This window comes from Bufo gargarizans, chromosome 7 (genome assembly GCF_014858855.1).
Source record: "Bufo gargarizans isolate SCDJY-AF-19 chromosome 7, ASM1485885v1, whole genome shotgun sequence".
Classification (NCBI taxonomy): domain Eukaryota; kingdom Metazoa; phylum Chordata; class Amphibia; order Anura; family Bufonidae; genus Bufo; species Bufo gargarizans.
Window position 1 is genome coordinate 23,114,201 of NC_058086.1, and position 144,179 is coordinate 23,258,379.

General features: G+C 45.4%; 3 protein-coding genes and 1 long non-coding RNA gene across 9 annotated transcripts; 2 read left to right on the plus strand and 2 right to left on the minus strand.

The window, feature by feature from the left end:
* Positions 1-11,096: 11,096 nt before the first annotated feature.
* On the minus strand, positions 11,097-35,495 carry MKRN2 (makorin ring finger protein 2). The gene is made up of 8 exons (XM_044301882.1): positions 35,353-35,495; positions 32,768-32,896; positions 30,887-31,056; positions 29,872-30,179; positions 23,261-23,475; positions 22,896-23,006; positions 21,645-21,789; positions 11,097-11,680 (listed from the first exon to the last, which is right to left on the minus strand). The coding sequence occupies exons 1-8, from the start codon at positions 35,376-35,378 to the stop codon at positions 11,534-11,536; spliced, it is 1,251 nt and encodes a 416-aa protein (XP_044157817.1). The 5' UTR covers positions 35,379-35,495; the 3' UTR covers positions 11,097-11,533.
* A 9,496-nt stretch (positions 35,496-44,991) lies between these two features.
* MKRN2OS (MKRN2 opposite strand) lies at positions 44,992-49,855 on the plus strand. The gene is made up of 4 exons (XM_044302225.1): positions 44,992-45,415; positions 47,542-47,591; positions 49,335-49,497; positions 49,579-49,855. The coding sequence occupies exons 1-4, from the start codon at positions 45,165-45,167 to the stop codon at positions 49,784-49,786; spliced, it is 672 nt and encodes a 223-aa protein (XP_044158160.1). The 5' UTR covers positions 44,992-45,164; the 3' UTR covers positions 49,787-49,855.
* A 1,811-nt stretch (positions 49,856-51,666) lies between these two features.
* Positions 51,667-101,223, minus strand: TSEN2 (tRNA splicing endonuclease subunit 2). 6 transcript variants are annotated; one of them, XM_044300654.1, is made up of 12 exons: positions 101,129-101,223; positions 87,615-87,813; positions 85,810-85,891; positions 79,720-79,756; positions 68,303-68,777; positions 67,136-67,213; positions 66,476-66,526; positions 65,221-65,359; positions 64,982-65,018; positions 62,902-63,013; positions 52,561-52,650; positions 51,667-51,756 (listed from the first exon to the last, which is right to left on the minus strand). In XM_044300654.1, exons 2-12 carry the CDS (start codon positions 87,798-87,800, stop codon positions 51,697-51,699), a joined length of 1,347 nt encoding a protein of 448 aa, XP_044156589.1. In that variant the 5' UTR covers positions 87,801-87,813; positions 101,129-101,223; the 3' UTR covers positions 51,667-51,696. The 6 variants fall into 6 exon arrangements, with proteins under 6 accessions (XP_044156589.1, XP_044156585.1, XP_044156590.1 ...); XM_044300650.1 differs by lacking the exon at positions 101,129-101,223 and adding an exon at positions 95,714-95,789; XM_044300655.1 differs by lacking the exon at positions 101,129-101,223 and adding an exon at positions 91,716-91,775 and having other exon boundaries at positions 87,615-87,810.
* Positions 95,841-100,183, plus strand: LOC122943149. Its single transcript, XR_006390833.1, has 2 exons — positions 95,841-95,922; positions 99,606-100,183. It is a non-coding gene; the product is annotated as an uncharacterized LOC122943149 (long non-coding RNA).
* Positions 101,224-144,179: the final 42,956 nt, after the last annotated feature.

Here is a 144,179-nt window from a genome sequence, read left to right on the forward strand (position 1 = left end):
CAACAATACCCCCAGGGTGTGTGCGGAGAGCCGTACCCATGCAAAACAGACTGAAGAGGCTGGCAGAAGAGTCCCACTAAGGAAGATGGATTTGGGCCTAAGAAGAAAAGCAGCCATTTACAACCTGCCTGAGGCCCAGTCAGGACCCTTCAAAAAAAAAAAGTGGGGTAAATGGTAATAAGCGGAAATAGGCAAGCCTTAACCCGAGGGAACCCCTGTGGGTAGGGCAGGGAAATGGGTGGGCACCCTATATATATGTACCTGTCAAGCTGTAATACTTAAATTTCAGCTCACCCTTGCCTTTCAGAGGTAGGGAACAAGCAGCAGGCTTGGTGACCTACTGGTCCCTCTCATCATGTGATGTGTCGGATAACAGATGGTTGCAATCACCTCTAGTCTCCCAGCGTACCAGGAGAACACACACACAAAAAAAAACATTTTTGACAGACCTACCAAACAGTTATTTCTGCATCCTACACACTAAGCTTAAACTGTCTTAGCTTAGTCCCTGTAGGAAGGGTATAGCTGGTGGCTGCAGTTGACTTTTTCTTACTGTCCATCTTCTTGTGGCAGCAGCTGCCCATGGTCTTGCCTGTGTCCCCCCCCAATGACACAAATGGGAATTCTCTTTCTGTAGCTGCCAGATAAAATGGGGATAATAGGACAAGGCTGTGGCTGTTTTCAGTGAGTTTGGCAGGGGGGAAAAAGGGAGAAGAAAGAAAAAAAGCCAATGACATTCATCTGTGTTTTTAACAGCTGTTAAAAACAGGTGGAGAATAGATGATCTACAGCTGTTAAAATGGTTAAATAGATAAATGCATAAAAATTTGACATGCAAAGGGTGAGGGAAGAGGCTGCTGCCAGATCCAGGACAGCAAGGTGGGAAATAGCAGGGACCACACAAGCACCTGCAGATTATTCAGGTAAGACCTCTTTCACACGGGCGCGGGTGCAATGCCCGAGGTGAACGCATTGCACCCGCACTGAATCCAGACCCATTCATTTCTATGGGGCTGTGCACATGAGCGGTGATTTTCACGCATCACTTGGGCGTTGCATGAAAATCGCAGCAAGCTCTATATTGTGCGTTTTTCATGCAACGCAGGCCCCATAGAAGTGAATGTGGCTGCATGAAAATCGCAAGCAAGTGCAGATGCGGTGCGATTTTCACGCATGGTTGCTAGATGATCGGGATGGGGACCCGATCTTTATTATTTTCCCTTATCACATGGTTATAAAGGGAAAATAATAGCATTCTTAATATAGAATGATAAAGTAAATTAGGGATAGAGGGGTTAAAAATTAAACTCACCTTATCCACTTGTTCACGCTGTCCAGCTCGTCTTCTTTCTTCTTCTTTGATGACCTGGGAGGAAAAGGATCTTTGGTAACGTCACATGGTCCATCACCAAAGGTCCTTTTCCTCCCAGGTCATCAAAGAAGAAAGACGATAAGGCGGGCTGCGCGAACAAGTGTATGAGGCGAGTTTAATTTTTAACCCCTCCATCCCTACTTTACTTATCATTCTGTATTAAGAATGCTATTATTTTCACTTTTAACCATGTTATAAGGGAAAATAATAAAATTTACACAACACCGATCCCGAACTTCTGTGAAGAAGCCCGGGTACCAAACTTGCCGATTTTTCTCACGTGTGTGCAAAACGCATTAAAACGTTTTGCACTCAGGGAAAAATTTTGCATTTTCTCGCAACGCACCCACATCTTTCCCCGCACGTCACCCGCAACGCCCGTGTGAAAGACGCCTAAGACTACTTTTACACTAGCGTTTTTGCTGGATCCGGCAGGGTCCAGCAAAAATGCTTCCGTTACTGATAATACAACCATCTGCATCCATTATGAACAGATCGAGTTGTATTATATCTTTAATATGGCAAAGACGGATCAGTCATGAACTCCATCGAAAGTCAATGGAGGATGTATCTGTTTTCTATTGTGGCAGATTGTGTTAGAGAAAACGGATCTGTCCCCATTGACTTGCATTGGGGGGTCATGCCATGTCTTGCTCCGCATCCCAGGACGGAAAGCAAACTACAACATGTTGCGGTTTGCTCTCCAGTATGGGAACGCAACTAAACAAAAAGGAATGCATTTTGGAGCATTCCATTCTGTTCAGTTGGGGACAAAACTGAAGCGTTTTTTTTTTTTTCCCAGTACTGAGACCCTATGACTGATCTCAATACCAGAAAACTAAAACGCTAGTGCGAAAGTAGCCTAAGAGCTGTTTTATTTTGGTATATTCTCTGCTTGCAACTAGGGATGAACAAATAGTCTTCGGATGAAACATCCAAAGTCGTTTTGCATAAAACGTTGTTCCAATACTGTATGGAGCAGGAGTATTAGAATGTATTGGCTCCAATGAGCGAAGTTATTGTTTCGCTAGACTTCAGATAACTTCATAAATTAATTTGTACTGTAAAAAAACATTTCCCGAACTCTGCTTCGGTTCCAAGGTACCACTTGGAACCAAACCTGAGTTCGGGAAATGTATTTTTTTTTTTTACAGTACAAATTAACTTATAAAGTTATTAACTTCGCTCAGAGTAAATACGTTCTAATACTGTACAGGGCTCCTGCGCCGTACAATATTGGAACGAAGTTTTATGCAAAAATCGATTTCTGATGTTTGATCCGTAGTCGATTCACTCATCCCTACTTGCAACGTGAACTTGAAATATCACAACCACTTTTAGAGTACAGCCACATGGGGCAGAAATTCTACCACAGATTTGTTGCGGATATCACACTATACATTGCAAAGTGTAAAACTCACAAGGTCAATTTACACAGATTTTTTACACAGCATGTGGATAAGAATTGCAAAAATCTGCAACACTTATGCCACGTTGTCTTGGAAGTGTAATGACAAGAACTTGGTCCATTCACTTGAATGGAGCATGTACTTTGAATTAGTCAGGTCCATAAATATTGGGACACCGACACAAATGTAACATTTTTGGCTCTATACACAATCACAATGGATTTGAAATGAAACGAACAACATGTGCTTTAACTGCAGACTGTCAGCTTTAATTTGAGGGAATTTACATCCAAATCAGGTGAACGGTGCAGGAATTACAACAGTTTGCATATGTGCCTCCCACTTGTTAAGGGACCAAAAGTAATGGGACAATTGGCTTCTCAGCTGTTCCATGGCCAGGTGTGTGTTATTTCCTCATTATCCCAATTACAATAAGCAAATAAAAAGGTCCAGAGTTAATTTCAAGTGTGCTATTTGCATTTGGAATCTGTTGCTGTCAATTCTCAAGATAAGATCCAAAGAGCTGTCACTATCAGTGAAGCAAGCCATCATTAGGCTGAAAAAACACAACAAACCCATCAGAGAGATAGCAAAAACATTAGGCGTGGCCAAAACAACTGTTTGGAACCTTCTTAAAAAGAAGGAACGCACCGGTGAGCTTAGGAACACCAAAAGAGCCGGAAGACCACAGAGAACAACTGTGGTAGATGACCGAAGAATTCTTTCCCTGGTGAAGAAAACAGCCTTCACAACAGTTGGCCAGATCAAGAACACTCTCCAGGAGGTAGGTGTATGTGTGTCAAAGTCAACAATCAAGAGAAGACTTCACCAGAGTGAATACAGAGGGTTCACCACAAGATGTAAACCATTGGTGAGACTCAAAAACAGGAAGGCCAGGGGGCGTGGCCTGACCGAGCTAGATGGCGGCTGCTTGTTAGCAGAGCTCTCGCCACCAGCACCCGTCTAAGCCTCATTCTTAGCGCTATTCTGACCTTGGTATGAAGATTCAATCGAAGGAGTGCATGCAGTCTGCACCGGGACGCAGAGAGGACCCGAATTCCAGCCTAGAGATGGATAAATTCCTGAGTAAATCGGCAGCACAGCCGCCGGCGCGGGCCTCCAAGATGGCGCCGAAACCTCCCGGCTCAGCTACAGGAGATCATGCTCCCACCCAGATTCAAGGAGATGGCGAGTCATCGCACAGCGACGAAAGGTCAGGTCTCACCAGGGAGATTCTTGAGGAGGCTCTACAGCGAGCCCTAGCTCCTTTAGCTGCGGACCTAGTGGCGATCAAAGCGGATGTACACCACATAGGTGACCGCGTTGAGGCGCTTGAGCAGTCGCAGGATGCCATACTCACCTTTAATGCGTCTGTAAAGGATTCCTTGCTCTCGCATGCCAGGGCGATGAACACGCTCCTGCTTCAAATGGAAGACCAAGAGAACAGGAATAGAAGAAGGAACATCAGGCTCAGGGGGCTTCCAGAGGCGGAGGATAAGGAAGACCTTTTTCAAGTCATGGACTCCCTCTTCAGTACGCTACTAGGCCCAGATCAAGTGTCACACATTACTGTGGAGAGAGTGCACAGAGCATTGAAACCGAAGCCAGCGTCCCGAGATAACCCAAGAGATATAATCTGCGGTATTTTAAGTTTCAGAGACACCGAATTAATACTCCAAGCGGCTAGGAAGCAAGGAGAAGTGAAGCTTCAAGGAGTCCAGGTTCAAGTCTACCAAGATTTAGCCGCATCCACGCTGCAAAAACGGCGCTTACTGAAGCCCCTCACGGATCTCCTGCGGTCGTCCAAGGTCCCATACAGATGGCTCTTTCCATTTGGGATCTCAATTGCGGTAGGGAACCGCCGTTACACCGTTCGATCGCCTGAGGACTTACCACCTGTGTGGGAAGCACTCCAACAGCCTCCGGTCGAGATTCCCTCCTGGTTACCCGTCTTGCCCGCGGAAGACCTACCACCGCTCCCCCAGGCGTCTGGATGGATGAAGCCAAAGCCCCAGAGATCCGGGAAGAATAAAAGAGCGTGGCCGCAGGGAGTCCCGGACTAAGGGTTCACTGTTAACGCACCTTTTTTTCTCCCTTAGCAGTGTAGCATTATTGGCACAGCCGTACTGTGTCCCTGTTAGCTGTTAACTACCCTTCCTGGGTTTATTATGCTTTTCAAATTATTCATGATAGCCAGTATCTCTGGCATTCTTTAGTTTTACTGGCATCTTGTTTTAGGCGAGGGCACATGCCCAGCTGAGTAGCTATGGTGCCTATTGCTACGCTCTGCCAATCTGCTGAGTATTGTGCCTTTCCTTCTTCAACAAAATGTTGGTCAGGATAGCTTTATTATAGCATTATTATAGCTTTATTATAGCATTATTATAGCTTTATAGCTTTATCATAGCTGTATTATATATACTACTGCACATGAGGTTTAGATGTGGGTTCTGGGCTGGTTGGGATACACATGGTTCTTACATGTGTAATTTTTTACCTCCCCCCCGGTCCAATAGACCGTACTTCTTTGCTATTACCTTTAAGTTATAGTTATTGTTTGAATTGGTTTTTTAACCTGTTTAGTACATCCAGGTGGTCTAGTAAGACAAGTGACCTAAATATGCAAAATGTTACTTTTATGAGATGGCTCCGTTAACTCTATGTTTTACCACCTTCAACGTACATGGTTGTAATGGCCCTAAAAAACGTAGTAGAGTGTTTCAGGTTCTCAGGAGAATTGGTGCGGATATAATACTCCTCCAGGAGACCCATTTCTCTCATTTGCATGTTCCTAACCTAGAGAATAGCCCCTTTAATGTGTGGTACCACGCTACTTCCAGTAGTTCTGCGGCCAGAGGAGTCAGTATCGGCTTTAGGAGAGGCACCCCTTTTGTTTTCCAGTCCGCAGTGAAGGACCCGGAGGGGAGATACTTATTATTGAAGGGAGAGTTGGGACAAGTCACTGTCACAATATGTAATCTCTATGCACCAAATGTGAAGACGGTTGGATGGATGGCAGAAGTGCTGGACAAAATTGGTCCATTTGCTGCGGGTCTATTGATAATTGGAGGCGATCTTAATCTAACCCTGAACCCTTTACTTGACTCCTCTGCCCAGAAATCTGCCGTTTCATTCCGGGCTCTCAAAACAGTTCAGTCACGTCTTAGATCTTTGCACCTTAGTGATGTCTGGAGATCGGCGCATGGTGACAGGCGTGATTACACGTTCTATTCTAACCCTCACAACTCATACCAGAGGTTGGATTACCTATTTGTGCAGGATAAATACTTACCAGCTATTAAGTCCTCCACTCTCCACAACATCACGGTCTCTGACCATGCGCTGGTCTCCCTTGTCATCAGTTTTCCAGAATTGTGCAGTAGGGAGTGGACCTGGAGGCTGAATCACACCCTTTTGGATTTGCAATCTAGGGTCGATTCCATATCACAGAAGATACTGTCATACTTTGCTACCAACACAACACCCAATATGTCCCAGGCAATAATATGGGAGGCACATAAGGCGGTGATTAGGGGTGAATTTATTGCATTAGGGTCCCACATTAGCAAACTAAGAACGCGTAAAATGACTGACCTATTATCTCGCATTGCTAGCCTAGAATCATCCCACAAACGGTCTGGTGCGCTTAGGGATCTGGAGGAGTTAAAGAACGTGAGACGAGAATTGCAGGAGCTGTTAAACATTAAAGCGTCTAAAGCCTATCTAAAAGTGAAACACAAGCATTACGTCCACGGAAATAGGGGTGGGAAAATTATGACCGCGCTTATTAAAAAACGAGAGGATCAGGTTTTCATTAAGCGCATGAAATCGCAAGCAGGATCGGTTAAGACTGACTCAAAGGACATATCAAAGATCTTTAGAGATTACTATCATAATCTATACAACCTCAGAGGGGAGGAACAAGAGGAGGTACGGATAGAGCGCAAAAGGGAGATTGAGAAATTCCTGCAGGCATTAAACCTTCCCACCCTGGATGATTCCTCCAAATCATCACTGTTAGCCCCCATTACACTAGCCGAGGTAAAAAGAGTCCTGAACTCAACTCCATCAGGTAAGAGCCCAGGCCCCGATGGGTTCACAGTGGCCTATTATAAGAAGTTTTTCTCGGAATTAGGTCCGCAACTTGTGGGTTTTTTCAACGCCCTTTTAAGTGGTTCCCATATAGCCAATCAGGCCCTAGAGGCACATATAATTTGCCTAAGCCGGGTAAAGATGTTGAGGTCCCCTCTAGCTACAGACCAATCTCTCTGCTAAACGCAGATGTCAAGTTATGGGCCAAAGTATTGGCCAATAGGCTATCCCCCCTACTCCCAGGGATCATATCCCCTGAACAATCAGGCTTTGTGGGGGGCAGGGAATGCAGAGACAGCACCTTCAGAGTTCTTCAAGCTCAACAATTTGCTTTAAAACAAGGGAAGAAGCTTGTGTTCCTTAGCACCGATGCCGAAAAGGCATTTGATAGAGTGGACTGGGACTTTATGGAAGCTACACTGCATAAATTCGGCCTCCCCCCCCCAATTTGTGGGGGCGGTGCTGTCTCTGTATTCTAACCCCTCCGCAAAGGTGCAGGTGAACGGTATTTTGTCACCCCCATTTAAGATCTTAAACGGGACACGCCAGGGATGCCCGCTTTCGCCCACTTTATTCATCCTGTGCTTAGAGACTTTTATACAGTCTTTGAGGCAAGACCCTGGGATACGGGGGCTCACAATAGGCAAGGACTTACATACAATCGCTGCATTCGCAGACGATATGCTTATATTACTGACCAATCCTGAAAAGGCATTCCCATCTCTCTTACGACAATTGGAAGTGTATGGAGCCCTTTCAAATTTTAAGATCAATCTCTCTAAGTGTACGGCAATGGGTATTAACACCTCTCATTCATCTATCATGAAAATGGAGAGGGACTTCCCGTTTGAGTGGAATAACTCCCATATAAAGTACCTAGGTATTGACATAACTAAAGACCCCAGCTTATTATTCCACCGCAACTACACGTCATTATTCGACAGTATCAAACAACAACTAGTTGATATAAAGATTCCTTTCTTATCCTGGCTGGGGAGGAAGAATTTACTGAAGACCTATGTACTTCCTAGAATACTATACACACTCCAGACCTTGCCCATACCCCTTCCTCAATCTTTCCTAGCAAAAATCCGACGTCTTTTCTCCACTTTTGTGTGGGGGGGCGGTAGGCCCAGGCTAGCATATAGGATCCTCACCAAACCCATTTTTAAGGGAGGATTCGGTCTTCCTGATGTTGCAGCATATTATAGGGCTGTACAGCTTAGACTGCATTCTGAAATTTGCAACCCTCTGAATACAAAACTCGGTTGTAGGATAGCTAGGAATATACTAGGACCTAGAGGAATGGCAGCATTATGGGACCCAAAACTAGTGACGACACATGCCATAAGTAAAAGGGGACTAAATCCTCTGCAAGGGGTAATGGTCACTTGGTCAAAGATATCACCGCTCTTGCGTAGCTCCCCATGCATGTCTCCATACACTCCTATTTGCTACGTCCCGTATTTGGTTACTCAAGGATTTCAGGATGATTTAGGTTTATGGAAGGCATTGGGGAGTGTGGCAATTGGAGACATCCTGAAGAACAGGTTAATCCCCTCTGCTCAAAGTTTGCCAACGAGCTTTCCTCATATTCCTTGGTCGCCCACTCAATATTCCCAGTTCCATAAGATATGCACTCAATATTTGGCATGTACCCCTAGTAAACTAGACCCTACTTGGTATGATACGTGTCTAATTAGCCAGGGGATTGGGAAGGGAGTTATATCTAAGGTATACAATAAGTTACTGGAGGAAGAAAGCCATGTTAAACCTTGGTTTATTTCCCAATGGGAAAAAGACCTTAATACCACATTTGATGAGGGTATGGTGGATAAGATTCTTTGCCATTCACATGGATATTCTCGGTGCATTAGGATCCAAGAAAATGCATTTAAATTGGTAACTAGGTGGTATAATACGCCAGCAAAGTTGCATGCCATGGACCCCTCGCATACGGAACAATGCTGGAGATGTAAAGGTTCCAGTGGCACTTTGCTGCACATATGGTGGACCTGCCCCTCGATAAAGCTATACTGGGAGATGATTTCTAGGAACATATTGGAAATTATCCCTTCCTCTTCCTCACTGACCCCCTTAGTGGTCCTATTAAATCTCCCTAATGAGAAATTCATTCTTACCAAACACTCTCTATTATCTTCCCTTGTAGCTGCAGCTAAACTTTTGGTTCCAGTTCATTGGCTTACCAATAGAATTCCAACAATTATGGACTGGGTCAACAAAGTCCAGGAAATCCGCTTGTTAGAGGAGTTATCCAGTTGGGAATCTCTATCGCACGAAAAACACCTGCAGATATGGGCTCCATGGCTGCAATGGCAGGCAAGAAATCAAAATGCTTTGGTACTGGGAGAGACATCTGGTCCTACTAACAGTGATTAGTGTTTATTGTATTTATGTGCATTATGCATCTTACCACGAGAAGGTTTGTGATCAAGCTTCCGTGATAAGGGGCAGGAGGGGGATTTGCCCCTGACCGCCACTCCTATATACAGCATGTGATTTTGTTCACAAGAGGCTTTAATATTAGAAATGATAATAATAGCTTTTTGTTACCATAACCATACGACCACCAGTATTACAACCTATGTACTGTACTATTATGATAACATTATGTATGCTATAAACTTGTATTCCATCTTGTGCGCTATCCCGCGGGTCGCATTGTCTTACCCCTCTGAATGACTCTTATGGTATATACTGGACACTGGATGTAAGGTTCATGTTTTGTTAATGTTTTTCAAATATGTCATGCACCTTATCTTCGCTCTGTAAAGTGAGGAAAATCTTTAAATAAAGATTTGTTAAAAAAAAAAACCAGGAAGGCCAGATTAGAGTTTGCAAACGACATCTAAAAAAGCCTTCACGGTTCTGGAACAACAGCCTATGGCCAGATGAGACCAAGATCAACTTGTACCAGAGTGATGGGAAGAGAAGAGTATGGAGAAGGAAAGGAACTGCTCATGATCCTAAGCATACCACCTCATTGTGAAGCATGGCAGTGGTAGTGTCCTGGCATTAGCATGTATGGCTGCCAATGTAACTGGTTCTTGTATTTATTGATGGTGTGACTGCTGACAAAAGCAGCAGGATGAATTCTGAAGTGTTTCGGGCAATATTATCTGCTCATATTCAGCCAAATGCTTCAGAACTCATTGGACGGCGCTTCACAGTGCAGATGGACAATGACCCAAAGCATACTGCAAAAGCAACCAAAGAGTTTAAGGGAAAGAAGTGGAATGTTATGCAATGGCCAAGTCAATCACCTGACCTGAACCCGAATGAGCGTGCATTTCACTTGGTTAAGACAAAACTGAAGGGAAAATGCCCCAAGAACAAGCAGGAACTGAAGACAGTTGTAGTAGAGGCCTGACAGAGCATCACCAGGGATGAAACCCAGCGTCTGGTGATCTCTATGCGTTCCAGACTTCAGGCTGTAAAGGATTTGCAACCAAGTATTAAAAAGTGAACGTTTGATTTATGATTATTATTCTGTCCCATTACTTTTGGTCCCTTAACAAGTGGGAGGCACATATGCAAACTGTTGTAATTCCTGCACCGTTCACCTGATTTGGATGTAAATACCCTCAAATTAAAGCTGACAGTCTGCAGTTAAAGCACATCTTGTTCGTTTCATTTCAAATCCATTGTGGTGGTGCATAGCGCCAAAAGTGTTAGAACTGTGTTAATGTCCCAATATTTATGGAACAGACTGTATACCACGCCACCACTAACAGGAGAGACAACGCGCAGTGTAATGAACAGGAAACGTTGCTTGCATTGGGCGTCGCCTCCTCTTCAAACAGCTGATCGGCGGGGAAGCCAGGTCATCAATATATATGGCTTGAACAACACACCTATCCTATATATTTCAGGCTAACGAGAAGTCAATGCTGGGGTTCCCAATAATCCGTACCACTTACACAGCTCCTAACAGGATACATATAATTATTGTCCATTACGTTCAATGATGCTGGTGATCACTCAGAGCACAGTTCCTGGTCTATTGCTCTAATATAGTTATATTTATACTATACTTTGAAGGCAGGGGGAGTTTTGTGAATAAGATATCGCTGTGGTGTGGCTTTCAGTAGTAGTGGTTTCACAGTAGATCAGAAGATAAAACATCTCAAGATTTTAGCCCAGACACATGAAGGGCTTTGAACTAAAAGCTTATGAACCAAATAAAAGAATGCAAAAAAGGAAAAGCATTAAGAAATTTCATCTAGAAAATTTAAATATGATCTGGTACATAAGAAACAAGTAACATTACTGGACAGTCTGACATGCAATAATTGTTAGATGAAAGATCTCTTAGCATGTTCACTTCATCCAAACATGATGACACAAGTGGCTGCCAGATACTTCCCACTACTGCCACCATCCCGTTCCAGTAAGCATCTGGCATGCCCCAGACACTAATGATGTCCTCAGGGCAGCTTTCTTTTTACATTATCATATGTACTAAATACAAAATATTGACCGGCTATGTAAGAACCTGACAGGGCGAGACTCCCAGACTTGGGACAAGATCACAGAGCGGCTCGGTTTTATTTTCTTGGAGGAAAGGACACTTGGTTCAGCCATCATCATCACACTAATCCCATACAGCCTCTATTCTATACTCTCTAATAAATACATTTCAGTTAGAAGAGGAGGCGTCTTGCTGGTCGGCTCCTGACAGCTGCATGAACAGGTCTCCAAGCTCAGCCACTTCATCATCGGTGGTGGGGGCACTGCGAGTTTCTCGATCTTGGATAAAGTCCCATAGCCTGACTGCATTGAAGAACTGCAATAAAATACAAACATTATATGAGCAAGAACAAGAGATAAAGATGTACTACAGCACTAACATCCCATATTAGCTGCCACCAGGCAGCAGACATCTATAATCTGCTGGTTTTAAAATTCAGGCTATATCAATATAAAGACGTATTCCCTATCCACACAATAAATGGTATGTCTCTGGTGGGGGCTCCAACTGCTGGGACCCCAAAGTTCATGAAAATGAGGGGGTCCCAAATGAACAAAACAGTGGCATTTCTATAGAAAATGGATTGTATGAACACCAGTTCCTGATAATTGGCCCGTGTAAATGTGCCAGCTGATCTGACCGTCACTGTCCCGCACCTCATTGCCTGTCAGCAGCAGGGCTGTGGAGTCGATAGATAAATGCTCCGACTCCTCAGTTTTTTGTACTTCCGACTCCGACTCCTCTGTATTTAATATGCGAATGTATTTTATACATTCCTTGAAGGAAAGAAAGAAGTTCTTCTAAGCTCTTCTAGCACAGAGAGGTAGTTGGGCAGAAGCTGCTGCCTTCTCCTTTGTGTGCTGATCTTCTGCTGAAGACAGGGCAGTGGGAGGATCCAGGAAAAGGACATTTATTTTAAAACATGGATTTCCCTAGAAGAATCCCATAGTCATGTTTAAAGTTTAAGATAACATTCTGAGTTTACACGTTTTATAGCCTTAGCTGAATGACAGCAGTTTTTCCAATGGTTTACAGCAGGGATGTCAAACTCGTGGCCCTCCAGCTGTTGCAAAACTACAACTCCCATCATGCCTGGGCTATGAGCTGTGCGCTGCGATTGGCCAGCAGTGCAGCAAGGGACACGCCTCCTACAAGAAATCAGTCAGAGGGAGCGCAGACACCGGAGGCTATACCGGGCGAACGGAGCGGCGCCCAGACTTAGTAGTAAGTGCAGGGGGACCCCTGCTCTGCCCACAGGTATAGTTAGTTTTTCGTTTGTAGAGTAGTGAAAGGTCCTCTTTAACCATGGGTATAGCTGTTGCCACTAGGAGGCGACACTAAGCACAAAAGGTATGAGCTTCTCCCTTCATCTATACCCTTCCTACAGGGACTAAGCTAAGTCAGTAGGAGAAGAAAACAAAACAAACCAAAAAAAAGGAAAACCAAAACTATGTACAAACACAGAACCACATAGGCCATAAGAGGCCTGTAAAAGAGAGAACAGGTCGGAGCGGTGTCCCCCAATGAACAGAATAAAAACGGATTTTACAGTAAGTACAAAAATCTAGTTCTCATCTGTATCATTGAGGACACAGGCTTGAGCATGGGACATTACAGAGCAGTCCCAAGGGTAGGCATAAACAAGAACCCTTCGGCCAATCAAAGAACCGCCGTCTGCAAAACTCTATGCCCTAGAAAAGCATCAGAAGACGCAAAAGGTGTGTACTCTGTAAAATTTTGAAAAGGTGTGCAAAGACGACCAGGTAGCTGTCTTGCATACCTGAAGGGCGAAGCCCCATGATGCACTGCCCAAGAGGCCCCCACTGCCCGAGCAGAATGAGCAGTAACCCCAAATAAATCCATGGGGAATTTATTTTACGCAGTCAGCCCTCTGGAATGACGAACAGGGAATCCATCCGCTGGAAAGATGACGTCTGGGACAGATAGATGTGAACGGCTCGTACTAAAATCCAGAGAGTGTGGAGCGACTGCTCACAAGGATGAGATGGGGCAGGAGAAAAGGAAGGTGGAATGATCTTTTTATTGAGATGGAATGCTGACAACCTTCTGAAGGAAGGACTGAACAGGGCAAAGGACTACTTTGTCCTGATGGAGGATGCGCAACCCCCTGCAGAAAGGTCCGAACCGCAGAAAGCAAAGCCAATTTCCGCTGAAAAAGAATGGAAAAAGAGCCGAAACTTGCCCTTTGAGGGATCAATCCCCTTGATTGGGAGGGAGCGCTCCTCGCATGACCACACGCCTTGACCAGATAGCTTTCTCAACACTTTTCCCCCAACCCCGGAGGCTTGCGTCCGTTGTCGGCACCGTCCAACGGAGAGGAAGGAAAGAGCGGCCCAACATCAGGGAAACCAACCACCACCTGAGGGTCCAGCGGCAGGGAGACGTATGAGTCGATCCAGGGAGGCTGGAGAACAATCCCAATTGGTTAGAATGGCTCGCTGAAGAGTCCTGGTATGGAACTGAGCATAGGGAACTGCTTCAAAAGGCAGAGACCATGTGACCCAGAGCTCGCATACAGCGACGAATGGGAAGAGGACAGGGCCGCAACAAGGGGAGAATCTGAAGATGGACAGTTGGCCTCAAAGGTGTCAAGTAACATGCCTAGAAAGGTTAGCCGCTGAGATAAAGACATGACTTTTGCCGATTCAGGATCTATCCGAAGCGTTCCAGGGTGTCCAGGACTATGCGTAGGCTGTCTGCCGTTGCCAATGACGAAACCTTTATCAGGATATCATCTGTGTAATGTCACTATACCCATGGAATGGAGCAGGGCCATGACTCTCGGTTTGGGAACAGGCCATCTTCTTGGAGCCTGTGTCAGCACATCAAGAGACCATCTTGACCAGCGATTTTGCGCCTGAGCAGAATCTACTTCACTACAAACATCCTTCGTGAGGACTGGACATCCTATCCGAAAAACTTCCTTTGCAGCTGCAATCCTGGTGAATAGGTCAAAATGCACATAAGTCTTCAATAGGGTTGTGCCTATCACTAGCACAACCGTATAATGTGAGCCTCCTGATTTTTTATTATCTTATATCTTGATCGAACCTACTACCCTATTCTGCGCCCCCCCCTTCTCTCTTCGCTCTATTCCCCTCGATACGAGCTGAATTTATATACGTCCAACACTGAGCACCTTCAAAAAGACTCTGGGAGCTGTGGCCAGGCCGAACAGGAGGGCCACAAACTGGTAGTGAAAGGAACCCACTACGAACCGAAGAAATTTTTGGTGACTGACGCAGATGGGAACATGAAGATAAGCGTCCTTGATGTCTATTAAGGACGGGTACTCCCCCGGTTCCATGGACGCAATGACCATTTCAGGGACTCAATCCGGAAGCGGCGGAGCCGAAGGAAGCGGTTGAGTGCCTTGAGGTCCAGAATGGGACGGAATGTTTCCTCCTTTTTGGGGACCACAAAGATTAGCGTAGAACCCACGAAAATGGTCTTGCGCAGGAACCAGGATGATCACTCCCTGCAGCAAAAGTGTGTGAATAGCCTGAAAAGATTTCAATTACTTACCAGTAATTGGTTTTTCCTCTAGCCCCCACAGCGGCACGACAGGAGGATACCCCGCCTCCCCAGGGACAGGAAACAACGTGGAGATCTTTAAATACTCCCCTCCCCTTACCTGCTCCAGTAAATAACCGAGAAAACTCTGGAATGGATGCAACAAAATTAATCTTTATGTATTATTGAGAATTAGACAAGGATACTCTCCAAGAAAGACAAAACAACTTTTTCCTTCTTTCATCCTTTTTCTTTTTTTTGTTAAATAAAAGTTAGAATAATCATTGGGAGGGAAATTCCCCGTGCCGCTGTGGGGGCTAGAGGAAAAACCAATTACCGGTAAGTAATTGAAATCTTTCCAAACACCCCCACAGCGGCACGACAGGAGGAATAACATAGGAATCCCATATCAGGGGGGGACAACAGCAGATAACACTCTGCGAGCAAATGATAATTCCCTGTTCTTCAACACATCTAACTGATAATGTCTAAAGAAAGTAGAAGGTGACGACCAGGTGGCTGCCTGGCAAATTTGTTCTAACAGAACCTCCGCTGATTCAGCCCAAGAGGCTGCTACAGATCGGGTTGAATGGGCTTTTAAGCCTGCTGGGGGAGGAACCTCCCTTAAGTCATAACAAGTCAAGATTGTCGATCTAATCCATCGACTAACGGATGCTTTGCTTGCCGTGTTTCCCTTATTTGGGCCTGCAAACTGAACAAATAGTCTGTCCGTCTTCCTGAGATCTTCTGTAGCATTTAGGTAGGCAAGAACGGCTCTTCTTACATCCAGGTTATGGAAGCGTCTTTGTTCCTGACTGCCTGATGGGGATCCAAAGGAAGGGAGGGACACTTCCTGGAGACAGTGGAACTTAGAGACCACCTTGGGTAAAAAAGAGGGAGAATGTCTCAGTACTATCCTATCATCCTTGATGGACAGGTACGGGGGCCTGTACGAGAAAGCCTGTATCTCCCCCACCCTCCTAGCCGAGGTGATGGCTATTAAGAAAACTGTTTTAAAGGTAAGCATCTTTAGAGATATTTCAGATAAGGGCTCAAAAGGGTTGTCTGATAAGGCTGCTAGGACTAGATTGAAGTCCCAAGGAGGGACAGTGGACCTCACTATTGGCTGTTTTCTCCGAGCTCCTTTCACAAATCTCTTAACAAGGTCTATGTCTGCTAATTTTATATCAAGTAAGGCACTCAAGGCTGATATATGGACCTTTATAGTGCTTACTCTTAGCCCCTTCTGAAGACCTGACTGGAGGAATTCTAGGACCTTAGTGACTATAAGGGGACCTCTGGAATCCCCCCTTGTAAATCTTCTGAAAGACTGCCAGATCCTGTCATAGATCCTCGAAGTCACCTTTTTGCGACTAAAAAGAATTGTGGAAATTACCGCGTCCGAGAGGCCCTTTCCTTTTAATATTTCCCGCTCAGTCTCCATGCTGTCAACTGAAGTTGTGTTGTCTTGGGATGCCATACTGGGCCCTGGTGAAGGAGATCCGGGATGTTTGGTAGATGCCACACGTCTCCTGCTGACATCCTCACTAGGAGAGGGAACCATGACCTCTTGGGCCAGTAAGGAGCAATCAGGATCAGATTGTGGTTCTCCTGAAGTACCTTTTGCAGCACCTTGGGGATTAACGCAAAGGGAGGGAAGGCATACAGGTTTACTCTTGGCCATGGGTGGGAGAGAGAGTCCACTATAAGAGGGTGATCTGAATAAGCCAGAGAGCCGAACTTCTCTACTTGTCTGTTTTGACGCGTGGCAAACAGATCCATTTCTGGAAGGAACCATGTTCGTGCTATCCGATGGAATATCCTTGGGTTTAAGGACCATTCCCCTTCTTTCAAGACATCTCTGCTGAGAAAATCCGCCACTGTATTGTCTTCTCCCCTTATGTGAACTGCCGATATTGATAGTATGTTTCTTTCCGCCCACTGGAAAATCTCTCTTGAGACCCTCGCCAAGGATGGGCTTCTTGTGCCCCCTTGTCTGTTCAGATAGGCCACCGCTGTGGTGTTGTCTGAGAGTATTCTCACTTCTTTCCCGTGGACTTCTGAGTGAAGGGCCTTCAAGGCCTCCCAGACTGCCCTTAACTCCTTCAGGTTGGAAGAGGCTAGGATCTGATTTTCTTGCCAGCCCCCTTGTATTACGGACCTGTCTGAAAAGGCCCCCCAACCGTTCTTGCTGGCGTCTGTAGTGATAGTGACTACATCTGTTTGCTGCCACGGGACGCCTGTGTTTAGGTTTTGGTTGATCAACCACCAATTTACGGAGTCTCTTACATATTGAGGGACTCTTACTCTCCGTTCTAGAGAAGCTTTGCTCTTGTCCCATTCCCTGAGCATGAAAGCCTGGAGGGTTCTTGAGTGAGCCTGAGCCCACTTTACTGCTGGGATAGCTGAGGACATTAGACCCAAGATTTTCATTATTGACCTGATTGTCACTCCTGATCTGCTGCGGAACAGCGTAAATTCCTGCTTGATAGTCTGGACTTTTTTCTGTGGGAGGAAGGTCCTCATGAGGCCTGAATCCAGCAGCATTCCTAAAAAGATCTTCCTTTTTTCGGGCTGGAGGTCTCACTTTTCTATGTTTATTAGCCACCCCAGGTCTGTTAGGCTCTGCTTCACTATTTCTATCTGTTCTAATAGGAGACTTTTTGATGCAGCGGCTATAAGGAAGTCGTCTAAGTACGGCACAACTAATATGCCCCTTAGATGAAGATCTGCTATCACCTCTGCCATCACTTTGGAGAAGACTCTTGGTGCTGACGTAATGCCGAAGGGGAGGACCTGGAATTAATAATGGAGTACCACCGAACCCCGCTGTACTGAAAATCTTAGGAATTTCTGATGCTCTCTGCAGATTGGAATGTGGTAGTACGCGTCGGTAAGGTCTAGGGTTGCCATAAAGGTGTTTCTCTGTAACAGATTTATAGTGGATTTTATGCTCTCCATCTTGAACCGTTTGTAGAGTAGATGTTGGTTCAGTCCCTTTAGGTTTATAATGACTCTGTATAAGCCGTTCGGTTTTTTGACTAAAAATAAGGGGGAATAATAACCTGTTCCCTGTTCTGCTAGGGGAACTGACGCTATGGCTTCTTTTTGTAAAAGGATTTTTACCTGATCTAGTATTAGAGCTTGGACTGGACCGGCTTTTTTGGTGATGTAGAACACCTCCTGGGGAAGAGTGGAAAACTCCAACTTTAGGCCTGATGAGACTACGTCCAAAACCCATGGGGAATTGGAGATATTCTCCCAGGCTGGAAGGAAGTACTTCAGCCTTCCTCCTACCCTGCATCTGGCGTCATTGCTTTGATGACCTTTGGCAGGAGTCAGAGGGGTTGAATAAAAACCCTCGACCTCTTCCCGAACGCCACCGGGGGGAAAAATCTCTTCTCTTTTGGTCCCGTCTGCCCCTAGATGTGGGAAAAAAACGTCTCTGACGAAAATTCTTTTGTTCCGAAGGAAACCCCTTCTTTCTGTCTGTGGCTTTATCAAGGATGTCGTCCAGTACTGATCCGAACACCCTATCACCTTCGCAGGGGATGCCGCAGAGTTTGTTTTTGGATGCCGCATCACCTGACCAGGACCTAAGCCATACTGCCCTTCTGGTAGAGTTTGAGAGGGCCGCTGACCTGGCTGCTAACTTAATAGAGTCGACCGAAGCATCGGCCAAAAATTTTGCCGCCTGTTTAAGAACTGGAAGAGAAGCTAAAATATCCTCTCTAGGGGTTCCTGATACTAGGTGCTCCTCCAGCTGGTTTAACCAGATAGACATGGACCTGGCTGTATATGTTGCGGCTACGCTAGGTCTAAGGATGGACATGGAAGCCTCCCAAGATTTTTTTAGTAGGGCCTCGCTTCTCTTATCCATTGGGTCTTTTAAGAGACCTAAATCCTAAAAGGGTAAGGCTGACTTTTTTGTAATCTTTGCTACGGGGGCATCCACCTTAGGACATTTGTCCCAAGAGGACGTATCTTCCTCAGCAAAGGGATATTTTCTTTTTAGGACCCTAGATACGCTTGGTCTCTTTTCCACATCGGTCCACTCTTTATTAATTAACTTTGTAATATTAGAGTGGAGGGGGAACACCCTCTTCCTTTTTTCTCCTAAGCCTTTAAACATTAAATCTTGTATAGTTTTGGACTGTTTAGACTCCTCTAGGTTTAGAGTTGCCCTAATGGTCTTTAATAATACTTCGGTCTCCTCAATGGAACAAAGAGGCTTCCCGGACTCATCTTCAGAGGAAAGAGGTTCAGACTCTGAGAGTTCCCCTTCATCAAGATCCACTTCCTGATATTCCGCCTCTAAAGTCGCAGGCATCTCAGCCATAGAAGTAGAAGGCTTCTGGGACGTAGCAGCTAGTCTTTGATCCACAGCGCTGCTTACTTCATCCTTAATAATATTTCTAATATTATCCAATAAGGAAGGAGACTCTTCTGCCACAATCTTTTCCAAACACTTGGTACAAAGGGCTTTTTTATACCCTGACAGTAGGGCCTTTTTGCAAATGGAACACTTTTTGACACGCTGGGCCTCAGATTTCTGAATTTCCCTGACCTATATTAGATATAAGTCAGAAAATTTGTTTAATAAAAAAAGGGGGGCTGCCTAGTCTGTAGAAAGGGAGAGGTACAGTCCCTTATCCAGTGCAGAAGGTCAGAAAACCTAAACCCCACAGTGAATCACAGGCAATATACATTCATTATTTCCCTCCAGAGGAGGGTAGCTTACCGGGCTGCCGGTCTGGGAAGGATTCGAGGGTCTGCGCATTGCGTCCTCTCCTGATGCCGACATGCTGCAGGCTGTTCTTAGGACACCGCCGATTCCCGCCGTTTTTTTAAAATCTGTGCAGGGAAGTGACGTCTAACTCCCGCGCTTGTGAGCTCACGCTTACGTGACCCGCGATCCTGTGGCTTCCTTCTCGCGATATCAGCGAGGAAGCGCTGCTCGGGGCTGCCTCCACCGGAGGATTTGTGCCTGGGAGACAGGGAGAACTGCACCGCAGTCCCAGATCCTGCTCCCCTAACGACCTGCCGGCGATCCTGCTGATGGGCGAAAGAAATCCCACCAGCGAAAAGAACTCCACGTCTTGCTCCCAGAGGGACAGGAAACAACTGGAGCAGGTAAGGGGAGGGGAGTATTTAAAGATCTCCACGTTGTTTCCTGTCCCTGGGGAGGCGGGGTATCCTCCTGTCGTGCCGCTGTGGGGGTGTTTGGAAAAAGGAATTTGCGGCAGAGGAAGAGGTCGGAGGAGACGAGAAATAAAAAATAAAATCGGGACAGGGGAACTAAATTCCAGCTTGTAACCCTCTGAGATGACCTCTCTCTCACCCAGGCATCCGAGATGTGAGCTGGCCAAACAGATGAAACAGATGAAGCCGGCCACCCACCCGATTGGAGGGCGCTCGAAGCTGCACGTCATGCAGAGGAGGTCTTGGGGTCATAGGACTTAGAGTCCTGTTGACGGGGACGCCAGGAAGGGTGAGGTTTGAAGGAAGGCTTGCGCTTCTGATCCGAGGCAGACTTGTCAGTTTGTCGCTTGGGGCTGGAAAAACTCTGAAAGGGGCGAAAAAGAGGTTTACGCTATTTTGACTTGTTGAAACAAACCCTGTTCTGTGGTAAATGAGTACTCTTACCACGTGTAGCGTCAGAAATGATGTTGTGCGGCATTTGCCAAAAAGTCTGCTGCCGGTAAAGGGGAGGGCCATCAGGGTCCGCTTTGAAGCATTATCTGCCGCCCGGCAGAAGAGCCATAGAGTAGGGCGAATAGCCCCCAAAAGGGCTGACGAGCAGGCCATTAGCCTGGCCATGTCCAGAGAGGCTTTACAAATATACGCACTGGCATGGGAGAGCTGCAGGGCAATATCGCAAGTTCCTCTAAGGGGTCCCCCGAGGAGGGACCGTGACGTAGATTGTTTGCCCACTCACCCATAGCTTTGCTCACCCATGTAGAGGCAAAACCCAGTTGCAGTGCTGTGCCCACTGCGTCAAAGGATGATTTTGTGAAAGATTGCAATTTTTTATCCCTGATATCAGAGAAAGAAGCCCCATCTGACATCAGGAGAAAGACGCATGGAAGGGACAAGGCTTCTATGGGGCTAATCACTCAAGGTAACCTGAGAAGGGGAGGGAGGAGGAAGGAGGGGAGCACTTTGGGGACCATAAATACTCACGCGTCTGGTGTCTTCTGCCCCCCTGGCTCCAGCCAGATCACAACCTTCGGTGTGCAGCCCTTTGGGGAGGGCCACTACACCGGAAACAGAGGGGACTTGTAGTGGGTGGCCGTGGTGATCCGAAGACTGGCGAGTCGCAGAGGCTTTACGAACCTCTGGTCCTCCTTGACTTCTGGAGACTGGGAAGACTCAGCGGGCGGGAGTGCAGGCAGCTAGGACTGCCTGAAATCCCGCTAGAAGAAAAGAAATCAAAAAAGGAAAAAATTTGCAGACTTGCAAAGCTTAGTCCCTGTAGGAAGGGTATAGCTGAAGGAAGGAGCTCACACCTTTGTGCTTAGTGTCCGACTCCTAGTGGCAACAGCTATACCCATGGTCAAGCCTGTATCCCCAATAAACGCAAGAGAAATATGTGCACTTTTTGTATCATAGAGGAAGTATTGTAAAACCGAAGCAACAGTGAGTAGTGCATTTTTGCTCACCACCGGATGGTGATTTACTGCCTGTGTAAATGGCACTTAGTGAAAGCAGGAAAAAATGATAAACGAATGGCTATAGCTCTTACCCTCACTGTGCCTTCGGATCCAAGCTGTTTTCGTGGTTTCTCTGGATCTGCTTTAGTACCATCAGGGTATGCATGCAAGTACATGCACTTACCCCCAAATGGGCAGGTGCCACGTCCCTGATCAAAATACTTGCATGCTTTCTTACTAAAATAGAAAAATACATATTTTCGTTAAACTAAATAGATATAAAAGATTCATAAGTTTCTCACATACTCTAACAAGCGATGCCTGGCAACGGTGGTATACACCACAGGATGTATGCAGTGCTGGGGATGAAAAGCAGCCAGCCATACTGTAGCATACATAAAGGTGGCCCCAGATGTAAAGATACACTTTAGTTAGTGAGTGCTCCATAACAGGACATCAAAGCAAACTATAGGATTTTAAGTTGCTATACAGATCGCTGTGGTCTAATGTTTTGTACAGTACTGCAGAATATGCACATATTGTACAGATATTTACCACGTTTACATTTTGTACATTACCCAACATTCTCAGTTGATGACAGTGCAACAAATTATTATTTGCTAGGAATCATTTTACGAAGGCCCATTTTTTTTTCAATTTACCCTCAACTGACAATATATTTCCATCAGATTGTCCCCAGACTACTCCACTCATTCTTAGATGGGAAAATTATCTACATGTCTATGGCCACCTTAGATCATGTTTTTGTCTCCTATTTCATTGACTCTTGTGGTTTCTATGTTTAGTATTGCGCTGAGGCTATTGTAGCATATTTCAAGTTAGATTTCTTGCACGTGGTTGCATGTATTTGTCATCTGTATCAGAATAATTCAGTATGTTAACTCGGGATAGGTCATTAATATCTGATCAGTGGGGTGGACTGCCAGGACCCCCATGGACCAGCTGTTTAGGAGGGGCAGCAGAGCATAGACGAGCACTGATGCCTCTTTACAGTATACCAAGCATAACAGTGTATATTGTATAAAGGCTGTTCTTGGGTTAAATCTGACATGTATATTACAAGAGGATCCACAGCAGAAAACCAGACTCCGATTTCGGCCACTAGTGTGCCGTAAACCCGTGTAAGCATTGCCCACATTAACAATCCATGGGGCTAATGTGCAGTTTTTCATTGTGGAGTGTGCTGCGGATCCCATGCAGATTTTTCCCCTGCATGTGAATGGGATTGGATATAATTCTCTCTTGCACTAGATGCAAAAGGGTAGAAATCCTCATCAAATCCTGATCTTGTGAAAAGAGCCTTACCCAATTATCACACTCACCCCATTCCTTGCTTAAAAGCCTCAATAAGTTCATCCTTCTTGCACTGATCTTCTACCCAGTATATGCTGGGGATCACAAACTCCGATATGACACGGCATTCTGGACATGACCTGATGAGGAAACAAGATCGTTATATAGCTAGACCTGACTCGGATTGGTTTGCTATCCCTAGTGAACAAGTGACCCCTCTTGATGCTGCTACCTTCCACAGAACATCTGGATTTGGGGAATGATCACTGCAGTACATTGTGTAACAAGAGAGGGGCAGCACTGAGCACGATGTCTCTAATTCCTTATAAGAATATTGAAGGGTCACTACCATACCGCACTCCTATGTTTGTTAAAGTCTCAGGGTGACACTCACTTTATAACCGGGTTCTCAAACTGTTTGGCACATCGCCACTGTCTGATGCAGGAGAGGCAATACGTATGACAGCAGTTCGACAGGATCCCAAACCTTCGCTCAGAGGGGGAAGCTTTTTCATACACAATCTCCATGCAGATACTGCACACTTTATCCTGACTGGCCTGGAAAGCAAAAGCCTTTTCCATCTCGTGTTCAAAGTTCGCCATGCACAACTGGAGGAGAAAGCAAATATATAAGTGATAAAGCATGGTCCTACGAAGTGTAAAAAAATAAAAATACAGTAAAGGGTCTCTCTGGAAAGAGGGTAACATTTTAATAACTGCACCCCCTGGAGCCAGAATGCTGGAGAGCAGCACTTTGGCTTGAAGGGGTTATCTCACTTCAACAAATGGCATTCATCATGTAGACTAATGTATTGTGATTGTCCATATTGCCTCCTTTCCTGACTAGATTCATTTTTCCATCACATTATCACTGCTCATATCCAGGGATTACAGCCACTGCTGCAGCGCAGATACAAGGTTGCCAGGACCGGGACTGCTGTGCACGCATGCCTATGTGCACTCCCATGGTCCCATCCACCAGAGAGGCCAGCGCTTTTTCCTACAGTATGCAAGCATGGCCACTGCCACTGGGTTGTAGGGTAGTCGTAACTAGATGTTACAGCCAAAGTCGCTTCATTCAAAACTTCGGAATAATACTGTACGGAGATTCATCTCCCTACAGTATTGTAATGTATGGGCTCCGATGAGCCAAAGCCACTTATTCGCGGAGTCGCACGAGACTTCGTTGAATAACTTCAGTAGTTGATTTTCAAACCACTTTAAAACTTGGAAACTAGCTCGGCTTTGGTTCCGACTGGTACCTCGGAACCGATGCAGAGTTTGTTTCCCCAGTTTTAAAGTAGTTTTCCACTTTACATTATATGAAATTCTCTTTCTCATCTGTTGGGCGAATTCCCGATACACATTAGATTGTCAGCCGGTCCTGTCAAAACATATAGGGGCCTTTAATTTACATATATGTTTTACTAGATGCTGGTGTTTCAGAGATAAAAAGGTTCAAAAACAAGTTGGGAATGAGGAGTAGGGTCACTGGGGTGGCTTCTTCCTCCATGGCTTAGCTAGACTGACTCCTTGTTTGTTTATGGACAGAGAACGGTCAGTCAAGCCTAGCAGGCCAGGGGAAACCAGTAGAGGGCTGCCCCCAAAACAACCTCTCCGCGTTTCTGACTCATTTTGAAACTATGCTGCAGCATTTCAGAGTACAGGGTGGGCCATTTATATGGATACACCTTAATAAAATGGGAATGGTTGGTGATATTAACTTCCTGTTTGCGGCACATTAGTATACAGGTCCTTCTAAAAAAATTAGCATATTGTAATAAAGTTCATTATTTTCTGTAATGTACTGATAAACATTAGACTTTCATATATTTTAGATTCATTACACACCAACTGAAGTAGTTCAAGCCATTTTTAATATTGATGATTTTGGCATACAGCTCATAAAAACTCAAAATTCCTATCTCGAAAAATTAGCATATTTCATCCGACCAATAAAAGAAAAGTGTTTTTAATACAAAAAAAAGTCAACCTTCAAATAATTATGTTCAGTTATGCACTCAATACTTGGTCGGGAATCCTTTTGCAGAAATGACTGCTTCAATGCGGCGTGGCATGGAGGCAATCAGCCTGTGGCACTGCTGAGGTGTTATGGAGGCCCAGGATGCTTCGATAGCGGCCTTAGGCCTCATGCAAATGACAGTTTTTTTTTTTAAGGTCCGCAAAAACGGGGTCCGTAGGTCCGTGATCCGTGACCGTTTTTTCGTCCGTGGGTCTTCCTTGATTTTTGGAGGATCCACGGACATGAAAAATGAAAAAAAAAATCGAAGTCAAGTTTGCCATTGAAACGATAGGAAAAAACGGACACGGATGACAATCTTGTGTGCATCCGTGTTTTTTCACGGACTCATTGACTTGAATGGGTCCGTGAACCGTTGGCCGTGAAAAAAATAGGACAGGTCATATTTTTTTCACGGCCAGGAAAAACGGATCACGGATGCGGCTGCCAAACGGTGCATTTGCCGATTTTTCCACGGACCCATTGAAAGTCAATGGGTCCGCGAAAAAAAAAAAAAAACTGAAAACGGCACAACGGCCACGGATGCACACAACAGTCGTGTGCATGAGGCCTTAAGCTCATCCACAGTGTTGGGTCTTGTGTCTCTCAACTTTCTCTTCCCAATATCCCACAGATTCTCTATGGCAGTGATGGTGAACCTTTTAGAGACCAAGTGCCCAAACTGCAACCAAATACCCACTTATTTATCGCAAAGTGCCAACACGGCAATTTAACCTGAACACCAATATAGTATATCTTTTATGTACTTTATCATATAGCTATAATAGCTTAATAGCCTACATTCAGTGTGCTGCCTGTGCTGTTCATAGTGCGTCCTGTGCTGATAAATGGCAGGAAAAGTCAAAAGCATATTGGTACGCCATAGTTTTTCCTGGGTGCGGGTGCCCACAGAGAGGGCTCTGAGTGCCGCCTCTGGCACCCGTGCCATAGGTTCGCCATCACTGCTCTATGGGGTTCAGGTCAGGAGAGTTGGCAGGCCAATTGAGCACAGTAATACCATGGTCCATAAACCATTTACCAGTGGTTTTGGCACTGTGAGGAGGTGCCAGGTCGTGCTGAAAAATGAAATCTTCATCTCCATAAAGCTTTTCAGCAGATGGAAGCATGAAGTGCTCCAAAATCTCCTGATAACTAGCTGCATTGACCCTGCCCTTGATAAAATACAGTGGACCAACACCAGCAGCTGACATGGCACCCCAGACCATCACTGACTGTGGGTACTTGACACTGGACTTCAGGCATTTTGGCATTTCCCTCTCCCCAGTCTTCCTCCAGACTCTGGCACCTTGATTTCCGAATGACATGCAACAGTCCAGTGCTGCTTCTCTGTAGCCCAGGTCAGGCGCTTCTGCCACTGTTTCTGGTTCAAAAGTGGCTTGACCTGGGGAATGCGGCACCTGTAGCCATTTCCTGCACACGCCTGTACACGGTGGCTCTGGATGTTTCTACTCCAGACTCAGTCCACTGCTTCCGCAGGTCCCCCAAGGTCTGGAATCAGTCCTTCTCCACAATCTTCCTCAGGGTCCGGTCACCTCTTCTCGTTGTGCAGCGTTTTCTGCCACACTTTTTCCTTCCCACAGACTTCCCACTGAGGTGCCTTGATACAGCACTCTGGGAACAGCCTATTCGTTCAGAAATTTCTTTCTGTGTCTTACCCTCTTGCTTGAGGGTGTCAATGATGGCCTTCTGGACAGCAGTCAGGTCGGCAGTCTTACCCATGATTGCGGTTTTGAGTAATGAACCAGGCTGGGAGTTTGTAAAAGCCTCAGGAATCTTTTGCAGGTGTTAATTAGTTGATTCAGATGATTAGGTTAATAGCTCGTTTAGAGAACCTTTTCATGATATGCTATTTTTTTTAGATAGGAATTTTGGGTTTTCATGAGCTGATGCCAAAATCATCAATATTAAAACAATAAAAGGCTTGAACTACTTCAGTTGTGTGTAATGAATCTAAAATATATGAAAGTCTAATGTTTATCAGTACATTACAGAAAATAATGAACTTTATCGCAGTATGCTAAATTTTTTTAGAAGGACCTGTATGTGAGGGGGGAAACTTTTCAAGGTGGGTGGTGACCATTGCGGGCATTTTGAAGTCGGCCATTTTGAATCCAACTTTTGTTTTTTCAATAGGAAGAGGGTCATGTGACACATCAAACTTATTGGGAATTTCACAAGAAAAACAATAGTGTGCTTGGTTTTAACGTTACTTTATTCTTTCATGAGTTATTTACAAGTTTCTGACCACTTATAAAATGTGTTCAATGTGCTGCCCATTGTGTTGGATTGTCAATGCAACCCTCTTCTCCCACTCTTCACACACTGATAGCAACACCGCAGGAGAAATGCTAGCACAGGCTTCCAGTATCTGTCGTTTCAGTTGCTGCACATCTCATATCTTCACAGCATATGCTGCACCTTAAACGACGGATACTGGAAGCCTGTGCTAGCATTTCTCCTGCGGTGTTGCTATCAGTGTGTGAAGAGTGGGAGAAGAGGGTTGCATTGACAATCCAACACAATGGGCAGCACATTGAACACATTTTATAAGTGGTCAGAAACTTGTAAATAACTCATGAAAGAATAAAGTTACGTTAACACCAAGCACACTATTGTTTTTCTTGTGAAATTCCCAATAAGTTTGATGTGTCACATGACCCTCTTCCCATTGAAAAAACAAAAGTTGGATTCAAAATGGCCACCATTGTCACCACCCATCTTGAAAAGTTTCCCCCCTCACATATACTAATGTGCCACAAACAGGAAGTTAATATCACCAACCATTCCCATTTTATTAAGGTGTATCCATATAAATGGCCCAGCCTGTAGAACACAATTGTTTGTAATGAGGGGGTCTGTTGGGATTTCATGCAGCCAGTGGTTGAAGTACCATTATTGTCCTAACAGGTTCCCTTCACCACATACCTCCATAGTAATTCATTCCCAAGAAATCATTGATATTGATAGGTTTTTGGTGTGAAAAGGTCATCGTCAAAGGGTTCACTCATTAGGCCCCTTTCACACAAGCGAGTTTTCCGCACGGGTGCAATGTGTGACGTTAACGCATCGCAGCCGCACTGAATCCTGACCCATTCATTTCAATGGGTCTGTGTACATGAGCTTTTTTTTTACGGATCAGTTCTGCGTTGCGTAAAAAATGCAACATGTTCTACATTCTGCGCTTTTCACGCAGCCCTGGCCCCATAGAAGTAAATGGGGCTTCAGTGAAGAAAGTGCGGATGCAATGCGGTTTTCACTGATGGTTGCTAGGAGATGTTGTTTCTAAACCTTCCGTTTTTTTATCACGCACGTGAAAAAAAGCATCAAAACGCATTGAACTCGCGTGGAAAAAACTGAACACAATTACAGACAAAACTGACTGAACTTGCTTGCAAAATGGTGCGAGTTTCACTGAATGCACCCAGACCTAATCCGTCACGCTCGTGTGAAAGGGGCCTTATTGCGTCCAGCCCAGCCTCCCCAGCTTCAGTGACAGGACCAGGCAGGGGAGATTTAGGCCCCTTTCAGACGAGTGAGTGTCACGCTGCGGACACACAGCGCAGCACCCATCCTGAACGCCCAGCACTGCCAGGGTTGCATAGCATTAGATTGATTTATGATGCTATGTAACCCTTAGAGGTCTAGAATGTATTGGATAACACTGACAGCATTATGTCAGGGTTATCCAATACATTCCAGAACTGTAAGGGTTACATAGAATGATAAATCAATTTAATGATATGTGACCCCGTAATAAGTGCTGGGAGTTCAGGACGGTGCTGCGCTGCGAGTACAGTGCGTGACACTCGCTCGTATGAAAGGGGCCTTAAAGGGAACCTGTCATCAACTTTATGCTGCCCATACTAACAGCAGTATAAAGTAGAGACAGGTGAGTTGATTTCAGCGGTCTGTCAGTTAAAAGTTAAAGGGAACCGGGATTTTGTGTATAGAGCTGAGGACATGGGTTGCTAGATGGCCCATCCGCAATACCCAGTCCCCATAGCTCTGTGTGCTTTTATTGTGAAAAAAACAAAAAGATTTGATACATATGCAAATTAACCTGAGAAGAGTCCTGTCCCTGAATCATCTCAGGTACAGGACTCCTCTCAGATTAATTTGCATATGTATCAAATCGGTTTTTTGACACAATAAAAGCACACAGAACTATGGAGACTGGATATTGCGGATGTGCTAGCGGCCATCTAGGAACCCATGTCCTCAGCTCTATACACAAAATCCCGGTGACAGGTTCCCTTTAAAAGAAGTAAGTGATTGCAATCATTGCAGACTGGGCCTGGAAAAGACTGAGAAGAGTCCTGGTTATTCCTAATCTCCTCACCCACCTGCTGATGACTGACCGTCTTCTACCTAGTTTTCACACTTTCTCTCTAGGAGAGAACTGCCAATCATCAGCAGATGGGTGAGAGTGCAGGAGATTAGGAATAACCAGGACTCTTCTCAGGTAGATTTGACTCTTCTCAAGGCCTGGGCTGCAGCGATTATGGATCTGGTTCTCAGCAACCACTTACTTTTAGCTCATGAGTGACACACCGCTGACATCAGCATTTCTGTCACTATTTTATGCTGCCCTCAGTGACATCAGCATAAAGTTGATGACAGGTTCCCTTTAATCTCACTCGGTCCTGTGTTCTTACATGTGCGGCGGAGCTTTGGGGATCAACACGCTTGCTAGTGCTGCGTAGTAAGGAGCAGAGCTTTTGGTGCAATGAAATGCAATGGTGATGTCTTCGTTGCACCAAACCGCTCAATTGCATATAAAAGAAAAATCACTGATTTCTCAGGAATGCAGGCATGGATTGGAAGGAAAAGCAGTGGTATCAGGAGACAAAAGCACGCCTGGCACTTGATTTGTCTTACTATGGAGGCATGTCATGACGGAACCCTTTAACCTTGAGGTGTTAATGAACCTTTAACTGAAATAAAGACTATGACCTCCCACGCACCTTTTCGTGGGATTTTCTCTGTTCCTGGTCATAAGGATGAAGTACTTGCAGACTGCAGATTTCACACACATCTCCATGGATATAGACACAGCTTTCCCCATAGTGACATGTCCCAGCAGCTGCATAGGGACAAAGCTGGTATGGGTCTTCATAAGGGGCAGCTGTTTCCACGTCTTCTAATCCAGTACGGATGGCTTCCAGGTAAGAATGTGGCTTTGCTAACTCATCACCGCCTTCTGCATCGCTGCAAGATTGTGGGTTGTGAACTGGATTGACTTGGTTCTTGTCGTCTGACGGTCCACATAGATCTAGTGTGAAAAAAAAACAAGATACAGCAAATATCAGACCATGATCTTCCCATCAACTGGAAAAAAAATGTTGGGCTTTAGGAAAAAAGGCTCAGAATCCGGCGGTGCAGAGATCTCTTCATAGACTGAGGGTTTCGCTATTGCCCAATGTAAGGGCTTATGAATACGAATGTGTGCGGCCTGTGCCCGTATTGCGGTCTGCAATATATATCGGCAACGGACGTGTGCGTTCCATATCACGGATGAAGACCCATTCAAGTGAATCCACAAAATAAGGAGTGGAGCAGAAGCCCACAGAAGTACTACGGAGCGCTTTTGTGGGATTTCAGTCCGTACTTCCGCACCGCGAAAGAAATAGGACATGTTCTATTTTTTTGCGGTGTGGACTGATTCTTGTGGATTGCGGACCCATTCAAGTGAACGGATCCACATCCACAAACTAGTACGCAGCTAATGCCCCTGCATTGCGCACCGCAATTTGTGCTTGTGTGCTTGAACCATAAGCCAGATCTGTTCCTGGCCTTACACAATCCGGTGTCGGGAAAGTGTATGAACAATTGCAACTTTCCTCAGCAACATCGCTGCTCACTGGAGGTTCCAGAACACGGATCGGAGATGGCAGGACTGGTTCCATTTCAAAAAGGGACTTATCCGGATGAGACTACCCCTTTAATGAGATGCTGCTTACTATAAACTACTGTACGTACCACGATCTCTCAAAACAAGGGACTTCTTCTCACGCTTGTGTGGGGTGCTCTGGGTGACAACTGGAGGAGTTTCCACCGCAGATGCTGACATGGGAGGAGCTTCCGCCATGGCTGCTGGGACATCTTGAGTATAAGTAACTAAAGGGCTTGAAGGCTTGACGTGATCATATCTGTAAAAGACAATTATATATACGTAGCGTCCACGCAGAAGACAGATTTCACCATGGCCACTGGAAATTTTTAATAAATACCTTGCTCTTTTAACCCCTTAGTGACCAGCCTCTTTTGGGCCTTACTGACCAAGCATTTTTTTTTCCTTTTTCATCGTCGCGTTCCAAGAGCTATAACTTTTTTATTTTTCAGTCTATATAGCTTATAGCTTTGGGAGGACTTGTTATTTGCGGGACAAGTTGAAGTTTTTAATGGCGCCATTTTGGGGTACACATAACCTTCTGATTAACTTTTATTAACTCTTTCTGGGAGGGAGATGGGAAAAAAAGCAATACTGTGACTGCGTTTTTACATTATACATTTTACGGCGTTAATTTTTCGGTATAAATAACATAATATCTTTATTCTCTCGGTCAGTACGATTACAGTGATACCAAATACATATAGTATTTTTTTTTTTTACATTTTACTACTTTTTTTGCAATAAACCCCCCCTTTTTTTTTTTTTAAGAAAAAAAAGTTTTTGCATTGCCGCTTCCCAAGACCCATAACTTTTTTTTACTTTTCTTTCTATGGGAGTTGTGTGAGGACTTGATTTTTGTGGGACGACTTGCATTTTATATTGGTATCATTTTAGAGTAAATGGCACTTTTGGATCGCTTGTTATTACATTTTTTCGGTGGCAACTAAGAATAAATTAGCAATTCTGTCTTTTTTTACGGCGTTCACTGTAGGGGATAATTTACATGATATTTATGTAGTCTGGGTCGTTATGGACGCGGCAATACCAAACATATTGGGAAGATTTTTTTATTTTTTTGCACTTTTTTTCATTGAAAAGCGTATTTTCAATGGAAAAAAAAATGCATAATTTTTTTTAAGGGGATTTTTTTTTATTCAACAAATGAGTTTTTTCCCCCTTTTTTTTTTTAAACACTTAACAGTCCCACAAGGGGACTATAACAGACAACTTTTTGATTGCTTTGCAAATGCAATGCACTATCCCTATATGCTATTCTAACATTGACCAGCAGGCTGTGCCAGAGAGGCGAAATTCCTCAAGGCTGGTCTGGGGCCTACATCAGACCCCAGGCAGCTTTCACACACATCGGCACCCTGCGATCGCATTTGCGGAGTGCCGATGGGAGACAGAGGGAGTCTGCTCCCTCTGTCAGCACTTTACATGCGCCATTGCCCACGGCATGTAAAGTGTTAAACAGCCCTGATCAGCACTCCTGCCGGTCCAGGCTTCGACAGCCGGGTCCCCGCTCTCGAAGCAGCAAAAAAATCAGCAGCCCAGCCTAAGGTCCCTTAGTGGCCGCAGTAAAAACACGTATGGGTGGTCACTAAGGTTACACCAAGTTTAGAAGTTATCCCCACCAATCCGGAGAATGGGGATCTCATTCACCCGATCTAATAGAGAAGCAAGTCAAGCATACGTCCTGCCGCTACATTCACTCTATGGGACCGCAGAGTGCTGTACTGCAGTATCTCTGGCATTTCCCTAGAGAATGAATAGGGTGGCAGGAAGCCACCTTCTGCTTAACTTGCCATCAGATCAGGGAAACAGAACCCCCGTTTTTGGGATCTGTGGGGGTCCCAACGATCAGACCCCATTTGAATATTTGCTCAACTGCGGCCCCAAAGTTAGTGCTTTACTTTTACTTCAACTTACCACAAAAAAAAAAAAAGGTATAACAAGCTCCATACCTACAGCGGGATCCGTAGGCGCACGTTCCTTTTTGGTAGAACCGGCAGATTGAAGACGGTTTACTGTTTGCTATGTCATGTGAGAACAGACAGCGGTTTCCCTCCCGACACACGCCATGTATGAAATACCTGAAAAAACAGAGGAGCAAAAATGAAATGGAGTGTGACGTGCACCAAGAGAAAATGCTAAAAATGGAGCTGGCCTTTGTGATCATCATACATTATGGTCTGACACACTGCTTTAAAGGGGTTTTCCCATCTGATACAATGGGGTCACATCGCTAGGATACGCCCCCACTAGATCAAGAACGGAGTGGGCCAATGTGTTGGCTGGAGGACTCCCGTCCGGCCACCACCAAGCGCTTCCCCCATAGAAGTGAAAGGGAGCGCACCGCGCATGACCGCCCACTGATTCCATTCCCTTCTATGGCACAGACGGAAATAGCAGAGCCGGCGCTTGGTTATTTTCGGTGGCCCCATAGAAATGGCTGGAGGGCAGCTGCCCATGCGCAGTGCGCCCTCCACTACTTTCAGAGCTCCGTTTAGGAGATAGGCCCCTAACGATATGCCCCCATTGTCTGAGATGAGAAAACCCCCTTTAAGGGGGTTGAACCCCCAGAATATTAAAAGAAGCCGTACCCTCCAGAATCCCCTTCCAATGATCATCAGGTCTCATCTGGATACACAGGTGACTGCTGTGGCCAGTGATTGGTAGAGTGCTCCCAGAGTCTAAACAGAGCAGCGGTCACACACGAAGGGCACATTCTGCAGCAAAGTCTGTGCCCTATAAACACTAAGCAGCACCAGACGTGGTCTACCACCGCTCCATTCAGACTGAGGAGGAACCAGGGCACTGTGGAACAAGGTTTAGAGACCATAGCCGCATAGTGATCAGACCTTTATCACCCAGCAACTTCATTAGAACATTTATTATAAAATATCCTCTCGATAGGTCATCAATATCCGAGCCCTAGCACCCCCGCCGACCAACTGTTTCAGGGAGTCTCTGCGGTCACCAGGGCTCTCGGCATCCCACCACGCACAGCGCCGCACATTGTATAGTGGCAGTGTTCTGACCTGCAACTAGGCCCCGGGACATCACCGGACATCGGGCACATGGCCTAGCTGCAGCTCAGCCCCATTCACGGAGATCGACAGGGGGCCCAGGGTGTTGGACAGCTCATCAGTAATAATTCCAGGATAAGGGCTCTTTCACACCTGCGTTATGGTCTTCCGGCATAGAGTTCCGTCGTCGGGGCTCTATGCCGGAAGAATCCTGATCAGTTTTATCCTAATGCATTCTGAATGGAGAGAAATCCGTTCAGGATGTCTTCAGTTCCGGAACGGAACGTTTTTTGGCCAGAGAAAATACCGCAGCATGCTGCGCTTTTTGCTCCGGCCAAAAATCCTGAAGACTTGCCGCAAGGCCGGATCCGGAATGAATGCCCATTGAAAGGCATTGATCCGGATCCGGCCTTAAGCTAAACGTTGTTTTGGCGCATTACCGGATCCGACGTTTAGCTTTTTCTGAATGGTTACCATGGCTGCCGGGACGCTAAAGTCCTGGCAGCCATGGTAAAGTGTAGCGGGGAGCGGGGGAGCAGTATACTTACCGTCCGTGCGGCTCCCGGGGCGCTTCAGGGTGACGTCAGGGCGCCCCACGCGCCATAGATAACGTGATCGCATGGCACGTCATCCATGCGCATGGGGCGCTCTGACGTCACTCTGGAGCGCCCCGGGAGCCGCACGGACTGTAAGTATACCGCTCCCTGCTCCCCACTACTACTATTGCAACCAGGACTTTAATAGTGTCCTGGCTGCTATAGTAACACTGAACGCATTTTGAAGACGGATCCGTCTTCAAATGCTTTCAGTACACTTGCGTTTTTCCGGATCCGGCGTGTAATTCCGGCAAGTGGAGTACACGACGGATCCGGACAACGCAAGTGTGAAAGAGGCCTTACCCGTTTACTACAAGTCAATTACTAATGTATTGTGATTGTCCATATTGTCTCCTTTGCTGTCTGGATTCATTTTTCCATCTCATCATACACTGCTCGTTTCCATGGTTATGACCACTCTGTAATCCAGCAGTGGTGGTCGTGCTTGTACACTATGGGGAAAAAGTGCTGGTCTACTCCACTAGAGAGGGCGGCTCCTATTCCTATAGTGTACACGCAGGACCACCACTGCTGGATTGCAGGGTGGGCATATGAGCAGTGTATAATGTCCCCCGGGGGTCTAATGACCCAAACTCCCATACGATCCATGCAGTGGAGCCGCTTCTGGACAAGGATTTGCGTTTCTCGTGGTCATCTGAACGAGACCTTATGTGTCCTGACGGCTCTGAGGTGAGGGTATGAGCTGGGAACACATGAGTGGTCAGTAGAGGGGCACATAGGACAGGTATGAGCTACACCCTGACCGTCTCCAGTGCAGGGTCCCTCCGCCAGTCTAGAGCCCTGTACACACATGTCCTCCACACACCCACACAGCGCAGAGTCCCGCCCACCAACACAACAGCACCCGGCTCCTCCAGTCAGTGCACGGCGCCCCCCTGCCCCCGGGACCGTCTCCTCACTCACCGGCACGTCACGTGTTTGGTGCTCATGTCTCCGACCGGACACCGGCTGCAGGCCTTCTATTGTCAAACTGCGCTCTTCAGAAGACTCCTCCCCTTTCTTCCACCTGTCCCCGCCCTACAGCTGCGGTCGCGCAATGACGTGAATAGCGGTGCAGCACAAGGGTTCTTCCGGCGAGAAACAGAGACAGCCGTGCCTTAGTTCCGGCCCACATTACTAACGCAAAACATGACAAACATTAACCCTTTCGGGACACGGCCTAGTTTTCTTCTCGTTTTTCCTTACTTGCCTTCCAAGAACTTGGAGGTTTTTTTTTTTTCGTTTTCACACAGTTGTATAAGGCTTTTTATATTTTTTTGGCAGGACAAGTATTTTTTGTTTAGTTTCCCATAGCTTGTATTGGAAAACGGGGAAAAATACTTTGTGCAGTAAAAGTAAATAAAAAGAAAAAAGGCAATTCCACTCTTTCACACCTGCGTTCTTTTCTTCCGGCATAGAGTTCCGTCGTCGGGGCTCTATGCCGGAAGAATCCTGATCAGGATTATCCTAATGCATTCTGAATGGAGTGAAATCCGTTCAGGATGCATCAGGATGTCTTCAGTTACGGAACGGAACGTTTTTTGGCCGGAGAAAATACAGCAGCATGCTGCGCTTTTTGCTCCGGCCAAAAATCCTGAAGACTTGCCGCAAGGCCGGATCCGGAATTAATGCCCATTGAAAGGCATTGATCCGGATCCGGCCTTAAGCTAAACGTCGTTTCGGCGCATTGCCGGATCCGACGTTTAGCTTTTTCTGAATGGTTACCATGGCTGCCGGGACGCTAAAGTCCTGGCAGCCATGGTAAAGTGTAGCGGGGGGAGCAGTATACTTACCGTCCGTGTGGCTCCCGGGCGCTTCAGAGTGATGTCAGGGCGCCCCATGCGCATGGATCACGTGATCGCATGGACACGTCATCCATGCGCATGGGGCGCTCTGACGTCATTCTGGAGCCGCACGGACTGTAAGTATACCGCTCCCCCGCTCCCCACTACTACTATGGCAACCAGGACTTTAATAGCATCCTGGGTGCCATAGTAACACTGAACGTATTTTGAAGACGGATCAGTCTTCAAATGTTTTCAGTTCACTTGCGTTTTTCCGGATCCGGCGTGTAATTCCGGCAAGTGGAGTACACGCCGGATCCGGACAACGCAAGTGTGAAAGAGGCTATGGGTTTTGTTTTAACGCCATTCACTATGCGCTAAAAATGATTCTGGGGGTCGGTATGATTACAGCAATATCACATTTATATAGTATTTATTATGTTTTACTACTTAAAAAAAATACAAAAACCCCTCCATATTTTGACAGCCCTACCTTTTTGTATTTCCGTCTGCAGAGCTGTGCCAGAGCTTGTTTTTTGCTAGTTGAACTGTAGTTTTTAATGGCACCATTTTGGTGAACATATACATTTTTGATAACTTTTTATTCCATTTTTTTTGGGGGGGGGGGGGGGCAAGGTGACTAAAAAATGGCAAATCACACATTAGAATTTTTTTCTCGTACGGTGTACACCACAGAGGAAACGTATTTTTATTAGTTTAGACATTTTTGGAGGCAGCAATGCCTGTTATGTTTATTTTTATATGGGGTGATTAGAATTTTTATTATTTTTGTTCTTTTCACATTGTTTTGAACTTGAAGATGTGATCTATGGGAATCTATTTAGCATTGTGTTGCAGTCTATGGGATTTTCACTGCCTGTATGAGAAGCGTTCTTCAGCTTTTCAGGCATTCAGCTATGACAGACCTGGGAACTTTCTCATGACAACCAATTGGAGCCCTTCAATTTTGCCGTGGGGGCTCCAAATGTAAGCCAGATGCTGCGATCACTATTGACTGTGGCATCTGAGGGGCTAAAGAGGCCCTTTCATGGAGCTTAGCCGTGCCCAGGCCAGTTAATACAAGTCGTGACGTCACCTGGCCTGCGGTAAACAGTGAGAAGGCCGCGGCGCTACTATAGCGCCGCTGCCTTCTCAAACACCTGATCGGCGGGGGTCCCGGGTGTCGGACCCCCGCCGATCAGATGCTGATGATCTATCTAGAGGATAGATCATCAGTTTAAACAAAGTGCAGAACCCCTTTAAGTGAATGAGGCTGAGCTGAGATACCAAGCACAGCCTCTATACAATGTACGGCACTGTGCTTGGAAAGCTGAGAGAAGGCCGCAGCGCTTCTGTGAATGCCGCTGCCTTCTCAAACAGCTGATCAGAGGGGGTCCCGGATATCAAACCCCCACCTATCAGATACTGATTACGTATATATATTATAAGTAAAAAAAAAAACTCTCGGAAATCCCCTTTAAGGCCTCTTTCACACTACCGTATGCCTAAGGCCCCATGCACACGGCCGTTGTTCACAGCCGTGTGCGGGCCGTGGAACCGCGGCCTGGATCCCTCCTGAGAGCAGGAGCGCACGGCGTCACTGGTTGCTATGACGCCGTGCGCCCCCTGCTGCCGGCACAGTACAGTAATACACTGGTACGATCTATACCAGTGTATTACTGTACTGTGCCGGCAGCAGGGGGCGCACGGCGTCATAGCAACCAGTGACGCCGTGCGCTCCTGCTCTCAGGAGGGATCCAGGCCGCGGTTCCACGGCCCGCACACGGCTGTGAACAACGGCCGTGTGCATGGGGCCTAATTCAGTGTTTTGCGGTCCGTTTTTCACGGATCCGCTGTTCCGTTTTTTTTGTTTCCGTTCCGTTTTTCTGTATGGCATATACAGTATACAGTAATTACATAGAAAAAATTTGGCTGGGCATAACATTTTCAATAGATGGTTCCGCAAAAACGGAACGGATACGGAAGACATACGGATGCATTTATGTATGTGCTCCATTTTTTTGGTGGACCCATTGACTTGAATGGAGCTACGGAACGTGATTTGCGGGCAATAATAGGACATGTTCTATCTTTCAATGGAACGGAAATACGGAAACGGAATGCATACGGAGTACATTCCGTTTTTTTTGCGGAACCATTGAAATGAAAGGTTCTGTATACGGACCGCAAAAAACGGCCCGCAAAACAAAAATAAAAACGGTAGTGTGAAAGAGGTCTAAATGACTGGGATGGGCATCACTGCAGCCGAGTGCCTGCTGGAATACACAGCCGACATCTGCCACATATGGAGAGGGCTCAAAGTGCGAGTCCGCTCCACCCTCTTTATAGTCGTTGTGCGTGTAGGGGTCAAAGGGAACCTGTCACCGGGATTCTGTGTATAGCGCTGAGGACATGGGTTGCTAGATGGCCGCTAGCACATCCGCAATACCCAGTCCCCATAGCTCTGTGTCAGGCTCGGACTGGCCCACAGGGGTACAGGGGAATCCCCCGGTGGGCCCCTGAGCAAGGTGGGCCCCTAGTCTCCCACCCCCTGCACAAGTGGCACATAACACAGTAGACTTACTGCACTACATACATATATTCAATGTACAGCATCTCAACCAGCCTATGTTCATATAAAAAAAAAACTTGTTAAATTATTAATTATATTCGAATGTATCCGTACGGTGGGCCCTAGGTACCCCAGTCCCCATACCTCTGTGTGCTTTTATTGTGTAAAAAAAACGATTTGATACATATGCAAATTAACCTGAGATGAGTCAGAGCTTGAAAATATGACTCCTCTCTGGTCACACAAATAAGATATGACTGTATTATGTTAATTTGCATATGTATCAAATCGGGTTTTTTACACAATAAAAGCACACAGAGCTATGGGGAGTGGATATTGCGGATGTACTAGCAGCCCATGTCCTCAGCTCTATACACAAAATCCTGGTGACAGGTTCCCTTTAAAGAGCAAGTTTGTCTACATATGAATAATTCATAGTAAAAATTGTTAATAGTATAATATGATGTTTGTCATCCTTAATGGCTGTATATGGAGTAAGGCCTCCCGCACACGACCGTATCCGTTTTGCAGATACATATGCTGTCCGTGTGTATTCTGCAATTCTTACGGGACCCACTGTAAAAAAAAAAAGCCTATTCTTGTTCTCAAAACAGACAGGAAAAAAACAGGTTCTATAATTTGCAGCCATGCCAGATGGCACATGGATGAATCCTTTTTTTTTTGTTTGTTTTTTGCGGACCCATAGAAATGAATGGGTCCTCGTGAGGGCTGCAAAAAATGCTGATTACGCATGGACCAAAAATACGGTTGTCTGCATGAGGCCTAAGGCCTCTTTCACACGAGCGTGACGGATTAGGCTGAGTTCACACGATCGTGACAGATTAGGTCCGGATGCGTTCAGGGTGCGTTCAGTTAAACTCGCACCATTTTGCAAGCAAGTTCAGTCAGTTTTGGCTGCAATTGCGTTTAGTTGTTCAGTTTTTTCCGCGCGGGTGCAATGCGTTTTGATGCGTTTTTCACGCGTGTGATAAAAAACTGAAGGTTTACAAACAACATCTCCTAGCAACCATCAGTGAAAAACGCATTGCATCCGCACTTGCTTGCAGATGCAATGCGTTATTAACGCAGCCCCATTCACTTCTATGGAGCCAGGGCTGCGTGAAAAACGCAGAATATAGAACATGCTGCGATTTTAAAGCATTGCAGAAGTGATGCATGAAAAACAACGCTCATGTACACAGACCCATTGAAATGAATGGGTCAGGATTCAGTGCAGGTGCAATGCGTTCACCTACTGCATTGCACCCGCGCGGAAATCTCGCCCGTGTGAACGCAGCCTTAGTTTGATGCGTTCAGTGAAATTCACACCATTTTGCAAGCAAGTTCAGTCCGTTTTGTCTGCGATTGCGTTCAGTTGTTTAGTTTTTTCCTCGTGAGTGCACTGCGGTTTGATGCGTTTTTCACGCGCGTGATAAAAAACTGAAGGTTTACAAACTAGCAACTATCAGTGAAAAACTCATTGCAACCGCAATGCAGAATATAGAACATGCTGCGATTTTCACGCAACGCAGAACTGATGCGTGAAAAAAAACACTCATGTACACAGACCCATTGAAATGAATGGGTCAGGATTCAGTGCGGGTTCTATGCGTTCACATCACGCATTGCACCCGCGTGGAAAACTCGCTCGTGTGAAAGGGGCCTTAGGCCCCTTTCACACGGGCGAGTTTTCCGTGCGGGTGCGATGCGTGCGGTGTACGCATTGCACCCGCACTGAATCCTGACCCATTCATTTCTATGGGGCTGTGCACACGAGCGGTGATTTTCACGCATCACTTGTGCGTTGCGTGAAAATCGCAGCATGCTCCTCTTTGTGCGTTTTTCACGTAACGCAGGCCCTATAGAAATGAATGGGGTTGCGTGAAAATCGCATGCATCCGCAAGCAAGTGCGGATGCGGTGCGATTTTCACGCATGGGTTCTAGGTGACAGTCTATTCACTGTATTATTTTCCCTTATAACATGGTTATAAGGGAAAATAATAGCATTCTGACTACAGAATGCATAGTATAATAGTGCTGGAAGGGTTAAAAATAATAAAAAAGTTAACTCACCTTCTCCTCTTGTTCGCGTAGATCCCGGTCTGTTCTTTAGCTGTGGCTGAAGGACCTTTGATGACGTCAGATCACATGCTCCATCACCATGGTGATGGACCATGTGATTGGAGCATGTGATCTGACATCACCTCAGGTCATTCAGTCCACAGCTAAAGAACAGACCGGGATCTACGCGAACAAGAGGAGAAGGTGAGTTAACTTTTTTATTATTTTTAACCCCTCCAGCACTATTATACTAAGCATTCTGTAGTCAGAATGCTATTATTTTCCCTTATAACCATGTTATAAGGGAAAATAATACAATCTTCAGAACATCAATCCCAAGCCCGAACTTCTGTGAAGAAGTTCGGGTTTGGGTACCAAACATGCGTGATTTTTCTCACGCGAGTGCAAAACGCATGACAATGTTTTGCACTCGCGCGGAAAAATCGCGCATTTTCCCGCAACGCACCCGCCTCTTATCCGGGCAAAAAACATGACGCCCGTGTGAAAGAGGCCTAAGGCGTCGCGGGTGAGGGTCAGATGCGTTCAGGGTGCATTGCGGCAAACCCGCGCGGGTAGGCACACAAATTCAGTCAGTTTTGTCTGCGATTGCTTTCCGTTCAGTTTTTTCCGCGCGGGTGCAATGCGTTTTGCACGCGCGTGATAAAAAACTGAATGTGGTACCCAGACCCGAACCCGGACTTCTTCACTGAAGTTTGGGTTTGGGTTCAGCGTTCTGTTGATTTTATTATTTTCCCTTCTAACATGGTTAGAAGGGAAAATAATAGCATTCTTTAATACGGAATGCTAAGTAAAATGTCCCTTGAGGGTTAAAAAATTATAAAAAAAACTACTCACCTCATACACTTGATCGCGCAGCCGGTATCGTCTTTTTTTTTCTTCATGCAGGACCTGCAAAAGGACCTTCGATGACGTCATCGCGCTCACCACGTGGTGGCCGTCTGCTTCTTATAGCCGACACCCGCAGCTAATGTCCGCAAACGGCATCTGAGCTCGCTGAAAACCCATAGCTTTTGCTTTCAGTTGTGCTCCGGCTCCCCCGTGTGGCGATCATTCATAATGACAGAAGGCTGCTGCATAGTATTTCCTATGGAAAGTGCATTGGAGTCTATGATAATAGCAATCAGATGATTGATTGTTATCGTTTCCTATGGGAACTATAAAAAAGTGTAAAATAAAAAAAAGGTAAATAATAAATAAATAAAAAAACATAAAAATTCAAAATCACCCCCTTTTCCCAAAAAAAATAAAAATAAATCATGGGTGTAGCAATGTGCGAAAAAGCCCATAGTATAAAAATATATTCCCCATACGGCAAACAGCAAAACGGAAAAAAGCGTCCAAATGGCCAATTCGCCGTTTATGGTCGCTTCATTTTCTACAAAAAATTTAATAAAAAGTCATCAAAAAGTCATACACACCCCAGAATGGTATCAATGAAAAGTTCAGATCGCCCCGCAAAAAACAAGCCCTCATATGGCTATGTGAACAGACAAATAAAAAAGTTATGGCTCTGGGAAGGCAGGGAGTGCAAACAAAAATTATACATTGCCATTATGTGTGTGAACAGGTGTAATTGAATGACCTCTAGGGGGACATGCACACGTTCAGGATTCATGTGCGGAGAATCCGCACTGAAATCCGCAGGTGTTCGCAGTCAAATCTGTGCGGCCAATCCGCATCAATTGGTGCGGATTTTCAGCATGTGGATTTTACTAAGTGAATGAAGAAAATCGGGTCAGGAAAAATAAAATAAATCGACATGCTGCGGATTGCAGGAGCCCAGTTTGCCCTGATTTGTCGTACTGGTTTGTTTTGTAAAACTAATTGAAAATGATTTTTTCTGTCGACCGTCAGAGAGAGAAAGTGTATTTTCTGACTGTCAGAAATCTTTTCCATCTGTCAGAAATATATGAGATGTTCCTCTGTAGTGATAATTGCTATTACTGTAGCTTGTAACAGGTATCTCTAGAGAAGCGGTCGGCATCATTTACGCTAAAGATCCAGAATGGACAGGATGAGCACAGCATAAGGCCTCATGCACACGACCGTTGTGTGCACCCGTGGCCGTTGTGCCGTTCTCCGTTCTTTTTCGCGGACCCATTGACTTTCAATGGGTCCGTGGAAAAATCGGAAAATGCACCGTTTGGCAGCCGCATCCGTGATCCGTGTATCCTGGCCGTGAAAAAAATACGACCTGTCCTATTTTTTTCACGGCCAACGGTTCACGGACCCATTCAAGTCAATGGGTCCGTGAAAAATCACGGATGCACACAAGATTGTCATCCGTGATCCGTGTCCGTTTTTTCCTATCATTTCAATGGCAAACTTGACTTAGATTTTTTTTTCATTTTTCATGTCCGTGGATCCTCCAAAAAACAAGGAAGACCCACGGAAGAAAAAACTGTCACGGATCACGGACCTACGGACCCCGTTTTTGCGGACCTTAAAAAAAAACGGTCGTGTGCATGAGGCCTAAAATGTAAGCTTTACTGATGTTTGTCTGCATCTGGGTTTGATGCGACTTATTTGATGCCATGATCCAGAACCTGGTAGATTTCTGGGTTGTGGCATCAATGAATGGCCTAGTTAAGTGCAGAGGTGTTCTAGATCGCCCATTTTCTTGCTCCTTTTCTAGAAAAAAGACTTCCCATATTTGATAATCAGAGAGAAAACATGCTGTCTGATTGATGGTGACGTATGGGTCACTTAACCCTGTAGATGCTGTGGTTGCTATTGGCCGTGGCTGCTCTACGCTTCATGGGACACTCATGCAGTGCTTAGACCAAGGCTACCTTCACACTTGCGTCAGAGTGATCCGGCAATCAGTTCCGTTGTCAGATCCGTCAATCTGCATGCAAACGGACAGCATTTGTAGACGGATCCGTCTCTCCGCATGTCATCCATTTCACATTTTTACCGGTCTGCGCCGGAAGGACGGATCCGGCATTCCGGTATTTTTAATGACGGATCCGGCACTAATACATTTCGGCAACTGATCCCAAATTTTGGATGGAGATAATACCGCAGCATGCTGCTGTATTTCCTCTGTCCAAAACGCCGTTCAGTGACAGAACTGAAGACATCCTGATGCGTCCTGAACGGATTTCTCTCCATTCAGAATGCATGGGGATAAAACTGATCAGTTATTTTCCGGTATTAAGCCCCTAGGACGGAACTCAGCGCCGGAAAAGAAAAACGCAAGTGTAAAAGTACCCTAACCTGCCATAAAAACAGCTGTAAAAAGGCATAGTGGCGGTCACTAAGGGGTTAAAGGGCCCCTCCTGCACACTAGCAGCCAGGAAATGTTTTCCGATAGCCAGTGACGTCTCCGACTCGCTAAACATTAGCACAAAAGGGGCAAGATACCACAAAAATGGGCAACACAACTGAGTACCAAAATGACGGCACATCAATGGGGCAAAAATAAACAGGATGATGGAGAACAAAAATACCCCCTTAGGGCTCATGCCTACAAACACGTGTGCCCCGTGTTTTGGACAGGTCCGTAAATTATGGGACCGTTCGTATGCACGCCGTTTGTGGACCCATTCATTTAAATGGGACTGTGATCCACAAGAGACGGTCCGCACCGCCAAAAAATAGGACTTTTTTTTTTTCGCAGTGCGGAGTCACGTTAGTGCTTAGTAGTGTTTCCATGGGCATCCGATCCATGCCTCCACACCGCTCCGTATCATGCGGATTGCGGACCCATTCAAGTCAATGGCTGTATGTAGGACGCACTACGGGGACGGGGCACACACATGGGCATGAGCCCTTACAAAGGCCATGGCTGCAATGGTTTAAGTGCACAAACCCACCAACAGCATTTGTTCAGTGGGCTGACACATTATACATTCTAATGTGGATATCTGCAAGTGGTATACAAGTAGGATGGGATTGCAGAGGTTACAGTCACACACGGCTGCGCGTGCCTATTGTGAAACATGAAACTGGGGGGCAGTGCAGGGGTGCATATACTGGACGCCATTTTCATCAGAATCGTCATCTGGGGCAGTTGCTGCCGCGTACACTGAACCAAACAATGCACCTGATTCCGTGGACCTGAAATGTGTCAGCTGGCAAAAGTTACAATCTTTGTTTTACATGATACCTTGAATTAAAAAAAAAGTTGCAAGTCTTGAATTGTAAAGAGGTTGGAATCTGCAAACGGGAGGGGGATTTTGTCTGGTACAGCACTGTTGTCAGGGCCACGTGTCTCCTCCAGGTGACACCGAGCAGCTGCTGAGGTCAGCTCAGGTGTTGCGCCTCTTCCTGTTTCAGGTGACAGACATCTGCTATGGCGATGTTGAGGGAGCAGGAAGGAGCCGAGCTGCCGCCGCCTCTGGCCCCCTGCCTGGTTAAATTCACTCACTGCGATCGAGATATCTACAGCAGCGCTGTCCCCCAGCAGTGCCCGATCTGTGGGCAAAATGCGGTGAGCTCCTGGCAGCTGGAGCAGGCTCCTGTCAGCATCCCCTGCCCTTTTATTAATGCACACAGGGAAAAATGCTCTTTTGTACTGAGACCAACAAAAGGCGGCTTTTTAGGGTAAGTTAATCATTACTAAGCCATGATCTACAGCTCCGCTCATTAACCCACTAGACTCACTGACCGTTGGGAGGAGTTGCTATGAAAATCCCCTTTTCAGCCTTGCAGGGCACGGAAAGCATAGACACACGGAGGGGATAGACACACGGACGCATAACAGACCCTTCACTGATATCTTCACGGCTGAAACGCCGACCGTCTTGTCACAGACGTCATCACGGACACGTGCCAGAGGCCTAGCATTGCACTTTCTACATTATAAAGTAATGCAGAAGGATTCTTTGAAGGGAACCTGTTAGGCTACTTTCACACTAGCGTTCGGGTGTCCGCTTGTGAGCTCCGTTTGAAGGGGCTCACAAGCGGCCCCGAACGCATCCGTCCAGCACTAATGCATTCTGAGTGGATGCGGATCCGCTCAGAATGCATCAGTCTGGCAGCGTTCAGCCTCCGCTCCGCTCAGCAGGCGGACACCTGAACCCTGCTTGCAGCGTTCGGGTGTCCGTCTGGCCGTGCGGATCCGTCCAGACTTACAATGTAAGTCAATGGGAACGGATCCGCTTGAAGATGTCACCATATGGCTCAATCTTCAAACGGATCCATCCCCCAGTGACTTTACATTGAAAGTCTGGACGGATCCGTCTGAGGCTACTTTCACACTTAGAATTTTTTTTAACATTATAATGCAGACGGATCCGTACTGAACGCAAGTGTGAAAGTAGCCTTATTAGTGTTGAGCGAACTTGTGTTTTAAGTTCAGCTTCGGGTTATCGAAGAATCGTGTTATGGATTCTAAATTCCGTTATGATCCATGGTAGCGGAATCCATAACGGGATTCTTCGTTAAAACCCGAACTTTAGATGCCGAACTTAAAACACAAGTTCGCTGAACACTAGCTGTTGCCTCGACCGATTTCAGCGGGCTAAGATTTAGTACCTTATCGGTATTGGCGGTGCAAAGCTCTCAGCGCACGGCCACGTTGCGAGGGGAGATGAGTCCACTGTGACTTGTGGTCCTGAACTCCCTCCACTTGTGGTCCCACTCTCCCCATGACTGGCAAGTTGTTGTCATGTCAAAGAGTCACTATTCTTTCACACTATTCTTTTATTTAAAGAGGACCTTTCATGGGTTTGTGTGTTGGAAACTGGTATGCTTACCAGATAGGGCAGCCCCTACAGATGCAAGGACTTTTTTTTCTAAAATACCCCTCCGTTCCAGCGCTGTGTCCCCCACTTCTTAATTCAGACCAGGCATGCTCAACCTACGGTCCTCCAGCTGTTGCAAAACTAAAACTCCCAGCATGCCCAAACAGCCTACAGCAGGGCATTGTGGGAGTTGCAGTTTTACAACACCTGGAGGGCCGCAGGTTGAGCATGCCTGCTTTAGACCATCAGGTACAGTGAGGAGGAGATGGACGGGTTTCTCAATGGGCATCACCTACTCCCTGGCTGTGGTGCGGTCCAATCACAGCAGGGAGCGTCACAGCCAGGGAGAAAAAAAACAGCTCCCCTTCTCCCTGGCTGGGACGCTCTCTGCTGTGATTGGACCGCGCTACAGCAAATTTGTACCTATGAAACTGGCTGACCTGTGGCACTTATATGTGCCCACATTGCTGAGAAAAATGATGTTTTAATATATGTAAATGAGCCTCCAAGAGCAACGGGGGTGTTGCCATTACACCTAGAGGCTCTGCTCTCTGCAACTGCCACGTTCAATGCAATTTGATAGGACCAGGCAGATATGATCACGTTTACACTGCCACGGCCCTGTCAATCCAAGTGAAGAGGGCGCAGCAATTTTTCTCAGTAATGCAGGTACATATGAACATGGGACCAACACAGATGCCTTCAGCTGCCAAGTTCACATGTAACAGGTTAGCCAGTGTCATAGGGACAAATCTGCTGACAGATGCCCTTTAACACCATCCTATCGTTCTGATGCTGAAGTCACTGACCACTTACCTTTCTTTGTAGTCTTGCTATATGACATCTCCTGTACTATTATTTAAGTTTAAAAGGGGTTGTCCAGGCTTTTTACCACTGATGATCATACACGGTCATTAATATTAAAAAGCCCGGACAACCCCTTTAACGATACAAATGATTAGCACATCTTATTGTTTCCTCCAGGGAGTACGATGGCTGCTCAGATCTTCACGTTGGCATCACCAGTTCTAAAGGTGAAGAAGGTTATATGTAACAATTAACAAACTTTGATTATCACTCGAACTCTTCATTGCAATACAATGTTGTAAATGCACAAAGGAAAGTTGACAATGGGTAACATAATGGCTGCAACAAATATATAGGATCCTCACTGCAAAAAATGAGTACCGTGCTGCTGACTTATATTTACTGTATCTGTTTTCATAGGAAAGCTCAGCAGACTGCAAATTAACAAAGAAATAAAACATTATGGCTGTGCATACCAGCCTGGCATATGCCAGGTGCATGGGGCACTATGGATGTGTCCGGCTTATATGCCGAACACGCTCACATCATGACGCATGAGCAGAGCCTAATGGTGCAAATCTGAACCATGTTTAATTTTCTAATTATCTTAAGATGTAAAAGCTCTTAGTTAGACAAACCTATAAGGCAGGCATCTCAAACTGCGGCCCTCCAGCTGTTGCAAAACTACAACTCCCAGCATGCCCGGACAGCCTACAGGTATCAGCCTACAGCAGGGCATTGTGGGAGTTGTAGTTTTACAACAGCTGGAGGGCCGCGAGTTTGAGACCCCTGCTATAAGGCCAGATCTATGCGTGTGTCAGTGCGAGTTCCCGTTCAGATCTCCACTCTTCTGACAGGAGCGCACAGCATGGTGTCAATTCAGTAGACTCCATGTCTCGCAGGGACACGCAGCCTTATAAATCATTATAATGCTGTGCGATCCTGGCAGAAGAGCGGAGGTCAGAACAGGAGCTCACACTGATACTCGCATTGAATGTGCTAGTGTTCGTCTGGCCTAATACACACCATAGTCTCATTTCCTGCTCTCCCAACCAGTGTGACCTTTGGGATCCTTTCACTGGAATATCTTTTTATCCAAAATGCGAAATGAATGAGGAAACACTCCATCTAATGGGCTTACAGGGAGTCTGTCACCAGGAAATTCACCGATAAACCAGGCACAATGCCTTGTAGGGCTAGCTCAGCTGAACGTAATTATATATTTCATAAAGAGATCTGTGGCTTCAGTCTGCAGAAAAAGTACTTTTAATCCATATGCAAATGAGCAGTTAAGTGCACTAAGGATGGGCCCAAGCCCCTCTGTGCACCCTTGCTCCTCCTGCTTGCCCTTACAGCCCCTCCCTCTCCTTCTCGATTGTCTGTGCAGGAGCCTGACCCTGTCATCTTGTCTGGCTCTGGCAGAGGAAGGTGGAAGATCAAGGGTGCACAGAGTGGCTTGGGTCTGCCCTCAGTGGACTTAAAGGGAACCTGTCACCGGGATTTTGTGTATAGAGCTGAGGACATGGGTTGCTAGATGGCCGCTAGCACATCTGCAATATCCAGTCCCCATAGCTCTGTGTGCTTTTATTGTGTAAAAAAAAAAAATCAAATTTGATACATATGCAAATTAACCTGAGAGGAGTCAGAGCTTGAAAATATGACTCTTCTCTGGTCACACAAGATATGATTCTCTTATGTTAATTTGCATATGTATCAAATTGTTTTTTTTTTTTACACAATAAAAGCACAGAGAGCTATGGGGGCTGGGTATTGCAGATGTACTAGCAGCCCATGTCCTCAGCTCTATACACAAAATCCCGGTGACAGGTTCCATTTAACTGCTTATTTGCATGTGGATTAAAAGTGCTTTTTCTCCAGAATGAGTAAACACATCGCTAAGTGAAGCCCAACAAGGCATTGTGCATGGTTTCCAGCTGACAGACTCCAATGAAATGTGTTTATTTCCCCAGGAATTATCCATCATTACAATGAAAGCGGCTCCCACAAAGACGCTACTGGCTGGGAACAGTGTGTGAGCATACCATTAGTGCCGCCAGACCAATATGCCCTCATCCACCAGTGGGATTCATATCTAGAAGTGTTCTCCTGCAATGAGGAATGGCTTCCTCACAGGTATATCTACAAGCTTCCTCTATAGACCTCTAGACCTTCCTCCAGGCTTCACATTTTAAATATCACAAACATCTTTTACAGATATGATGAAAAAGACCACAACTGCTACACGTATGCCTTAATGTTCATCAACAGTCTCCTACATCTACAAGAGAAGAGAACATTTACCAAGGAGGAATTTACTGCAAAATTTGTATTACCAAGAACCCGCCGAGCATCTAAGTACATCACTCTGTGTCATGAGGTCACCAAAAATTATTACTATATAGTAGATCACTCTACACTCTAGTTGGGTGGGCCAGAAGTAAAAAGTCTAGGGGAGAATTTATCAACTGCAAAGAAAAAAAAAGGGTGATCAGTCAGCACATCCCAAAGCGCAGCGGCACGTTGCCGTGGCTGAAAACACTAAGTAAAAAATACAAACTCTGCAAACCAAATAAAGTACAAAAAAGTATTCTAATGCTACGCTTATTTTGTAAACTTGAGATTCTTGGCAAATAAATTTTGTACAAACTTATTTGGGCCCGTCTGCCACACGTCAAGGCGATCTCTGTAAGACGGGAACCTAAAACTAAATTCTACCTGTTATGTGCCATGACGGCCACCATACAATTCAGGGAGCTTAGCCTGCTCTCCCTCACTCACTGAAAGCCATTTGGCACCAGGAGTGGTGTGGAGTGGGCTCGGCATGCATGTTGGTACCTGCATTCCCTGGATTTAATGGAGGCCATTTTGGCACCAAAGATGACAAAAATTAAGATGGGCCCAGCATGCATGTGGAACCTACACTCCCTGAATTGTATGGTAGCCGTCATGGCACATAAGAGGTAGAATTTAGTGTTAGGTTCCCGTCTTACAGAGATCGTCTGGATGTGTGGCAGACGGGCTCAAATAATTTTGTACAAAATGTATTTGCCAAGAATCTCTAATTTACACAAGTGTAGCATTAGCCTTAGAATACTTTTTTGTACTTTATTTGGTTTTGCAGAGTGCTGTTGAATTGTATTTTTTACTTAGAACTTATCAAGCCTTGCAGTCTAGAATTCTGGCTTCAAAAATTAGCAAAAAATGGGCTTTGCAAATTTGACTTTTTACACAAAGATTTTGCAACATGTTTTCATTTTTACACCACACAGTGGGTGGCAAAGTAGATGTAGTTAGACCATTGAGCTGATTTAAGCCTGATTTATCAACTAAGACTCTTCAAAAAGTATCAAAATTTGTTGCTATCTTATTCTAGTAAAGGATCGGTGTAGAAAGTGGAGTATCGTCTCAAGACATGAGGTTTCTACTTAAAGATGCACCAAATTTAGCAAATATCATGTGACAGTTGATCAATTGGGTGCAAATTACAGCAACAAAACTGACTTTACGAATTCCCCTCATGACAAAACTCCTTCTTGGTACCTTCCCTTTTGTCTACAAATTTTGGATCAAACTGGCACTCATTCATAATGCCTTCACTCCGGAATTCGAGCTTCAGTTGCAAACTGGGGCTTTTGTGACTTTTTGGGCTCACTTGCGCAAAAACCTTTACCGTATTTTTGCATTTTTATACCCCTCACTCCAGTTTTGAAATATGGGTGGGAAAAATGGCATGGTTGTCTATGTTAATGAGTTTCACTCCAGATTTATCATTGAGACTTTTTTTTAATAGTTATAAAAAAAATGTTGCAATCTCACTCCAGTAGGAAGGTGGAATAGGAAAACTGGAGTGGCTTTACTGGGCATAAGGTTTAGGGATGATACAAATTTATCAAACATGTGACATCCCACTCCTTCCCATTCACTTCAATGGGCCAGCTCCCTCTTATACACTTGAATGGGAACCAGCCAACCCATAGAAGTGAATAGGACGGCTGCTTGCAATTACACCTGCTCCCAATGAAGAGAAGGCAGTGCTGCCACAACACACGCCTTCTCTTCAACCAGCTGATCGCCGGGGGCGCTGGGAGTTAGACCCCCGCCGATCTGATATTGATGACCTAATATGAGGAAAGGTCATCAATAAAAATAATGACAACCCCTTTAAAATACTCCCAGAATAAACGGACAAAATTTGATTTAGAGCTTGTGTCATTAGAATACCAATAACGCATAACTTATTTTATGGATCCTATGGTTCTGAAGACATTTGGCTGGTCATTATCAAGTAAAGCACCAGGCAGGTTTCGTAAACATTTTATTGTAAAAGTCATGTTATAATTCCTCGTGTTCCATTCTCTCGCGGGAGGAGATCCAGCGGTTCACAATGACTTCCTACAAAAGAGAAAGCTGAAGTTATAAGGATAGTTTAAAGGCATACTGGACTACTAATTCAATCCAATAACAGTGTTTGTGGGGGAGGGGGGCTCGCCAATTCTTGCAGCCGAATGAAACAAGCCTTAAAGGGGTCATGCAAGAATTCTTACGCAAGCACTTCAAAGGGGTTGACCCCTCAGGACAACCCCTGTGCATATACCCTATTAGGACATATGGAAGTAATGGAGGAACACCCCCTCCCCCCCACGTGAGCCAGAATCCACTCTGGTGGATATTTCCAATACATCAATTTGAATGAGCAGCATGTAATGCTACCAGATACGGCCTCCCCCAATGTAGGGCGATGTCTTCCATTTAATAAGAGGTTGCCTTCGTTAGCGGATTGCTGTACCGCCAGCTTCAGAAACACCTGGAAATGAGCTGTAATCGCTGGGGGTAACCTCCGGCTAGACAGACAGTTAGGGCGGTCCTACTCAGTGATCGTCAGACTTCCCTATGTGCGTGCGATTACAGAGATAGTCAATCAGCAAGTTCTGCCATTTGCACTCCTAAGGGTCCATTCACACGTCCGTATGTGTTTTGCGGATCCGCAAAACAGTGACACTGGCAATGTGCGTCCCATTTTGCAGACGTGTGAATGGACCCTAAGCCTGAAAAAAATCTGGTATTTCAACCAAAAAAATGCTGCACAACCACAATGAGGAGGAACAGGGGGCATGGGAATCCCATTCTAGCAATCAGTGGGTCAGAACAGGTGGGGCCGCCAGCAATAAGGTGTTTCAGTCATCTCTCCAAACTTGCCTGAACTTTGAACTTCTTTATACACTCAGGGGTGTTCATGTCTTTTTCCGTGAAGCCCGGGGGTTTAATTAAATAACAGATCAGCAGCTCCTGTGAAGACATGGGGGTTACCACTTCACTCACACTGTATGTGACAGCAGCAAACAGGCACATTCTCACCCACATGGCCAGGGGCTTCAGGTCAAAACACAAGTGAATACATTGTTATGTAAAATTTAGTGGATAGCTCACCTCCCTTCTCAGTGTGGTAAGGGTGCTCTAGTCGAAGGACTGCTCACTCAGTCAATCCAATGGTGTAGAAAAAATAAGTAGAAAGACGACTGGCACTCGCTATATGGTACACATCAAACGTACTATTTATTAACTGCCTCCTCAGCAATGGAGTGATAGCAGCAACACATAAAATTAAAAAACAACTTAATAAAATTTACACTAAAAGTATACAATAAAATCCCCTCTAAAAATAAAGCTCTGGTTATATATATATATATTAACATACAAGAACAGGACCTCCTAAGGTGAATAAATAATGTTAAGTGACGATGTATATCCTAACTCTTCCTATTGAGGATAGTAACTGTTATGTCACATAAGGCGTCAAGCCTATTAGTCTCCTGTTCCACAGTCTGTATATTCAATTATTCCGGATCCAAAAAGGACAAGCACTAGTTGCAATGTCTATAAGAATGCTGCTGGAGGATATCACTCCTCTATATAAAACGCTTACTTCAGCAGTCCTTTGGCCCGTTGGAATCACGGCCTTGATGTAAAATCTGTTGGGGGTAAATATAGCTTACCCTCAGACGAATCTCATAGACAATCCGGTTTGTCCGCTCGCTGCGTCGTTCACTTCCAGCGTCCTGGACGAATTTACAGCAGTCAGACTGGTCACTTACTGCACCGCTCACTCTCGGCGTCCTCGCACTCTGGTAATGAACACGTGGTCTCTCAGAGATATCGCGGGACTTAGAAATTCACTTCCGATAGTTCTGTGAGAAGGTGCTTTCGGTGCAATGTAGAGGTGGAGCGCTCCAATTGTTAAAGATAATTTAGGTGATTTAAATCTGTATCTTCATATCCGGAATTATGCTGTAGACAGGGATATAACGCTAAACGCGTTTCGAAGACCTCCGTCCTCTTCCTCAGTAGCTATATCCCTGATCAAACGTCATCCCCTTTTATATCGTCACAGGTAGTTCACAAAATCTGGACTGGAATCTTCTATTTCTATAATATAGTTCCTTCATGCGTTTTTGATGCGGTTTTTAAAAACGCATGTGCGTTTTATATTAAATTAAAACCACCACTTCTTAATTAGTCTCTATGACCCAAAATACAATAGTATTGCAATATAAGAAAATGGATTCAGAATATAAAATCAATAAAAATGCTTGTTCGTTAAAAACGAGGTAGTGGTTCATAAAAAGGAACAAAGTAATAATTCATAAAACTTTAGTATATAAATACGTCATCCTGTGTGTCCTATAATATAATGTAAACTTAGTAGATGATCAAGGGATTGGAGAAAAGGGGAGGCGTGCCCATCCACAAGAGGGGATCACACTACCGATAAACGGCTAAAGTGTGATCCCCAATTGATTGAGGGGCACGCCACCCGTTCTACAGGAAACCAAAAATTTCCAATTCCGCATTAAGTCCAGCTGGTATCAGGCTTCCGAAATTGTAAATTTGCTTAGATTCTGCCCTAGACATCCGTTCAATGTGGTTTCCCCCCCTCCAATGCTTGTCTATTTTTTCTAACGCCACAAAGGACAAGCCTGAAGGGTCTTGTCTATGGGCTTCTTTGAAGTGCCTTGAGAGTGAGTGTTTCTCATATCCTTTCTTGATATTAGAAATATGTTCAGATATCCTCACTCTCAAGGCTCTCTTCGTCCGACCGATATACTGTCTTGAACACGGACATTGGACTAAATAAATTACACTCACAGAGTTGCACGTAAGGAACTGTTCTATCTCCCACACAAAATTGTTCTGTGTGGAAGAAACCCTCTTAGTATTTCTTGGAATTTTAGTGGTTTTACAACAGATACACTGGCCACATTTATAAAAACCCTGCAAGTTAGTCAATCTTCCAGTATTTGATGTTTTTACCTTTTTAATCTTGACCGAAGGGGCTACTTTCATCCCTAGGTTGGCTGCCCTCGTATATATTATTTGTGGTCTTGGAGGTATAAGCCTACCTATTATTTTGTCTTGCAGAAGATGGTGCCAATGTCGTTTAATGATTTCCTCCACTTTCTTCCTTTGTGAAATATAAGGAAGAATAATTCTAAATTGGGAATCTATTTCATTTTGTTCTGCTGTTTTTACAGTCAGTAGTGAGTTCCTCGGTAGCTTCCTCACCTTTTCCAATGACCCTTCTAGTATATTACTTGGGTATTGTTTGGCCAGGAACTTATCTCTTAGGTGTAGAGCTTCTACTTCAAACTGGGCCTCTTCGGTACAATTCCGTTTTAGTCTACGGAATTGACCGAAGGGCACATTTAATAGCCAGCTTGGCAAGTGGCAGCTAGAGTGTAAAATAAATGCATTTCTGGCTGAGGGTTTTTGGTATGTCTTGCAGATATATTTATTAGCTACTTTCGTAATTGCTAAATCTAAAAATTCAATTTCCATCATATTGGTACTACAAGTAAAAACCAAGTTCAGATTATTTACATTCAATTCTGTTAAAAATCTCTTGAGACTATCTTGGTCTCCCTTCCATATTAAAAGGACATCGTCGATATAACGTCGCCAGAGCACCAGGTCGCCCCCCCTATGCAAATCAATAGTTGCCTGCTCCCACTGTGCTAGGAACAGGTTTGCATAGCTGGGGGCAAACCTGGTGCCCATGGCCGTTCCTCTAATCTGTAAATAAAAACTACCTTCAAAATAAAAATAGTTGTGTTGTAAGATGTGTGCTATACCTTCTAAAATAAAATCTGATTGTTGTTTTTTCATTATCTGACTATTCTCCAATTGTGCTTTAATTGCTCTCAATCCAGCCTCATGATCTATTACTGTGTAGAGAGACTGGATATCCAGTGTAGTCATAATCCAGTCTTCTTCTACATTTAATCCTTCCAATATCTGAATAATTTGAGTAGTGTCTCTCAGATATGATGTAGTCATTTTCACCATAGGTTGTAGCCATGTATCTATGTATCTGGACAAGTTAGATGTTAAGGAGCCAATACCTGATACTATGGGGCGGCCCGGAGGGCTCTCCATGTCCTTATGCACCTTAGGAAGGCAATAAAAGACTGGGAGCCTTCCGGGCGTCCCCATAATATAATCAGATTCTTGTTGTGATAGGATGCCCATATGGGTTCCTCTCTGGCAATATTCTTTCAACTTATCATTAAATGGCTTTGTGGGATCTGATTCCAGTTTTTTATATGTCCGACTGTCTGAGATTTGTCTCAAGCATTCCTGTATATATTTTGTGGTATCTAAAACAACGATAGCTCCCCCTTTATCAGCGGGGCGTATCGTAATCTTTTCATTCTTTTGTAATCCTCTGATTGCGGCCACTTCTCCATTTGATAAATTTTTTCTATACAATTGTTTTTCTTTTATTTTTCTAAGGTCAGTCTCTACGTTCTTTTGAAAACTTCCCATTTCTGGACCAATTTCATTTCTGGGGAATTTCTTTGATTTATTCTTCAAACCAGTATGTTTGAAGTTCTCCTCTCTTTGTGTTATTGTTAAAATCGGATTTTTGATAAAGTATTTTTTTAGGCATATGTTCCTAATGAATTTTTGAATCCCGATGTAGGTATTAAATTTATTTAGTTGTGCACTGGGTGCAAATTTTAGCCCCTTATTCAAGAGGGAATTTTGTGCCGGTGTCAATTTAATATTACTTAAGTTAATAATATTATCTGGTTCTGTGTTGAGTGTATTTATCTGTAAGTTCTTCTTTTTCCTCCCCCTTCGTGTCTTATTATTTCTGACTGGTGATTGTGATGTGATTGTTTCTGAATTTCTCTCTGAGTGTATATTGGTGATGTTCTCTGGTGATCTCTCTGTCCTAATGAGCGTGTCGGATGTGGTGAATAATATGATTCTTCCTGTCTGTGGTGATTGTGATGTCTCAAATTGTATTGGTGCCTCTGGGGTGTCTGTCCCTTCCTGTTGTGCTCTGGTGATCGTAGATGTCTGGATTTCGTTCGTGGTGAATGATGAGGTGGAGTCCCATCTAAAAAAGGCTGCTGCGTCAGTGTCTCAAACCTATTTCTAGTAGGTATAGTAGGTCTTTCTTGTTCTACAGGGATTAATACGGGTCTCTCTCTATTATCTACTTCATTATAGTCTCTATATTGTGGTTTAGGGACAAAGCTGTGTTTTTTACTTTTTTTCACAATTATTTCAGATTCAGTTTTGTCCAGACTTTTGCATATCCTATCCTGCCATAGGTTAAAAACACTATCTTTAGGTAGTAAATCTATTTTTGTTTTCATCCGATTGATTTCCTCTGTGATATTCCCCAAAATTTGGACTCTCCTTTTAATGATTAGTTCAATTAGTGCTCGTGATTGTATATGTAGGAGGTTTGTCCACTCAAGATTAAATTCCTCCCCATATAAATCCTGTGCTGGAGTTTTCAATAATTGTAGGCCTTTTGGGATCCTATCTTGATCAAGATATTGACGTAGGGATCTGATCTCCCAATTGTGTTTCAACTGTTTTATAACTAAATATTCTAATTCTCTAAATGTATCCTGTATAGATTTAGTATCTTTATTCTCCATTAATGGTGCCTCAAATAGAAAAGTGTCTACTTTTTGTTTTTTCAGTTCGATGAGATTCGTCTGAGGGTAAGCTATATTTACCCCCAACAGATTTTACATCAAGGCCGTGATTCCAACGGGCCAAAGGACTGCTGAAGTAAGCGTTTTATATAGAGGAGTGATATCCTCCAGCAGCATTCTTATAGACATTGCAACTAGTGCTTGTCCTTTTTGAATACATTGTTATGTTTATTCTGTGCTAATTTCCTAAAATAGCTTCATAGCTGGGGGAGCTTGTGCTTATTCAGATACACAGTCAGCCTAATGTATAAACCTGGGGTACTCAACTGGTAGACCCCCCAGATCGGTTGTCATACATGCACTGACAGAGTGCAGTGTCTCCCCAATGTGTGTGAAAGTAGGGGGGCCATCAGGAGCGGTATACCACCAGGGACCCAGCCCCCCGGCCTCATGCTAACTAGTATCAGGACGTTATGTAGCGAGAGGACCCGGGGAAGTTTCTGTCTTGTTCATGCTTATTGTACTTGCTTTATATTATGTATGTATACCCCTTTTCATATGTACAGCGTCATGGAATGAATGGGGCTTTAATAATAAATAATAATCTATCATCTATCAATATCTATCAGTATCTATCAATATATTTATCTATATCAATATCTATTTATCAGTATCTATATCAATATCTATCTTTCAGTATCTTTATCAATATCTATCTATCTAATAATATCCATCTATCTATCTATCCATCTATCTATCTATCTAATAATATCCATCTATCTATCTATCCATACATCCATCCATCTATTATCTATCTATTCACTCTAAATAAACGAGAGTTGCAGCTCTCCAACGAAAATCGGGTGAAGGGCAAGTGAAGGTTTATTAGTCCATATCAGTGCGACGTTTCTGCTCCGGCATGGAACTTTTTCTTGCGTAGTGATACATGTGAAACAGGCTCAGTTCCAACAGAAAGTAGAGTAGCGGCCATTATAGTAAAAGCCTGGAAATATCAAAGCAGCCATCTTGGTAAAGACACATAATTGCTATAGTGATTGCAACCATTGACATTTAAAAAGTGCTTAAAACTGCTGTAGACTGGTGAATACCCCCTAGCCTGGGACATACTGTAATTTAGTGGTACCCATAAATCAAATCCCACAGTTATGTGGTATAGTGACTGTTGTTGTTGTTCGTCCATCGTTTTCGATGAGGACCTTGACATCTGATAGATAGACCTTCGGCCATTAGTGATGTTTCCTTAAGTGGCTAATAAGGCCTATGTTAGCATTACATGTTTTGTTACATACCGAGCAGACAAATATAGGTGTTTTTGTTTCAGCAATTGCAGCTCTGTGTACGCTTCTCCTGTACTAGGATTGTCCTTCTGGATTCGTATGTCTGGCAACCCTGATGGATCAGGGAACGCCATGTATAACGTTCATGCGCCAGAGATTCCCACGAGGTGATGTTGATATCCAGGGACTTGAGAGAGGCTTACAGTGTATCTTTGTATCGCTTCTTTTGCCCCCTATGTGACAGCTTACCCTGGGACAGCTCACCATAGAAGATCTGTCTAGGGATGCGATGGTCTGGCATCCTTACGAAGTGGTCTGTGGTAAAGCGACTAGTAGGTATGGGAACTCCAAAGCTGTCTGATCTCCACTGTGTCTATATAAGTTTAGGGGTATGATCTGGTGTCTAAGGTCTTTATTCATTTTGGGATCTGGTTTCACTACTAACAAATAACAATAAATCTTGAGTAAATATTTCTACCAAGTTTTCAGAAATGTTAACAAGGCGACATCTTTACTGTTGGTGTTCAGCTCGGACTTCCCTTGACCACAGACCCAGGTAAGTAGATTTGATATAAAATTGAATCAAACTGCATGGCATCCACAGTCCACGTGTATACAGGCACAACTTGACTTATGGCTAGTGGCTTCTTCTAAGGCATGCCAATCACTGACTGCAGCAGTGACCCGCCTCAGCCAGTGATTGTGCATCTTCTGACCCTTCCTGTGTTTCGAACACAGACCAGAAAGCAGTCACTTTTTTTTTAAATACAATTTTGCCCCATATCTAAAAAATATTGTTTTTCGCTCGTATCATCGACACAGAAGACCATGGGTATAGCTGCTTCCACTAGGAGGAGACACTAAGCAAAAAAGTGTTAGCTCCTCCTCTCAGCTATACCCCTCCTGAAGACACTGAGCTAATCAGTGCTTTTTCTGCAGGTCTGCCAAAGATAGTTTCTTTTTCATTTTATCAGCTTCAGGCTACAGGTGGGCTCTAACCACCTGTTCCCACACTTGAGGGGGAGACCAGTGGGTCCTCAATCTCGCTGCTCGTTCCTCATCTCTGGAACACAAGGAGGAACAGTGGATCTAAAATCTTCTGTTACCAGCCAGCTACAGTGTCACATTGCTGCTACTGCCAAAAGTCCCCCCTGTTACCAGTGTAGCCGCCCTACCCAAGGGGCAGCACACTGAGGAAGGTGACACTACTGGAATCAGGGTTTGCAGAAACCATCTAGGTAAGTAGATTACCTACCTTCCCAGCCCCCCCCCCCCCCTCCTTTTACTGGGTTCTAGGGGTTACCCTTCTCCGGTGTTCTCTAAGTGAACACAGGAAAATATTTTTTTTTCTTCAAAACCTTGGCCATGTTCCTGTAGCTGGTGACCCACCGGCCCTCGGTCCCCCAGTCCCCTCACCATCCTCGATGCCCTGCGGTGCATTCCCGCTGCTTTCCCCTCTTGGCATCGGTATGCCTGTTCCAGGCCTCCTCTGTTCGGGGGCAAGATCCCCTTGGCACTCCTGCTCCCTCCCTACACCGCTCTCCCAGCTAGAAGCTTTTCCGGTAGGCCCAGCCTGGACGCGAGGCCCCGGCTCTGCCTACTAGGCCGCATCTTCCAGAGTGTTTGGGGGGCGGGAACTGTGCACTCAGAGCGCGAAACTTCGCGCCCATAGCTTCTCTCCACCAGCTGCCCACGAAGCTCCGCCCCCAACCTTCTACTTAACCGCTTCCTTGCCTCAGCACTTCTGTTGCTGGGGAAAATAATTATTTATATACCGGTTGATAGCACTGGGGCTGTGTGTCAATTTTGTTGATTTTTCTTGGCACGCTCGGCGTCTCCACTCCTTCAGTAGGTGGAACGTCTGCACTGGTTGCCAGTTTTCTTCCTTCTCAGGTGTAGTATTGCGCTAGCAACAATCCATGTTGGCTACTGCTATTTGACCTCATTTTCAGGTGGAGTCTCTCCTCTGGAGAGGCCATGGGGGCTGGTATGGCCTCCCCCTATGAGGCAGTCTTTGCTCTGGTCGTAGATTTTTTTTTAACTACTTCTGTTCCGTGGCTACTACTGTGTGAACACTTTCTAGGGGGAGCGTTTGCGTTCTTCCTTCAAATGGCGACAGTTACTGCGTTCTGGCTTTCAGTGGGCGTGGCCACCGGAGGTTCTTACCACATCCCCTTCTTCCATGTGGAGTATCGACCCTGGCGCTTTGTGCGGGTGGAACCTTCCAGCTAATTGTAGCTGTGCTTGGGTCTACATTTCCTTCTCCCACAGTTGGCACTGTGCTCATGTTCTGCCATCCCTGGGTGTGGTGGATCCACCAGGCATGGTATGTATGGTGTTCCTGAGAAGGTGGCTGATAGGTACACTTATTCCTTATGGCGCTGGTCAAATGCCCATACCATGCCATGCTGCAGGTGACGGGTTTGCTCGCTTCTGGTGAGCATTAGTACGGTTTTCTGTACCTGGTATAACCTACTGATTTCTGTGGCGCCTTGTTCCCTTCACATGTAGTGCATCGCCTCTACCATCTGCTATGGTGACAGCGTCAGCGTTACCTCCTTGGGGAGTTTAGGTATGCACATATCCAGTTTGCATCTTTGAGTTGTCTGCATTGCTCCCCAGTCGTATTGTCCTTGTTGTCACCACTAACACTGGTTCTTTACTGAACCGTTCTCCCCTTACTCAAGGTGAGTAGTGCACTTCCTCCATTTACAGTTTCTGCCCGATTGGCCAGTTGCCATAGCCATTGGGTTCTCGTACGCCCCCTTTCTGCTGTGGAGTGCCTGCGCTGGTAGTATGGGTTCTGTTACCAGTTTTTGTCTGGGACTTTGTGGCATTAGACGTACACACTCCCTTCTGGCGCAGTATTTATACCATCTCTGGTTCCTGTCTCTTCCTCTTTAGGCGGAGTTGTTCCGCAGTGGCGGTTGACAGTGTCTGATGGGTTTACACATCCTTCATGTTTTCAGACATCGCCGTCGCTTCTACCTGTCCCCTTGGCCTAGCTATTTTTTTCTTTAGCTTCCAGTTAGGTCTACCAGTTCAGGCAGCCTTCCACAAGTGTCAGACGGCTTCTCTCCTCTCTTGTTGTGGAGCTTACAGTCCTCCTCTATATGCCTCCGTTTACCACATTGTCCTTCTAGAGAAACATTCTTATGAGGCAAACCTCTTGGCCGTAGGTCTAAAGGGGACGTTTTTTTGTTCCCGGAAGACACTCTTTTCCTACCAGGTTACTCCCCAATTTTTTGTGGGTTTTGGGTCGGTTCCACTCCCCATCCAGGTTCTCTAGCCCTGACTTGTTCATCATGGTCCTGCTGGAGTGTTCTTCTCTTCTGGCAGCCTCGTATGGTGTTGGGGGTTGTTGCCTTCTGGCACCCCTACTTTTTCCCCCATGAAGGGGGGCAAGATTTGTCACGTCTGCAGTTCTCTGGCCCTTGGTATCCAGACACCATTTTTAGTTTGTTTTCTTCTCATTCCATGTTGTGACTGTTGATCTCTCTAGGGTGTTTTTTTTCCTCGGGTGCTGATCCTTGGTTTTCACTTCCTTAGAAGTCTCCTAGGCCCAGGCTCTGTTTTTCTCTCTCCGGTATATTCCACAGTCGCTCCGTTTGTTCTGGCAACTAACTTGTTTTCATTCTTGTCCATATGTGGATATTCTGTGTACTCTCCACTTCTTCCGAGGTCTCCTAGGCCGTGGCTTCTGTCCCCTGTACTGTTCTTTCTTCTGTATATGTGTATTCAGCCGCTCTCTGGCTGGCCTTCCTGGGAAAGGCTCTTCCTGCCCCTTTTTAAGGGTTCCTGGTGTGTCCTTCCCCGCATTTCTGTGCGGGGCCTTATGACCGGCCTTGGATTCGTTCTGGTATTGTTGATACGAACGAGAAAATAGGATTTTTTGTGCTTACCTGTAAAATCCTTTTCTCATTGAGAACATTGGGGGACACAGCACATAGCTCCCACCCCGTAAGTGCATTGCTGGTTCTCCTTGATGCGTCCCTCCGGTTCTTGATTCTGACCCATTTCTGCCTTTGTTTCTTTTTCTTTTTTTCTGTTGGCTTCTCCTACTGCTTTCATACAAACTGATTAGCTCAGTTTCTGCAGGATGGGTATAGCCGAGAGGAGGAGCTAACACTTTTTTGCTTAGTGTCACCTCCTAGTGGCAGCACCTATACCCATGGTCTTCTGTGTCCCCCAATGAACTCAGCGAGAAAAGGATTTTACGGGTAAGCACAAAAAATCCTAATTCCTGCCAGTGTTTCTAATGTATGTACCAGCATGTTCGTTTTTACCTTAGAAACATTCATAGTTGTCCTGTTGAGGCCAGATAAGGACCTCCACGTTAGAGGCCGCAGAGGAGGTCCTTCAAAGTTTTCATCAACAAGTTCTACAATCACTGAGTAGCTGTAAGAAAATGAGAATGAGGATTATTATTAACCATTTTGTCCCAATTTATAAAAAAAAAAAAAAAAAAAAAAAGAAGAAAATTAAAGGGGTTGCTGCTGATGGGGAAATATTATCCAAAGCAGTGTAAACAGGAAAAGAACTGATCAGGCATATCCCCATGCATTCTGAATGGAGAGCAATCCAGTTCAGTCTTTTTGACTGATCAGGCAAAAGATAAAACCGCAGCATGCTACGGTTTTATCTCCGGCCAAAAAGACTTGCCTGAATGCCGGATCCAGCATTTAAAATACCGGAATGCCGGATCCATCCTTCCGGTCTGCACATGCGCAGACCGAAAAAAAAAAGGTGAAAAAAATAAATGCCGGATCCGTTTTTCCGGATGACACCGGAAAGACGGATCCGGCATTTCAATGCATTTTTCAGACTGATCAGGAATTTTTCAGACTGATCAGAATCCTGATCAGTCTTACAAATGCCATCAGTTGGCATACGTCTTGCCGGATCCGACAGGCAGTTCCGGCTACGGAACTGCTTGCCAGATCACTCTGCTGCAAGTGTGAAAGTAGCCCAATATATCTTTAGCACTAGTTCTGCGCCGTTTTTGTTATTTTCTGGATTTTTTTATTTTTTATTCTGTCTCTCACAGTTAAAGTTTACCTACGATAAAAATTACAGACCTCTCCATTCTTTGTAGGTGGGAAAACTTGCAAAATCGCCAGTGTATCAAATACTTATTTTCCCCATATATTTTTATTTATAAAAAAATGTTGTTACCATATAGCTATTTATTATTTGACCTTTTTTTTTTTTATAGAAAAATAAAATATTTTTAGTTATTTTTTGGGGGTCAGGATTTTAATTAAACTTTAATGATCTTAATGTGACCAGGCATGGCCTAACAGCTTTCCATGCATGTCAGATCTGGAAGCTTTTACTAGGCCCCAGCTGCCATGGCATCTCATCAGCATTGAAGAGCTGCCAGCCCTGTTCACTCTATAAAATTCCGTAGTTGCTGAGGTTGCTATTGACAGCGACATTATCTCCAGGAATGATTTAAAATGGACGCCAGCAACCTGTCCTAGAATGTGAGAAGAACTGGTTGCCTGCATAGAGGGGGTGAGAGGGCGAGGCCTCATTACACATTATGCTCTGGCATTTGCATATATTACATAATGGGGAGGATAGCATATCATAGGCAAAATTGCCACGTAACCTTAGGCAGCTGTGCAAGCGGAGACAACTAGTCCTGTTCACATTCTAGCACAGGTTGCTGAAGGCCATTTTAAATCATTCCTGGAGAACCCCTTTAAACAGTCAGGATGTCAAGAGTGTAATACAGTTAACACCCACTGCTGCATGGACACAGCTCCTGCACCCGCTACCCACTGGATGTGCTACTATGCCCTACTGTGGTTAGAATATCACTATTAGGATGTAACAGTACCTTCATTTGTGGGCAGGAGTTATACAGAGATTAAAGGGGTTTTCTGGGAGTACAATATTGATGACCTATCCTCAGAGTAGGTCGTCAATATCGTATTGGTGGTGGTCCAACTCCTGACACCCCCATGATTAGCTGAGACAAGCACGGTGACATCCTCGCAGCATACAAGCAGAACACTGTATAGTGTCTGTGCTTGGTACTACAGCCCAGACCCATTAAATTAAATGGGACTGATCTGCACATTGGCCATGTGACCAATTAACGTGATGTCACTAGCCTAGGAAGAGGCTGCAGCGAACAGCGGTTTCAAGCTGTGGATCAGTAGGGGTGCCAAGAGTCGGACACCCCCCCTCCCCCCAATTGATCTGATATTGATAACATCTCTTGAGGATACATAGTCAATATTTTTACTCCTGGAAAACCGCTTTAAGATCTAGTTGAATAAAACCAGAATGCCCCTTTAAGTTACATAATAGAAATATTACATGACATAATGATATCAATCAAGGACAGGTACCAACCATGCATGGTAGAAGGGTGGGCCTTTACGATACAGCACTGAAAAACAAATGAAAAAATCTGAGATATAGAACATAAGTCATAGCCGACAGACGGTAAACTGATGGGGGAGTACTCTACTGGCAGGGGGTTGGAGAGGGGAGTACTCTTTTTTTGGGGTCATATTACAGCCTTGGGGCTCCTTTTGTAAGGAGTCGGACAACCCCTTTAAAGACTGTGTGTGATAGATATACTGACTTACACAGGTCTGTTCCATACTTCAGTCCCACTTTGGGCACCCAGCCCTTGCTCCGGAAATGGTGATAGGCCATATAACGCGTCTGGAAGTTTTCTTGTGCCGCACTAAACACTTCCCACAATTTTAAAATAGTTAAAGGTTCCTAGGGGGAAAAAAAAGTCATAGTATATGAAATAATTGGTTCAGATATATGATTTCTAGACACTATATGCAGGTATATGCTGTACAGCTTCAGTAGATCTGTGGCAGTTACCTGATCACCCTTTTCAGCAGTTTAGGATGTGTACGTCATAATCATTCTGCTGACCTCCTGCCGTAAACTTGTTTTTATACACAGCAGCCAATCAGAGGAGCCAGCAACAGTCTCAACCAATGATGAGAGAGGAGGTGTGTCTCAGACTACCTCTGACTCCCTGTAGGCACTGTAGCTAAAGTGTAGTCACAGATCAGAGCTCTGTCCTAATGGAGCTGAGCTAAAAAGCTGCCTAGGAGCAGTTCAGAGACAAATAAATAGTAGATAATCATACCCTGTAGGTACTGACATTCATATCATTTTCAGCTTTAAAGAGGTTATCTGGGAATACCTATGTTTTAACTGATGCTCCACTGCAGCCAATGACTGACTTTAACGGTGGCATGTCGCTTGTGGACATGTCACACCTTGAACCCAGTCATTGACTGTATCTGTGTAGGTCCAGGACCATGGCAGGTGAGAAGTAAAGAGGCCACTGACTCGATGATGGACATGCCGGAGCCAGCATGCTGAACTAGAGCTGCCGGGAGCAGGTAATTATGAATCTTTCAACAGTGGAGGCAGGCTGCACTAGATAAAATTTAGGTATTCTCGAAAAAAAAACTTTAATACAATATTTTAAAAAAAACTATAAGCTATAGCAAACTACATTTTCGGGAATTCTGCTACATTTCAACTTTTTCGTAGGGAAGAAATAGTCCTTTATCTGGACAACCACTTACTATACCCACTATTCAGAAGCTTACCCTGATAATACCAAATGTGGATGCTGGTGACCAGGACCACACTCTACTCAGGAAAAATAAATGACAGAACCTCTTACAGTATATACTGTGGTCTACACAGCCACTTAATTGGGAGCCACAGAACTTTCTGTGTCTATGTCCTATGTTACTGCCATTTTAAACAGAATTTAAGCGGAGGCCCTCTGTACAGCACACAGTGTTATGCCTAACATATGGCTTGAAGGGCCTCTACTGGATTAACCATATCAATACATCTTACCTTTCTATAGGATATGGACAGGCATCCCAAGGCATATACCAAGAAGAAGGCCTAAGAAGACAAATATGTTAGGGCTAAGTATTCAAAATATGTATTGTATTCCATATTTTGGTGAATACAATATCTCCTTATGGACAGCACCTAAAGAACGTAAGGAGTCTTATAGGGCAGGCAATGCTCCTCTGGAATACTTGGAAGAGGGAATGCAAATGAGCTCTTAACAAGCTCAGCCTCTGATGCCACCAGCTGTAAAGTAGCTATCCTAAAAAATCAATGTTTGACCTTTTAAATAGGCCTTGAGATATGACTTCGATAATAAATAATCCAGCATCTCATCTGCAGACGGCTGTTAAAAGGTGATTGCGCCTCATCAGGGCAGAGCAGAGAGCACTGGCTTAACTAGGTGACAGGCCTAGGTCAGGATTCGGGGAGTTAAGCCAGTTCTCTCTGGTCTGAACTAATGAGGGGCAATCACTCCGAAACAGCTGTCTGTAGATGAGATGCTGGCTTATTTATTATCCAAGTCAAGGCCTATTTAAAAGGACGACCATTGATTTATAGTATAGCTACCTTACATCTGGAGGCATTAGAGGCAGAGCTTGCTAACAGCTCAGTTACATACCCTCATCCTTATGAAACATTACAGATGAAAAAACGTACTTCTTCATGGCTGAGTTGTAAGTACTCAAAAATTCTGAATGGATTCCGGCGACAAACCAACTTTAATTTCTTCACCTCCTAGGAATAGAAGCAAATCATTAGAGAAAAAGACTAAAGTGTGGACCATCAATGTTATTTACTCCACATAATTAATCTGACTCTACTGACTCAAGACTCTACTTGCCAAAGAGGAAGACAGAATGACAGTCACACCAGTGTATATAGAACAGAAATCCTGCATTTGATATTGATGTAGAAATCTGTATGTCCAGCTAACACGGAAATGTGGCTGTGAAAATCCAGGTATGGTCACAGGTCACAGAAATCCTTAACTTTGCAATGAATAAACACCAAAATAAAGACAGTATGGTCTCATACGCAGCCTGAGGCTGTACTACTGCAGCTGCATCACCTTCCCCTGCCTACTTTGTACTGTATCTAAGACAGATTTATATAATAATACAAGAATTACCAATAAGACATGCCACTTTCAACCAGCTGGTCTTATATAGGGTGTGTTCTCACGAGTAATGCCTCATTCACACGTCCACACAAATGTCAGATAGGTGTGGATGCCCCGCTGGGAGCCACACCTTTCTCCATTACGGGACCGCTAAAGTGAGCAAAGACCAGCTGCACATGTGCTGCCACCCTCCATTCATTTCTATAGGAGTTCCATGGCTTGGCTATTTCCAGCAGTCGCACAGAAATAAACAGAGCGGTGGCCGCACTTGCGTGGTGCACTCTCTATTCATTTCTGTGGGACTACCAAAAGTAGCTAAGTGTCCTCGCTTTTTTGGGAATACCCACAATGGGGGAGCAAATCATCCACACGCAGTGTGCTCTCCTTCACTTTTGGGGGCCTGTTTTAGAGATAGGTGAGGGTCTCAGAGGTGAAAGCCACACATATCTGACATTGATGACATGTCCTAGCAATATGCCATCAAAATCCAAGATAACACAACCCCTTTGAGATAACTATTCCTCCTGTCCTCCCTACACATGCACGTGAACGTGCTGAGGCCATTAGAAGATACTGGCACAGTGTTGGGACACCCGCCATACACATTACATGGTTGCCCGGTCCTGCTGAAATCGTCAGGTTCATACAACAGTCATCTAATGTGTATGTCCACCTCCTAATTAAGCACTTGAGAGTTTCCTTACACCTCTTTCTTCCTCCATGTCTTCAGCCTCTGCTGTAGTGTCCTCTTCTACCATGACATACTCATGCCCCATATCTTCCCTAACACTCGTTCCTTCAGTTCCAGTGTGAACAGTCAGTTTTCCAGGCTTGCATCCACAATGTATGATAAAGTCATCATGCCTATGGCAGTGCATCTTTTCCATAACGTCTTTGTCTAGCGGAGTACATGTGCGATTGGTGTCAAGGTCCTCCGACCCATATTTTGATAGAGGGTCATAATCAGGATGTCCTTCCCGAACTATGTCGTCTTGAGCGGAAGCCATTAATTTATCAGCAGCCTCCGGCTGTAGCTCCTCTGCGGAACCCTCCAACGTTTCAGTCTCATCTGGCAGAGTTATAGGACTAGTATATTCTCCAAGTATATTATTAATAGACTTTGAGTCCATATTCTGTCCTTTTAAAAGTTCTTTGGCCCATTCTACATGATGCTGATACCTATAAAATATAGCATTTTCCAAATTAGTTACTCATGAAACACAACGGACGATACATCAAGAATTATACACAAACAAGACATCTAAACCTGTCCATAAGCGTGAGCTAACTGTTGGATGAAAGAAATGATTCCCGACTATTGGCCATAATCATCCTCCTGTTGTAGTGTTTGAAACCTCTCTGGTTTTCGTCTAGCTGCCTACAGCTCCCTATAACATCGGGGGGTTATAGCCGTACTGTGACCCATTCCCTCTGTGATTGGTCAGCATCTAGTAGAAATCAGAGTAATGTTCTTACTGCGCCTGGCTGACGGTCCGACCTGATGCAGCCGATGGCGTCACATTCTATACATTAGGCCAATGCACATGGGGACACACGTAGTAGTGCCATGGGCTCCGTAATTGTTACAGAAGCACTGCACCCAATGTTATCTGAAATTTGCACAAAAAATCAGCTGTTGTTAAAGGGTAACTAAACCTCTGCTAAAATAACTTTTTTCATTGGAGGGACATGGTGGCCAACATTTCTCAGTGGCCGTTGTATATGCATCTCATCCTCATTAAATGATCAAAAGCTTTGTGTTATTCAGTGTTGGCTGCTATATAGATGATCAATATTTCTATGGCTAGCTTAGGCTGCGTTCACATCGCGTGTTATTAGTCTGATTGACGTACAGTACAGACCAAAAGTTTGGACACATCTTCTCATTCAAAGAGTTTTCTTTATTTTCATGACTATGAAAATTGTAGATTCACACTGAAGGCATCAAAACTATGAATTAACACATGTGGAGTTATATACATAACAAAAAAGTGTGAAACAACTGAAAATATGTCATATTCTAGGTTCTTCAAAGTAGCCACCTTTTGCTTTGATTACTGCTTTGCACACTCTTGGCATTCTCTTGATGAGCTTCAAGAGGTAGTCACCTGAAATGGTCTTCCAACAGTCTTGAAGGAGTTCCCAGAGATGCTTAGCACTTGTTGGCCCTTTCGCCTTCACTCTGCGGTCCAGCTCACCCCAAACCATCTCGATTGGGTTCAGGTCCGGTGACTATGGAGGCCAGGTCAGCTGGCGCAGCCCCCCATCACTCTCCTTCATGGTCAAATAGCCCTTACACAGCCTGGAGGTGTGTTTGGGGTCATTGTCCTGTTGAAAAATAAATAATGGTCCAACTAAACGCAAACCGGATGGAATAGCATGCTGCTGGAAGATGCTGTGGTAGCCATGCTGGTTCAGTAGGCCTTCAATTTTGAATAAATCCCCAACAGTGTCACCAGCAAAGCACCCCTACACCATCACACCTCCTCCTCCATGCTTCACGGTGGGAACCAGGCATGTAGAGTCCATCCGTTCACCTTTTCTGCGTCGCACAAAGACACGGTGGTTGGAATCAAAGATCTCAAATTTGGACTCATCAGACCAAAGCACAGATTTCCACTGGTTAATATCCATTCCTTGTGTTTTTTAGCCCAAACAAGTCTCTTCTGCTTGTTGCCTGTCCTTAGCAGTGGTTTCCTAGCAGATATTCTACCATGAAGGCCTGATTCACACAGTCTCCTCTTAACAGTTGTTCTAGAGATGTGTCTGCTGCTAGAACTCTGTGTGGCATTGACCTGGTCTCTAATCTGAGCTGCTGTTAACCTGCGATTTCTGAGGCTGGTGACTCGGATGAACTTATCCTCCGCAGCAGAGGTGACTCTTGGTCTTCCTTTCCTGGGGCGGTCCGCATTTGAGCCAGTTTCTTTGTAGTGCTTGATGGTTTTTGTGACTGCACTTGGGGACACTTTTAAAGTTTTCCCAATTTTTCGGACTGACTGACCTTCATTTCTTAAAGTAATGATGGCCACTCGTTTTTCTTTACTTAACTGCTTTTTTCTTGCCATAATACAAATTCTAACAGTCTATTCAGTAGGACTATCAGCTGTGTATCCACCTGACTTCTCCACAACGCAACTGATGGTCCCAACCCCATTTATAAGGCAAGAAATCCCACTTATTAAACCTGACAGGGCACACCTGTGAAGTGAAAACCATTTCAGGTGACTACCCCTTGAAGCTCATCAAGAGAATGCCAAGAGTGTGCAAAGCAGTAATCAAAGCAAAAGGTGTCTACTTTGAAGAACCTAGAATATGACATATTTTCAGTTGGTTCACACTTTTTTTTTTTATGTATATAATTCCACATGTGTTAATTCATAGTTTTGATGCCTTCAGTGTGAATCTACACTTTTCATAGTCATGAAAATAAAGAAAACTCTTTGAAAGAGAAGGTGTGTCCAAACTTTTGGTCTGTACTGTATATGTGTTAGGAAAAAAATACGTATAGGTTTTTAACAATGGAACCGTCTGGTGAACGGATGCCACTGTGAGGCATCCGTTAAAGGTATACGTTATTTTGTTTGTGGTAAACCTATGACAAAAACGTAATGTGAACCCAGTCTTACATACTATAGTTTAACCCCTTCCCAACACATGATGTAATAGTACGTCATGGAGGCAAGTGACTTCCCGCATTTGGACGTACTATTAAGTCATGGTGATCGGGCGAGCATCTGAGCGGTGAGCGCCCGATCACTGCAGGGGCCCGGCTGTATCCGCAGGCATCTCTGTAAAAGCCGATGCCGGCAGATGAACCCCTTCTATGCCACGGTCAGCGCTGAACATGGCATATAAGGTGCATGCGGCGGGTGAGGGAGCCCATTGGGTCCCCGCGCTGCTGTGGCGGGTACCCGATGGGTGACAAGGCAGCCCGATACCATGCCCAATGCCTTGCATGGCATCGGGACCTGCCTTCTACGGGTACCAGGGAGATCCAGCCCCAGGCCCATCTCCTAGGCAACCTGTTAGTGTATTACTCAGTGTAATACACTAACAGGCAATGCATTACAATACGTTCCATGAGATCACCATGACGGCCACAAGTAGATTGACCCCTGACCTCTGTAGGGGCAGGAACAGAGAAAGGTTAAAACACTCCCCCCCCTCCACCATACACCAGTTCTTTCCAAAATTACAAGAGTGAGAGGTGGAGATAAATCTAAGCAACTATTATATAATTAGAAGGTATTAATTCATACCCTCAATGAAATTAAGCAAATAATGATAATAATTCGGGAGGGAATAACGGGCCGTCATGGTGATCTCATGGAAACCAAATTATCGGTAGGTCTAATTCCGATTTCCATATCATCACCATGACAGCCACAAGGAGATATCCAAAATTAGAACATCAAGGGGGGTGGGCTACTGCCTGAAGGACTTTACGTCCAAAGGACAGTTCGGAAGAATTAGAGAAATCTAAGCGGTAATGGTTAACAAAAGTATGTACACTGGACCAGGTCGCCGCCCTACAAATGTCTTCCATGGAGGCATCTGCTTTCTCAGCATGAGAAGAAGTCATAGCTCTAGTTGAATGCGCTTTTAAGTTGGCTGGACAAGAGAACCCCTAAGTGGTATAAAAATGGGAAATTGTGCACTTAATCCACCTGGCTATGGAATACCTAGACAAACTCTACCCCCTGTTTTTCCCTGAAAATTGAACAAGAATACTATCGGGCTTCCTGAATTCCTTAGTGACCCCAAGTATTTCAGAACCATACGTCCAACGTCTAAAGTGAAAGGAACTTTCCCTGCTATTTTATGGGTTATTACAAAAAGGCAGGAACCATGGGTCTAGTCTGAGTACTATCCTATCTTCCAGGATTCTAAGATAGGGTTCCCTAATTGAGATAGCCTGTATTTCACCCAGTCTTCTTGCGGACGTGATCGCAATCAGAAATGCTGTCTTGAAAGATAGGAATTTGAGCGGACAGTCTTCCAGAGGTTTAAACGGACTCATAGTTAAGCCATTTAAAACAGTGTTAAGGTTCCAGGAAGGGACTCGTGATTTCAAAGTGGACCTCAATCTTGATGCTGCTCTGATGAATCTTCTGATCCATTTGTGATTTTCTAAGTCCACATCGAAGACCCAGTTCTAGACCCTGTTGAAGGAAATCTAAGATTTGTTCAATCTTTGGTCTAACTAGATTTGGAGAAGATTCCCCTGACCAAAAGCAAAATCTCCGCCAAATTTTTAGGTATATGGCAGATGTCACCTTCTTCCTAAAAGGACCTGAGAGTGGCTATGACCTTGTCTGAAAGTCCTTGACGCTTCAGTATTTCGACCTCAGGATCCAAGCTGTCAGTCTTAAAAACTCTGGATGGGGATGAAGGATGGGCGCCTGATGTAGAAAGTCTTTCCTGAGCGGAAGAGTCCATGGAATGGAGATTGAAAGTTTTTTGAGGGAGGAGAACCAACTCCTCTTTGGCCAAAAGGGGGTTATCAGGATAACAGTTGAATTCTCTTGTAGAATTTTCAGAATTACTCTTGGAATAATCGGCATTGGAGGAAACGCATAACAGAGCTTCCAGACCCATGTCGTAGCGAAAGCGTCTATCATCCAAGGATTGCCCCTGGGATCCAGGGAACAGAATCTGTTCACTTCTTTGTTGTCTTTTGACGCAAACAAATCTATGTCTGGTGTTCCCCATCTGTAGCATTCTATCATTCTGAAGACTTCCGGATTTAGGGACCATTCTGTTTGGTCTATTGTGTGTCGGCTTAGATAGTCCGCCACCTGATTGAGAGTCCCTTTGAGATAAGTTGCCGAGATAGACCTCACATTCCTTTCGGCCCAGTAAAATATTCTGTTTGAAAGGTCTAGAAGCTTCTTTGATTTTGTTCCTCCCTGATGTGAGAGGTAAGCCACTGTTGTTGTGTTGTCTGACAGGATCCTGAGGTGGTGATCCAGAAGAGCCTCTTTCGCCATCTTTAAGGCTTCCCATACAGCGCTGAGCTCTCTGAAGTTTGAGAATTGGATGCTTACCGAAGGGGTCCAGGAACCTTGGTAATACTAATCCCCAATTTTTGCTCCCCAGCCTGACTGACTCGCATCAGTCTTGATCTGAACATACAGAGACTTCCTCCAGGCCACTCCCTGTGAGAGACTGTTGTCTACCTTCCACCAGCTTAAGGAGGTTTTTACATAGGCTGGAATGACAACCTTGCAATCTAGCGACCTCTGTTGCTTGTCCCAGATGTCCAGAATCCAGGACTGCATGGGATGGGAATGTAGTTGACTCCACATTAATGAGGGAATGCAGGCTGTCAGAGTTCCCGGCAAACTCATATCTCTTATAGAGCAGGAAGGTTTTGACTTTCTCCTTTAGAGACTGAATCCTGTCTGTGGGCAGGAGAGTGGTCTGTGACTGCGAGTCCAGGATGACTCCAAGGAACCGTACTCTGGTTGATGGCTGTAGACATGATTTCTGCGGATTGACAATATAGCCCAGTTCTGTTAGAGTGGATAAAAAAGTGTCCAGATCCGTTAGTAATTCGTCTACTGTATCTCCTACTAGAAGGAAGTCGTCTTGGTAAGGGATCAAGTTTAGTTATTTTTGTCTCAGGAATGCTACCATCTCGATCACCAGCTTGGTGAATATTCTGGGAGCCGAGGAAATCCCAAACGGAAGAGCTGTAAACTGAAAATGGTGAGTGTTGCCTTGCTGGTCTTTTATTGCGAATCTCAAGAATTTTTGAGAGTTGTGGTGGATCGGGATGTGATAATACGCATCTTTTAAGTCCACTGTACACATATCTGCATTCCTTTTTATTAGAGGAATTAGGGATCCCAGGGACTCCATCCTGAGCTTCCTGTAGGAAATGTACTGGTTGAGGAATTTCAGATTTATAACGGAATGACCCTTCTTTCTTTTTCACCAGAAAGAGACTGGGATAGTATCCCTGGCCCTGTTTTGAGATCTTTGATCCCTTGACAAATGCTGCACTGAGCTTTCACCGACCCCAGATTTGATATAAAAAATCTGCTCGGGGGGGACTGAAGAAAATTCTATTTTGTAGCCTGCTCCGACTACCTACTGGGCCCAGGGATTTGATGTTACCTTCTTCCAGGAAATTTCTTTAGCCTTCCCACGACTCTGGTGTCATTGTTTATCGGCGGGTTTACTCTGGGGATTGAGAAGAAACCCTTTCCCCTTAGGCCTCTTTCACATGGGCGTTGCGGGAAAATGTGCGGGTGCGTTGCGGGAACATGCGCGATTTTTCCGCGCGAGTACAAAACATTGTAATGCGTTTTGCACTCGTGTGAGAAAAATCGCGCATGTTTGGTACCCAAACCCGAACTTCTTCACAGAAGTTCGGGCTTCGGATCGGTGTTCTGTAGATTGTATTATTTTCCCTTATAACATGGTTATAAGGGAAAAGAATAGCATTCTGAATACAGAATGCAAAGTACAATAGCGCTGGAGGGGTTTAAAAAAATAAAATAAAAAATTTAACTCACCTTAATCCACTTGATCGAGCAGCCGGCATCTCCTCCTGTCTTCATCTTAGCTGTGTGCAGTAACAGGACCTGTGGTGAGGTCACTCTGGTCATCACATGATCCATCACATGATCTTTTACCATGGTGATGGATCATGTGATGACCGGAGTGACGTCACCACAGGTCCTGTTCCTCCACACAGCACAGAAGACAGACAGAAGAGATGCCAGGCTGCGCGATCAAGTGAATTAAGTTAAATTATTATTATTATTATTTTAACCCCTCCAGCGCTATTGTACTATGCATTCTGTATTCAGAATGCTATTATTTTCTCTTATAACCATGTTATAAGGGAAAATAATAATGATCGGGTCTCCATCCCGATCGTTTCCTAGCAACCGTGCGTGAAAATTGCACCGCATCCGCACTTGCTTGCGATTTTCACGCAAACCCATTAATTTCTATGAGGCCTGCGTTACGTGAAAAACGCAGAATATAGAGCATGCTGCGATTTTCACGAAACGCATAAGTGATGCGTGAAAATCACCGCTCATGTGAACAGCCCCATAGAAATGAATGGGTCGGGATTCGGTGCGGGTGCAATGCGTTCAACTCACGCATCGCATCCGCGCGGAATACTCGCCCGCATGAAAGGGGCCTTACCCCCTTTTGGAGTAACTCCAGCGGCCTGACTTCCCTTTCTGTCTGTAGGATCTCTCTTGGCCCTGAAAGGAAGGAAAAGGGAATTTTCCTCCTATAAGGTCCATCCTCCGGAAACCCCTTCTTTTTATCTGACGCCTTTTCCAGGATCCTGTCTAAGACTGGACGAAGACATATTCACCTGAAAAGGGGATAGAACATAACTTCATTTTTGAAGTCTTGTCCCCTGACCACAATTTGATCCAAAGGGCATGACGTACCACATTAGAAACACCTGCATCCTTGGCCGATAATCGAATGGACTCAGCAGACGCATCCGCTAAAAAGGCCGTTGCTGATTTTAGAAGAGGGATGGAATTTATTATTTCCTCCCTGGGGGTCTTATCCCTCAAATGGGACTCTAACTCATTTAGCCTAAGGCTAGTTTCACATTTGCAGCAGGACGGATCCGACAGGCTGTTCACCATGTCGGATCCGTCCTGTGGCTATTTCGCCGTGCCCGCGGACCGCCGCTCCATCCCCATTGACTATAATGGGGACGGGGGCGGAGCTCCGGAGCAGCACGGAGAAAGCCGCCGGACTAAAAAGCCTGACATGCAGTAATTTTAGTCCGGCGGCCTTTCTCCGTGCACTGCCGTGCTGCGCCGGAGCTCCGCCCCCGTCCCCATTATAGTCAATGGGGACGGAGCGGCGGTCCGGCGAAATAGCCGCAGGACGGATCCGACATGGTAAACAGCCTGTCGGATCCGTCCTGCCGCAAGAGTGAAAGTACCCTAAGATACATAGACCTCGCGACCGAGGTTGCAGCAATGTTAGATTTAAGATTAAACATGGATGCCTCCCAGGGTTTACGTAGTAAGCTGTCTGCTTTCCTCTCCATGGTGTCCCTCAATTGGGATGTGTCTTCAAAGGGTAAAGATGTTTTTTTAATAACCTTGGCTACCTGTACATCTATTTCGGGGATCTCATAAAATAGTCTTGACTCTGCCGGATCAAATAACAGGTAGTTCTTGTATTGTCTAGATACCCCTAGACTCTTCTCAGGGTCTGACCATTCCTCCAAGATCATATCCCGAATGTTTTCGTTAATCGGGAACATTCTGTTTCTTTTTGTCCTTAGTCCCCCAAACATCTCCCCCTGAATCCTGAATAGAGTGAGTTTTTTGAACATCCTCCACCCCCATGGTGGCTCTTACGGCTTTAAGGTCAGACATCTCATCTGTGGCAAAGTATAATTTTTTTTACTGCTTTCTGGAATTTCTCCCTCAGAAAGGAGGTCCTCCTCCTCCCACTGTCTGGAAGAAGAGGCGTCGTCACCCATGCATTCCGAATCAGAAGAGGAGGTGGGATTAACTTTTGCCTTTTCGGGGGTAAGGTCCCTGGTCAGCCTCTGACATCTGAGATAATGAAGCCTTAACCTCCTCCTGAATCATGGAACAAACCTCTTCCCTTAGTGAGACACATTCCTCCGGTACTATATTAGCAATGCACTCTTTGCAAAGCTTTTTGAAACATGAAATACATTTTGCAGGTTTTTTTGGTTTCTTCTGAGCCTCCTTAGATACCTGTGAGGCGAGAACAGACCAAAATTAGACGGGAGGAACTATGAACTGCAACAAGGTGAAAACATGGCCGTGCGCCATAGCCAGAGAAGGAACACACCAGACTTAGGCTACTTTCACATTGTCATTTCTGGGTCCGCTTGTGAGATCCGTTTCAGGGCTCTCACAAGCGGCCCAAAACGGATCAGTTTAGCCCCAATGCATTCTGAATGGATAAGGATCCGTTCAGAATGCATCAGATTGCCTCCGTTCAGCCTCCATTCCGCTCTGGAGACGGACACCAAAACGCTGCTTGCAGCGTTTTGATGTCCGCCTGACGATGCAGAGCCAAACGGATCCGTTTTCACTGACACAATCAGGTGCAATTGAAAACAGATCCGCCTTCCATTGACAATTTTTTTTTATGGTAATGAAAACGTATCCGTTCTGAACGGATACAATTGTTTGCATTTTAGGTGCGGATCCGTCTGTGCAAATACCAGACGGATCCGCACCTAACTCAGGTGTGAAAGTAGCCTTAAGTAAAAGGTGATCCCCAACCCCAATATGTGTCTGACCATAAAAAGGCAATCCCCGCAGGGAAGTTACGGGAGGCTGAGAAGGAGCACCAAGCTCTCTGGGCTATTGCGGTTCTGGGTCTGACATCTCTGTTACGCCAGACCTCAGATCAGTGCCTACACGTGGTTCCTCACTTTCCAGCCGGCATTTTGAATGCTGAACACTGCCGCGCATCGCCCGCCTCCTACGTCACTTCCTGGATGCACCGGAAGTGACGTCATTCACAGCGCAATTGAGCCGGGCGCTCGCTCCAGCTTAACCAACGAGTGGCCAGGAGGACACTACCCCGGGAGCAGGCTCCGGATCTACCAGAGCGAGCCCTTCCGTCTCTCCCCTGCCCAGCATTAGTACAAAAAGACCGCCGGCGAACAGGGGAGTACCACAAGCTCCAGCAGTTAAGATAAGTGCCGCAGCACACATACAGGGAGTTCCATACACAGATAAACTTAATCTTCTCTCTTCATCTCCCTGACTCTGCCCTGGCCTCTGTAGGTACAGAAAACACTGGTGTTTGGTTGGGGGGGGGGGCGGGGTTTACTTTTCTCTGTCCCTGCCCCTACAGAAGTCAGGGGGCAATATCCTTGTGGCCGTCATGGTGATGATATGGAAAATGCACATTCACCAACAGTGTAAACAAGGCAGCAATCAGCCAACAAACAAGCTCATCTGTCACTGATCAGATTGCGTACAATTGCTCGCTGGATGGTAGCACATCTGCCCGTTCTTCCCCATTGCAGTTTGCATTGGCCTGTATGAAAGGTTCATTTATACCACTGCTGATTGACTTGTTACATCACCAATCAGCGCTTTGTCGTGGGATGAACTTGGCCCTTACAGATTGTAATTTTTGCTCCATAAGACGCACTTTTTTTTCTCCTAAAAAGTTGGGGGGAAAATGGCTCTGCGTGTTATGGAACAAACACTAGTAAGCACTTCCTTTATGTAAGCGCTCACTAGTACACAGTAGGACCAGGGAGTTGTGAATACAGTCCTTCTAGGTCTGATTGTACTCACCGCCCCCTGGTCTTCTCCGGACACCGCAATGTCCTGACTGCGGAAAGCAACAGGACGTAGTGCACGCAGTATGACCTGATGCTGTGCACCATCAGATCACAGTGCAGTGAGGTGCCTGGAAAAGACCAGGAAGCGGTGAGTGCAGGAAGATATGCTGGATCAGCAAAGTGGCAGCGCAGTCCAAAGCTGGAGAAGTAAGTTAAAGTGGTTTTAAGGATATCTCCCCATTGTCCCTCTGGGACCTGCACCTGTCTCGTAAACCCAGCCGGTGAAGTGAACGAGGGAGCACCGCCCCATAGAAGTGAATGATAGAGGTGCTCCCATTTATTTCTATGGGGATTCCAAAAATAGCTGAGTGCACCGCTCGTCTATTTTCAGCAGGCCAATAAGAACGCTTGGTGGTGGCCCGACCTGGCACTGCTGCCCACCACTTTGCCAGCTTTGTTTTCGGCTGTGCTTACGAGTGCACCTATCAGACAATGGGGGCATATCTTAGCGATATGACCCCATTGTCTCAGATGGGAATACCCTTGTAATTTATTTAATTTTATGTCTGATCTGAGGTCTAATCTCAGGTATGATGGGGGTCTGAGGTCTAATAAGCAATGAAGGTCTGATCTGAGGTCTAATAAGGAATGGGTTTCTGATTTGAGGTCTGATAAGGATTTGAGGGTCTAATGAATATTGGTGGTCTGATCTGGGGGCCTGATGAAAAATATTTTTTCTTCCTCTTAGTTGCGTCTTATGGTCCAGTGTGCCTTACAGAGCGAAAAATACTTTAAATATAATACAAAGTGATAAAATATTCACCAGTATACACTTACTTGATGGAAGAAATGACTGGAAATTTTGTTTTACAATCTGTAGAAGAGAAAAAACTGTTAAGTGTTTGGGTATTTTGCCCATATTGAGAATTACCGATTGTGGATTTGGGCGACACAAAATAACAATCTCTGCAAAGCCCAGCAATTCCTGCAGAGCTCGATAAGATGATGTTATTGTCACGGACGGTGTACAGGAAACAAGGCAAAGCAACATGCATAAATGTCTTGCTGGATCCAAAAACTAAGGAACCAAGGGGAGACCCCTGCAGAAGACCTGGCACTTTCCCTGGCTGCTCAGCTTATGCACAGATCCGAAAGGTGGAGGTTTGCATATCCACGTACCTTGACTATATTACCCCTGAGCACCCTACAATAGTGAGGGGACACGACCACCGGCTCCCTACACAAGATACGGAGGGAGTCAGGGTCACCTGGGATCCAGCAAACAGAAAATAACAGATAAATGTTCAACACTTAGCTTTTGTAGCAGACAGGAGAACAAGACCATCATGCACACACACTCCAGGAAGTAGTATAAGCCGCCCAGAAAAGCCTTCTGGGGAGGAATTTAAAGGGAAGCAATTAGTCCAACACATGACAGCTGAGAGAGGCTAACGAGATGAGGAACTGAATACCACAACAAAAAGTCAAGGAGGAGGTTCTGAAAGGCCTCTGTCAGAGCTTCTCAGCTGTCTGGTTGTTACAGTACCCCTCCCTCTACGAGTGGACTCCGGACACTCAGAACCCACCTTCTCAGGATGGGACCTATGGAAAGCCCTGATGAGACGAGAGGCCTTAATGTCCGTCACTGGGACCCACATCCTCTCCTCAGAACCATACCCCTCCCAATGAACAAGGTACTGAAGAGAACCGCGGACAAGACGAGAATCCACAATCCTAGAGACCTGAAATTCAAGATTCCCATCAACCATAATCGGAGGAGGAGGCAAAGGCAAGGGTACAATGGTTTGAACATAAGGTTTCAATAAGGACTTATGAAAAACATTATGGATCTTCCAAGTCTGAGGAAGATCAAGACGGTAGGCAACAGGATTGATGACAGACAGGATTTTGTAAGGCCCAATAAACCTAGGACCCAACTTCCAGGAGGGAACCTTCAATTTGATATTCTTGGTAGACAACCACACCAGATCACCAACATTCAGGTCCGGACCAAGCACACGTCTCTTATCCGCCACACGCTTATATCTCTCACTCATGCTCTTTAGATTATCCTGAATCTTTTGCCAAATAGATGACAAAGACGAGGAGAATCTGTCCTCATCAGGTAAACCAGAAGACCCCTCTCCCGAGAAAGTCCCAAACTGCGGATGAAACCCATATGCACCAAAAAATGGTGACTTATCAGAGGACTCCTGACGACGGTTATTTAAAGCAAACTCAGCAAGGGACAAAAAAGAACACCAATCCTCTTGATTCTCCGCCACAAAACAGCGCAGATATGTCTCCAGATTCTGATTGACGCGATCTGTCTGGCCATTCGACTGCGGGTGGAAAGCAGAAGAGAATGACAACCGAACCCCCAAGCGAGAACAGAAAGCCTTCCAGAATCTGGAAACAAACTGCGTGCCCCTATCAGAGACTATGTCTGAAGGAATACCGTGCAATTTGACAATGTGATCAATAAATGCCTGCGCCAGCGTCTTAGCATTGGGCAAACCAGGTTTGTGACATACGTATTATAAGATAACATGCATATCATTTGAATACTGTGTAATGACATCTACTTCTTGGTGTCCCACTTTCTCCCTGTTGTACTATCATATCAGTATACGGTATCTTCTGCCAATTCTGTTATGACATACTAATAGCCTTTTATACTGAAAAGCGCTTTATGTCAGCATTAGTTTCTGTCTTACTCCTAAAATACTAATCTTGTTCTCAGCACTCTTTGCACCTGCGCAATAGCGCTCTGCATGTTTCTTATGTCAAAATCGGCTCCTGCCCTTATCCAAGATGGTCATCACATCCCCAGCGCCTAATCCACATGTCGCGCTCCTAAGCCTAAGTGTCACAAGGAGGTAAACATTTTGGAAGATGGTGATGGAGTACATAGCAGACCGTGTCAACGTCCTCAATGATCCCTCAGTGCCTTACAACTACTGGGTGTCCAAGCTGGACACGTGACACGAACTAGCGCTCTACGCTGATGAAATGCACCATTTTGCTAAAACGGTCCACCACCACCAGAATCACAGTCTTCCCCGAGGAACGAGGCAGGTCCGTTATGAAGTCCATGGACAGATGTGTCCAAGGACGGGAAGGAATGGGTAAGGGAAGGAGAGGACCTGATGGCCGTGAATGAGGGACTTTGGCACGAGCGCAAGTCTCGCAGGCTGCCACAAAACCCTCAACCGACTTACGAAGCGCAGGCCACCAGAATCTCCGAGCGATGAGATCCAGTGTGGCTCTTACCCCCGGATGCCCAGCAAGTACCGTATCGTGGTGTTCTTTAAAAATCTTGTGTCTTAAAGCGAGAGGCACAAACAACCTCCCAGGAGGACAAAGATCAGGAGCCTCTGACTGGGCTGCCTGCACCTCCGCCTCCAATTCAGGAAAAAGAGCAGAGACCACCACACCTTCAGCCAAAATGGGACCCGGGTCTTCAAAATTCCCGCCTCCCGGAAAACAACGTGACAGGGCATCTGCCTTCACATTCTTAACTCCAGGGCGGAACGTGACAACAAAATTAAACCTGGAAAAGAACAAAGACCATCTGGCCTGTCTCGGGTTCAGACGCTTGGCTGACTCCAAGTAGGCCAGATTTTTATGGTCAGTAAATACGGTAATAGGGTGTCTGGCTCCCTCTAGCTAATGGCGCCATTCCTCAAAAGCCAAATTGATGGCCAACAATTCCCTATCTCCCACATCGTAATTTCTCTCTGCGGAGGAGAGTTTTCTTGAGAAGAAGGCACACGGTCGCCAATTGGCAGGAGAGGAACCCTGAGACAAGACCGCCCCCACGCCCACCTCAGAAGCATCAACCTCAACTATGAAGGGCAAAGAAACATCAGGTTGCACCAAGATGGGAGCGGAAGCAAAACTCTCCTTGATATCAGAAAAAGCCTTACGCGCCTCTACTGACCAAGAAGAAAAATCTACCCCCTTTCTGGTCATATCAGTGAGTGGTTTAACAATAGAAGAATAATTCAAAATGAACTTCCTGTAATAATTGGCAAAGCCCAAAAAACGCATCAGCGCCTTCTGATTCTCAGGAAGCTCCCACTCAAGCACAGCGCGGACCTTCTCGGGGTCCATGCGAAAACCAGAAACGGAGAGAAGAAACCCCAGAAATTGAATTTCTGGAACCGCAAACACACATTTTTCCAGTTTCGCATATAATTTATTCTCCCGCAGGATGAGCAAGACCTGACGTAAATGTTCCTTATGAGTTTGGAAATCAGGAGAAAAAAATCAAAATGTCATCCAAATACACCAATACAAATTTTCCCATCAAATGATAAAAAATGCTGTTCACGAAATGCTGAAAAACGGCTGGGGCATTCATCAAACCAAAAGGCATAACCAAATTTTCAAAATGGCCCTCAGGGGTATTGAAGGCCGTCTTCCATTCATCTCCTTCTCTGACCCTGACCAGGTTGTATGCCCCTCTTAGATCTAATTTGGAAAAGACTTTAGCCCCAACAACCTGGTTAAACAGGTCCGGGATCAGAGGAAGCGGATAAGGGTCACGAATTGTGATACTGTTCAGCTCCCTGAAATCCAGACAAGGTCTTAAAGAACCATCTTTTTTCTTAACAAAGAAAAAACCAGCGGCAACAGGTGACTTCGAGGGTCGTATGTGTCCTTTTCTCAGACTCTCAGAGATATAAGCACGCATAGCGATCCTCTCAGGTTGGGAAAGATTGTATAAACGAGATTTAGGCAGCTTGGCGCCTGGGATGAGATTAATAGGACAATCGTACTCCCTGTGCGGAGGCAAATCCTGAACTCCACTCTCAGAGAAGACATCCAAAAATTCAGAGAGAAAAGATGGTACAGTCTTAGTAGCAACCTCAGAAACAGATGTCATGAGGCAATTCTCTCTGCAAAAGTCACTCCAACCATTTATTTGCCTCGCTTGCCAATCAATGGTGGGGTTATGCTTAGTGAGCCAGGGCAGCCCCAACACCAGAGGGGTAGGCAAACTGCTAAGGACGAAACATGACACATCCTCAACATGAGCATCACTCACAATCAAACCGATATCGTGAACTATGCCCTTTAATGATTTCTGAGAAAGTGGAGCGGAATCGATAGCAAAAACAGGAATATCCTTTCCCAAAGTGCGCACCTGGAAACCATGAGTTATCGCAAATTGATTATCAATGAGATTAACCGCTGCTCCACTATCCACAAAAATCTCACAAAAAATGTTCTTGCTCTCTAGCGCCACCCTAGCCGGCAGGACAAAACGGGAACTACAAGCAAATGGAAAACCTTCAATTTCCGCCTCAACCCTGCCAATAGTAACAGACGGAACATTTTTAAAAGATTTTTTCCTGTTTGTTTCTTTATTACTCCCAGAAAACTGCCTGAATCTCCTAGAGGGACAAATATTTGCCAAATGATTTATACCTCCACAACAAAAACAAACCCTCCCATGCGAGCTGAATCTTCTATTGTCAGAAGCAATCAACCCCAGCTGCATGGGCTCCTGCTCAGAAGGGGCTGACGGCGACTGAGACCCCTGCGCACAGAATGGGACCGCTGCACTGTCCTGGGACTGCGTATGACAGGAAGGGGACATCTCTCCTCTCTCTCTAAGACGCCTGTCAATACGAACGGCCTGAGACATAGCAGAGTCCAAAGAAATAGGCCTCTCATGAAAGGCAAATGCATCTTTCAATCCCTCTGAAAGACCATGGCAAAATTGACTTCGGAGTGCAGCATCATTCCAACCAGTATCAACTGCCCATCTCCGAAATTCTGAGCAGTATATTTCTGCGGATTGTTTACCCTGGCATAATAGACGTAGTCTAGACTCAGCCAGAGCAATACGATCCGGATCATCATATATCTGACCCAGGGCTAAAAAGAATTCATCCACTGAACGGAGAGGCCGTGCCCCCTCCGGCAGCGAAAAGGCCCAGGACTGAGCGTTACCTCTGAGCAGCGATATAATGATCCCCACCCTCCGTTCCTCATCTCCAGAGGAAAGGGGAAGAAGGCGAAAATGGAGTTTGCAAGCCTCTCTAAAACGCACAAAATTCTCACTACCCCCGGAGAACGTATCCGGGAGCGAGATCTTAGGCTCAGAACAAGCTCCATGAACGCAAGCTGAACCGGTCACTTGAAGCTGAGAAAAAGTCTTACGGAGATCAGCTACCTCCAATGAAAGACCCTGGAAGCGTTCAGCCAAAAGTGAAACCGGATCCATGCTTGAGACGGTTTAGGCGGCTTATAATGTCACGGACGGTGTACAGGAAACAAGGCAAAGCAACATGCATAAATGTCTTGCTGGATCCAAAAACTAAGGAACCAAGGGGAGACCCCTGCAGAAGACCTGGCACTTTCCCTTGCTGCTCAGCCTATGCACAGATCCGAAAGGTGGAGGTTTGCATATCCACGTACCTTGACTATATTACCCCTGAGCACCCTACAATAGTGAGGGGACACGACCACCGGCTCCCTACACAAGATACGGAGGGAGTCAGGGTCACCTGGGATCCAGCAAACAGAAAATAACAGATAAATGTTCAACACTTAGCTTTTGTAGCAGACAGGAGAACAAGACCATCATGCACACACACTCCAGGAAGTAGTATAAGCCGCCCAGAAAAGCCTTCTGGGGAGGAATTTAAAGGGAAGCAATTAGTCCAACACATGACAGCTGAGAGAGGCTAACGAGATGAGGAACTGAATACCACAACAAAGAAAGTCAAGGAGGAGGTTCTGAAAGGCCTCTGTCAGAGCTTCTCAGCTGTCTGGTTGTTACAGTTATATACATGTCATTGTCTGTTCTGTCTCTACTACAGACAGAAAACATTTCTATAGGGGCAATCACAGCACTACCTTTGCTAATGTATATAATATGCCTCTTATATTCACTAAAAATATCCACCTTACCTTTCCAGCGCACTCTCAACAGCTCCTCTGCAATGTTGTAATCTGGTCGACTGCGTGACAAAATCCCCTTCCCAAAATATCCCTGGAGATGAAAAGAACAATTCATAGCTCATTCTAAAATATTCTGGACCATTTCCTGAAGGGCTTCTTTTATGGCTGTATCCAAGGGCTGAAGACTGATTGTTTGAGCACTCTGCAATAGCCTCGTGAACACACATGAAGTGAATGTCTGGGGAGCCATGGTTGGCCAGGTAGATGCGGTCGACACATGGACCATGTCTCCCTAGCCGATCACGGTCGTATGCATGACCCCTTAGGCCTCTTGCACACAAACTTTTTTTTTCTGTTTACGTTCCGTTTTTTGCGTTCCGTATACGGACCATATACGGAACCATTTATCTTAATGGATCCGCAAAAAAACCGGAAGGTACTCCGTATGCCTTCCGTTTCCGTATTTGCGTTCAAAGATTGTGCGCATAATGGACAAGAATAGTACTTTTCTATCAGGGGCCAGCTGTTTCGTTCCGCAAAAAACTGTGCCCCATAAACAAACCCTCCAAACTGCCATTCCGGAAGATGAAATGAAGCACAGCATTACAGCAGCCCTAAGGTATCATATAAGAGACTTGCTAGAACCTTCCTGCTTTTGGCCAGTAGGTATCATGTGATCTCCACTGGGACTAACATAGGGTGCACCCAATGTCGTGGGTGTAATTAGGAAACCTTATAAATACCAAAGTAAGGCTACTTTCACACTTGCGTTGTTGTTTTCTGGTATTGAGATCCGGCAGAGGATCTCAATACCAGAAAAAATAAGTTTCCATTCAGTCCTCATGCATTCTAAATGTAAAGAGATCCAATCAGGAGGCATCAGGACGTCTTCCGTTCCTGCAGCATTACGATTTGTGACCGGACACAAAATAGCTGCAAGATGCGGTTTTGTGTCCAGTCATAAAAAGAAAAAAAAAAAAGGATTTGGTACTGAAAACAATGTAAGTCAATGGTGACGGATGCGTTTTTTTAAGAGCTTGATCTGTCACCCATTGACTTTCAATGTATTTAGTGATGGATCCTAACGGAACGGATGCATCCTGATGTGCAAATCAAAACAGATCCGTTTAATTCCGTATTGAGATCCTCGGTCGGATCTCAATACCAGAATTAACAACTCAAGTGTGAAAGTAGCCTAAGGGCACTTATCCTCCTGACAGATTTCCTTTATTTTGTTCATCGCTCTACATGGTATTTGTGGTAGGAATTACAAATTCTCATACTGCACATAATATTGTCAGACTCCAGGCTGCAATTTTACAGTGTTAGGCTGGCCATGCACGAGATCCCTGCTGGTCAAACGAGATGGTTCTGCCGAGCATGTATTTGTTCTCAACAAGACGAGGGGAAAAAGTCACTGCTATTAGATAGTCTGCCAGTCCTGTTGAAACCAATATACATCTAAGGGCTCATTCACATGACCATTTATATTCTGCGGTCTGCAAAACGCAGATCCACAAGATATGGATGACGTCTGTGTTGCATCTGTCCTTTTTGCAGACCCACTGACTTCAATGGGTCCGTGTTCAGTTCCGCAAAATGAACTTGTTCTATTCTTGGTCTCAAAATAAGGAACAATGATATTGACGTGAATGAGTCCTAAAAAAAAAAAAAAAGATGCAACACGGCCGCCATCCACATTTTGCACACCGCGGTCGTGTACATGAGCCCTAATGTGAATGGCAAGCTTCAGTCCAGGATACTGCTAGTTAGGCAAACCTATGGTACAATCACGTTAACCAGAATGCCCTCACCTTTCCGTACAGCAGCTCTATATCCTCCGCACTCCTCACAATGACGTTATTGTTAATAATTTCTCCCTTACAGATCCGAAAATCTTTCATATACAAATCATGAGACAGTGGGATGGGAAAGGGAGATTCGTAAGACTCGTACACTTTCCTTTTCCTCCTGGGAGCGTGGAACGTGGCCTGAGACATGGTCTTCACTCTGCTGATATAAGGGGAGAGGAAACATTACTATACCAGATATACAATAAAGAATACAGTGAGACAGATCAAACATCCATGAATGTGCCCATTCTAGCCCACAGCATTAATGAGCACCCGGGACATTGCCATTTATTATAGATTTTACGCACGTGGACACAGACATCACTTACATATACGAAATCTCATTCATGTATGAAAATTTTTATGTACCGCAAATTCTGTTAATGGGGGTTTCCAGGCTTCATATATCGATGACCTATCCTCAGAGTAGGTCATCAGTATGAGACTGGTGGTGGTCCGACACCCCCGCGATCATCTGAACCCCGTAGCTGCTGGAACTACCACTTTGAAAAGAGCCGGAAGACGGATCGCCTATTATAGGGTACCTTCACACTAGCGTTATTCTTTTCCGGCATTGAAATCCGGTAAAGGGGCTCAATACTAAAAAAAAAAACACATCAGTTTTGTCCTTATGCACTATGAATGGAAAGCAAGCCGTTCAGTATGCATCAGGATGTCTTCCGTTCCGTCTCTTGTACGGTATTTGACCGGACAAAATACTGCGACATGCTGCAGTATTTTTTTTTTGGGACAAAATCCCGGCACTTGCCGGATCCAGCATTAATTTCCATAGAGATGTATTCATGCCGGATCCGATACCAAGTGTTCCGGAAATTGCAGCATCGCCGGATCCGGTTTTCCGGTCGGGACATAGGAGGTGTTATTTTTGCTTTTAATCTTTAAATACCGGATCCGTTATTTCGGAACCATATTCGTTATTGCAGAACCATATTTCAGTTTGCATACGGTTGCATCCGTTGCCAGAACTACCTGCCGGATCCCATCAACGCTAATGTGAAAGTACCCATAGTCTCCTTGTGGGACTATTAAATGGAAGGGGGAAAAAAGCTGTAAAAAAAAAAAAAAAATCCAATAAGGCTCTGATTGGCTGCTGTGAGAACAGCGCCCGCTCCCCACTGGCACTATGGGACATGCATACATACAGCGCAGCCTCTGTGGCACACACCACGGAACGGTGATAAGCTACAGGGGGACTACAGCCGACACTCACCACAAAACACCCTGTAAGGTCGGCTATTTCCCATGCTTGGTTGGTAAAGCCTAAAATGTATGGGCTTCTTTGAGGGCACGACGTCATGGAATCATGTGACTGCTTCTTCCCGCCCCTTACAGACTGTGCCAGATGCAGGAAGAGTTGTAAGGAAAAGGAGAGCAGCAGCTGTGTCCAGACAGGGAGGGCAGCCAGGCACTTGTGCTGGGGTCGGTGATTTCTGCTGAGGGGTCTGGGGCTGTATATGAGGGGTGTGAGCTCTGCTAGAAGCTCTTGTAAAGTCACCTACACTTACATTGCTCACCATACACCCCCTTACAAGGTATTTTATAACTCCTCTGTGCCCGCTCCACACAGTGGTTTTGCCTCCTCTTTGCCCCCTCCACATGTCTGTTTTGCCTGCAGAGCGCACCCCGCACTGTGTGTTTTTACCTGCAGAGCGCACCCCGCACTGTGTGTTTTTGCCTGCAGAGCGCACCCCGCACTGTGTTTTTGCCTGCAGAGCGCACCCCGCACTGTGTGTTTTTGCCTGCAGAGCGCACCCCGCACAGTGTTTTTGCCTGCAGAGCGCACCCCGCACTGTGTGTTTTTACCTGCAGAGCGCACCCCGCACTGTGTGTTTTTGCCTGCAGAGCGCACCCCGCACTGTGTGTTTTTGCCTGCAGAGCGCACCCCGCACTGTGTGTTTGCCTGCAGAGCGCACCCCGCACTGTGTGTTTGCCTGCAGAGCGCACCCCGCACTGTGTGTTTTTGCCTGCAGAGTGCACCCCGCACTGTGTTTTTGCCTGCAGAGCGCACCCCGCACTGTGTTTTTGCCTGCAGAGCGCACCCCGCACTGTGTTTTTGCCTGCAGAGCGCACCCCGCACTGTGTGTTTTTACCTGCAGAGCGCACCCCGCACTGTGTGTTTTTGCCTGCAGAGCGCACCCCGCACTGTGTGTTTGCCTGCAGAGCGCACCCCGCACTGTGTGTTTGCCTGCAGAGCGCACCCCGCACTGTGTGTTTTTGCCTGCAGAGTGCACCCCGCACTGTGTTTTTGCCTGCAGAGCGCACCCCGCACTTTTTTTTTGCCTGCAGAGCGCACCCCGCACTGTGTGTTTTTGCCTGCAGAGCGCACCCCGCACTGTGTTTTTGCCTGCAGAGCGCCCCCCGCACTGTGTGTTTGCCTGCAGAGCGCACCCCGCACTGTGTTTTTGCCTGCAGAGCGCACCCCGCACTGTGTTTTTGCCTGCAGAGCGCACCCCGCACTGTGTGTTTTTGCCTGCAGAGCGCACCCCGCACTGTGTGTTTTTGCCTGCAGAGCGCACCCCGCACTGTGTGTTTGCCTGCAGAGCGCACCCCGCACTGTGTGTTTGCCTGCAGAGCGCACCCCGCACTGTGTGTTTTTGCCTGCAGAGTGCACCCCGCACTGTGTTTTTGCCTGCAGAGCGCACCCCGCACTTTTTTTTTGCCTGCAGAGCGCACCCCGCACTGTGTGTTTTTGCCTGCAGAGCGCACCCCGCACTGTGTTTTTGCCTGCAGAGCGCCCCCCGCACTGTGTTTTTGCCTGCAGAGCGCACCCCGCACTGTGTTTTTGCCTGCAGAGCGCACCCCGCACTGTGTGTTTTTGCCTGCAGAGCGCACCCTGCACTGTGTGTTTTTGCCTGCAGAGCGCACCCCGCACTGTGTGTTTTTGCCTGCAGAGCGCACCCCGCACTGTGTGTTTTAGCCTGCAGAGCGCACCCCGCACTGTGTGTTTTTGCCTGCAGAGCGCACCCCGCACTGTGTGTTTTTGCCTGCAGAGCGCACCCCGCACTGTGTGTTTTTGCTTGCAGAGCGCCCCCCGCACTGTGTTTTTGCCTGCAGAGCGCACCCCGCACTGTGTGTTTTTGCCTGCAGAGCGCACCCCGCACTGTGTTTTTGCCTGCAGAGCGCACCCCGCACTGTGTGTTTTTGCCTGCAGAGCGCACCCCGCACTGTGTGTTTTTGCCTGCAGAGCGCACCCCGCACTGTGTGTTTTTGCCTGCAGAGCGCACCCCGCACTGTGTGTTTTTGCCTGCAGAGCGCACCCCGCACTGTGTGTGTTTGCCTGCAGAGCACACCCCGCACTGTGTGTTTTTGCCTGCAGAGCGCCAACACAGATGTCTTCAGCTGCCAAGCCTCTAGGTGTAATGCTAACGCCCCCGTTGCTCCTAGAGGCTCATTTCCATATATTAAAACATTGTTTTTCTCAGCAATGCAGGCACATATGAACATGGGGCCAACACAGATGTCTTCAGCTGCCAAGCGCACATGTAACAGATCAGCCAGTGTCATAGGTGCAAATCTGCTGACAGAGGCCTAAGACTCTGTTCTCACTAGTGTCATGGCTTCCCTTTATAACTGATATGGCAGAACCCCTACAGACCCCACTGACTTTAATAGGAATTAAGAATCACGCTGCAGACAGCCATTTTTTACATCCCGTGAAGGAAAGCCCAAAGAAAGGTCTGAAGAGACTAGTGTGAACACAGACTAATAAAAACTGACGTTGCCATAGTGACATTTCACCCATGTGATACCCTGAAGCAGCCACTGGCGGCTACAGTCATGTGACAAGGCATAACTACACATGGCTGCGGCCTAGTTGTCACTCAGGTGGCATGGTGTACTATGGGGATTCAACCAATCAGACTCCGGGTTTCATTTTGCCAGCCCAATTTACAAAATAAGAGCTAGGCTCTGATTGGCTGCTGTGAGAACAGCGCCCGCTCCCCACTGGCACTATGGGACATGCATACATACAGCGCAGCCTCTGTGGCACACACCGCGGACATGGTGATAAGCTACAGGGGGACTACAGCCGACACTCACCACAAAACACCCTGTAAGGTCGGCTATTTCCCATGCCTGGTTGGTAAAGCCTAAAATGTATGGGCTTCTTTGAGGGCACGACGTCATGGAATCATGTGACTGCTTCTTCCCGCCCCTTACAGACTGTGCCAGATGCAGGAAGAGTTGTAAGGAAAAGGAGAGCAGCAGCTGTGTCCAGACAGGGAGGGCAGCCAGGCACTTGTGCTGGGGTCGGTGATTTCTGCTGAGGGGTCTGGGGCTGTATATGAGGGGTGTGAGCTCTGCTAGAAGGTCTTGTAAAGTCACCTACACTTACATTGCTCACCATACACCCCCTTACAAGGTATTTAATAACTCCTCTGTGCCCGCTCCACACAGTGGTTTTGCCTCCTCTTTGCCCCCTCCACATGTCTGTTTTGCCTGCAGAGCGCACCCCGCACTGTGTTTTTGCCTGCAGAGCGCACCCCGCACTGTGTGTTTTTGCCTGCAGAGCGCACCCCGCACTGTGTGTTTTTGCCTGCAGAGCGCACCCCGCACTGTGTGTTTTTGCCTGCAGAGCGCACCCCGCACTGTGTTTTTGCCTGCAGAGCGCACCCCGCACTGTGTGTTTGCCTGCAGAGCGCACCCCGCACTGTGTGTTTTTGCCTGCAGAGCGCACCCCGCACTGTGTGTTTTTGCCTGCAGAGCGCACCCCGCACTGTGTGTTTGCCTGCAGAGCGCACCCCGCACTGTGTGTTTTTGCCTGCAGAGCGCACCCCGCACTGTGTTTTTGCCTGCAGAGCGCCCCCCGCACTGTGTTTTTGCCTGCAGAGCGCACCCCGCACTGTGTGTTTTTGCCTGCAGAGCGCACCCCGCACTGTGTTTTTGCCTGCAGAGCGCACCCCGCACTGTGTTTTTGCCTGCAGAGCGCACCCCGCACTGTGTGTTTTTGCCTGCAGAGCGCACCCCGCACTGTGTGTTTTTGCCTGCAGAGCGCACCCCGCACTGTGTGTTTTTGCCTGCAGAGCGCACCCCGCACTGTGTGTTTTTGCCTGCAGAGCGCACCCCGCACTGTGTTTTTGCCTGCAGAGCGCACCCCGCACTGTGTGTTTTTGCCTGCAGAGCGCACCCCGCACTGTGTGTTTTTGCCTGCAGAGCGCACCCCGCACTGTGTGTTTTTGCCTGCAGAGCGCCAACACAGATGTCTTCAGCTGCCAAGCCTCTAGGTGTAATGCTAACGCCCCCGTTGCTCCTAGAGGCTCATTTCCATATAATAAAACATTGTTTTTCTCAGCAATGCAGGCACATATGAACATGGGGCCAACACAGATGTCTTCAGCTGCCAAGCGCACATGTAACAGATCAGCCAGTGTCATAAGTGCAAATCTGCTGACAGAGGCCTAAGACTCTGTTCTCACTAGTGTCATGGCTTCCCTTTATAACTGATATGGCAGAACCCCTACAGACCCCACTGACTTTAATAGGAATTAAGAATCACGCTGCAGACAGCCATTTTTTACATCCCGTGAAGGAAAGCCCAAAGAAAGGTCTGAAGAGACTAGTGTGAACACAGACTAATAAAAACTGACGTTGCCATAGTGACATTTCACCCATGTGATACCCTGAAGCAGCCACTGGCGGCTACAGTCATGTGACAAGGCATAACTACACATGGCTGCGGCCTAGTTGTCACTCAGGTGGCATGGTGTACTACGGGGATTCAACCAAGCAGACTCCGTGTTTCATTTTGCCAGCCCAATTTACAAAATAAGAGCTAGGCTCTGATTGGCTGCTGTGAGAACAGCGCCCGCTCCCCACTGGCACTATGGGACATGCATACATACAGCGCAGCCTCTGTGGCACACACCGCGGACATGGTGATAAGCTACAGGGGGACTACAGCCGACACTCACCACAAAACACCCTGTAAGGTCGGCTATTTCCCATGCCTGGTTGGTAAAGCCTAAAATGTATGGGCTTCTTTGAGGGCACGACGTCATGGAATCATGTGACTGCTTCTTCCCGCCCCTTACAGACTGTGCCAGATGCAGGAAGAGTTGTAAGGAAAAGGAGAGCAGCAGCTGTGTCCAGACAGGGAGGGCAGCCAGGCACTTGTGCTGGGGTCGGTGATTTCTGCTGAGGGGTCTGGGGCTGTATATGAGGGGTGTGAGCTCTGCTAGAAGCTCTTGTAAAGTCACCTACACTTACATTGCTCACCATACACCCCCTTACAAGGTATTTTATAACTCCTCTGTGCCCGCTCCACACAGTGGTTTTGCCTCCTCTTTGCCCCCTCCACATGTCTGTTTTGCCTGCAGAGTGCACCCCGCACAGTGTTTTTGCCTGCAGAGCGCACCCCGCACTGTGTTTTTGCCTGCAGAGCGCACCCCGCACTGTGTGTTTTTGCCTGCAGAGCGCACCCCGCACTGTGTGTTTTTGCCTGCAGAGCGCACCCCGCACTGTGTGTTTTTGCCTGCAGAGCGCACCCCGCACTGTGTGTTTTTGCCTGCAGAGCGCACCCCGCACTGTGTGTTTTTGCCTGCAGAGCGCACCCCGCACTGTGTTTTTGCCTGCAGAGTGCACCCCGCACTGTGTTTTTGCCTGCAGAGCGCACCCCGCACTGTGTGTTTGCCTGCAGAGCACACCCCGCACTGTGTGTTTTTGCCTGCAGAGCGCACCCCGCACTGTGTGTTTTTGCCTGCAGAGCGCACCCCGCACTGTGTGTTTGCCTGCAGAGCGCACCCCGCACTGTGTGTTTTTGCCTGCAGAGCGCACCCCGCACTGTGTTTTTGCCTGCAGAGCGCACCCCGCACTGTGTGTTTTTGCCTGCAGAGCGCACCCCGCACTGTGTGTTTGCCTGCATAGCGCACCCCGCACTGTGTTTTTGCCTGCAGAGCGCCCCCCGCACTGTGTTTTTGCCTGCAGAGCGCACCCCGCACTGTGTGTTTTTGCCTGCAGAGCGCACCCCGCACTGTGTGTTTTTGCCTGCAGAGCGCACCCCGCACTGTGTGTTTTTGCCTGCAGAGCGCACCCCGCACTGTGTGTTTTTGCCTGCAGAGCGCACCCCGCACTGTGTTTTTGCCTGCAGAGCGCCCCCCGCACTGTGTTTTTGCCTGCAGAGCGCCCCCCGCACTGTGTTTTTGCCTGCAGAGCGCACCCCGCACTGTGTGTTTTTGCCTGCAGAGCACACCCCGCACTGTGTGTTTTTGCCTGCAGAGCGCACCCCGCACTGTGTGTGTTTGCCTGCAGAGCGCACCCCGCACTGTGTGTTTTTGCCTGCAGAGCGCACCCCGCACTGTGTGTTTTTGCCTGCAGAGCGCCAACACAGATGTCTTCAGCTGCCAAGCCTCTAGGTGTAATGCTAACGCCCCCGTTGCTCCTAGAGGCTCATTTCCATATATTAAAACATTGTTTTTCTCAGCAATGCAGGCACATATGAACATGGGGCCAACACAGATGTCTTCAGCTGCCAAGCGCACATGTAACAGATCAGCCAGTGTCATAAGTGCAAATCTGCTGACAGAGGCCTAAGACTCTGTTCTCACTAGTGTCATGGCTTCCCTTTATAACTGATATGGCAGAACCCCTACAGACCCCACTGACTTTAATAGGAATTAAGAATCACGCTGCAGACAGCCATTTTTTACATCCCATGAAGGAAAGCCCAAAGAAAGGTCTGAAGAGACTAGTGTGAACACAGACTAATAAAAACTGACGTTGCCATAGTGACATTTCACCCATGTGATACCCTGAAGCAGCCACTGGCGGCTACAGTCATGTGACAAGGCATAACTACACATGGCTGCGGCCTAGTTGTCACTCGGGTGGCATGGTGTACTATGGGGATTCAACCAATCAGACTCCGGGTTTCATTTTGCCAGCCCAATTTACAAAATAAGAGCTAGGCTCTGATTGGCTGCTGTGAGAACAGCGCCCGCTCCCCACTGGCACTATGGGACATGCATACATACAGCGCAGCCTCTGTGGCACACACCGCGGACACGGTGATAAGCTACAGGGGGACTACAGCCGACTCTCACCACAAAACACCCTGTAAGGTCGGCTATTTCCCATGCCTGGTTGGTAAAGCCTAAAATGTATGGGCTTCTTTGAGGGCACGACGTCATGGAATCATGTGACTGCTTCTTCCCGCCCCTTACAGACTGTGCCAGATGCAGGAAGAGTTGTAAGGAAAAGGAGAGCAGCAGCTGTGTCCAGACAGGGAGGGCAGCCAGGCACTTGTGCTGGGGTCGGTGATTTCTGCTGAGGGGTCTGGGGCTGTATATGAGGGGTGTGAGCTCTGCTAGAAGGTCTGCTAAAGTCACCTACACTTACATTGCTCACCATACACCCCCTTACAAGGTATTTTATAACTCCTCTGTGCCCGCTCCACACAGTGGTTTTGCCTCCTCTTTGCCCCCTCCACATGTCTGTTTTGCCTGCAGAGCGCACCCCGCACGGTGTTTTTGCCTGCAGAGCGCACCCCGCACTGTGTTTTTGCCTGCAGAGCGCACCCCGCACTGTGTTTTTGCCTGCAGAGCGCACCCCGCACTGTGTTTTTGCCTGCAGAGCGCACCCCGCACTGTGTTTTTGCCTGCAGAGCGCCCCCCGCACTGTGTTTTTGCCTGCAGAGCGCCCACCGCACTGTGTGTTTTTGCCTGCAGAGCGCCCCCCGCACTGTGTGTTTTTGCCTGCAGAGCGCACCCCGCACTGTGTGTTTTTGCCTGCAGAGCGCACCCTGCACTGTGTGTTTTTGCCTGCAGAGCGCACCCTGCACTGTGTGTTTTTGCCTGCAGAGCGCACCCCGCACTGTGTGTTTGCCTGCAGAGCGCACCCCGCACTGTGTGTTTGCCTGCAGAGCGCACCCCGCACTGTGTGTTTGCCTGCAGAGCGCACCCCGCACTGTGTTTTTGCCTGCAGAGTGCACCCCGCACTGTGTTTTTGCCTGCAGAGCGCCCCCCGCACTGTGTTTTTGCCTGCAGAGTGCACCCCGCACTGTGTTTTTGCCTGCAGAGTGCACCCCGCACTGTGTTTTTGCCTGCAGAGTGCACTGTGGTCCATACACAGATTTTTGCAATAAGCCATGCCTCTAATCCCATCCAATCTCCTCTGTGCCCCAACACAATAACCATCCACAAGAGCGATGTCCCTTAGGGTGGGTTCACATCACATTTTATGCCTCCGTTTGACGTACACGTTAGAAAAAAAAAAAAAAAGAACACAAAAACGCAGCACGCCATGTTCATGTATCCTGCACAGTACGGTAAAAAAAAAGTATACTTTTTTTTTTTTACAATTGAACTCTAAGGAGAACGGATGCGGTCTGAGGCATCTGTTTAACATATATGTGTTTTGACAGGAAAAATGTGATGTGAACCCTCCCTTAGTGCCCCAAGGCAGTATGATGCCCCCTTTGTGTCCTTCGACACAGTATGATGCCCTTTTAGTGCCCCACATAGTATGATGTCCGTAACCCCACTAACTGTCTGTAACCCCCCTGTTAGTGCCCCCTCACAGAAGATATATACACTATATACCCTCCTCCCTCTATATACACTATATGTCCTCCTTATATATACACTATATGCCCTCCTCCCTCTATATACACTCCTCCCTCTATATACACTATATAACCTCCTCCACTTCTCCCTCTATATACCCTCCTCGCTCTATATACACTATATACCCTCCTTCACTCTTCCCTCTATATACACTCCTCCCTCTATATACACTTTATACCCTCCTCTACTCTTCCCTCTATATACATTATATACAGTCCTCCACTCCTCCCTCTATATACACGATATACCCTCCTCCACATCTCCCTCTATATACCCTCCTCCCTCTATATACAGTATATACCCTCCTCCACTCCTTATTTTTATTTTTGCATGGTATCGAATGGTATTGAGTATCGCAATACTTTTTTATGGTATCGAAATCGAATCAAAAATTTGGTATTGCAACAACTCTACTATATACCCTCCTCCACTCCTCCCTCTATTTGCTCTATATACATTATATACCCTCCTCCCTCTATATACAGTCCTCCACTCCTCCCTCTATATACCCTCCTCCCTCTATATACATTATATACACTCCTCCCTCTATATACTGTCCTCCACTCCTCTCTCTATATACAGTCCTCCACTCCTCCCTCTATATACACTATATACTAGGGCTAAAACGATTACTCGAACTAATCGATTAACTCGACACAAAAAAATCTGCAAATCGATGATTCGTTTGTGCCATGTGACCACAATGCTGCTTTGGATCCTGACGTACACACATCGTCTGGACATTTTAGTTCCACAGTGGGTGAACTGATGGCAGTGGGGGGAGCTGGTGGCATTGCGTGGGGGAGTGGGGCTGACGGGACTGGGGTGGGGGAGAGCTGAAGGCACTGGGGGGAACTGATTACTCAATTAGTCTTAAAAAATAATCAGTAGAATACTTGATTACTAAAATAATCTATATACACTATATACAGACCTCCACTCCTCCCTCTATATACTCTATATACAGTCCTCCCTCTATATACACATATACACTCCTCCCTCTATATACACTATATACCCTCCTACACTCCTCCCTCTATATACTCCATATACATTATATACACTCCTCCCTCTATATACAGTCCTCCCTCTATTTACTCTATATACACTCCTCCCTCTATATACTTGATATACACTCCTCCCACTTACTCTATATAAAGTCCTCCACTTCTCCGTCTATTTACTCTATATACACTCCTCCCTCTATATACACTATATACCCTCCTCCCTCTATATACTCTATATACACTCCTCCATCTATATACACTATATACCCTCCTCCACTCCTCCCTCTATATACACTCCTCCCTCTATTTATTCTATATACAGTCCTCCCTCTATATACACATATACACTCCTCCCTCTATATACACTATATACCCTCCTACACTCCTCCCTCTATATACTCCATATACATTATATACACTTCTCCCTCTATATACAGTCCTCCCTCTATTTATTCTATATACACTCCTCCCTCTATATACACTATATACCCTCCTACACTCCTCCCTCTATATACTCCATATACATTATATACACTTCTCCCTCTATATACAGTCCTCCCTCTATTTACTCTATATACACTCCTCCCTCTATATACTTGATATACACTCCTCCCACTTACTCTATATAAAGTCCTCCACTTCTCCGTCTATTTACTCTATATACACTCCTCCCTCTATATACACTATATACCCTCCTCCCTCTATATACTCTATATACACTCCTCCATCTATATACACTATATACCCTCCTTCACTCCTCCCTCTATATACATTATATACAGTCCTCCGTCTATATACAATATATACCCCCTTCACTCCTCCCTCTATATACACTATATACCCTCCTACACTCCTCCCTCTATATACTTTATATACATTATATACACTCCTCCGTCTATATACAATATATACTCCCCTTCACTCCTCCCTCTATATACTCTATATACACCCCTCCCTCTATATACACTATATTCCCTCCTTCACTTCTCCCTTTATATACATTATGTACACTCCTCCGTCTATATACAATATATACCCTCCTTCACTCCTCCCTCTATATACTCTATATACACTCCTTCTATATACAATATATACACTCCTCCCTCTATATACATTATATACAGTACCCCACTCCTCCCTCTATATAAATTATATACACTAGGGTGTTTCATTTTTCCAAAGATGTGATTTTCTTATGACTTTGCCCTGAGTCTCAGTGATGTAAAAGATATATATGCCAAAAAGATTGGATAATATTAAGGGGTTGCACACTTTAATCACTCTTATCTCAAACTAGTGAAATTTCTAATATTGAAGTGCTTTGTACTAATGGGCTTCTCATGTATGTCTTTCATCTTTTGCAGATAATAGAACTTTAAAATGGGAACCAAAAGAGGGATTTGGCTGCTAGAAAAGGTGCCTAGTGGTGAATTTTTAGGAGCTTGGCTCCCTTCAAAGGAACAAGTACTGTTAGTTTTTATTTTCCATCACAAGGAAATGAAAGAAACACTTTCGGATGCTGCTAAATCTACCAGTACAAAACAACAGGAGGTGTGGAGGAAAGCAAATATCCCTCTTAAGACGGAGGAGAATATCCGTGCTGATATACAGAAGCTGTACAAAGAATACCAAAATCTGGGTAAAGAGAAATCGAGAAACACGGATAAAGCAAATGAGAAACGGCAGATTTGGAAAGGTGATCTTGTCGAGTTATTTGACATTTCCCGGCAAAATGCGATGGACATAACTAGCGTATCACAAGAAGATAAAAAATTTCTTAGGTCACAAAGAGATGATTGTATGAGTTCGTCAATGAGTGGAGTAGACAAGGTTTTCACCTCGAAAATAAGAACTAGGTAAGTGTACAAAAGAAAAAAAAAAAGATTCATATAAGAATAAACATTACAAAGCTATCGCTGAAATCAATAAGACAATTATACTGGAAGACTCATCTCCATCATCATCAGCACCTGGTGACAAAAAGTTTTTGCTTCCAGCAACGAAAAAATTGCGTTCAAGTCCTACATTAAAACCTCTTGAACAGACACTCACGTCTACTTGGGATCGAGAACAGCTCTCTGTTTGACAAGCAAGTATTTCATTTATAGCAACTCCAAAAAGCATTGGCCACGATGTTTCAAAAATTTCCGTATCTCCGTCTACCGTTTACCAAGCTCGGGCGATTAACCCCTTCAACCCCGGGCCTGTTTTCACCTTCCTGCCCAGGCCATTTTTTGAAAATCTGACGTGTGACTTTATAGTAAATAATATGGATGGGCACTCATATACGTAAATATAGGACAAATTTATTATAACATATATTAAAAAATGGAGTTGATGCAAGACAATAAAATAACATAAAAATTGACACTCTTTGGACAGAGGTCGCCGATCCAAGAATCCTCACTAAGGTCTTCCCCAATACAATTGAGAGGGGGGAGAATATGTTGTATGGGCAACCTTCGCCAAAGTAGTGTAACCTCTATAATATATCAATCCTAAAAAGACAGGTAGATATAACCAATCAATTCTAAAAAGACAGGTAAATATAACCAATCCACTAAGAATATATTAAACAATACAATTCAAATCCTATATCCAATAGAAAAAACACATGTGAGTGTTAAATACCGCTGAATGTCCTCAGTGAATATACTTTGTGTCCATCTCTGAATATACAAAGTGACGCTGCATATGGATAATTTCTCCTATCCAGTTTTTGATTTTGTAGAAAGTGATATCAACAAGATGTAATTTATGATTCATTCAGTTTAGTTCAATAGCTGGAAGATATTCTCAGCAAATAGCTGGGTGCAATTCATAAATTCCTCCGTCTTATTAGTTTAGTCTATTGCCTCTTAAGTTTTTACCCACTATGTGGGCTTACCTTTGCCTGGTTCTCGGGTTCACTGGGACTAGTAAGTCGACTCGTCCTCCGTACTGAAAGCCGGCGTCCCGGCTATGGAGTCCGTCGCGTCCCACGTGTGTCCCACAGCTGCTTCCTAACAGCTGACGTAGTATGGGAGTTGCGTACTTGTAACTTCAGGCGCAGGTTAATGACGTATCTGAGGTCTTTTCTAAGGTAGAGAAAATACAGATTTTTCTTCTTTATAGTACACTTTTATCCATGGAGAGCGGGGTATTTTTCAAGTATTCACCAGACGCGTTTCGGGGAGACGCTTTCCCCTTCCTCAGTGGTATACCCCGATTCCGTAGATCCACTTATTTTATACTGATTATTGGTCTCTCTCAAGATCCGGTTCGGACCCAGGGTTCAACCCAAAAACCGGTCTGGCTCAGATTTCTAAGTATCATTATATGACATTGCGGTTTATATGTGTTTTTTCCCAGGTGCATTTTTTCTATTATAATTGCACTTTTATATTTCTAATTTGCTCCATTTACTATTTTTCAAAAATAATATTTTAATATTTAGTTATGAGCCTTGATATAGGATATCTTTTGTACTTGTCTTTTCAAAACATATTTATATCGCCACTCATTAAAAACCTCCTCCCGTCACACTAACGCCGAAAGGCGTCAATGCTGCGGCGCTCCCAGGTCACACTAACGCCAATAGGCGTCATCTCGCGAGACGCGAGATTTCCTGTGAACGCGCGCACACAGGCGCGCGCGCTCACAGGAACGGAAGGTAAGCGAGTGGATCTCCAGCCTGCCAGCGGCGATCGCTCGCTGGCAGGCTGGAGATCCGAATTTTTTAACCCCTAACAGGTATATTAGACGCTGTTTTCATAACAGCGTCTAATATACCTCCTACCTGGTCCTCTGGTGGTCCCTTTTGTTAGGATCGACCACCAGAGGACTCAGGTAGGTCAGTACAGTCGCACCAAACACCACACTACACCCCCCCCCCCCCGTCACTTATTAACCCCTTATAAACCCCTGATCACCCATGATCACCCCATATAAACTCCCTGATCACCCCCCCTGTCATTGATCACCGCCCTGTCATTGATCACCCCCCGGTCAGGCTCCGTTCAGACGTCCGTATGATTTTTACGGATCCGCAAAAAGCATACGGACGTCTGAATGGAGCCTTACAGGGGGGTGATCAATGACAGGCGGGTGATCACCCATATACACTCCCTGATCACCCCCTGTCATTGATCACTCCCCTGTAAGGCTCCATTCAGACGTCCGCATGCGTTTTGTGGATCCGATCCATGTATCCATGGATCCGTAAAAAATCATGCGCATGTCTGATTGGAGCCTTACAGGGGGGGTGATCAGTGACAGGGGGGTGATCACCCTGATTACCCTGATCACCCCCTGTCATTGATAACCCCCCTGTAAGGATCCATTCAGACGTCCGCATGCGTTCTGTGGATCCGATCCATGTATCCATGGATCCGTAAAAAATCATGCGGATGTCTGAATGGAGCCTTACAGGGGGGGTGATCAGTGACAGGGGGGTGATCACCCTGATCACCCCTGTCATTGATAACCCCCCTGTAAGGCTCCATTCAGACGTCCGCATGCGTTTTGTGGATCCGATCCATGTATCCATGGATCCGTAAAAAATCATGCGGATGTCTGAATGGAGCCTTACAGGGGGGGTGATCAGTGACAGGGGGGTGATTACCCTGATCACCCCCTGTCATTGATAACCCCCCTGTAAGGCTCCATTCAGACGTCCGCATGCGTTTTGTGGATCCGATCCATGTATCCATGGATCCGTAAAAAATCATGCGGATGTCTGAATGGAGCCTTACAGAGGGGGTGATCAGTGACAGGGGGGTGATCACCCTGATTACCCTGATCACCCCCTGTCATTGATAACCCCCCTGTAAGGCTCCATTCAGACGTCCGCATGCGTTTTGTGGATCCGATCCATGTATCCATGGATCCGTAAAAAATCATGCGGATGTCTCAATGAAGCCTTACAGGGGGGGTGATCAGTGACAGGGGGGTGATCACCCTGATTACCCTGATCACCCCCTGTCATTGATAACCCCCCTGTAAGGCTCCATTCAGACGTCCGCATGCGTTTTGTGGATCCGATACATGTATCCATGGATCCGTAAAAAATCATGCGGATGTCTGAATGGAGCCTTACAGGGGGGGTGATCAGTGACAGGGGGGTGATCACCCTGATTACCCTGATCACCCCCTGTCATTGATAACCCCCCTGTAAGGCTCCATTCAGACGTCCGCATGCGTTCTGTGGATCCGATACATGTATCCATGGATCCGTAAAAAATCATGCGGATGTCTGAATGGAGCCTTACAGGGGGGGTGATCAGTGACAGGGGGTGATCACCCTGATTACCCTGATCACCCCCTGTCATTGATAACCCCCCTGTAAGGCTCCATTCAGACGTCCGCATGCGTTTTGTGGATCCGATACATGTATCCATGGATCCGTAAAAAATCATGCGGATGTCTGAATGGAGCCTTACAGGGGGGGTGATCAGTGACAGGGGGGTGATCAGGGAGTCTATATGGGTGATCACCCCCCTGTCATTGATCACCCCCCCCCCCCCCCCCCCCCCCTTGGTAAGGCTCCATTCAGACATTTTTTTTGGCACAAGTTAGCGGAAATTTTTTGTTTGTTTTTGTTTTTGTTTTTTCTTACTAAGTCTCATATTCCACTAACTTGTGTCAAAAAATAAAATCTCACATGGACGCACCATACCCCTCACGGAATCCAAATGCGTAAACATTTTTAGACATTTATATTCCAGACTTCTTCTCACGCTTTAGGGCCCCTAAAAAGCCAGGGCAGTATAAATACCCCACATGTGACCCCATTTCGGAAAGAAGACACCCCAAGGTATTCCGTGAGGGGCATATTGAGTCCATGAAAGATTGAAATTTTTGTCCTAAGTTAGCGGAAAGTGAGACTTTGTGAGAAAAAAACAAAAAAAAATCAATATCCGCTAACTTATGCAAAAAAAAAAAAAATTCTAGGAACTCGCCATGCCCCTCATTGAATACCTTGGGGTGTCTTCTTTCCAAAGTGGGGTCACATGTGGGGTATTTATACTGCCCTGGCTTTTTAGGGGCCCGAAAGTGTGAGAAGAAGTCTGGGATCCAAATGTCTAAAAATGCCCTCCTAAAAGGAATTTGGGCCCCTTTGCGCATCTAGGCTGCAAAAAAGTGTCACACATGTGGTATCGCCGTACTCAGGAGAAGTTGGGCAATGTGTTTTGGGGTGTCATTTTACATATACCCATGCTGGGTGAGAGAAATATCTTGGTCAAATGCCAACTTTGTATAAAAAAAATGGGAAAAGTTGTCTTTTGCCAAGATATTTCTCTCACCCAGCATGGGTATATGTAAAATGGCACCCCAAAACACATTGCCCAACTTCTCCTGAGTACGGCGATACCAGATGTGTCACACTTTTTTGATGCCAAGGTGGGCAAAGGGGCGCATATTCCAAAGTGCACCTTTCGGATTTTACCGGCCATTTTTTACACATTTTGATTGCAAGGTACTTCTTACACATTTGGGCCCCTAAATTGCCAGGGCAGTATAACTACGCCACAAGTGACCCCATTTTGGAAAGAAGACACCCCAAGGTATTCCGTGAGGGGCATGGCGAGTTCCTAGAATTTTTTATTTTTTGTCGCAAGTTAGTGGAATATGAGACTTTGTAAGGAAAAAAGATAAAAAAAAAAAAAATCATCATTTTCCGCTAACTTGTGACAAAAAATAAAAAATTCTAGGAACTCGCCATGCCCCTCACGGAATACCTTGGGGTGTCTTCTTTCCAAAATGGGGTCACTTGTGGCGTAGTTATACTGCCCTGGCAATTTAGGGGCCCAAATGTGTGAGAAGTACCTTGCAATCAAAATGTGTAAAAAATGGCCTGCAAAATCTGAAAGGTGCACTTTGGAATATGTGCCCCTTTGCCCACCTTGGCAGCAAAAAAGTGTGACACATCTGGTATCGCCGTACTCAGGAGAAGTTGGGGAATGTGTTTTGGGGTGTCATTTTACATATACCCATGCTGGGTGAGAGAAATATCTTGGCAAAAGACAACTTTTCCCATTTTTTTATACAAAGTTGGCATTTGACCAAGATATTTTTCTCACCCAGCATGGGTATATGTAAAATGACACCCCAAAACACATTCCCCAACTTCTCCTGAGTACGGCGATACCAGATGTGTCACACTTTTTTGCTGCCAAGGTGGGCAAAGGGGCACATATTCCAAAGTGCACCTTTTGGATTTCACCGGTCATTTTTTACACATTTTGATTGCAAAGTTCTTCTCACACATTTGGGCCCCTAAATTGCCAGGGCAGTATAACTACGCCACAAGTGACCCCATTTTGGAAAGAAGACACCCCAAGGTATTCCGTGAGGGGCATGGCAAGTTTTTAGAATTTTTTATTTTTTGTCGCAAGTTAGTGGAATATGAGACTTTGTAAGAAAAAATAAAAAAAATAAAATCATCATCATTTTCCGCTAACTTGTGACAAAAAATAAAAAGTTCTATGAACTCACTATGCCCATCAGCGAATACCTTAGGGTGTCTACTTTCCGAAATGGGGTCATTTGTGGGGGGTTTCTACTGTTTGGGCATTGTAGAACCTCAGGAATCATGACAGGTGCTCAGAAAGTCAGAGCTGTTTCAAAAAGCGGAAATTCACATTTTTGTACCATAGTTTGCAAATGCTATAACTTTTACCCAAACCATTTTTTTTTTGCCCAAACATTTTTTTTTTATCAAAGACATGTAGAACAATAAATTTGGCGAAAAATGTATATATGGATGTCGTTTTTTTTGCAAAATTTTACAGCTGAAAGTGAAAAATGTCATTTTTTTGCAAAAAAATCGTTAAATTTCGATTAATAACAAAAAAAGTAAAAATGTCAGCGGCAATGAAATACCACCAAATGAAAACTCTATTAGTGAGAAGAAAAGGAGGTAAAATTCATTTGGGTGGTAAGTTGCATGACCGAGCAATAAACCGCTAAAGTTGTGGAGTGCCGATTTGTAAAAAAGGGCCTGGTCACTAGGGGGGTATAAACCTGTGGTCCTTAAGTGGTTAAAATACATATTACTGGATCAAAATAATATGCATATACAATAAATAATTGATATAGAAATATATAATACTAAAATATGTTAAAAAATATGAAGCACATATACAAAAGATTTATTATAAATTCGCATAGTTTTCTATATATGGGGGATATTTCTCCTCTGAATCGGTTTGTTCTATTAAAAAACGCATCTATAGTTGCGTTTTTATTAATTACGTTTTTTAGTTCCCTTCTATGTTTTTCTATTCATGTGGGTCATCTTAGATATTCTGCATATGGGACAGAATTTTCACCAAAGGGGATATTCTAGGATAATGCAAGAAAGGCACATTGTGACACTGGTGAAATGGAGTAAAAAATTTTTTTTTTTATTTATAAAAAAAATACCAAATTTACCAAAAATTTTGAAAAATTAGCAAATTTCAATTTCTTCACTTTTATAATAGATAGTAATACCTCCAAAAATAGTAATTACTTTACATTCACCATATGTCTACTTCATGTTTGGATCATATTGAAAATGACATTTAATATTTTTGGGACGTTAGAAGGTTTAGAAGTTTAGAAGCAAATCTTAACATTTTTAACAATATTTCCGAAACCCACATTTTTCAGGATCAGTTCAGTTATGAAGTCACATTCTGGGGCTTACATATTAGAAACCACCCATAAATAACTGATTTTACAAACTTTGTTAACCCTTTAGCTGTTCCACAAGAGTGAGTGGTAAATGGAGATGAAATTTCAGAATTTCACTTTTTTGGCAGATTTTTCATTTTAACCCATTTGTTCTAGTAGCAAAGCAAGGGTTAAAAACCAAACAAAACTCAAAATATATTACCCTGAATCTGGGGTTTACAGAAACACCCCATGTGTCCTCAAAAACGGATGTATGTGCGCACAGCAGGCTTCAGAGTGGAAGGAGCACCATATGGCTTTTGGAGAGCGGATTTAGCTGGAATGGTAATTGGGAGCTATGTCGCATGTGAAGACACTCTGAGTGGAAACCCAAAAAAAGTCACCCCATTCTGGAAGCTACACCCCTCAAGGAATATTTCAAGGTGTGTACCTGAGCACTTTGACCCATCGGGCGTTTCACAGAATTAGGAAACGCTTGGCTATGAAAATGAAAAATTGCAAATTTTTCCATAAAAAGTTGCTTTACACCCACATTTTTCACTTTCACAAGGGGTAACAGGACAAAATGCACCCCACATTTTGTTCCTCATTCCCCCCCCCCCCCCCGAATACGCCAACACCCAATATGTGCTCATTAAATGATGTATGGATGCATGGCAGGGTCCAAAAGGGAAGTAGCGCCATAGAGCTTTTGGAGGACAGATTTTGCAGCATTGGCTTTTGGGAGCTATGTCGCATATGAAGACACCCTGAGGTACCCCTAGAGTGGAAACCCCCAAAAAGTGACACTATTCTGGAAACTATACCCCTCAAGGAATATTTCAAGTTGTGTAGTGAGAACTTTGTCCTCAAAGGGGATTCATGGAATTGGCTGTGAAATGAAAAATCAACATAAAAAAAAAAAATGGACTTTAGGCCCAAATTTTTCACGTTCACAAGGGGGAACTGGAGAAAATGTACCCCCAAATGTATTGCCCACTTTCTCCTGATTAAAGCAATACCCCATATGTGCTTGTATACTGCTATATGGGCGTACCACAGGGGTCAGAAGGAAAGGAGCACCAAATGGCTTCTGGAAGGCAGATTTCATCGGAATAATTCGCAGCTGCCATCTTGCAATTAAACACACCCTGAGGTACCCCTAGAGTGGAAATCCCCAAAAAGTGACTCCATTCCGGAAACTACACCCCTCGAGGAATATTTCAATGTGTGTAGTGAGCACTTAGACCCATCAGGCGTTTCACAGAATTAAGAAACGCTTGGCTGTGAAAATAAAAAATGACAATGTTTTCCAGAAAAAGTAGCTTTACATGTCATATTTAGCTGCCATGTTACATTTAAAAAATTTCCAGGGGTCCCCAGAAATAAAAAATACCAAAAAGTGACCCCATTTCGGAAATAGCACCCCCGTACGAACATTTTAAGTGGTTGAAAGGGTACTTTTTTACCAAACAGGTATCTCACAGAAGGCAGAATTACTTGAGACAAGCATTTCATAGCACACATTTGTAAAAATTACTAGCAGACCCCAATTTTTCACTTTCACAAGGGGTTAAAGGAGAAAATGCACCCCAGTATATGTTCCCCATTTTCTCCCCATTTTGCAACCACCCATATGTGCTCGTAGCCTGCTGTATTGGCGGTATTGTACTACAGGTGTAATTAGAATATAGTGCAAAAGTTAATTTATTTCAGTAATGCAACTTAATATTACATTATTGTGAAAAGGTTCAATATTCTAGGCTCAAAGTGTCACACTCTACTCAGCTAGTTAATCCATACCCCCTGAGCAAAGGGTACCTTAGATTGTGACTTTGGGGTTTCATAAGCTGTAAGCCATAATCATCCAAATTATAACAAATAAAGGCTCGAAATATCTCGCTTTGCATGTAATGAGTCTCTCATATATTAGTTTCACCTTTTAAGTTGCATTACTGAAATAAATGAACTTTGCACGATATTCACATTTTTCGAGTTTTACCTGTATGTATTTTATTATCTGGCTAAGGCCAGATAATAGAATAGTATTTTAATTTTAGGGAAAATAAAGTCAATATAAGGCTTGAGCTATTAAAAAGGAGGTACTTAAATGTGTGGGTCTGTTTCTACCCTCCAGACCAACCAGAACACCTTTATGGTATTGTGATGTGCTTCCCAATGTTGTTCTTTTTCTGACTTCTTCTCCGCTCCCGCTGTAGGCTAATGATAAAGGAGGCTGGCAGCTGCTGCACTGAAGTCAGTCTAAACCCTGCGCCCTCTCCTTTAACTGACATCTTTGGGAATGTCATCCCTGGGCCTTCCTGAGATCTCGTCTGGCCCCTCGATATCTCGTTCATGTGAAGTTGTGTAGCGCTCTCAGCACATCAGCAGTAAGGCTGGGCGCGCTCATTCTGGTGTTCTTCACTATGCTCGGCCTGAACTCTGGGAGCATGCTCCAGAGCTGAAGTGCGCGGTGAGGAGCCGACCTCATGGCCGCCAACCCCCTTTATCTTCAGCATAGAGTGCGGGCGCGGAATAAAGATCATTTTTAGTGCATTCAGAAGTTAGAAAAAGATAAGAACAACATTGGGAAGCACATCACGATACCATAAAGGTGTTCTGGAGGGTAGAAACAAGCCGACCATTTAATGGTATTGTTAATAGTCTAAAAATTGTATTTATACAATTATGGATCTATATTTATGTGTAATATTGTAGGTCATTTTGAAAAACATCTATTAAATATAGTTATTTTTTACTGTAATAAACAGTTCAGCCTTTGTGTTTTTAATTTTTTAAGTAACTTATGTTCTGGATATAGCAAAAGGGTGCAGGTAATGTGCCGTCAGAAGATATGTAGAAAAACTAATTTAAAGGTCCTCTAAAACTTCTCCTTTATTTTGGTATAAAATAGTACAGCAGACACATCCACCTTGTAAACAGTGATTGTTGACGCGTTTCAGACATTACGCCCTTAGTCGTAACAAAATATCATAATGGAGAGCATGAATTTAAATGTGCCCTAATCCCTCCTCTCCAAAATCAAGGGGAGGGAAAGGCCTCCACCATTGGTCACTCCATCATGATTAACACCTGTCACCTAAACACACATAATCAAGTCATAGATGCCCATCACACTATGCACAGGTCTTTCTCCAAATTAACCCCTATTTGTCTCAAATCATGGGGCACTGACAATCTCCACCTCCAGACTTCCAACATGTAATTGGACAAAAACCGCATAGTGTGAATAGCATACTACCTAATAAAACATATAGTGACTATTACTTATATGGCCTCCCCCTATACTATAAAAAGCTTTCATACAGGGATCCATATGACCAGTTTGGAAAGACATCCATTTGCTGGCCTTCAATACATATTATTGATAAATGTACATCAGCTCCTTTTTTAGATTCAGGCCCGCAGAAACTCTGCTGTTCAGCCTGAATATCCAATACGTCTCCCGAAGGAGGAGTTTTTTTGCGGTGGTCGCCACCTCTCAAGGGTGCAAGGACTCTTTAAACTGCAAAGATGTACCACTTGCCCAAATAAACAAGAACCATCATTACTCCAACTACTGGTTGGTTTTTGCGCCGTGGGATACCCTTTCTTTTATTTTAGCCAACATAGCAGAGCTGAGAAAGCTACCACATAGCTGGGCTGAGATTGTTGCAGAAGTGTTTGCCTGCCAGTTAAAGGGAACCTGTCACCGGGATTTTGGGTATAGAGCTGAGGACATGGGTTGCAAGATCACCCCTAGCACATCCGCAATACCCAGTCCCCATAGCTCTGTGTGCTTTTATTGTATCAAAAAATCGATTTGATACATATGCAAATTACCCTGAGATGAGTCCTGTGTGTGAGATGAGTCAGGGACAGGACTCATCTCAGGTTAATTTGCATATATATCAAATCGATTTTTTGACACAATAAAAGCACACAGAGCTATGGGGACTGGGTATTGCGGACGTGCTAGCGGCCATCTAGCAACCCATGTCCTCAGCTCTATACACAAAATCCCGGTGACAGGTTCCCTTTAAGCCAATACCTGCTGATGACCAAGATAAAGTCTGGAAATTTTTTGTATTACCGTTTATTCAAGTAAAGCTGTGTTCAATGTTACTACAAGTCTGGACTCAATTATTCCTTCATCACCCAAGTTATTCACCCCTTTTTGCACTGCTTCGTACTACAATGCCTGGGGATCCAGGATATCCAGGTAGGAGCACCGTGACAAAGTGCTAAAGCTACACCTAAGGGACACCATAGGCAACCCTTACACTACTCTGGCAATCCTACACCTGGGTACCAATACTACCATCTACAAAGGGGACTCCATGTCCCCGTTGCAGCAATGCAACTGGCGTAATGACTACTTGCTCAATCAGAGGGACATATAATTGTAAACACCTCTTAAGTAGCAAGGGATACCCCCAGGTCGCTAGTATGCCCGTTGCACTGACCATACATTGTGACATCATAATGAAATTCTTTGAATTCTAGATACCATCACCTGCTGTCCATACATTGTGACATCATATTGGAATCCTAAGTATCATCATCTGCCCATACATTGTAATATCCTAATGGAATTGTGAGTACCATCATCTGCTGAGCATACATTGCGCATTGTAATAGAATCCTGGAAACTGTCACAGGCTACCCATACATTCTGACCAGTGGCGTAACTAGAAATGACTGGTAGGGATGAGCGAATCCACTTTGGATGAAACATCCGAAGTTGATTCACATAAAACTTTGTTCTAATACTGTACGTAGCAGGAGCTCCGTACAGTATTAGAATGTATTGGCTCCGATGAGCCGAAGTTATTGCTTCGCGAAGTCTTCCATGCTTCTGTTATCTGCATTTTGTGGACATATTTTTTTTGTGGAACATATAAATAGATGTGGGAAGCACACAGATGATCTGTCTGTGCCCCAAAAAGATATAACGTGTCCTACACCTGGCTGCAGAATGCAGACCAATGATCCATTGAAGTCAATAGCTCCCCAAAAAAACATGGACGGTATCAGTATTTAGCGGTTCCACAGATTTGCCTTACAGTAGTGCTGCCTCTGTTTGTCTGCATGATGCCTCTGCTGAATTTATAGGGTTTGTGTGACCTGATTAAAAAAAAAAAAACTGCATGTCGCTGCTGAGCAGTTTTTTTTGTATAAGGCCGGACACCTCCTTTAATTCAAATGTCTAATAATTTAAAAAGCCGTCAGCATTCCCTATAGGGTGGATGTCACCCATTAGACTACAGTGGGTGACATCTGTGGAAAAATCTGCAACAAAATGTGGATTTCCTTAACGTAGGGTTCCTGCCCTTCCACAGATGGTGTGATAATGTCACTGCATCATGCCATCAGTGCCAGTTCACCCACTTCACTACTTCTTCCTGCCATGTAATATAACTATATGTGTATATGCATGAGACCTACAGCTGAAAATTCAAGTGTTGGATTTTCTGATATTGTTGCTTTGCGACCCCATTAACAATCATTAGACGCAATGTGACATTGCGATCTTCATATTATGGGACATATATGGCCTCAACCTCAAAACTCTAGCGGCGCCCCTCTGTACAGCATGAGCAGTAGTGCAGTCAGCAGCATCCACCTCTGACCGCATGCTATGCCCAGCCTTGGACACTAGGTGTCAGGATCTGTCTATATGAAAGGTATTCTCATCTACTGTATAATGCAAAGCAAATGACACTGCTTCAAGTTGGATCTAATGAAATCTGCATGTTGATGTGTTTGTGATATGTGCATGTTACAGCTGATGTTGCTTTGAGATCACATTACATTCAAATATTGTCCATGTCTAACTTTGACGTCTACTTGTTATAGACGGAATAGATGGAAGCATATCTGGAATAATGTAGCTCAGATAAGATGACCAGTCTAATGGCACTCATCTTTCATTTCCTGTTAGGTGGACCCACTAAGCCTCTTGTCCGGAGGATCAGGTCCGATCCACACAGACAGGTGTTACTGGTGCAGCGGAGAGCAGATACAAAATAGTTGTATTAGTGCTGATGCAGCCCACTGGAAACTGGAATAACGGAGTGATGTGGTAGGGCTGATGATGTAGCATAGGCTGAAGAGTCATGGAGCTGAAGCAGAGCCAGTGGTACAGCAGAAACGAAGATGCAGCAGAGCAGAGAATGTAACAGAGCCAATGGTTTAGCACAGGCATGCTCAAACTGCGGCCCTCCAGCTGTTGCAAAACTACAACTCCCAGCATGCCCGAACAGCCTACAGCAGGGCATGGTGGGAGTTGTAGTTTTACAACAGCTGGAGGGCTGCAGATTGAGCATGCCTGGTTTAGCAGAACTGGAGATTTTGCAGAGCTGATGGTGTAGTAGAACTGAAGATGTAGCTGAACTCTAGAAGCAGCAGAGTCAATAGTATAACAAAGCTGAGGATGTTCCATAGTCGATGATGTAGCAGATCTGGAAATGTAGCAGAGTAGGTGCAGCAGATTTGTAGATGTAGCAGACTAGTGGAGACATGGTATACTACCTGAATAACCTGGTGGGATGACGTCATAAAACAGTGTAGTGGCACCCCTGAGGAAGCCAGCAGAGCCTAGCGATATGCGTTGGGCTTGTTTCCTGACCACCACGCATACTCCCATTGTGCTATTCTATATGATAAGTATTATAGCTCTCCATTATTTTATTGTTGATGGATTTCATGCACTTTATTCTGTTATACATTGGGGGGTATGTTCATGCTTCTGTGGTGAGTCAGGGGGGCATGTGCATATGATTGGTCCACATGGCCCGGATCCATTGTATACAATGTTTGTAACCCATTCTTTGTCGTGCTTGTTGCTTTAAATAAATTTGATACTTTTTTGGATGTGCGGCTCCTATCTCGGCATTCTTTTTTCTTCCTCGAACTACATTGTGTATTACATACCGTGTGCTTTAATTTTGATGTGCCCCCGTTTTTTGAATTACATGGTCATCACTTTCTGCCAGCTTGCTGCAGCAAACCAATATGCAGGAGAGGACATTGAGCTAGGCTGAGAAGGGGAGCGAAGCAATGTATGGAGTCGGATTTGGAGCAGATGAGTAATGCTTATATTAGATAGGCACATCATACAGGTGATTGTCGGGAGAGAAGAGTTCCTTCCTGGCAATCAACTGCTCATCAGCAGAGGAGACCGCTGCTATTACATGGAGCAATCTCCTCCACTGTATGGGGAGGAGTGATCACTAATGCCATCGCTTGTCCCCATACTGAATCAGTGTTTGCCGGCAGCAGATTGTGTTTAGACAGCATTATCTACCGCAAGTGAACAATGATTTTTAAACCTGCTGAAAGAATCCAATTACGGCAAATCACTGCCAGATCATCGCTAATGAGCGTTCTTATGAATACTTGTTAGCGATGATCTGCACGATTATCTGACCGTCTAATATAAGCTTAGGGTACTTTCACACTAGCATTTTTCTTTTCTCCATCACAGAAGCCCAATACCGAAAAATAACTGATCAGTTTTATCCTAATGCATTCTGAATGGAGAGCATTCCATTCAGGATGCATCAGTTCAGTCCCTCTTACGTTTTTTGGACGGAGAAAATACCGCAGCATGCTGTATTTTCCTCTCCGGCCAAAAATCCTGAACACTTGCCGGAATGCCGGGTCCGGCATTAATTTCCATTGAAATGTATTAGTTCTGGATCCAGCATTAAAATTGCCACATTGACGGATCCGTTCTTCTGGTCCGTGCATGCGCAGACCTTTAAAGCTGTGAAAAAAATAAATACCAGATCCGTTTTTCCGGATGACATCGGAGAGAAGGATACGGTATTTCAATGCATTTGTCAGACGGATCCGCATCCGGATCCGTCTGACAAATGCCATCAGTTTGTGTCCGGATTGCCAGAAATGCCTGCCGGAATCCTCTGCCGCAAGTGTGAAAGTACCCTTAAAAGTCTCTTCACATGGGATGATACAGCATCAGATTGTCGGGAGGGAAGCGTTCCTTCCCAACAATCACCTGCTCGCTGGTGGAGGAGACCGCACCATTTACATGCAATGTCCTCCACAGTATTGGGAGGAGCGATCGCTAACGCTGTGACTCGTTGACTACTGACTACTGTTTGCCGGCAGCAGATCGTGTTTTTTTTTAAACCTTGTTTTTATTGAAGCTTTTAAAAATAATATTACTGAAAACAAAACCATACCAATAGCTACAGTCTGCATGTGAATACATAGGAACATGATACATATTCTAAGGCGGTAAAGTTGTTATTCTTTCCTAAGAAAAGGAAAAGGGACTTCCCACCTGGAATGAAATAAATGAGAGGCACACCACGAAAAAATTCCCTAATGCAGAAATTATACTAAGAACAGGAAAAGAAAATCATGCAATTAGAAGGGAGGAAGCTTGTACTGTAGAAAAGGGGAGACGAGTGTGGAGGAGAAGGGATACATAATAGAGCATGCTATCCAGTTATGGGAAGACACCCATGAAGGGTATATAGGCTTTATCCCTCTCAAGGACTACTTTGCGGGATCCACCGACACCAGAACAGAACCACCGACCTCCAGAAGCTCACCTAAGTGGGCAATTCTCCCAGAAGCAATTGCTCTTGGTACCACACCGTTAGTTGTTGGAAACGTGTCTTTATATATTGTTGTAAACATTGTGGAAGTAACTGAATAAAACTCTCCCAAGTCTCAAGGAAGTTTTGTTCCTTCTTTTCTTTGTGTAAAGAAGCTTCAGTCCAGTCCATTTTAAATAAAAAGGACAGTTTGCAAAAAAAATAGTTTAATCGGAGGAGCGCGGCCGTGGATCCATACCTGCAAGATAGACTTAATACCAGCCGCCACTACCACAAAATGGGACTAATTAGTAGGATCCAAGTGTATGCTATTACACATTATCCATTATTATTTTTGTTATTGTTTTATTTTTGTTTGTACTTTAGTGAGGTGTAAATACCTAATTACACTGACTTCACTACTTGACATCAATTGGTTGTTATTATGGTGATGGGACTCTTTGTTAGGTTCCTGACACGGGATCGCCCCTATCAGGGCGGCCATTCCGTTCCTAGGCAGGGAATAAATAGAAATAGGGAAAGGATTAGGCTACATGCACACGACCGTATGTGTTTTGCGGTCCGCAAATTGCAGATCCGCAAAAAATACGGATGACGTTCCGTATGGCATGCGTTTTTTTAGCGGATCCGTTTTTTTAGCGGATACATTGTAATAATGCCTATCCTTGTCCACAAACTAGAAAAAAATAGGACATGCACAATTTTTTGGGCGGAGCAACGGAACAGACATACTGATGCGGACAGCACACGGTGTGCTGTCCGCGTTTTTTGGGGACCCATTGAATTAATGGCTTTTTCTGTGATGCCTACTTCCTTTATTCCACTATATGTATCTATGTGACCTGCTGACGGTGGACTAGTCAGAGCTGAAATAGAGCATAAAATTCAGTGAAGGAATTTATGAAGGCTTCTACGCCAGTTTTCTGGTGTGGAAAAGTCATCAACGTTTGTACAAGACCCCTTGTGCTCAAAAATTTGCAACCGATGTTTATGTACATTGTACATTCACCACTTTCGTAAATGTGGGCGCAGAATGGTCGAGAAGAGATGGGCTCTACATGGGGCTAAGTTACACTCATGTCAGGAAACTAGCATAAATTACACATGAAATCTGAGCAGGCATAGATTTCTGTTTCTGGTGTGTGGACCTCCTAAAATGAGCCAAAATTATTATGAGGCGTGCCGAAAAAAAAAATCTGCTGTGGATCTGTTGCACAATCACAAAGTCTGCAGCAAAATCGCCACGAGTTTCACGTGGATTGTGTTGCACATTATACTATATGTACATGTCGTACTTTTATTCCGGCCACCTCTCGGCATGTTTGCTGCGCTGCCGCCGGAACTCCAGCCCGCCCCCATTATAGTCAATGGGGCCGGAGCGGTAGTCCGGGGGCACGCGTGCACTAGCGGCAGCACGGATCCGACAGGCTTTTCACCCGCCGGAGTTCCTTGCCGCTAGTGTGACAGTACCCTTGGAAAGGCTAAAATCTGCAGTGGAAACCAGCAGCATAAAGTGACAGATTCAGTGTGTGTATGAGATTTATTCAAGTCACATCTACTTCGCTGACGCTGTAAAATGCGGTGGATTTCCGCCTGCAGTTCCCTGGCAGAAAAGCGTATGCACCCGGTGTAAACGCACCGTTTGAAACACAGATTTACCCAGAAGAGTTAATTGTCTGCCCGACAGGGTGAAAAATTTCAGCTGAAATGAAGCAAGATGCTTACTTAAATTCCAGATACGTGAGGATCAGATGGCGTTTTTAGATTTTGCAATTTGTATAGCTGAAATTAAAAAAATAAATGATTAATATGCCAAGACACATATCACCCTCGTTCTAAGAAAACATCCTCTTTGCAAAACATATCCAGTTTCTTGTATTTGCGATGTTTCCGTGTGTTTTTTTTATGGTAGCAGGAAAAGTTTGATGCGTCCTCTGAGGATTGTTTAATCCTATAATATGTTTGCAGGTTAAAAAGCCACGTACCACAACAATTTTTAATTGTAAAATCGCATATTTTGAGAACATTCCTTGGCATGGCAAAACATCTATTCTTCATTTATGTTTGTATAAAGGTCTGAATTCTAACGCTGTGTTCACCATATTTGCGGAAATGTGGAATCTAAAATACCATACAATAAAATCTTGTATTTTACCGAAACAGCGCGGCGCATACAGTGCTGGGAAATAAGTATTTGCCCCCTTTCCACATCACCCCTATTATTATGCATTTATCATACCAGTTTTTTGAGCTTTACACAAAATATTTTTTTCAGAATGACCTGAGACAACACAGTTTTTAAAGCCTTACCACATAGGACCCAAAGCATGCCCATATATCAGTAAATGAGAGCGTGAAGCTGTGTGGGAGGATTGGTTATTATTTACTCTGATTTATTGCACCAGAAAATTTAGCAAATGTGAGAACAGGAAGTGCAGCGTTAGGATATATGCCCTATTCCGTGCAGACAATCCTCAGCGTGAGGCCTCATGCACACGACCGTATGTATTCTGCGGTCTGCAAATAACGGATCCACAAAAAATACGGATGACGTCCGTGTGCATTCTGTATTTTGTGGAACGGAACAGCTGGCCCCTAGTAGAACAGTACTATTCTTGTCCGTAATGTGGACAAGAATAGGACATGTTCTATTTTTTTGGGGAACCCGGAAATGCGGATGCTTCATCCGAAGTCACTTCGTTCAAAACTTTGGATTAATACTGTACGGAGATTCGTCTCCGTACAGTATTAGAATGTAGGGGCTCCGATGAGCCGATGTTAGTTATTCCCAAAGGCGCGCGTGACTTCGTTGAATAACTTCGGTAGTTGATTTTTAAAGTGGAAAACCACTTTAAAACTTGAAACCGAACTCGGCTTCGGTTCTGACTGGTACCTCTGCACAGTATTATTCCGAAGTTTTGAGCGAAATGACTTCAGATGAAGCATCCGAAGCTCTCTTCGCTCAACTCTAGTCAGGACGCAACTCCCACTCACTTTCATTACTTGTGATTCAGGCTGTGCTGCACTACGATCTTTGGTCATGCGTCATATGTTGCTTCCAAAGTCACCAGGTAGCCCCAGCCTTCATGCCTATGTTCAAAAGAGCTATAGCGCTAAGTAAAGCACTTCCGTTTTTATGCTATACAGCAACGCCTGATCCATGTATGAACAGCCATATTCACTTCAAGAGGATCTGTCAGCTCTCCCGACATGTCTGTTTTTATAAGTAACTGTATTCCTCATGACATGCAATTCAGGAGCATCTTTTCTTAGGACTCAGCATTGTACCATTCCTCTGTTATTCCTTCTAGAAATATATGAATAACTTGATAATTAGGTGTTACTAGCTGGGGGAGAGGGTGTCCCTAAATAGTCTGACACTGACTCTGACAAGAGGAATAGTAACTCCCAGTTATCAATGAAATGAATCATTAATTTTTACAGTAATAACAGAGAAATGGCACTACTAAGAAAAGAAGCTCCAGAACTGTTCTAGGGGAACAAGTATATACTGAAACAGATTTTGAGGCATGGTGACAGGTCCTCTTCGAATGTGGACGTGTTGCAATGCCAAATACACTGTCTGATCAGAGCGCTGTTGTATTAGAGAACAGTTAAAGGGGCCGCTTCATTTTATTTAGCCCTGAGGCCCCATCCTTCCAGAGTTTGGTAGGAATTACTTTTATTGAATTTTATCTGCTGGAGAACATAATGGCCGGTCCCGCTGACATTGGCTGGTTTGGCCGATGTTGCATTCTGCCTCAGACTTCTCTGCTTCTGCCGATTTTTCCCTCCAGCCTTGTTAATACTTAACAGGATCCCATGAATCATCCAGCAGTTTCCTGAATAAATATCTTATTTGTACGACCTTATAGAATGACTCCTTCACACGAAACATAGTAAAGCAAACAAAAAAATTGAAATAAAAAAAATCTCATAAAGTGTAACTGGAGACGTGGACAGTGACGAGAGATCATCGTGTCTTCCACCAGACCAGTAAAACAGGAGCCATGATAAATATTTAGTAAAGGACCAGCGACTGCGTCCATTACAACTGTGATAATGGGAATAGTATTTACAAAACATTCTTCTGCCCGGATGGACTGTTGTCAAAAGAAACGGTTACATATTAATAGGTTTTATATGCCTGACATGCAACAGTAAACATTATAGGACCATTGTAGGGCTATTTCCTCTTGGCAACTGCATATCAGGCACTGAAGCAAGTTGCAATATAACCTGATCACACAGATGGGAGATTCCAGCTGATAACTGGATGGTAGGGATGAAAAGGAGATGGGGGAGGCCCTCAAACTGTTCTCATTACTGCTACATGGACCTAGAATATTCTGGTCCACAATGTTACTACCTCATGACCACTGACAGACACAACTGAAATTTAGACCTCATCAGAGTAGACCAAGCTGTATGGAAATGCTGTAGGTCTATACAGCATTGCATACATTGAGGTATATGTGCACAGCAGGCCTATACGGTGCCCCCTAAAACTGGGATTTGTTGGTGGGGGGCTTTGTCATATCCCATGTCTTCGTGGTTTCATATATAGTATCTGGTGGGCACAGGCGCCTCGGTTGGGCATGGGCACCACATCACTTACCCTGCTCCATCTATTGCTTTACCAGTGGTATGGGACCGCCGCTGTAGGGCAGAGGAGGGCACAACATCCCTTGCTGCTTATCCCACTGCAGACTGCACCCACTGGATCCTCCTGCACTGCCCTTAGGGCACATGTGCTTCATGACTCTTAAAGGGCTAGTGCGTGTCCTAGTTTGCCCCAGCCAGTGGCTGGACACTTCCGGTTATTTAAGTCAACTTCCCCTAGGGGAGGGTGCCTGAGCTTTATGTTTTCCAGCATGCTAGTACCAAGTCAAGGTGTGCTGTATTGTTTGCCTGTCTGTGTACTGACCTCTGCCTGTCTACCAGCTGACCCTCCAATGCCTGACCTGACCTTAGCCCGTTTACTGTATTGACCCTTTTCTGCCTTTCCTGACCTAGGACTAGATTCATACATACTCTTACCGCCGTGACCTTGGCCTCTTTCCTGACTACGAGTATTGCCTGATTCCTTGGTGCTTTGCACCAGTGTCTCTGAACCACATTGGGCGGCTGCCAACCGCACCAAACTATTCCAAGAGGTAGTCGCCTGGTGCGTCCTCTGTAGCAAAGTCCAGATTTCTGTATACAGGTTAACGAGTGAAAACCAGGGGACTGCCAGGATAACAATCTAGCCCAGGGATGCCCAATCTGCGTCCCTCCAGCTGTTGCAAAACTACAACTCCCAGCATGCCTGGACAGCCTACAGCTATCAGCCTACAGCAAGGCATGATGGTAGTTGTAGTTTTACAACATCTGGGGGGCCACAGGTTGAGCATCCCTGATCTAGCCCAAAGTCAAACCAGTTCCTTGGTGCAGTGGTTCCACACCCACCGCCTGTAACTAAACCTTATTGCTGTTATTGTATTGTGTTTGCTGTTTAAGTTTGTCCCTGCGATCTCTGTGTAGGCAGGCTCTGGTGTAATCAGCTCCTCCTTTCTCCCTATAGTGGCAGCCATTTTACATATATGCTTTGTACAGTCCACATGTTCTGTTGAACTCAGGCCTGATCAGTTGAGGTGACCTGTCGGACAAGATTTCAGGAGTGAGTAGCGCTGTTTATTAAGGACAAGCACCGCCATATTGTCTCATGAACCTCAAGCCTTGCTGCATAGTTATTGAGTCAGAGCAGGCCTCCCAACAATATTCATATATAAATGTTTACCTGTTTTGCCGTGGTCCTTCTAAGCCAGTCATCCGAGATAAATGCATTCATTCTGGGCCATTCCGGGCGTAACGTTGTTTAGTTTGAGCTTCTGATAGATTCCTTAGTTTAAAAAGAACAGGTCATATATGTATGTATTTTTCATAAAGTAACCAACATGGACAGAAGAGAGCATCTATGCAAGAATATAAAGTCGAACCCTTCATGTCTAACAGCTGACTTGTCAAGATGTAACATAGTAAGAGCTCATACACACGACCGTATGCGGACAATATAACAGGACATGTTCTATTTTTTTGCAGAACGGACATACGGACATGGATTGCACAAGGAGTCATTTCCATTTTTTGCGGCCCCATTGAAGTGAATGGTTCTGCATACGGGCCGCAAAAAAAACGGACATGGAAACAAAATACATTCGTGTGCATGAGCCCTAAGGCTGAGAAAAGTAACAGGTCCATCAAGTTTTTACAGTCTTAGGGCTCATGCACACGAACGTATTTGTCTTCCGTTTCTGTTCAGTTTTTTTACAGGTCTATATACGGAGCCATTTATTTTAATGGGTCTTGAAAAAAAACTGCAATTACTCAGTGTGCATTCCGTTTCCATATGTCTGCATGTCTGTACCGTGAAAAAAATATGTCCCATTCTTGTCCGTTTTGCGTACTAGGACAGGCATTGTTACAATGGATCCGCAAAAAAAAAAAATGGATGCAACACAAACGTCACACGGATGTCATCCATTTTTTTTTGTGGCAAAGAGAGAGTATAGGCATGCTCAAACCCTGTCACACCAAGCACGGACCACGACAAGAACCGCAGCGTTGCTTGAGTAAAAAGAAAAAAAAGGTCCAACTCGGTTAAAATGTTACCAACTCGCAAAATACATACGTCCGTGTGCATGATCCCTTACAGTGTTGATCCAGAGGAATTTACCAATGATGTAGGTACCAAAAGTCTTATATAAGGAAGAAATGTATTTCTTTACTTCAAATATAGTTCAGAATTCCTGGATCAATGACCCATCTCCAGAAATCTAACACACATAACATATCATTTAGGGCTCATGCACACGAACGTATTTTCTTTCCGTGTCCATTCCGTTTTTTTTGCAGACCGTGTTCATTATAATGGGTCCGCAAAAAAAAAAAATGAAGTTACTCCGTGTTCATTCCGTTTCCATACGTCTGTATTTCTGTTCCGCAAAAAAAAAAAGAACATGTCCTATTATTGTTCGCATTACGGACAAGGATAGGACCGATCTATTAGGGGCCAGCTGTTTCGTTACACAAAATACGGAATTCAAACGGACGTCATCCGTATTTTTTGCAGATCCATTTTTTTGCGGACCGCAAAATACATACGCTCGTGTGCATGAGCCCTTAGGAAAAGCATCCAAATCCCTCATTCAACTTAATGAATCAACCATCATTTGTCGGAGAGTTCCAGAGTCTCACTGCTCTTACAATAAAGAATCCCTCCAACCTATACTGGCTCCCATTGGTAACCACTGTGCACATTACTATAGAATCTACACACCAAAATTACCAGTGCACAGCATACAATTAATAAAAATATATATTCTTTATTAATTTCATATCAAACACAATATAAAATCAGCAGCAGTGGCATATAGAAAGAAAAGAGCCACACTATATAACATGTCACATGTCCATAAGCAAATGCCATCGATGAATTGTATATAGAATAGTTCCTACCCTTAAAGGGTATTAAACAGTCACATTCATTCCAGCATAGTGCAAACCCATCTATATATCAAAGAAAAAACTAAAAAGCCCTATCCAGCATCAACAAAGGCATGCATACCTGTATACAACCTTATAACCTACAAACTTGTACCCCTACACAGGGACAAAAGCCAGGCCCACACACATTTTTATTAAATAAATACAAAAAATAATGAATGCACATATCAATAGCTCAGGGGTAATACCAGGGCCGGTGCAAGGATTTTTGCCAACACAAGCGAAGCTACATTTTGGCGTCCCTCCCCTCGCAGCTCTCGTGTCCCTGGTCCCATCTGCAGCTCCTGGCTTCTCCTCTGTGTGGTCCTGGTATCTTCTCTCTGCTTCACACAATCGCTGGTTTGAGGACTGTATTTTTCACCCTCTAAGACGCACCGGCCCATAAGACACAACTAGGTTTTAGAGGAGGATAATAAGAAAAATATATTTTCCATTACACCTCAGGTCAGACCAGCAGCCAGACCCCCAATTTTAATCAGACCTCAGCTCACAGCCCCAATCCGACCCCCAATGTTAATAAGACCTCAGATCAGACCCCCAATGCCTCAGAACAGCCCCCATGTCAGTCATCAGTCCCCATCCATCAGCCCCCATGTCAGCCATCATGCCCCCATGTCAGCAATAATGCCCCCATGTCAGCCATCAGCCCCCCATGTCAGCCATCAGCCCCCATGTCAGCCATCAACCCCAATTGTCAGCCACCAGCCCCCATCCATCAGCCCCCCATGTCAGCCATCATGCCCCCATGTCAGTCATCAGCCCCCCATGTCAGCCATCAGCCCCCCATGTCAGCCAACAGCCCCCATTGTCAGCCATCATGCCCCCAGTGTCAGCCATCAGCCCCCATTGTCAGCCATCATGCCCCCATTGTCATCCATCATGCCCCCATGTCAGCCATAAGCCCCCCATGTCAGCCATCAGCCTCCATTGTCAGCCATCATGCCCCCCATGTCAGCCATCACGCCCCGATGTCAGCCATCATGCCCCGATGTCAGCCATCATGCCCCCATGTCAGCCATAATGCCCCCATGTCAGCCATCAGCCCCCCATGTCAGCCATCAACCCCCATTGTCAGCCATCAGCCCCCATTGTCAGCCATCAGCCCCCATCGTCAGCCATCATGCCCCCATCGTCATCCATCATGCCCCCATGTCAGCCATCATGCCCCCATGTCAGCCATCATACCCCCATGTCAGCCATCAGCCCCCCATGTCAGCCATCAACCCCCATTGTCAGCCATCAGCCCCCATTGTCAACCATCATGCCCCCATGTCAGCCATAAGCCCCCCATGTCAGCCATCAGCCCCCATTCATCAGCCCCTCATGTCAGCCATCAGCCTCCATTGTCAGCCATCATGCCCCCATGTCAGCCATCACACCCCCATGTCAGCCATCATGCCCCCATGTCAGCCATCATGCCCCAATGTCAGCCATCATGCCCCCATGTCAGCCATCAGCCCCCATCCATCATGGCCCCATGTCAGCCATCACACCCCCATGTCAGCCATCATGCCCCCCATGTCAGCCATCATGCCCCAATGTCAGCCATCACGCCCCCATGTCAGCCATCACGCCCCCATGTCAGCCATCACGCCCCCATGTCAGCCATCAGCCCCCATGTCAGTCATCACGCCCCCATGTCAGCCATCAGCCCCCATGTCAGTCATCATGCCCCCATGTCAGCCATCAGCGCAAATAAAATAAATTAAAAATAACTTACCTCTCCTGCTCCTGGACGCCGCCGCTCCTCACCACCAGCGCTCTCTCTCTTCTTCCTGGTTCTCGGCTGTCAGCTGTAAAGGCTGCGCACATTGAGGTCACATGGTACGCAGCCCTGCACAGCAGACAACCGAGCTGAGGACCAGGAAGCGGTGAGTACAGAGCCTTCACACCTTCCTGGTCCTCCGGTACTAATGAAGCGCTTCCAAAATGGAAGTGCTTCATTAGTATTCGCCCCATAAGATGCACTTTGGGGGGGGAAACTGTGTCTTATGGGGCGAAAAAAATGGGGTATTTTAAAAAAACGTTTCCTTTTTTCTCCCCCTAGTCTCTGCGCCCTAAGTCAGCCGCTTGGTCTGCCTTATTATAGCGCCGGGCCTGGGTAATACTGTCAGAAAGGTAACAATGACCTAAATATGCTTTATAGAATCACAGGACCGCCCAAGTCACACTGCCCTCAAAGAGAGTGTAATACATGTCCACAACAGTGAAAATAATCACCGATGAGATAGAGGAAAAAAATATATAAATGAAGTCATAGAAAGCTCCAGCCAATATCCAATAGTAGCTAGTATCTACAAAAAGGACGTCCCAAAATTGATAGAGGCCGGAAAATTTTTACTGAAAAATAAAAAACTATTATCTACCACCTCTAAACTCACCTGTGGACATGATCGGGGGGGAGACAATGGGTGAACCAGAAAAACACTTTGATGCGCGTTTCGCCCTCACGGCTTTGTCAGGAGGTCCCTGAGGAAGCGACTTGTAAAACGTGCGTTGGGGTCTGAGCCACATTGGTCTGTATAATAATCTTTTCATGTATTCCCTGATGATTTTTACATGCTATTTATTGCACCTTTCATCTTGATTATCTACTATGTCCCCCTCCTCCTTTTCTTTATCAACTGATATATAGATGGGTTTGCACTATGCTGGAATGAATGCGACTGTTTAATACCCTTTTAGGGTGGGAACTATTCTATATACTATTCATCAATGGGATTTGCTTATGGACATGTGACATATATAGTGTGGCTCTTTTCTTTGCTGATTTTACACTCACCTAAAGAATTATTAGGAACACCATACTAATACGGTGTTGGACCCCCTTTTGCCTTCAGAACTGCCTTAATTCTACGTGGCATTGATTCAACAAGGTGCTGATAGCATTCTTTAGAAATGTTGGCCCATATTGATAGGATAGCATCTTGCAGTTGATGGAGATTTGAGGGATGCACATCCAGGGCACGAAGCTCCCGTTCCACCACATCCCAAAGATGCTCTATTGGGTTGAGATCTGGTGACTGTAGGGGCCATTTTAGTACAGTGAACTCATTGTCATGTTCAAGAAACCAATTTGAAATGATTCGAGCTTTGTGACATGGTGCATTATCCTGCTGGAAGTAGCCATCAGAGGATGGGTACATGGTGGTCATGAAGGGATGGACATGGTCAGAAACAATGCTCAGGTAGCCCGTGGCATTTAAACGATGGCCAATTGGCACTAAGGGGCCTAAAGTGTGCCCAAAAAACATCCCCCACACCATTACACCACCACCACCACCAGCCTGCACAGTGGTAACAAGGCATGATGGATACATGTTCTCATTCTGTTTACGCCAAATTCGGACTCTACCATTTGAATGTCTCAACATAAATCGAGACTCATCAGACCAGGCAAATTTTTTCCAGTCTTCAACAGTCCAATTTTGGTGAGCTCCTGCAAATTGTAGCCTCTTTTTCCTATTTGTAGTGGAGATGAGTGGTACCCGGTGGGGTCTTCTGCTGTTGTAGCCCACCTTTCTTTCCCATTCTGACATTCAGTTTGGAGTTCAGGAGATTGTCTTGACCAGGACCACAACCCTACATGCATTGAAGCAACTGCCATGTGATTGGTTGACTAGATAATCGCATTAATGAGAAATAGAACAGGTGTTCCTAATAATTCTTTAGGTGAGTGTATATTGTGTTTGGTATGAAATTAAAAAATAATTTATATTTTGATTAATTGTATGCTGTGCACTGGTAATTTTGGTGTATAGTAAAGAATCCCTATATATGATGATGGTGAAATCGCCATTCCTCAAGGCTACTTTCACACTCGCGTTTGGTGCGGACCCGTCATGGATCTGCACAGACGGATCCGTTCAGATAATACAACCGTCTGCATTCTTTATGAACGGATCAGTTTGTATTATCTTTAACATAGCCAAGACAGATCCGTCTTGAACACTATTGCAAGTCAACGTCCCCATTGACTTACATTGTGTGCCAGGACGGATCCGTTCGGCTCAGTTTCGTCAGACGGACACCAAAACGCTGCAGGCAGCATTTTGGTGTCCGCCTCCAAAGCGGAATGGAGACGGAACTGATGAATTCTGAGCGGATCCTTTTTCATTCAGAATGCATTAAGGCAAAACTGATCCGTTTTGGACCGCTTGTAAGAGCCCTGAAGCCAAAACGCCAGTGTGAAAGGAGCCTAATTATCACGGTTGAAGTTCCAGGTATAGAAAGATCATTAGACAGATCAGGCTAAGTTCACGTCTGCATCCTCATGTCCATTTCTGTTCTGTCATATGTCGGTCACTTTACTGGAAAAATTAGCGCAGCACGCCCAATATTTTTTTCCAGCAAATTTGACAGAAAGTCAATGTACCGTCCAGGTTTGTGCATAGTCATTATATTCTCCCATTCTCTTCTTTACTTTGGTCACAGTCCTCTGCACCCTTTCCATGTCTTTTGTATGCACAGGTGCTTGAAAAATATGAATGAGGAATTCATAGACTACTTGACTCTCTAGATCTGCTCAGCCTGCGGCCCTCCAGCTGTTGTAAAACTACAACTCCCACCATGCCCTGCTGTAGGCTGTGTGGGCATGCTGGGAGTTGTAGTTTTGCAACAGCTGGAGGGCCGCAGGTTGGGCATCCCTGCTCTAGATAATCATATTAAAGGCTTCAGACTTAAATGAAAACTCAGCAGCAAAAGAAGCCATACTTATCCTCCCTGCCGCTTTCAGCTTCGCCCGCTGGTCCGTGCAGAGCTAACATCATCTTCCTGGCTGCAGCGCTGACGTTCTGTGCCCACAGGTCACCGTGCACCCAATCATTGGCCTCGGCAGTGTACAAGATGTAACTTCGGACAGTGACAGCGCTTATCTCCATTGCTGCTTCTGCGTCCACTCCCGTAATATGCTACATAGCGGTTACTAACAGATCACTTTTACTTAGAAATGAAATTCATATTTAATAAACCGAAATGTTTTGCACTTTTCTTTAAAGAGGTTGCCCAGCAGGATAACACATTTTAAAAATGGGAATAATGGATTAACAAAGTAAGGCCTCATGCACACGACAGTTGTTGTTCCTTTTTTTTTGCGGATAGGATGGGGACCCATGCATTTCAATGAGTCAGCAAAAAAATGCTGATAGTTCATCCGTTTGTGTTCCATGTCCGTTGTCCGTGTTTCCCTTCAGCAAAAAAAATAGTGCATGTCCTACTTTTTTCACATTTGCGGACAAGGATAGGCATTTATTACAAGGGATCTGTGGAAAATGCTGCATACGTTTTTTTGGGCGGACGCACAACTTGCCGACACAAAAAACAACTGTCGTGTGCATGAGGCCTAAAAGGAACATTACTTACCTCACCCGATCTGTCACTTACTGGGAAATATTTGGTCTTGACACCCAGGAACTGGGATTTCCTTCTATTTCCTATGTTAAGATGGGATCAATAAATAGAGACGAATGAAGACCCTTAGGCTGGTTTCACACGGGTGGGATTTCCTCACCTGTGCAATGCGTGAGGTGAACGCATTGCACCCGCACTGAATCCGGACCCATTCATTTCTATGGGGCTGTGCACCTAAGCAGTGATTTTCACGCATCACTTGTGCGTTGCGTGAAAATCGCAGCATGTTCTATATTGTGTGTTTTTCACGCAACGCAGGCCACATAGAAATGAATGAGGCTGCGTGAAAATCGCCAGCATCCGCAACCAAGTGCGGATGCGGTGCGATTTTCACGCACGGTTGTTAGGAGACGAATGGGATGGGGACCCGATCATTATTATTTTCCCTTATAACATGGTTATAAGGGAAAATAATAGCATTCTTAATACAGAATGCATAGTACAATAGGGCTGGAGGGGTTGGAGGGGTTAAAAAAAAATATATAATTTTAACTCACCTTAATCCACTTGTTCGCGCAGCCCGGCTTCTCTTCTGTCTTCATCTGTGAGGAAAAGGACCTGTGGTGATGTCACTGCGCTCATCACATGGTCCGTCACATGATCCATCACCATGGTAAAAGATCATGTGATGGACCATGTGATGAGCGCAGTGACGTCATCAAAGGTCCTATTCCTGGGCACAGCAAGGATTAAGACAGAAGAGAAGGTGAGTTAAATAATTTTTTATTTTTTTTAACCCCTCCAACCTTATTGTACTATGCATTCTGTATTAGGAATGCTATTATTTTCCCTTATAACCATGTTATAAAGGAAAATAATACAATCTACACAACACCTAATCCAAACCCGAACTTATATGAAGAAGTCCGGGTTCGGGTCTGGGTACCAAACATGCCGATTTTTCTCACGCGCGTGCAAAACGCATTGCAATGTTTTGCACTTGCGCGGAAAAATCGTGCATGTTCCCCCAACGCACCCGCATCTTTTTCCGCAACGCCCGTGTGAAACCAGCCTTAAACATCACAATGCCAGAGGCAGGGGAAGTGCGGCAAATGCTTTTATTTTGTAACCCTTTCTGCTCCCTTTCTAAGGCCCCTTTCACACGGGCGAGTATTCCGCGCGGATGCGATGCGTGAGTTGAACGCATTACACCCGCACTGAATCCTGACCCATTTCTATGGGACTGTGCACACGAGCGGTGATTTTCACGCATCACTTGTGCGTTGCGTGAAAATCGCAGCATGCTCTTCTTTGTGTGTTTTTTACGTAACGCAGGCCCCATAGAAATGAATGGGGTTGTGTGAAAATCGCAAGCATCGGCAAGCAAGTGCGGATGCGGTGCGATTTTCACGCACGGTTGCTAGGAGACGATCGGGATGGAGACCCGATCATTATTATTTTCCCTTATAACATGGTTATAAGGGAAAATAATAGCATTCTGAATACAGAATACATAGTACAATAGCGCTGGAGGGGTTAAAAAAAGTAAAAAATAATTTAACTCACCTTAATCCACTTGATCGTGCAGCCCGACTTCTCTTCTGTCTTCTTTTTAGCTGTGTGCAGGAAAAGGACCTGTGGTGACGTCACTCCGGTCATCACATGATCCATCACATGATCTTTTACCATGGTGATGGATCATGTGATGGACCATGTGATGACCGGAGTGACGTCACCACTGGTCCTTTTCCTGCACACAGCAAAAAGAAGACAGAAGAGAAGTCGGGCTGCACGATCAAGTAGATTAAGGTGAGTTAAATTATTTTTTATTTTTTTTTAACCCCTCCAGCGCTATTGCACTATGCATTCTGTATTCAGAATGCTATTATCTTCCCTTATAACCATGTTATAAGGGAAAATAATACAATCTACAGAACGCCGATCCCAAGCCCGAACTTCTGTGAAGAAGTTTGGGTTTGGGTACCAAACTTGCCGATTTTTCTCACGTGCGTGTAAAACGCATTACAATGTTTTGCACTTGCACGGAAAAATCGCGCATGTTCCCGCAACGCACCCGCACCTTTTCCCGCAACGCCCGTGTGAAAGAGGCCTAAAGAGTGGCAAGAGCCCTTTAATGTCACTTAAATTTAAAATGAGCAGCAGGAACCATACTGATTCCTTTATTTCCTATACAATACCTAAGGCCATGATTTGTGCTGCTCTGCTGCATCACTTCTTGTATTATTTTATTGTTTTATAAGCTCAGGATACGCTGTGTTTTTGTTCCCTGCTACTGATCATGAAACACATTAATCTCTGTGGGATTTTAGCTGTGATGCAATGGTTCCCCTGAAAACAATATTACAATTAGAGATGATCCCACAAAGTGGAATTCGATTGGAATTTCAGGATAAATTCGATTCGCCTCGAAGCCGAATGTCCTCCTGCTTTGTGTCAGCGAATCGATTTAACCAGAAATTGTGTAAAAAACTAAAAAATTCTAACTTACTTCCTCCATTTGCTCGCAATGGGCCGCCAGCCTCCATATTGATTGAAGATCTCGGCTGAAATCCCGTGCGTGGTGACGTATGACGTCACCACTCCGGCCGGCGTGATGACTCAATCTCGTGCGAGATTTCACTCCAGATCTTCAAGCAAGATGGCGGCGGCCGGCCCTTTGCAAGCAAATGGAGGCGGTAAGTTTGATTTAAAAAAAATGTATTGTTCATTTTACACTGTTTTTACATTCAGATGCCACGATCATGTATGAATGCGGCATCTGAGGGGTACAATGACGAGGGCGGCGCTATCGTAGCTCCCTATGATTGCACCCGCTCCTTACAAAAAAATGCGCTTCGTGACTAAGCAAAATTTTTATTATTCGCTCATCTCTAATTACAATGATTACAGCTGCTACCTAAGAAAATTGCTTATGGCCTGAAACTTACCGTGCATTTCACTATTTCTGAGCGTCTTCACCCCGGGTTGAATAGAAGAATATCAACCCTTTTTTTTTTGTGCAGCAGAAGACTTTAGAATCTGAATCTGAGCATATGCTGAGCTCAGCACTTATTGCTGTGGATGATGATGTAAATGTCTGTAAAAGCGCTGCGGAATATGTCAGCGCTATATAAGTGAGTAAAATAAATAAAGAACAGTTTGTACACAAACATAGAAGAGGATTCTTTACGGTAAGAGCAGTGAGACTATGGGACTCTCTGCCTGAGGAGGTGGTGATGGCGAGTTCACTAACGCTGGGTTCAGACCTGAGTGTTCGCGATGGAGCGCTCTGTATGCGCGATTGCACGGGCGTTTGCAATCGCGCATACAGAGACAAGCGAAACGCCCATTGTCGCTCGTTCCCGCTGAAGTCTATGTACGGGAACGCGTGACAAGACGCCCCAAAGAAGCTCATGTACTTGGGGCGTCTGGCATTTTACAGAGCGATTGTACGCGCTGTAAAACGCTCAGGTGTGAACCCAGCCTAAGGCCTCATGCACACAACCGCATTTTGTTTCCGTGTCTGATCCGTTTTTTTGGCGGATAGGATGCGGACCCATTCATTTTAATGGGTCCGCAAAAAACGTGGACAGCACACCGTGTGCTGTCCGCATCAGTATCTCCGTTCCGTTGCTCTGCAAAAAAAATGTGCATGTCCTATTTTTTTCTAGTTTGCGGACAAGGATAGGCATTATTACAATGGATCCGCAAAAAAAAAAAACGGATGCCATACGGAACTTCATCCTTTTTTTTGCGAATCTGCAATATGCGGACCGCAAAACACATACGGTCATGTGCATGTAGTCTGAGGAAAACTGGCTTCTACCTCACTTTTTTTTTTTTTTGCCTTCCTCTGGTACAAGAAAAATCACTGAATAAAGAGGCCTGAATGGCCTAGCTTTTAACATCAGCGTGAGGGTCTAGCTATAGGTCAGTCGCATATTATTGTGGTGTACCTTTTTTCAGTGATTTATGTATTCCTATATTTTCATCCACACATTATTTCATCTTGTGTAGGATGTTTTTGTGGTACATGTAGTCCGCTGCCGGCATCCTCCATTGTATGCATTTTTGCTGGGGATTGCCGTTAGCAACGGATCACTCGCGGAGGAAGCATTGAGCATTTCCTCTCATTTGGCCACTTTATTCAGTGATTTTTCTTTACATGTATTGAATGTGCTAATGCTGGTCATTGGTAACATTCTGTGCACCTGGTAGCCTGCGTCACATGGCCTGTTATAGATGGGGCTCGCAGCCTCCTCCTCCCTCCCATTGTATTAGGGATCTTACTATGGAGGTTTGTAGGAGCTTGGCTGTGAGTCAGTCCTTAGCACCTACGATAGGTAGTTTAGCGGTAGGGCCCACGCCACACTGAGATACCTTCACGGGGTGCGCAGGGCTCCAATATGTTCCTGACTGGAAGATATTGGCTAAAGTCTCAGCTTTTAAATTCAGCTTGAGGGTCTACCGAGTATGGTCAGTCGCTCAACTTGCAGGATAACAGGCTGAGCTGGATGGACAGATGTCTTTTCTCATCCCTATAAACTATGTTACTATGTAACACTTTACTTCTTAGGAGACCGTTCCTGATCCTAACACATTACGGTCAATGTAGAGTTTGTGAAAGTCAGAGTGCTATGGCATCTTGGGGGCTGCGCCTGATAAAGTCTGACGAAACGCGTTGCACGAGCTCTTGCTGTTATTTTAACCATGTATAGTTCACATCGGACTGATCTACACTGATCTCAGGGTGGTGCCTGAGAAACCTAACACTATCTGTAAGCTACCTATTTTACCTTTACCAGTAGGAATCTACACATGAAGTGTGGCTCTTCTTTCGGTTTATCTTTCCAGCTAAGGGCTCTTTGACACCTGCGTTCTTTTCTTCCGGCATAGAGTTCCGTCGTCGGGGCTCTATGCCGGAAGAATCCTGATCAGTTTTATCCTAATGCATTCTGAATGGAGAGAAATCCGTTCAGGATGCATCAGGATTAGAGTTGAGCGAACACCTGGATGTTCGGGTTCGAGAAGTTCGGCCGAACATCCCGGAAATGTTCGGGTTCGGGATCCGAACCCGATCCGAACTTCGTCCCGAACCCGAACCCCATTGAAGTCAATGGGGACCCGAACTTTTCGGCACTAAAAAGGCTGTAAAACAGCCCAGGAAAGAGCTAGAGGGCTGCAAAAGGCAGCAACATGTAGGTAAATCCCCTGCAAACAAATGTGGATAGGGAAATGAATTAAAATAAAAATTAAATAAATAAAAATTAACCAAAATCAATTGGAGAGAGGTTCCATAGCAGAGAATCTGGCTTCCCGTCACCCACCACTGGAACAGTCCATTCTCAGATATTTAGGCCCCGGCACCCAGGCAGAGGAGAGAGGTCCCGTAACAGAGAATCTGTCTTCATGTCAGCAGAGAATTAGTCTGCATGTCATAGCAGAGAATGAGGCTTCACGTCAGCCACCACTGCAACAGTCCATTGGCATATATTTAGGCCCAGCACCCAGGCAGAGGAGGGAGGTCCCGTAACAGAGAATCTGTCTTCATGTCAGCAGAGAATTAGTCTGCATGTCATAGCAGAGAATGAGGCTTCACGTCAGCCACCACTGCAACAGTCCATTGGCATATATTTAGGCCCAGCACACACACAGGCAGAGGAGAGAGGTCCCGTAACAGAGAATCTGGCTTCATGTCAGCAGAGAATCAGTCTGCATGTCATAGCAGAGAATGAGGCTTCACGTCAGCCACCACTGCAACAGTCCATTGGCATATATTTAGGCCCAGCACACACACAGGCAGAGGAGAGAGGTCCCGTAACAGAGGATCTGGCTTCATGTCAGCAGAGAATCAGTCTGCATGTCATAGCAGAGAATCAGGCTTCACGTCAGCCACCACTGCAACAGTCCATTGTCATAAATTTAGGCCCAGCACCCAGGCAGAGGAGAGAGGTCCCGTAACAGACAATCTGGCTTCATGTCAGCAGAGAATTAGACTGCATGTCATAGCAGAGAATGAGGCTTCACGTCAGCCACCACTGCAACAGTCCATTGGCATATATTTAGGCCTAGCACACAGGCAGAGGAGAGAGGTCCCGTAACAGACAATCTGGCTTCATGTCAGCAGAGAATCAGTCTGCATGTCATAGCAGAGAATGAGGCTTCACGTCACCCACCACTGCAACAGTCCATTGGCATATATTTAGGCCTAGCACACAGGCAGAGCAGAGAGGTCCCGTAACAGACAATCTGGCTTCATGACAGCAGAGAATCAGTCTGCATGTCATAGCAGAGAATGAGGCTTCACGTCACCCACCACTGCAACAGTCCATTGGCATATATTTAGGCCTAGCACACAGGCAGAGCAGAGAGGTCCCGTAACAGACGATCTGGCTTCATGTCAGCAGAGAATCAGTCTGCATGTCATAGCAGAGAATGAGGCTTCACGTCAGCCACCACTGCAACAGTCCATTGGCATATATTTAGGCCTAGCACACAGGCAGAGGAGAGAGGTCCCGTAACAGACAATCTGGCTTCATGTCAGCAGAGAATCAGTCTGCATGTCATAGCAGAGAATGAGGCTTCACGTCAGCCACCACTGCAACAGTCCATTGGCATATATTTAGGCCCAGCACCCAGGCAGAGGAGGGAGGTCCCGTAACAGACAATCTGGCTTCATGTCAGCAGAGAATCAGTCTGCATGTCATAGCAGAGAATGAGGCTTCACGTCACCCACCACTGCAACAGTCCATTGGCATATATTTAGGCCCAGCACCCAGGCAGAGGAGGGAGGTCCCGTAACAGAGAATCTGTCTTCATGTCAGCAGAGAATTAGTCTGCATGTCATAGCAGAGAATGAGGCTTCACGTCAGCCACCACTGCAACAGTCCATTGGCATATATTTAGGCCCAGCACCCAGGCAGAGGAGGGAGGTCCCGTAACAGAGAATCTGTCTTCATGTCAGCAGAGAATTAGTCTGCATGTCATAGCAGAGAATGAGGCTTCACGTCAGCCACCACTGCAACAGTCCATTGGCATATATTTAGGCCCAGCACACACACAGGCAGAGGAGAGAGGTCCCGTAACAGACAATCTGGCTTCATGTCAGCAGAGAATTAGTCTGCATGTCATAGCAGAGAATGAGGCTTCACGTCAGCCACCACTGCAACAGTCCATTGGCATATATTTAGGCCCAGCACACACACAGGCAGAGGAGAGAGGTCCCGTAACAGAGAATCTGTCTTCATGTCAGCAGAGAATTAGTCTGCATGTCATAGCAGAGAATGAGGCTTCACGTCAGCCACCACTGCAACAGTCCATTGGCATATATTTAGGCCCAGCACACACACAGGCAGAGGAGAGAGGTCCCGTAACAGACAATCTGGCTTCATGTCAGCAGAGAATTAGTCTGCATGTCATAGCAGAGAATGAGGCTTCACGTCAGCCACCACTGCAACAGTCCATTGGCATATATTTAGGCCCAGCACACACACAGGCAGAGGAGAGAGGTCCCGTAACAGAGAATCTGTCTTCATGTCAGCAGAGAATTAGTCTGCATGTCATAGCAGAGAATGAGGCTTCACGTCACCCACCACTGCAACAGTCCATTGGCATATATTTAGGCCTAGCACACAGGCAGAGGAGAGGTTCATTCAACTTTGGGTAGCCTCGCAATATAATGGTAAAATGAAAATAAAAATAGGATTGAATGAGGAAGTGCCCTGGAGTCCAATAATATATGGTTATGGGGAGGTAGTTAATGTCTAATCTGGACAAGGGACGGGCAGGTCCTGTGGGATCCATGCCTGGTTCATTTTTATGAACGTCAGCTTGTCCACATTGGCTGTAGACAGGCGGCTGCGTTTGTCTGTAATGACGCCCCCTGCCGTGCTGAATACACGTTCAGACAAAACGCTGGCTGCCGGGCAGGCCAGCACCTCCAAGGCATAAAAGGCTAGCTCTGGCCACGTGGACAATTTAGAGACCCAGAAGTTGAATGGGGCCGAACCATCAGTCAGTACGTGGAGGGGTGTGCACACGTACTGTTCCACCATGTTAGTGAAATGTTGCCTCCTGCTAACACGTTGCGTATCAGGTGGTGGTGCAGTTAGCTGTGGCGTGTTGACAAAAGTTTTCCACATCTCTGCCATGCTAACCCTGCCCTCAGAGGAGCTGGCCGTGACACAGCTGCCTTGGCGACCTCTTGCTCCTCCTCTGCCTTGGCCTTGGGCTTCCACTTGTTCCCCTGTGACATTTGGGAATGCTCTCAGTAGCGCGTCTACCAACGTGCGCTTGTACTCGCGCATCTTCCTATCACGCTCCAGTGCAGGAAGTAAGGTGGGCACATTGTCTTTGTAGCGTGGATCCAGCAGGGTGGCAACCCAGTAGTCCGCACAGGTTAAAATGTGGGCAACTCTGCTGTCGTTGCGCAGGCACTGCAGCATGTAGTCGCTCATGTGTGCCAGGCTGCCCAGGGGTAAGGACAAGCTGTCCTCTGTGGGAGGCGTATCGTCATCGTCCTGCCTTTCCCCCCAGCCACGCACCAGTGATGGACCCGAGCTGCGTTGGGTGCCACCCCGCTGTGACCATGCTTCATCCTCATCCTCCTCCACCTCCTCCTCATCCTCGTCCTCCTCGTCCTCCAGTAGTGGGCCCTGGCTGGCCACATTTGTACCTGGCCTCTGCTGTTGCCAAAAACCTCCCTCTGAGTCACTTCGAAGAGACTGGCCTGAAAGTGCTAAAAATGACCCCTCTTCCTCCTCCTCCTCCTCCTCCTGGGCCACCTCCTCTTCCATCATCGCCCTAAGTGTTTTCTCAAGGAGACATAGAAGTGGTATTGTAACGCTGATAACGGTGTCATCGCCACTGGCCATGTTGGTGGAGTACTCGAAACAGCGCAACAGGGCACACAGGTCTCGCATGGAGGCCCAGTCATTGGTGGTGAAGTGGTGCTGTTCTGTAGTGCGACTGACCCGTGCGTGCTGCAGCTGAAACTCCACTATGGCCTGCTGCTGCTCGCACAGTCTGTCCAGCATGTGCAAGGTGGAGTTCCACCTGGTGGGCACGTCGCATATGAGGCGGTGAGCGGGAAGGCCGAAGTTACGCTGTAGCGCAGACAGGCGAGCAGCAGCAGGATGTGAACGCCGGAAGCGCGAACAGACGGCCCGCACTTTATGCAGCAGCTCTGACATGTCGGGGTAGTTGTGAATGAACTTCTGCACCACCAAATTCAGCACATGCGCCAAGCAAGGGATGTGCGTCAAATTGGCTAGTCCCAGAGCTGCAACGAGATTTCGCCCATTATCACACACCACCAGGCCGGGCTTGAGGCTCACCGGCAGCAACCACTCGTCGGTCTGTTGTTCTATACCCCGCCACAACTCCTGTGCGGTGTGGGGCCTGTCCCCCAAACATATGAGTTTCAGAATGGCCTGCTGACGTTTACCCCGGGCTGTGCTGAAGTTGGTGGTGAAGGTGTGTGGCTGACTGGATGAGCAGGTGGAAGAAGAGGAGGAGGAAGCCGAGAAGGAGGAGGTGGCAACAGGAGGCAAAGAATGTTGCCCTGCGATCCTTGGCGGCGGAAGGACGTGCGCCAAACAGCTCTCCGCCTGGGGCCCAGCTGCCACTACATTTACCCAGTGTGCAGTTAGGGAGATATAGCGTCCCTGGCCGTGCTTACTGGTCCACGTATCTGTGGTTAGGTGGACCTTGCCACAGATGGCGTTGCGCAGTGCACACTTGATTTTATCGGATACTTGGTTGTGCAGGGAAGGCACGGCTCTCTTGGAGAAGTAGTGCCGGCTGGGAACAACATACTGTGGGACAGCAAGCGACATGAGCTGTTTGAAGCTGTCTGTGTCCACCAGCCTAAATGACAGCATTTCATAGGCCAGTAGTTTAGAAATGCTGGCATTCAGGGCCAGGGATCGAGGGTGGCTAGGTGGGAATTTACGCTTTCTATCAAATGTTTGTGAGATGGAGAGCTGAACGCTGGCGTGTGACATGGTTGAGACGCTTGGTGACGGAGGTGGTGGTGGTGGTGTTGGTGGTACATCCCCTGTTTGCTGGGCGGCAGGTGCCAACGTTCCTCCAGAGGCGGAGGAAGAGGCCGAGGCGGCAGCAGCAGAATAGGCCGAGGCGGCAGCAGCAGAAGAGGTAGCAGGGGGAGCCTGAGTGACTTCCTTGGTTTTAAGGTGTTTACTCCACTGCAGTTCATGCTTTGCATGCAGGTGCCTGGTCATGCAGGTTGTGCTCAGGTTCAGAACGTTAATGCCTCGCTTCAGGCTCTGATGGCACAGCGTGCAAACCACTCGGGTCTTGTCGTCAGCACATTGTTTGAAGAAGTGCCATGCCAGGGAACTCCTTGAAGCTGCCTTTGGGGTGCTCGGTCCCAGATGGCGGCGGTCAGTAGCAGGCGGAGTCTCTTGGCGGCGGGTGTTCTGCTTTTGCCCACTGCTCCCTCTTTTGCTGCGCTGTTGGCTCGGTCTCACCACTGCCTCTTCCTCCGAACTGTGAAAGTCAGTGGCACGACCTTCATTCCATGTGGGGTCTAGGACCTCATCGTCCCCTGCATCGTCTTCCACCCAGTCTTGATCCCTGACCTCCTGTTCAGTCTGCACACTGCAGAAAGACGCAGCAGTTGGCACCTGTGTTTCGTCATCATCAGAGACATGCTGAGGTGGTATTCCCATGTCCTCATCATCAGGAAACATAAGTGGTTGTGCGTCAGTGCATTCTATGTCTTTCACCGCTGGGGAAGGGCTAGGTGGATGCCCTTGGGAAACCCTGCCAGCGGAGTCTTCAAACAGCATAAGAGACTGCTGCATAACTTGAGGCTGAGACAGTTTCCCTGGTATGCATGGGGGTGATGTGACAGACTGATGGGGTTGGTTTTCAGGCGCCATCTGTGCGCTTTCTGCAGAAGACTGGGTGGGAGATAATGTGAACGTGCTGGATCCACTGTCGGCCACCCAATTGACTAATGCCTGTACCTGCTCAGGCCTTACCATCCTTAGAACGGCATTGGGCCCCACCATATATCGCTGTAAATTCTGGCGGCTACTGGGACCTGAGGTAGTTGGTACACTAGGACGTGTGGATGTGGCAGAACGGCCACGTCCTCTCCCAGCACCAGAGGGTCCACTAACACCACCACGACCATGTCCACGTCCGCGTCCCTTACTAGATGTTTTTCTCATTGTTATGGTTCACCACAACAACAAATATATTATTTGGCCCAATGTATTGTATTCAAATTCAGCGGGATATAAATTTGAGGCCTAGTATTTAGGCGCTGGGTGACCGGTATGGATTTAGTGACAGAATTAGACTTGGAAATGCACAGAAGCGTGTGTGTGAAGTTATTCTGAATGACCCTATGTGCACCTTCAATATGATCTACCCTTTTAGGGATAGATTTCAAATAGCTCTGATATAGCAGAAACGACTAAATTATGAAATTGCTAAATTGGGAATTGTATTTCAACCCAGAACAAAAAATGTGCTTTGACGGACACTAAATAACTTTCCCAGCCACAACAGGACAGCGGTAACGAGAGATTTAGCGGGATATAAATTTGAGGCCTAGTATTTAGGCGCTGGGTGACAGGTATGGGTTTAGTGACAGAATTAGATTTGGAAATGCACAGTAGCGGGTGTGTGAAGTTATTCTGAATGACCCTATGTGCACCTTGAATATTATATACCCTTTTAGGGATAGATTTCAAATAGCTCTGATATAGCAGAAACCACTAAATTATGAAATTGCTAAATTGGGAATTGTATTTCAACCCAGAACAAGAAATGTGCTTGAACGGACACTAAATAACTCGCCCAGCTACAGCACTAGGGACAGATTTAGCGGGATATAAATTTGAGACCTAGTATTTAGGCGCTGGGTGACAGGTATGGGTTTAGTGCCAGAATTAGACTTGGAAATACACAGTAGCGGGTGTGTGTGAAGTTATTCTGAATGACCCAATGTGCACCTTGAATATTATATACCCTTTTAGGGATAGATTTCAAATAGCTCTGATATAGCAGAAACCACTAAATTATGAAATTGCTAAATTGGGAATTGTATTTCAACCCAGAACAAGAAATGTGCTTGAACGGACACTAAATAACTCGCCCAGCTACAGCACTAAGGACAGATTTAGCGGGATATAAATTTGAGGCCTAGTATTTAGGCGCTGGGTGACAGGTATGGGTTTAGTGCCAGAATTAGACTTGGAAATACACAGTAGCGGGTGTGTGTGAAGTTATTCTGAATGACCCAATGTGCACCTTGAATATTATATACCCTTTTAGGGATAGATTTCAAATAGCTCTGATATAGCAGAAACCACTAAATTATGAAATTGCTAAATTGGGAATTGTATTTCAACCCAGAACAAGAAATGTGCTTGAACGGACACTAAATAACTCGCCCAGCTACAGCACTAAGGACAGATTTAGCGGGATATAAATTTGAGGCCTAGTATTTAGGCGCTGGGTGACAGGTATGGGTTTAGTGCCAGAATTAGACTTGGAAATACACAGTAGCGGGTGTGTGTGAAGTTATTCTGAATGACCCAATGTGCACCTTGAATATTATATACCCTTTTAGGGATAGATTTCAAATAGCTCTGATATAGCAGAAACCACTAAATTATGAAATTGCTAAATTGGGAATTGTATTTCAACCCAGAACAAGAAATGTGCTTGAACGGACACTAAATAACTCGCCCAGCTACAGCACTAAGGACAGATTTAGCGGGATATAAATTTGAGGCCTAGTATTTAGGCGCTGGGTGACAGGTATGGGTTTAGTGCCAGAATTAGACTTGGAAATACACAGTAGCGGGTGTGTGTGAAGTTATTCTGAATGACCCAATGTGCACCTTGAATATTATATACCCTTTTAGGGATAGATTTCAAATAGCTCTGATATAGCAGAAACCACTAAATTATGAAATTGCTAAATTGGGAATTGTATTTCAACCCAGAACAAGAAATGTGCTTGAACGGACACTAAATAACTCGCCCAGCTACAGCACTAAGGACAGATTTAGCGGGATATAAATTTGAGGCCTAGTATTTAGGCGCTGGGTGACAGGTATGGGTTTAGTGCCAGAATTAGACTTGGAAATACACAGTAGCGGGTGTGTGTGAAGTTATTCTGAATGACCCAATGTGCACCTTGAATATTATATACCCTTTTAGGGATAGATTTCAAATAGCTCTGATATAGCAGAAACCACTAAATTATGAAATTGCTAAATTGGGAATTGTATTTCAACCCAGAACAAGAAATGTGCTTGAACGGACACTAAATAACTCGCCCAGCTACAGCACTAGGGACAGATTTAGCGGGATATAAATTTGAGGCCTAGTATTTAGGCGCTGGGTGACAGGTATGGGTTTAGTGCCAGAATTAGACTTGGAAATACACAGTAGCGGGTGTGTGTGAAGTTATTCTGAATGACCCAATGTGCACCTTGAATATTATATACCCTTTTAGGGATAGATTTCAAATAGCTCTGATATAGCAGAAACCACTAAATTATGAAATTGCTAAATTGGGAATTGTATTTCAACCCAGAACAAGAAATGTGCTTGAACGGACACTAAATAACTCGCCCAGCTACAGCACTAGGGACAGATTTAGCGGGATATAAATTTGAGGCCTAGTATTTAGGCGCTGGGTGACAGGTATGGGTTTAGTGCCAGAATTAGACTTGGAAATACACAGTAGCGGGTGTGTGTGAAGTTATTCTGAATGACCCAATGTGCACCTTGAATATTATATACCCTTTTAGGGATAGATTTCAAATAGCTCTGATATAGCAGAAACCACTAAATTATGAAATTGCTAAATTGGGAATTGTATTTCAACCCAGAACAAGAAATGTGCTTGAACGGACACTAAATAACTCGCCCAGCTACAGCACTAAGGACAGATTTAGCGGGATATAAATTTGAGGCCTAGTATTTAGGCGCTGGGTGACAGGTATGGGTTTAGTGCCAGAATTAGACTTGGAAATACACAGTAGCGGGTGTGTGTGAAGTTATTCTGAATGACCCAATGTGCACCTTGAATATTATATACCCTTTTAGGGATAGATTTCAAATAGCTCTGATATAGCAGAAACCACTAAATTATGAAATTGCTAAATTGGGAATTGTATTTCAACCCAGAACAAGAAATGTGCTTGAACGGACACTAAATAACTCGCCCAGCTACAGCACTAAGGACAGATTTAGCGGGATATAAATTTGAGGCCTAGTATTTAGGCGCTGGGTGACAGGTATGGGTTTAGTGCCAGAATTAGACTTGGAAATACACAGTAGCGGGTGTGTGTGAAGGTATTCTGAATGACCCAATGTGCACCTTGAATATTATATACCCTTTTAGGGATAGATTTCAAATAGCTCTGATATAGCAGAAACCACTAAATTATGAAATTGCTAAATTGGGAATTGTATTTCAACCCAGAACAAGAAATGTGCTTGAACGGACACTAAATAACTCGCCCAGCTACAGCACTAGGGACAGATTTAGCGGGATATAAATTTGAGGCCTAGTATTTAGGCGCTGGGTGACAGGTATGGGTTTAGTGCCAGAATTAGACTTGGAAATACACAGTAGCGGGTGTGTGTGAAGTTATTCTGAATGACCCAATGTGCACCTTGAATATTATATACCCTTTTAGGGATAGATTTCAAATAGCTCTGATATAGCAGAAACCACTAAATTATGAAATTGCTAAATTGGGAATTGTATTTCAACCCAGAACAAGAAATGTGCTTGAACGGACACTAAATAACTCGCCCAGCTACAGCACTAGGGACAGATTTAGCGGGATATAAATTTGAGGCCTAGTATTTAGGCGCTGGGTGACAGGTATGGGTTTAGTGCCAGAATTAGACTTGGAAATACACAGTAGCGGGTGTGTGTGAAGTTATTCTGAATGACCCAATGTGCACCTTGAATATTATATACCCTTTTAGGGATAGATTTCAAATAGCTCTGATATAGCAGAAACCACTAAATTATGAAATTGCTAAATTGGGAATTGTATTTCAACCCAGAACAAGAAATGTGCTTGAACGGACACTAAATAACTCGCCCAGCTACAGCACTAAGGACAGATTTAGCGGGATATAAATTTGAGGCCTAGTATTTAGGCGCTGGGTGACAGGTATGGGTTTAGTGCCAGAATTAGACTTGGAAATACACAGTAGCGGGTGTGTGTGAAGTTATTCTGAATGACCCAATGTGCACCTTGAATATTATATACCCTTTTAGGGATAGATTTCAAATAGCTCTGATATAGCAGAAACCACTAAATTATGAAATTGCTAAATTGGGAATTGTATTTCAACCCAGAACAAGAAATGTGCTTGAACGGACACTAAATAACTCGCCCAGCTACAGCACTAAGGACAGATTTAGCGGGATATAAATTTGAGGCCTAGTATTTAGGCGCTGGGTGACAGGTATGGGTTTAGTGCCAGAATTAGACTTGGAAATACACAGTAGCGGGTGTGTGTGAAGTTATTCTGAATGACCCAATGTGCACCTTGAATATTATATACCCTTTTAGGGATAGATTTCAAATAGCTCTGATATAGCAGAAACCACTAAATTATGAAATTGCTAAATTGGGAATTGTATTTCAACCCAGAACAAGAAATGTGCTTGAACGGACACTAAATAACTCGCCCAGCTACAGCACTAAGGACAGATTTAGCGGGATATAAATTTGAGGCCTAGTATTTAGGCGCTGGGTGACAGGTATGGGTTTAGTGCCAGAATTAGACTTGGAAATACAC

Coding starts and splice junctions, on each gene's coding strand:
- TSEN2 (XM_044300654.1), bottom strand. CDS start 87,800: ATGTCTCAGGCCACGTTCCACGCTCCCAGGAGGAAAAGGAAAGTGTAC. Junction 63,014..64,981: donor CCACCCTTCTACCATGCATG/GTTGGTACCTGT, acceptor ATTTTCTTACAG/CTACTCAGTGATTGTAGAAC. Junction 51,757..52,560: donor TAAAGAAGTTCAAAGTTCAG/GCAAGTTTGGAG, acceptor TCTCTTTTGTAG/GAAGTCATTGTGAACCGCTG.
- MKRN2 (XM_044301882.1), bottom strand. CDS start 35,378: ATGAGCACCAAACACGTGACGTGCCG. Junction 23,007..23,260: donor TTTGAGAACCCGGTTATAAA/GTGAGTGTCACC, acceptor TTTCCTCATCAG/GTCATGTCCAGAATGCCGTG. Junction 11,681..21,644: donor GATCCGAAGGCACAGTGAGG/GTAAGAGCTATA, acceptor ATTTTATTGCAG/TTCTTCAATGCAGTCAGGCT.
- MKRN2OS (XM_044302225.1), top strand. CDS start 45,165: ATGGCGATGTTGAGGGAGCAGGAAGGAGCCGAGCTGCCGCCGCCTCTG. Junction 45,416..47,541: donor ACAAAAGGCGGCTTTTTAGG/GTAAGTTAATCA, acceptor TGTTTCCTCCAG/GGAGTACGATGGCTGCTCAG. Junction 49,498..49,578: donor GAGGAATGGCTTCCTCACAG/GTATATCTACAA, acceptor CATCTTTTACAG/ATATGATGAAAAAGACCACA.